This window comes from Chinchilla lanigera, unplaced genomic scaffold (assembly GCF_000276665.1).
Source record: "Chinchilla lanigera isolate Chin_1 unplaced genomic scaffold, ChiLan1.0 scaffold00073, whole genome shotgun sequence".
Taxonomy (NCBI): domain Eukaryota; kingdom Metazoa; phylum Chordata; class Mammalia; order Rodentia; family Chinchillidae; genus Chinchilla; species Chinchilla lanigera.
The window spans coordinates 1,041,176-1,175,796 of NW_004955474.1; the positions used below are offsets into that span (position 1 = coordinate 1,041,176).

Genomic DNA, 134,621 nt, shown 5'->3' on the forward strand with positions numbered 1-134,621 from the left:
GTGCTTATTTGATTTTTCATGTCTGTTAATGTTTGTTCTTTATAGTTAGGTTGTTGATATTTGTTGTATATGCTTTAAGCTTGTTATCTCTTCCTCTCTGAGTTTTCCATTAACAAGAAGTGACTTTCTTTTTCTCTTTGGATCAGTCTTGGCTTGATGTTCACTTTGTCTGCTAATTTAACAGACACCTCTGCTTTTTTCTGGCTTCCTGCCACAGGAAGTATTGTTTCCACCTTTTGATTTCAGTCTATGAATCTCTTTTCTAGTTAACTGTGTTTCTTGTATATAGCATATTGTTGGATCTTATTTCTTGATCCATTCTGTCAGTCTGTTTCTTTTGATTGGTGAATTGAAATCATTTACACTGATCTTTGTAACTGGTATGTAGTGGCTTATCCTTATCATGTTACTTTCAAGTTATTGGTTCCCTGTCTTTCCCATCTGTTTAATTGCTTGACTGACCTGGTGCTTTTTTTCTATTGGTGTTCTTGGAAATGTGGTCTTCATTATCTTTTTCTAAAATACCTTTCAGAATATTTTGTAGAGCTAGTTTTGCAGTTATGAATTTCTTCAGTTGTTCTTTATCATACATGTATCTTAGCTCTCCGCTGATTGTGAAATACAGTTTTGCAGGGTGCATCAATCTGGGTTGGAAATTGTTTTCTTTCAGGACTTGAAATACTTCACTACAAGGTCTCCTTTTTGTAAGGATTTGTGTTGAAAAGCCTCCCGTATTCTGATTTGCTTTCTTTTGTAGGCAATTAGTCTCTTTTCTCTAATAGCTTTTAATATTCTGTTCTTGTGCTGAATTTCTTATATATTGAATATTATATGCCTTGCTGTTGTTCATTTATTTTGGCCACAGCTAATTAGAGTTCTATATGTCTCTCTTAACTCTATATCAAATTCTTTTTCTATATTTGGGATTTTTCTGCCATTACTTGAATTTTATGTTATTTTCACCTACTTTTTGATAGACTTCAATCTTATGTTGTTCTTCTTTGCATCATCCTGCACCTGTTGGATTGATTTTTTATGGTCTCTTGCTATTTTTAAGAGATCTTTCTTTTCAGGATTGCTGCTTATACTCCTGTCTTCTAGGTCTGATGCCCTGTCTTCACTTTTGTTCTTTCAGTTTTGCAAACTTCTAATGAAATTTTTAATTTCCTGGATGTCTGTTTGGATCTGTTTCATGGATTCCATTACTACCTTATGCTGGGTATTCATGGTTTCCATCATTTTCCTAAGGCTCTCTATTTTTTTTTTTTAATTTATGTTTACTCTACATTCACTGAGCAAGTTCTTCATTGTGGTCATCATCTCTTTTTTTTACCTGAAAAACTATTTCTGATTTACTCTATAACTTGATTCATCTTTTTTTTTTTTTACTTCTGTGCTCGAGGCCTGTCACTGCATTTTCCTTCTGCATCTTGTCTTTTTCCATTTTTTAATTTTAATTTGCTTTCTGTGTCCATGCTTGTAAGTTTCTTGTGTTAGGTAGCTTTATCAGTAGCATCAAGGCTTCCTTAGGGAATGTCTTTTCCACAGAGATGTTTTCTAGGTGCAGATAGCTCTTGGTCTTTGCATGTGTCCCAAGATCCTACCTCCCAAATTTATCAGGGATGAGAAGTTGCTGCCTATTTGGATCAGCACTCAGTCCTTTGGTACTGGACTATGGGAAAGATTATGGTTCCAGACAATCAGTGATGTCATACAAGGGTGAACAACTGATTACATCATGTATAGCTTCCTGGCTAAAATTAGCAATAACAATATCATCAAGCATAGCCTAGACACTGACAAACTGTGTTAACTATTAATTAGGTAATTTTAACTGTAGTAGTAAGATCTACAATGACTCAGAAGTTTTCCCAGGTGGAATAATGAATAATCAAAGCTGGCATTGTTTTAGACCTCACATCTGAATCAGAATTTTCTGTATTGGTAATTAACAGAATTAAGGTCCCCAGTGTACATGAATATCAGAATACTATTCTTAAAGTATATGAAGTACAGTGGTACCTCTGTTCACAAACTTAATTCTTTCTGTGATTCTGGTCTCAAATCAAATTAGATGAGAACCAAATCAAATTCAGTGGTTAGGTTCAATGTTGGCTTTATGGGAAAATTTGATTTAATTCTCATCCAATCTCATTCAATTCAGTTTGCTACCAGAATCATGGAATGAATTAAGTTCATGAACAAAGGTACCACTGTACTATGCTAAAGCAAGAAATACCAGGCATCCTGGGTACAAAGGAAGTGGTACCCATTAGAGTGACATGGAGATCCAGGAAAACAATAAAAGCAAGACATTTATGGCATAAGGTAAGAAGCAAGGACTTGCAATATTTGAATTACATGTTTGGGTCTCTGTTAGTCTCATAGATGTCAAGTATTGGGTCCCCTGCACAATAAAGATGGCTATATTAGAATTTTAAAACATAGGTTCTTATCAGAGAGAGTCCTTTTTCTGGAAGAGAAGGATGTGGCAAAGTCAAGAGTGATTTATTTCAGGACATTTAGGTGCAAGTGGAAACGTATCAGTATAACTCTCTGTGAGCCCATTTGATCAAACAGAACTTTACCCTCAGGTTTTATCATGGGGACCCAAGGATGGATGGGATGAGCAGCAATCAACAGCATTAACAGTGATGACTACTCTTTGGGATACCCTAATAAAAACATTAAAGGTGGCACAGTCTGATCTAAAATTTATTACGAAAAAAAGAAATCAGAATAGGGGTTGTTATGTGTGAATGATAACATAAGATTATAAGAAAACAGTGAAAAACAAAAGGTATCTTTCAGAGATTCTGGTTCAACATCTCATAGTGGCTCTTCATCCTTTCTAAGGTCACCAGCTTGTTCTGGCAGTCTTGGCATAGGCATCTGCCTCTGAAGCCCAGCTTCTTCATGAGGATCTCTTGAGGCCTCATTCTGAGATTCCTGTTGGAGTAACCTTCAGATGAGTGGCATTCTGGTGGCTAATTCAGCTCTGAATGATAACCCAAGAATTAACTCCCTGTCATTTCCCTGTTGTACGTGTTGTTGACAATACTTGACAAGGTTATAGTCAATAAGGTTCAAGAGCAATTTCTCCTTGGTGTCTCATCCAATAGAAAAAATATATCTACTGGTTGAAGGTCACTGTTATGATTTGTGCCTGGGTGTCCCCCCAAAACCACATTCAGTCATGTGGTGGGCTTTTAGAGTTTATGATTGATTCATGGATGTGAGTGCTATACAGCCCTGGGGTGGGTAGTTTGCATACCAATATAAAGGAGGGACAGAGGCTTGCTCTTCCCTCTGCTGCTCCTCCCTTTTGCTCTTGTTGCTCTTGCTGTCTTCCACCACCATGAACTGTTGCCCTCTGCCATGTGCCACTCTGCCTTGGAGCCAGCCAAGTATGGACTGAAACCTTCACAGACTGTGAGCTAAATAAACCTTTCCTTCCTTAATTCTGGGTGTCAGGTATTTTTGTCTCAGCAATGAGAGAAAAGTAACCAAGACAGTCACAAAGAGGTGATTTCAACAGAAGTCACAGGAAGGTGGCCTTAACCTGTTAGTATAGGACAAGAGTAGTTTGTGATATTTTGCTACATCTGTGTGAATCAGGCTGGAGCCTCATATTAGAGATGAAATTCCTAAATGTGTGAGCGTTCCATTACCAGTTCTCAGAGGATCACCAGTGTGTCCCCATGGAAAGAAATCATATGGCGTTATGGGCCATGGGAAGCACCATGAGAGTCCATTGATTTCTGAAAGGTTCACCGATTTTAATTTACAAATGACACTTGTTCTTTCAGCTTTTTCAGAAGACTGTGGGTGATGAAAGGAGCACCATGTGCAATTTCCGAGTATGGAGTAATATCTAACTAAATGCTTTTATAATAGTCCCTGTAAATTGGTTACTTAATATAATGTTGATTTCTCTAGATTGTAAATACAACATCTAGCAGTTCTTTAGTGAGTATGAGCATCGTGACTTCTTGGTAAAGAAACACTGCAGCTTCTGTCCCTTCTGAAAATGATGTACGATAACTAACACATTCAAATGGTGCAGAGGATGGAAGTGAGGAACACTGCACCTGCAGGTGTGCAATGGACCCACAAGTCTTTATTCCAGGTGCTGTCTCATGCTCAGTTTCTCAGGGTTATACTATTGTCAGATGTCACATGGCCTTCAACTATCTATTTAAAATCTCCCCATATGTGTTGATTCTAGAAAACATTTGTCTATATCAGGATGAGTAGGGTTATGGAGAAATTTATTATGTCCTCTCTGAAGTCACCTCATGTTAATCACTTGATGTTACTGACAGCTAGTGGGAGATTGCCACAGATGGCAGGAATAGTGGGTAGAATGAAACATTTCCCACTCTTCTGCTTCCAAATCAGCAGCTAACCCTTACTGTTTTACAATGGTCTCTCTGCATCACTCCAGAGATTTTTCTTGTGTGGTTTGGTTAAGATCGTAACCCCACTTGCAACTGCAAGTTTGGCACAATAGCCTGCTAGCACATCTCCCTTAGCTTCTCTGCTATCTCTTTGGGCCTAGTTTCAGACTGTATATCAGCCATGTCTTTAAGAAGTAGAAGCACATTTTAAGCTCCTTACCTTGTTGCCCATTTTCAATGGGTTACTGGCAGCAATGAGAAATATTTTTTGTTTCTGAAGCATCCTCACATCATGCCCAACTTCACAAGCACACTTCTATCTTTACAGAATAACTTGGTCTCCAAATCTAGTGCCACGGGAGGTGGTGGAACCATTCAGCAGCAGGGACTGTGCATGGTCTTACGGTGGCTCGGGTGTGCTTCAGGTGGTTTGAGGGGGCAGTGCGACCTTGGCCCTCCTCACTCTTTTTCTCTTCTGCTTCTTGGATGCAAGGGGAGAGATTTTGCCCTGCAGCACACCCTGTTCTGAAGCACAGGAGCTAACCAGCCATGGACTGGACCCTCCACACTGTGAGCCAGGGCAGGCCTTTTCTCCTTGTCAGTTGATTATCCTAAATCATTGATAGCAAATTTTTTAGAGATCAGTGCCCAAACTGCAACCCAAAACTCATTTCTTTATTGTAAAATGCCAACACTGCAATTAACCACTTACCAGTCCAATTATTTAAAAATACAACATGACCAAAAATTGTACATTATTTTTTCATTAACTTTTATAAGATAATGTAATAGGAAATATGGAAATGACAGCTTTATCAAATTTATTCAATGTAACAATTGACTGGTTGAAACGACACTGGCCCAAGCAATGCTCAGGATAGTTAGTACATAAACAAATGTACTGCTCTAGTGATGCTCAGGTAAACTGTTAAGCGTTTAAACCTGAATACTGAGGTTTTAGTTTTTTAAAAAAGTTTTGTTTGTTTGTTTGTCTGTTTGCTTGCTTGCTTGTTTTAGACAGTGTCTCACTATATAGCCCAGGCTGGCTTTGAACTCTTGGTGGTTCTTCTGGCCCAGGCTTCCGAGTGCTGGGATTGCAGGTATGGCTCATATGACAACACACACTGTTCTCCCATGTTCAGCTGCTGGGGTAATGTTATGGTTGATACATTGTGTCAACTTGGGGAGTCTAGAGGTTTGGCTAAGGGACTCAGCAGGAAGCCAGGGTGCTTACTTTGTATGCATCCTGAGCCTGTGGAAGAGGAGAGCATGGAGATTATGTGAGAGCTACTCTCCCCGTAGGTGGGGGTAGCCTGTTTACAAAGTAAGGGAGGGAAAGAAGCTGCTTGCCCGGATTCCTCCTGTTTGCTCTGGCTGCTTTGCTGTTCAGCTGCCATTCCCCGCTTTGCTCTTGTTGCTTTGCTACCTTCTGCCTCAGAACCAGCCAAGTATGGACTGAAACCTCCACAAACTGTAAGCTAAATAAACCTTTCTTTCCTTAATTTTAGGCGTCAGGTATTTTGTCTCAGCAACGAGAGAAAAGTAACCAAGACAGGTAACTTGGCTCATGTGCAGACACAGAGTACCTTAGGTTCACTATCACTGTCCTAGGCACTTGTTATAGTCTGAGGAAGTTGATGAGCACAACATTCATTTATGTCTGATGTTTCCTTTCTAGTCTTTGGCTGGCTGACAAGCTCTGGAAAGAACAGTAAATCTACCATCTGATCTGACTCCTGCCTCAGGAGATGCCCTTCTGAATGAGAGCTTCCACTGCCGATAGAACATCCTGCTTGAAAGCCTTGATTTAATTTTAGTTTTGAGATGGGGTCCATCAGCAGATCATTTAGGCCAGCTTGCTCAATGAGATGCTGTCGTCAATCTGAGTGAGGTACTGAAAGTTCCCAAATCGAGGTAGACAATGGGATTCCTTTCTCTTGGCAGAGACAGCCACACAACAGGATGCAAGGCAACACAGCAGTGAATTGTGATGTGGGGGTGAGGTATAGGACTCTAGGCAGCAGGGACTCTATCTGGTGAGGAACCAAGTGGGAGCCTAAGGTTCATTCAGCAGAAGTAAACACTGCAACTCTTACCCAGAATAGAGGCCCTCGCAGCCAGGTCAAGACTGAGTCCTGGCTTGGACAGCTTTTGGAAAGAGGGGCGTAAGCCACAGGGGCTCATCCACTTCGTCTGTGCATAAATAGACAAGAGGTTTTTGCAATTAGAAATGCTTTATGGGTTAAATTTTGCTTCCTCCCTCAAAAACGGGTTTGTTGAAACCTCAGTTATTACACTTCAGAATATTGGAAATAGCATCTTTGCAAATGTAATTAGTTAGATTCAAATGAGTTCATGCTGCAGTGGCATGGGCCTCTACTCAGTATGAGTGATGCAATTCTAAGAAAAGGTAAAGGAGGCCCTTGGGAGAAGATGGCTATGTGACGACAAGGGATTGAGCGAGTGATGCAACTGCACATCAGCAAATGCAAGGACTTTTGGCCAACCCTGGAGCCAGGAAGAAGCAGGAATGGTCCTTTGCCACAGGGTTCAGAATGGGTGCACCTCTGACAACACCTTGGTTTCCCATTTGTAGACAGAGGCTGATGAGACAAGAAATTTCCTTCAAGTGCTTCTGGGCACTTTGCTGCAGCAGCTCTAGGAAAGCAATGCAGATGGTGAGGGAAGAAGGCAAGGGGAGGACTGCTTCTGATGTGGGTTTGGGTTTTGCCATAAAGTATGTTTTTGGGAACCACTCTACTAGTATATCTTTAGAGGAGGGTTGTGGGGGTGTATTCCATTCTGAAAATAAATCCAGTGTGTTATGGTTATGGTAATGTCTCCCAAAAGTCTCATGTGTTCCAAGCTGGGGTTTTGGGAAGTTGATTGGACCATGGAGTGTCAGGTTTCTTGGTAGACTGACACACTGATGAGGTCATACTGAATGTGCTGTTTGGAGGTGGGTCCCAGTTGGAAGAGGTGGGTCTCTGGGGACGTGATCTGGGAAGGTGTGCTCTGGTCCCCAGCTCCTTTCTCTCCACTGCTTCCTGGCTACCATAGGATGCAGAGCTTCATGCTACCATAAGATGCAGAGCTCTGCTCCTCCAGGCTTTTCTTCCTGGCCACTTTTGCCTTGGAACCAGATAACTATGGACTGAACCCTCTGAAATCATGAGTCAAAGTAACCTTCCACCCTTTCAATGGTGTGTGCTGGATATTTAATACCAGCAATGAGAGCTAATTGATAGAACAGTCATTTCATGAAGAGTCCAGGGTGACTTTGGATTGTCTTTATCAGGACAGAACTTTTTTCTTCTGAGATAGGTCCTCCCATATAGGGAGGAACTGGAGGAAGAGAACAGGGAGGATTTATTAGGGAGAGAAATTTACTTTGCTACTGCTTAACTTTGTCAATTTGCTTGTGAGCTTTGGTCAAGGAATTTGCAGTGAAGTAATTTTTTATTTTGAATTTGATTAGGAATAATTAACAAAACTACATTGTATTGTACACTTTGATATTTGTTGAAAAGCTAGATTTAAAGGTAAGTGCTTTTAACACAGTCAAAATAAAATAAAACTAATTAAATTTAAATACACTGGCAGAACTAAAGGAGTATTTCCTTACTTATCATTTGTGATACTGGAGTTTTGAATTTATTCAAGAACTATTCAGCATCCAACAAGTTCTTCTTAATGGTACTAAAGATAATGTATTTTGTCCTCATTTAGATTTCAATAACTTGGGCTTTTATTTTCAACATGCTTTGATTGATAATGTTGTTTTGCATTGCAGAAGTTTTCCTACAACATCAGAATGTTTTTATGTGAAGTCAAAGCTCAGGGAAAAGAAGCCTCCTCAGAATGGGAATGGAGCCTGTGTGGGTCCTTTATGACTCTGACTGTTGGCTGTAGTCTGACAGCTGTGCCCACCCCCCTGGTAGATCAGAATCTAATCACCAGTATCAGGGTGTTAGGAGGTGTGGCTTTTGCAGGGTGACTGAGTGAGGCTGTGAAACCTCAAGAAGGGGGTTACTGCCGTTCCAAAACAGCCCAGAGAGCTGCCCTGTGCTTTCCACCACAGCAGAACACAACTTAGAAGGCACCACTGTGAGGAACTTCTCAGGCTGTGTCAAAGCTCAGGGCACCTGAAGATACCTGAGAACATGAAGCTACTGTTTAGTGCAGGCACAGGGTGGGATGTGCTTATGCAATCATGACTTAGCTTTAGACAACCATGCATGCACTGGTATCCCACCACAGAAGAATGTAAATACGTCATAATGATATATATAAGAGTTAAACAATGAAGATTCAGGCTTTTCTTGTGCTCTGTTCTGCTCCCTCTTGCTTGCTGCTGTTGCTGATGCCTCACACATGTTCATCCTTTAACCTGGGAGCCTCACCTGCAAAAATCTCCCTTGGACCCCACTAGTGAGGTCAACAATCACACAGTACCCAGAAAAGGGCCCTTGCTAGCCACTGAATCTGTCAGTACTTCTGATGCAGGATATGAGGGCATAGCAAAGCAGCTGAGCAAGTGAGCATGACTTGTCAACCACTGAGACCCAGGACACATATGCAGAACATCTTCCACACTCCACACCTGGGACCAATCAGAAAATGCTATCATCAGTTCTTGGGGCACAAGGTCAAGCAGGTTTTTGATAGAATGGCTTACATCTGACATCAGAACGGAGGATACAAAAGACAGCCATTGGCCTCGTGGCTTCTTCTTTCTTTCTCAGTGGCCCGCTCTATGCTTTACAGAGTGTGTTCCTTTCCCTTCTTTAACTAGTCCACACACACTCTGTAGAGCATATTTCTTTTCCATTCTTTTTTTTACCTTTAATACAGTTAATGAGTGTAAACCTCTTTACTTCATTTCTTGTCCAAATCTTCATTCAGGACAAGAGCCTGGGCACTATGTGAAGCAAAATAAGCCAGGCTCAGCAAGGGCTACCGCCCATCCCCACCTGTACGTGGAGGATGGACAGTGGATCTTGTGGAGTTAAAGCAGAGAACATTGATTCCCGGAGCAGGGGAGGATACGTGAGGAGAGGGCCACAGAGGATAGTCAGTAAGCAGGGGCTGACTCGGATGTGCCTGTTCTCATGGACAGTGAGATAACTGTGACTGACAACACTCAACAGGAAATTTCAAAATAATGAGTAGAGAGCATTTTGAATGTTATGGACACAAAGAAATGATTAGGATGATTGATATGCCACTTACCCTTATCTGATCACTCTATGTCATATACAAGGACCGAAATGTCACACTACACCCCTTAAATACGTGCAACTATGTGGCAACTAAAAAGAAAAAGCAAGGGGTTGGGGATGTGGCTCAGTGCTATAGTACTTGCCTGGCAGGCACACGGCCCTGGGTTCCATCCTTGGCACTGCCAGAGGCAAGTGAATGAAAAGTAAAAATATGTTTTGAAAACACAAATTAAAAAACAAACGGTGTGGCCAGATTTAAATAAGGAATGTTTCCCACTACAAGAAAACAAAAGTCAATTTTGATGACCTCAGAGGTCTCTTTTAGCACCAAAATTTTCATGGATGGCTCACTTTAGTGTAAAGCAGATCATGTGCTAGATTCCGTTCTCAGTGCTTTAAAAAACTGTGAACTAGTTGAGGAGATTCTCACAATAATATTTACTGAATGTCTGCTATGTGTTAGATCCATGTAAAATTATCACCTCTTTAATCCTCAAAACAAAGTGACAATTTGGATAATGTTGTTCTTTTTTTATAAGCCTAGAAATCTAAAAGGTTAAAGCCATTTACTGGAAGCTCATTGTCCTTCTGTCTTTACCAGCTGGTTCCTTCTCCCTCTCTGGCCATCAGCAAAGGGAGGGGGGTGAGTAGGAAGCCAGATTGGGCAGAGACCTGGGTTGCAGTCAGACTGGGAGCCTCCCCTTGAACTCTGGGGAAAGCCCGGTGCTTTGACCAGGGTGGGGGCCCCAAAACTGAACCCAAACCAATCCACCACAGATAGACGAGACAAGAGGCCCAGGCACAAGCTGGGTCACCATGTCCCAGCAAGAGAGAACCAGAGCAGCCTACTGCAGAAGAAATTGTTGTCGCAGAGCCCAGGTTGGGGGGCATAGGGACTGGGGGAAAGGTGGGCTGCAGAGCAGGCAGGACCAGTGCCTGTCCCACGGCTCCTGTAGCTCCTGGTGAGGTGAGGAGAATTGGGGTGGGGAGCGATAACCAGGACATGACACATCACAGGCCCTAGAGGAATGGCAGGGCTGACCGAGAGAGCAAGGGCTCAGAACCTTCCAGGGCTCCCTCACCCACTAGAGGTCTGACCTTGGGGGAGCCATTTAACCATCTCTTCATCTACAAAATACTACTAATAAAACCCAAGCGATATTTTTTATCCCATACAAACAGTCATGCTGGCTGAAAATAGAGCCATGCATCGCACCATCGACAAGCTCCAGACTACTTCTGACCTGGCTTATAAAACAATACTGTTACCAGGCAAGGTGGCAGACACCCCCAATCCCAGTACTCTGCAAGACTGGAGCAGTAGAATCCTAATTTCCAGCCCAGCTACTTATTGAGACCCTGTCTCAAAAAAAGGGGGAGAAAGGCTGGGGATAGAGCTCAACAATAAGGCCCCAGATTCAATGCCCACAAACACACACACACACACACACACACACACACACACACACACACACGGTGCTGTCTAAGCATCTGCTATGGAGCTGGGGCAGAACATGAATGTGACCACAAGGAGCAGTTGCACTGATATTTTCCTCACTGCACACAGGGAAGCAGCGGGCAGAGACCTGCTGGTGAGTGACTCTCCTGAGGATGATGGGTATTCAACTGGTTGCTCTTCATTTTAACTAAACCTAATCCAGGCCTCAGCAAAGTCATCGTACTTCTCTCCTAAGACAAAAAGCACAGCTGTTCTGTGCTTCTGTGGGTGTCAAACGCTAGTGTAACTCAGCTCAGATATTTACCAGCTGGCCTGGCTTCCCTGGCTCCTCTGCCTGTTCTACACAGCAGGAAGCAGTGCCCAGCCAGATGTGTGCATTGCCCAGGGAAGGTGCCAGGAGGGGTCTTTGCGATACGATGACTATTTCTACCATGGCTCCCAGCTACAAGGTGAAACAGAGGCAGCTGGTCTTTATTCTGTGATCTCCAATGAACGTACAACACAGTAAGTCAGTGTATACCATGCCTGTAGCAATTTTTCCACAGGAAATACAGTGACTGTCTTTTAGAAGAAGAGGAAGAGAAGGGGAAGGAGAAGGAGAAGGCAAGGAGATCGTTGTGACCACTTTGGGCTTCTGATTTGCAAGTGCATTTATCTGGAAAGAATGGGTTAACACTCTTAAAAGAAAGGCTGCAGAGGAAGGAGAGGCACGGCAGTGCCCTCACTAGGGACGGACGCTGCTCCTCGCCTGCTGGGTGGTCCCACCCGGGCTGGGCATGGCACAAAGGGGAGATGCAGCTGATCACCACTCTGGCTCCGTGTGAGCTTCCCTTCAGAAGGCACCTGTCTTGGGTGTGCCCTGAAAGTGCCATCGTGCCGGACACCTCTGCAAACACTGGTGCCTTCCCCAGCTTGTCTGCTACGGAATCCTGCCAGTGAAATACCATGCAGTCGTCCTCTTGCTCTGGCTCACTCTGCCTGCACTTACCTGACCCAAGGGCTCTGACAGGAAGTGCTCCCTGGGCTGCGAGTGCCCTCCACTCCCTCTCCCCACCCTCAGGGCTCAGCCTTGGTCTGCTTGTCCCCACCCACATTTCTGATCTCACATGGAGTCCCGTTACGGAAGCCGTGCTGGTTGCCAGGATGGGCTGATGTCCCGCTACGTCTCCTGTCATGTTTCACAGGTGCATCATGCGTTCTCTCACCCCCCTCTCTCTCCCCACCCCTGACACACCTACCCCAGCCCAATGGGCAACCGGGGACCCTGCCCATCCTTTCATGACTGCTGCTCAGTGAAGTGTCCAGCGTGCAATGGACACTCACAGTAATACTTGCTGAGTGTGCGGATGGGCGGACAAATGGACAAATGTAAAGACACAGGTTAAGGGAGGGGATCACTCAAGTATTCTCAAGATACTGTAAAAATCAGAGTGTCATTAGCGCTAATGTCAAACCCAGCAATGCCTGTGGCCTGACACAATACATTTTGGTTGTTTGCTCATATAATTCATGTAGCTGTCCCTGGCTCCTCCATCGTGGGGAAAGAAGGGAAGGCAGAAGAGAAGCTCTGCTTCCTTCCATCTTACCGGCACCAGCCTGAAGGGGACACAGATCACGTCCTATCACATCTCATTGGAAAAGAGTCCTGCGCAAGGGCAAGGTGCTGAGAAACAGTGCCCTTATCAGGACACCTCCTGCCACGTATGAGAAGCCGAGTTCATTTGTACCAGATGGCTGATGGAATCACACACACACATACGATGAGCCATCGAGAGCTAACTGAGTTGAACGATCCTCACAATCCACTCATCCATACATGGCCTGTTAATTACACAAATTTCTGCTTCATTCTGTCTAGGAAACTGTGGCCCTAATAAGGCCTTCCTCATGCTGATGCTTTGAATTATGAAAAGTAACTTTCACAAAGCTTCTTCTGACTTTTTGGAGGCTTTTGTAGTTCCTTGTGTCATTTTACATAGAGCAAAATGGCGGCCATTGTCTCCTCAGCATTGCCTTGGCTCCCACAGCGTTTGTAATCACCAAGCCCAGCCCCTCCCCCCCCCCCGATTTCATTATCAGCACTGTGGTCCGAGGTAGCCTGAAAGAGCACCTAGCAATGCCTCTAAGGCCATATTTAAGAATATAAAGAATTGAAATAGAACGGCCCTGCAGCTCAGTGTATTCTTATTAGCATTAAGTGGAAGAAACAATTTAAAGAGCTCTAGATTTTGTGAATTCTTACCACATCTAAAGACAAGGACTACTAATCTCTTTGGAGGTCTCATAAGCATAAAGGATTACCTAAATAACAGTGAATGTGCACCCAAATGGCAAGTAAAGTAAAAAATTCTGTAATAGTCAGAACAAGTGTATTAGAGATCACGGGCGTTAAGGGAACCCGAGTCTTGTTTCAGGGCTGAGGCCAGCAGAACGGTATTTCCACAGGTAATGTCCTGCGAGGGCAGAGTGATTTCATAAGCTGACAGCTGTGGAGATGCTGGCAATGGCAGCGGTTCCTGTGCTGACCCTTCTCCTATCTTCAATAATCTATATGTACCCCTCAAATGGCTGCTGGTTCATTGGCTCATATGACCTGTGACCTCACCTGAGCGCCACAGTGAGTAGATTTATGATGCTCATTAGCCAAAGGCTCAATAATGTACGGTGGCCTTATTTTTCCCTCCAGACAACTGATTTGTTATTAAGTTAGGGAGTAAGTGACATGGGAGTTAATTTTTGCAGAAAAGTTGTACGGCTATAAATTTGCTGTCTACCATGTGTAGGATGGTAGGAACATCAAAACTGATTACATAATGAGGGGAGGGTGACCATGCCACTGTTATCCAGTGATTCCTCAAAGGTTGCGTCTTCACTGGCTAGAAAAAAAATAAAGCCACCAAGCCAGGTGTGGTGGCATTGTTCTATAATCCCAGCACTCAGGGGGTTGAGGCAGAAGGATCACAGCAAGTTTGAGGCCAGCCTGGGCTATACAGTGAGTTTCAGTCCAGCCTGAATTGCATAGAGAGAGATCCACCTTCAAAAAAAAAAAAAAGAAAGAAAAGAAAAGTAAAAGAAGGAGGAGGAGGAGTGGAAGGGGAAGGGGAGGAAGAGGAAGAAGAGTTATAAAGTTATCCAAGTAATTTTTACCCTAGAAGACTATAATTTTCCCTAAGTTCCTTGGTCTTTTTTTATGGTGGTGCCATCCATTCACCTTTGGGGACAGGAATGGTATATACACAGGTTAAATCAATTAAGCCCATTCACTCAAGACTGCTAATCCACAGAAAATGGGTGAAGATGCTCCTTCCTCAACACCCTGAAGGGCTCATAACAAAATTCACCTTTAGTTCCTGCTACTCTTTCTCTGAACAGTCCTGGGTTCTGAGGCCTGATATTTAACTTTCCCTTAAATTTTGAGCTATATTCTTTCCCTAAATTATCTAGAATCAGTTTCTGTGGTTTAAAAGTCAGGAGTCTGATGATAGAAATGATTCAAAATTTGTGATCAAATAGTCTACCAAAGACAGGAGCATTCCAGCATTCTACTCTGTCATTCTTTGCAGTTTCAATAGCTGAACAACTCCCCCATAGAGAAAGGTATGGAAGAAGCTTGGTCATGTTTAAAAGACTGACAGCTATGTGAAAAGCCGAGGAAATACCCAGAAGTCAAGCTGCTTTGAAGAGGACCAGAGATATGATAGAGTAGTAATAAGGATTAGATTTTTTACATCTTTAATTCTTACAGATGCTATTCACTCACAGATAGGATTCTATGGTCAAGTTGGAAAATGGAAATAAAAAGGTTCTCATAATTGTTTGTTTCTGTGAAATTCCACAGCTCAATAAATAGGGTCCCAGAACTGGCCCAGCCGGAACCTGGAAGTCAGATATGATATGGACCCCACCTGACCCTTAACCAACAGATCATCTGTTAGTAGTACAATTGCTTTACTCACAAAAGCTTTCTCAACTCTTTTTTTCCCTCCTTGATTGCCACTACTCTATCTCAGTTACTACGTTTTTTTCAGAAATATTACACTTATCTTTCACACATGCAGCAGAAACATATTTTTAATCTACTTTTTTTTATTTTTTTATTTTAAAAATAAAAGGAGGAAAGCATTAACAGACAGACAACATTTTACAGAACAGCAAAAGAACAGTACAGACAATACGGAGTTACAAACAAAGCGGTAGGGAATTAACAATGCTTGTTGTATTACATATTGATATCTTCAAAGTGGCTTCTCATGAAAACAGATATAGACATGCAATACTGATCAACCAAGGACTCACTGACAGTTTCTTTCAGCAAAGAAATAGAAGACAGTAGAACAACCATGTTAACTATCCTGTATATACATACATACACAATTTCTCCTTCTTTCCCTTCTCTTTTCCCATATCCCAGTTGCCCTTTACCCTTGAGTGTTTTCCTATCATTTCACTTTAATCTACTTTTAAAATGTTGCTCTACCTTTTTTTTGTTTGTTTGTTTTTGTGTTTGTCTTTCTCCGGTACCGGGAACCGAACTCACGACCTTGCGCTTGCCAGGCAGACGCTTTGCCTCTGAGCTAAATCCCCAGCCCCTGTTCTACCTCTTTCTTACCTTGTCCTCATTCAAGATGTCAGTCAATCCAGTTCTCACTGCCAGCTTGGAGGAGCAGGAGCGAGGAAAGAAGAAGATCGTGGTGCAGAGAAAATCAGGGATTCCTGGGTAATCTTCCTAGCTTTTGTTTCTAAAGACCTAATCCCTAAAGCTGGGAGAAGATTAGGGTATGGACAGAGTTCGTAGGCCAGAATCATGAAAGGAGTATGATTTCCCCGAAACTAGAAACCCCTGGGATTAGGAGGAGAAAGTAAATAATGAGCACAGGGAAGGACCTAAGGGTCTGATTGCAGAGGAGACCTGTGGCCTACTTCCTAGGCACAGCCCCTACAAGAGGTAAAATCTCTCAGTAACAAAATGACTGGTCTGATGAGAATCTAGGTGACTGTGCAGATCCCTACACCCCAACCTTAGCAGAATGGCCCTGAGTCTGAAGAATCAGGTTGAAGAGGACAACTGAAGCTCAGAAGTGACCGAGGTGTGCAAATGGACAGACAACCAAGAACCAAACAGTCTCACTCCTGCTTGAAAGCTAGCATTGTGTAAGATTCTGAGGCTACAGTGTTTAAAATCTAGAAAGATGGCTGGCCAGGGTGGTACACCACTGTAGTCACAGCACTCAGGAGGCTGAGACAGGAGGACTGCATACATAATGAGTTCAGGGCAAGCCTGATCTCCATAGCTAGACCCTGCCTCAATAAAAAAAAAATTCAGAAGGTAAGTGTAACTTATAGTGACTAAAGCTAAAGCTAGAAGGTTTAAATTAGAAGTTGAGTTAGAGAAAATGAAGGAAAGAAAAAAGAAAAGGGAAAGGTAACTATGAAGGTTTAGTTGTTTCAAAAAACCACCTTGTACTACAAACTGTTTTCAAAATGCTGGATAAAGAACTATAATCTTTCCTGAGATATCTAGTAAGATTTGAAAGAAAGCAAGAGAAAACCTCAGAGGCCCAAATGCAGAGTGAATGGAGCTGCAGTGAGCACAGCCCGCAGTTGGCAGAGCTGTGGGCACCCTGGGTTACCAGCCAGACGGTGAGCAGAAGCCGGGAACGTGGCTCACAGTGGTTGGATGAATGGACTGGAACTCCTTGCACAGAGCTAAGGCTTTTGGAGGATTGCTGGGCTCCACTGAGAAGGTAGGCTGGGAAGGGCATGTACCCCTGGTGATAAAGGGACACACAAGGGTAATTTGTAAGAACGTCACTCGATTCTATGGGAAAAGGGAAAGAAAATGTTTCACTCCATTTCCTCAACTGTAATGAAATACTGGAGGCCAGGCAGGTGATGTTTAAAGAGGTTTGCTGGACTTGCAGCTTTGGAGGCTGAAAGTTTTAATCCGGCAGCCCTTTTGTTCTACCTCTCTCTACAGCTCCCTGGGCTGTGTCACCTTCTGACAGATGGCACTGTGATGGGACTCAGTGAGAGGGACAGGTCACACGGCAAGACCAGGAGCTGAGAGTGAGTCTGGAGCATCCAAGAGGACTGTGGTGTTCACACTGTCTTAGGCCACTGGAGTGTTCAAAGAATAAGACACACGTTAGCAATACCATACTGAATAAGCACCACGCTATTCACAATGTACAGTATCCCCGAATAGTAAGGAAAACTGTCTAAAACCTAAATCTGGTTAAAGGATACTTTATTCACAGAAATCAAAATAGATGGGCTGGGGAAATAGCTGAGCAACATAAGCACTTGCCTGGCAAGCCTGAGGTCATGAGTTCGATTCCTGATGCCAAAAAACAAAATAAAACAGAACTAGAGAAATCAAAATAGAGCTTCAAGTAAAGTAAGTTTCCAAGTCATTCATGTGTTAGCAAAATAAGAAAAGTCATTTATTGTAATTTGTAAATTAATTAAAGTGTATTTAATTGTGTAGCAAGAAAAGGATATCCAGAGAAAACAAAACTAGTTAGAGTTTCTGTGACACAAGTTGCTCAGTAAGTTGAGGACAAAAAAAGAGCAACATCAAGTCAAATTAAAAGACAAGGAAAATAATGTCTAATCCCCTTTTCTGGGTTTTGATGAGTTGATCATTATTACCAATACTGTTTGGTTTTGTCTTTAATTTGAGAATTCAAAACTGAGTTTGAAGTGAATGAAACCTTAGTCTCTATGAATGGTTTGAATAAAACTATGATCAATAATATTTTTGTTTGTTTGTTTGTTTTTCATTTTTTCTTCGGATAACCAGGAATCGAACTCATGACCTTGCAATTGCCAGACAGGCACTTTGTTGTTGAGCTAAATCCCCAGCCCCAATCAATAATATTTTTAAAGCACGAGGTCCTGAGTTCGATTCCAGGTACAAAAAAAATTTTTTTTCAAAAAAGTTGAGAAAACACCAATTCATTATAACCTGAGATGCAATCTGCTGAGATGTGTGTCATGGCTGGGGGATATTGCAAGGGGAATAATAAAATACAGGACACATATTTTATAAGATTATTTATAACAGTCACCCCAAGAATGATATGCAAAAGAGTGCAGGAAATCTGTCCACACACTAAAGACCAGAGAATCCAGCTAAGAACCTGGATCCCATGAGAATATCCTGCATGAGTCCAGCTAAAGACCCAGAGCCCATGCGAATGCCTCCCATGTATCCAACTGGAGGTGCAGAGGCCATGACAATGTCTCATGCAGGCCTATTTCGCAGATCTACACTGGGAAGGCCCAAAGGTCAGGGATGGAATCCAGGAAGTCAGTGCCAGCAGGATGAAGCATCTGTGCCAGCAGGCTGAGGGATCTGTACTGGAGGCAGGAAGCGATGCTCAAAATAAGAACCAAAGCTCCCCTAAAGAGTACCACAGCCATCCTCAGCAACAGTGAGGTCCCGAGCTTCTCCAGTGATAAAGACAGCTGAGTTCCCATCAGGAGAGCTAACGCAGCAAGCTTCTCCAGGAGACTGAGCAGTGCGCCATCTTCCCTTCTAAAGCCAGGAAGTGATGCTTAGAGTGAGGACCAGAGCTCCTGCAAAGTGAACTGAAGCTATCCTCAGTGACAACAAGGTCCCGAGCCCTTCAAAGAATGAGAACAGCCAAGTTCATCAGGAAAGTCAGCATGACGAGCTCCTCCAACAGAACCAACAGCTCCTTACAGCTTCTATCTGCTCCCAACAGCCTTTCTTCTTCTTCTCCAGTTCTGCCTCTTGTGCCTCTGGCATCAACCCTGAGGTGGGCCTCCCACACCCAGCACCACGCTTACTCAGTTCAGCTGAGTGTGATAAGTTGACCACCAGTTGTCAGTCCCCCGCCTTGTGTTACAAGTTATGATGGGTAAAAGTGTGCTAGAAACAGAGGCTTGATCTGACAAATCTACAGACTGTGAAAACGTAAGAAAAATAAAATAAATTCAGCAAAATGAACACAGAGTGGTAGAAAGGGCAAGGGTGGTCAGGCTTCAGGTGGGTGGAACAAAACTGGCATGCTATCAATCCTTCTGCATCCCCACTTTTCTCTGAGAGAGCCAGGCTTCTCTATCGTAGTCCACACTTGTTTCTGCTCCATGTGGGGGTGTTGTTCCAGCAGAGTCTCAGAACCCCATAAGAGTTGTTCTCCCACTCCCAGGCAGTGCGTGTAAGGGAAATTTTCTTGTTCCAAACCGAGGAATCTCAGCACTGTGCACTGCATGTGGAAACATGGCCTGGCATCCATGGTTGATAGACGCAGCCTCCACAGGAGGAGGAGGAGGACCTCTGTTGGTGCCACTTGCTCGGAGCAGGAGAAAGAGCTTTTCCCGAAGGGAAGGCTGTCCTGGCAGGGAACACAGTTAGTGTCTGTGGCAATTTTCTAAGATGATTCTCTAAAGCAGCTGTCCTTCAAAGTGCAGTTATAGCCCTAGGTGTCTCCAAGATGGTCCCAGATCTGCAAAGTCAATCAGTTTTCATAATAATGCTGAGATACTACTTAACTTTTAATTTCATATTGACTTTTACATTGATGTTAAGAAAACAAGTTTGGGTAAAACTTCTGGTGTATGAGCACACACACAGGCACTGGCACCAGAGGCTCCTGGCAATTTCTGGGTGTTCACCAGGGGCATCTTCAGTTGAAAGGGGAAAAAATGGGTTCTGTCTTTGATGAAGCAGCAGAAATCATTGGTTTCAGCAAATCTTAGTCTTCAATGCACGTAAGTAAAGGTGAAATGGGAACAAAGCATGCTTCTGGTTACCAGAGTAAGGTAAGATCTCAGAAGATGCACATATGTGGTGACTTGAGTTACAAATTAAAGAAGCCACCTTTTTCATGAAACACAGTTTTTACTTGGAAAAAAATGAATGACAGATAAACTATGGTTACTTAGGCTTGGGTATCTGTGAGACCTTTTCTCCCTAAAATTAGCTTATCCTAATGGTCCTCACTGCCAACAATAAAAATCAAGATTTTAGGACAAAATGAGAAGTTTTGAAGCTTGTGTCCTTCACCATTAGTTTCACAGCTTCAAAATCCTTAAAGACTTTTTAAAGGATACGTGTGAAAATATTAAGAAGTGTTATAAATTGATATTTTATAATAAAAAGTGTAACAATTCAGATGAGCTGCTTAACTCAGTGAGTGACGTGATATTTTCCAAGTGGCCAATGCATAATGCTATAAAATTCTTTATGGTTAGAATGCCCATTCCAAGTACAAGATAGAGGAATGGATTTTGATGTAATATGACCTAAAAATTACTTTGCTGTTATGGTTGATATCTAGATATCTGCCCCCCAAAAGCCTCATCCACTCCTAGGTGGGGCTTTGGGAGGTGACAGGATTGTGGATTAGTCAACTGAGAGTTTATAGCTGAATGTGACATTGGGAGGTGAAGCCTAGTTGGAGGAGGTGGATCACGAAGTGTATGGCCTTCAGGGGTCTATGTCCCTCCTCCCCCCTTGATCTCTGCCTGATTCCTGCAAGCTATGCCATGAGCTGTTTCTCGTCTGTGATGTCCCTGTCCTATGTTGTGTCACCTTGGAGTCAGCTGGCTATGGACTGGAATCTCTACAAACTGAGCCAAAATAAACCTCTCCTCCTTTAGTTCATGGGTACCAGGTATTACATTGTCTTGGTAACAAGAAAAGTGACTAAGACAAGTATTTGTGGAAACATGCTTCCAGATTCTACACTGTAGCTAATTTAAGAAACTACCATTTTGGGGGGGTAATGGTGCAGTGTAAAAGAAGATAAACCATGATTATCTTGAGAGATCTTAAGATGCTCTTCGTACGTAAACATTTTAAGGAGGTTCCTAATAAGCTTCAGCAGTGTAAGTTTGAGAAATTCTCTAAACTGTTCATTTGTAGGTTTTTTTTAGGACAAGTGATCATGTCAGTGCCTTTGAGTAGTAACAAACCTAACAATGATATTTTGCATGCTTTTACAGTTAATCACAACTTTTCAACCTCATCGTGATTCTTCCAAAACCAACAAGCATTTGTGGAAAATCTGCCTCACCTAAGTTCACTTCTAAATACTTCCTACATGTTTGATTCTTACAGCAGCCACTTAGACAAAGGTATTATCTGCACCACCTTTTCACAGAGGGAAAGCTGACACTAGACAAGTTAGATACCTTGCCTCAGGCCACAAAGCAGTGAGTCTCAGCCCTGCAACTGCAGCTAGCTGAAGAAAGTCTTCCTTGCCCTCTTCCCTAGGCTTGGCAAAGAATATCAAAGACCTCACTGATGTTTTCATATGCATTACTTGCTGAAATGGTAAATATTTTAGTCAAGTTGGATTAAGTCCAAAAATTATTAAATTAATTTCATTTGCTTTTCTTTCCTTTTCTCAAATGTGGCAGGGTCCGGGGATATAGCTCGGTAGTACAGTGTGTATTTGCAAGTAAGAGGACTGGGTTCAGTCCTCTGCAGTGAAAAAATAAAACGTGTGTACTAAAATTCATCTTTCTTCTTTTGTTGTTGTTTTGTTTATTTTGTGCCAGGGTCTTCCTTAGGTAGTGTAGTTCTGGGTGCTGGGTTTACATGTGCCACCACACCCAGCCACTGAAATTTTTAATTTGAGTATGTGGCTTCCATCTTATTCCTATCTAAGAGAGCTAGTTTTAACAGTATTAACTCAGTTAAGCTTTAAACTAGTTCAAATAAGAGAGTTCCTGATGCATCACCTAGGAAGCCAGGTTCTTCCTTCCTCAAATATTTCAAGGCCTTTAGTCCTTAATTAAAGATTTCTGGCACATGACTTTATCGTCCTCAAAGCCCTTGAGCTGCTTCAAACTCCACTGGTCCAGGCAGGGAAGCAGGTGTGTTTCATCACCCCCTTTGTTTTTTTTGTTTTTTTTTTTTTTTTTTTTTTTTCTCCGGTACCGGGAACCGAACTCACGACCTTGCGCTTGCCAGGCAGGCGCTTTTGCCGCTGAGCTAAACCCCCAGCCCCTATCACCCCCTTTGAAACTGCCGTGTTAGAGCATGTATTTCTTAGCTAAGTCACAAATGTACACTTTTACACATATTGCGTAACAGCTTTTCAGCTTTTTTGCCATATTAAAAATAAGAGAAAGTTAAGAAGAGAAAAGCAAAATGACAGGGACAATAGCAGCGGGCCCAAAGGAAATGTTTTTGGGTGCAGCTTGTGGGGAGATCAAGGAAGCCAAGACAAACAGACCAGGGTCTCCGCTGCTGCCCTCCTGCTTGCAGGGGCCGAGTGGGGAGGGACAGTACCAGGAAGCTGAGGGCTTTCCACTGGAGCTCAGCTGTCGCAGAGTAGAGTGGCATCACTATGGACAGAGCCCAAGTGGCGTAGCTGTGGATGCCAAGCGCAATTGCTGCAGGTGGTAGCGTTTTTGCCTTGCATTTTGGACCTCGGTGTGTTTTTGGCATACCTCACACTCTCTTCTATGATAATGGCTGACGTCTACTGGCACTCAGCATATACGGCGCCTTTCATGTGATCAAGTTCATCCTTACACAGAGCTCTGAGGGAACCATCCTGTGCCTTCCCCCTTCCTGTGTTTCTGACATCATGGGTAGGGGCCACATTTCACAGAGAGGAATTCTCCCCTGAAGGAACTACCCAGCATCTCATTGGACCTGATTTAGAGCACTTAGTGGGACTTGGACTTAACGTTGCTGTCAGAATGGCTCGGATTTTGGGGTTCTATGGGGTGGGGTGAGGGTATTTGGCTTGTGAGCGGATATGAGTGGGGATCAGAGGGTGGAAGGTGATGGGTGAAATTCATCTCCCACACGCTCCAGACCCGAGTGTCGAAGACGTCACCCCCAATGTGACTCTGCTTGGGGACAGGGTTTAAATGCTTCAGTGCCCAGTGATGCCCTTTTGTAACACCCACAGCAGTGAAACATAAAGAAATGGTTTCTCTTTGAATTCTCGTTCCTTGAATTTTCATAGGGAACGTATCTCAATTTCCTACAAAAATTCAAAAAATTTCAGTCTTCAGCATAAATGGGTCAAGGAGGTGTTTAAACGTAAAGAAGACCAGGTGGGTGGAGTGGGGGCAGCAACTCCCCTGGAAGGAAGAGAGAGGGGTCTGCTCTGCCAGCCCAGAAGCGAGGACCCCGGAAGTCACCGGGCCAGCGCTTCTGCCTCAAGACTCGCAGCCTCTGAAGTGTGTGACATCACTGTGTGTTGTGTAAGGCACTGTCTCTGGTGTCATCACAACACCGCACGCAGAGTACTCAGACACTGAGACAAAATGCAGAGTACTCAGACACCAGCCGGCCAGCAGGTGGCAGAGAGAGGATTAGGATGAAGCCTCCAACTGTCCCCGCCCCGCCGCTCCAGCTCCCAGCCAGGATGGGACCCGCAGAGCCAGACCCAGCCGGCCCCTGGCTGTCCTCCCACATCTGTTATCCAACAGCGCCAACTAATCCAGGGCGTCAGAACCAAGCCAGCCAGGGGCAAGTTTTGTGTAAGACACGAGAGTGCACAACACTGCAAATTCAGTTTAAGAATGACCAAAACAGGAGTGAAAGTCAGGAAAAGGCAGTTTCCTTAGCATGAACCTTGTAAGTGTAAGGTTTGCTGAGGGGGTGTAAGCCAGTGCCGTCTCCGATTACAAGGACCTGGTAACCTGAAGTCACCCCTAGTCATGAGGAGGAGACAGACACTCCTCCAAATGGAAGTTTCCCTCAGAAGTTTAAATTCCCCCTATAAAGCGCAACTTCTACTCTACTCTCAGAGCTTCTGCTATAGCTGCTGTTCCACAAAGTAACCGTCATGCCAACAAAGCACATTTTAGGGTGGCATACTGTAGGATCCTACAGTATCTGTCTCATAAAGTGTTAACCAACACAGCAATGGGCAGAAGCTCTGTGAATGCTAGTGGATATTATTATTTGTAACGTTTGACATAATAAATCACTGCACGTGCTCTTGGGATGGCTCACCCTGTATGTGACCCCCTCGGCAGAGATGACCAGGACCTGCAGTGGTGCACATTATACTACTTCTCCTTTTCCTCTCCCACCTCTCCCTGGGAACATGGAGCAACTGTGCTTCCCACTTGAAGTTAGGTGTGGCTGCTGACTTGCTTTAGCCCATAAAACCCAACCGGGAGAGTCACTTCCGATAAAAGATTTAACTTCGGCCATAACCTCCCCCACTCCCCCACCCCCACCCTACGCCCTCCTCTCTGAAGGTGGAGCCAGCTTTCAGACCCTTTGACATCTCACTGCGGGGACAACTCCAGGGAGGATCCCGGAGCCACAGGAGACTTTGATGATAAACAAACTGCCACTGCCCAAGCCTCTGACTTGTGACAGCAACGTCACCTGCTCTACCCTGGGCGTGACAGTCGCCACACCCCACAGCCTATCAGCAAGCCTGGCACATGGGAAGTGATTACGCATGCTCTGCCTGGATTAGTAAACTGAAACGTTTTAATCAGCAATTAACCTGAATGATTTTAATGAAACACATTATTTCCGCTCTGAAATCTTAGATTTTCTAACTGATTAGAATGGGGGGCTCGCCACCCTTTGTGTACCCAGCAATCATCCTTGCTACCAAAGCTACAGCCGCACATGTCCTGCATTCCACCGGGACCCCTTTAAAGTGCTGTCGAGCTTGAGTGGAGTTAATTGTCTGTGAAGTGGTCTTCAAAAGTCTTTACTTCCGCCATAGCCGACGCGTCCCTAAGGCCCCGGCGGACTACACCAGGAACCACAAGGAGAAGGGGGTCGAAATCACAGGAGAACGAGTTTAAGGAACTGCAAATGCAGTTCCTTTTAAAAGAAAGGGGTGGGCCCTGGCCCTCGGGACCCCCTGGTCCTTGCTGTAACAAGAGTCACTTCGAGAAATGAAAGCAAAGCAGAGCCCCAGGTAGATGAGAAAGCAGGTAGGAAGGAAGGTGATCCCCAGGGACCGCCGCACTTCATCCTCCTCCAGTGCAGGTTTCCTAGGGGACACTGGGGCTCCTGCTCACCCCAAACAGAGGGGCTTGCCGCCTCCACTGGGACTGAGGACTCAAGAAGTCCCAAGTGCAGGGCAGCAAGTAAGCAAAGGTCCTTCTGATGGTGGCTTCGGACTCTGCCTTTGTTTTAGTGAGGCTGGAGCGGCAGGGCGAGCCGCGTGGCAGGCGTCTGGTCACCGGCCCCTGGATGTGCGCCCTCGGACAGGACGAACGCGTGAGCCTCTCCGCGCACCCAGGGTCGTGCCCTGAAGACGTGGACACCTGTGCCCGCCTCAGGGTCGCTGTGGGAAGTGGAAGGCGCGGGGAGCACCCGCACAGCGCCTAGGGCAGCACACAGCAGTCGCCTCGGAGAAGTCAGCCTGTGTCACCTTGGGCCTCGCACCGACTCCTGTCACCAGCTCTTCGCCTTGGAGCGCGTGATTTGTTTTCTCTGTGTCTCATCTTCTCGAGGGTTTCGTGTCCTGCGACGTTGTCAGGAGCCGCTGCACGCACCCTGCCAGGTGCAGCCAGGACGGCGCAGCCCGGCCCCGCTGGGGAGGTCTCCGCACAGCACGGGGGTCCGCGGGGCTGGCGTCCCGGCCTCGGAGCGCAGGAGGCGCTGCTGTCCAGTGCCCTAGTCAGGCTGCCGTCGCCCGTGGGGGGCACCGAGACGCCCGGGAGACGAAGCTCTGCTCCCCCGCAGACCCTCCGCTCCCAGCTCTCCTGCCTCGGCTTCCAGCCGGTCTCCACCGCGGACTGTCCAGCAGAGGCCGCCCTGGGCCGGGCTCCTGGGGCCTGAGCGCGGCAGGAGGGAGGGAGGGACGACGGGTGGGGGCGGCCCAGTCCCCACGCCCAGCCGGGTGGGAGGGGTTTGGCGGCGGCGGCTCTGGCTCCGCGGCTGGGATGGAGCAGGAGTGCGCCCGGCGCGGGAGCTCACGCTGCTGACTGCGCCAGCCTTGCTTGTCTTCCCCGTCTCGCCGCCCGCAGCCCGCGCCGCCCGCCCGCTCCAGGACCATGGGCGACCGGGCGCTCGTCCTCCTGTGCTTCCTCGTGGCAGGTACGCGCCGTCCTCGGGGCGCAGGCGGGGCGGCGGTCCTGAGGGTGCTCGCGGTGTGGACCCCCGATCCGGCCGGGTCCGGTCCGACCCGGGTGCGGTGAGCGCGCCCGCAGCTAGACCCGGGGAGGGTGCGCGGCCCTGGTGCTCCTGACTCTCGGAGGACCCGGTGGCGGGGTCCTTGCTGCTTCCGCCTGTGCCCGCGTAGACGCGGCTAGTTGGGATCCGCGGGCCACACCGCGGTCCTCACCGGGCGGCAGGGGCGGGCGCAGGGTCCAACGCCAGGAGGCTGAGTCAGGCTTGGCCGCCGCCCGGAGGCTACTCGGGCGCCCCGGGCCCTGGGTCTCTGTGCGTCCGTGCTCCGCGCGGGGTGACGAGGCAGGACGGTCGCCGCGCGGGTCAGGCTGTGCGCTCCGAGTGCCGGCTTCTGGGCTGTGTCCCCGCGGTCGGTGACAGCGAGGTCCTCACCTCGGACAGGAGTCCTCAGGGTTCCAGGATCTCGGGACTCGCTGGGCAGGGCGCAGGGCTCTGTGCGCCTCTCGGGTCCGGAGCCTGCCTTTCTTCCTTGCTTGCTTATTCCTGTGTTATTTTGAACAGCCCGGCAGCTGGCAAAGCCGGATTAACCCTGACAGGCACTACTGTGGCTTTTTCCCCTGGAGCGGCCCGGGTTTTGTCTGTGATTTTGTGTCCGCGCGGTCTTAGCGTGGAGAGGAGGAGCACGGTCCCCTCGGCCTCTGTGGGATCCCGGCCCCTCGGCTCACAACCACCCTCAGGGACCTGGCGGCCCTCTGTCCCTTCCCCGCCTGGCCGCGGCTGCGTCCCCAGAGGCCATGAAGCCGGCCCAGGACCGCCCTGCTTTCCTCCAAAGTTCGCCCCCCAAAATCTCTAGGCCGCTGTGTCTTGCAGAGCTGTTTGCAGTAAATCGTCGGCCAAATAACTAAGGAGCATAAATGCCTGGTGAGAGTCTCTGCGTCTGGAGGAGCGGGTTTTCAGATCTAAAAGACTGCTTTTCTGGAAAAGTGGCTGGGTTGGTGAAGGAGCAGTGTGACAGGCACAGGAGTCTCTGGCTGTGCTGCGCTCCAGCCAGGCCCAAGAGGATACTTTTCTCCTCTGCTTTCCCTCCAGCTTCAGAGGCTTCAATTTTTAAATTATATCATCATCGTCGTCAGCCTTGTCATCACGGTAAAACCGTTGAAGTGAGGCTTTCTTGCGCCAGGAACAAGTTTGAAGGGCAGGGGCTTTCCAGGGGGTGGGGGGTACCAGTACTGAGACCAGACCGGAGCGCGCTGTACTACTAGGCTGTATCTCCAGCCCTTCTTACTTTTTATTTTGAGACAGGATCTCACCAAGTTGCCCAGGCTGGCCCTGAGCTTGTGATCTTCCTGCCTCAGCCTCCTCCTGTGTAGCTGGGATTACAGGTGCATCACCGTGCCCAGCCAGAGGCCTGGTTACTAGCTTCGCAAATCCACGCAATGTACGCCGAGCCTTTCCTCCAGGAGGCAGAGAGGGCACTTGGCCATAAGTACATAGTCAGCAGTGCAGCCCAGGAGGTCTCCATGTGTATCTTCTTGTGTCTTAAAAGGAGGGAAACAGGAAGTCTGGAGGCTGGTTCTGCTGGGACACCAGCACCTTTCTGCTAACAACTCTTCTGCAAGCCTGAAGCTCCCGGGTTCAGCCCTGGAGCGGTGCAGAGAGAGCAAGCCGTGCTGCAACGTTGCCTTCGGCTTTAGCAGCTCCGCTTTTTAGGGCTTTAGGGCTGCTTCTCCTTCACTCCCTTCCCGCCGTGGCCGGTGGCTGATGCTCTGTGGCCCCGTTTATTCACAGCTCTCTCACCGAGAGATCTAAGGGACAGTGAAACTTTCAAAGGCCTCTTTGCAACACCGGAGAGGACAAAGGAGAAACACTTTATGGGGAGGGAGGGACAAACCCGGGTTCCTGCTGCTCCTGCCCATCTGCCCTGGTCCCCTGCAGGAAGATTGTGGCCACCCCACTGCCAGACACTCTGTGTCTTCTTGTCCCCGGGCGAGCGGGTAAGGACCCCAGCCTGCCGCCCTGTGACTTCTCAGTAACCTCTTGATGGCCTTGTCCTTCCTACACATTTTCAGCTGTCTGTGTGTTACAGGTCCTGATGTGTGTCTGCTCAATAGGCTTTTCCCAAATCTATTAACATAAAGCAGAAGTGCGCACATTTTCACAGGAACAGCAGGGGGGTCTGTGGCTTGCTGGGGTGGTAGGGTTACAGGCCTTCCTTTGGGCTGAGATCTGCGGCCAGAGGCAGAGACAGGACACTTCCTCATGTGACACATGACCTGAAAGGTGGCCTCTCTTCCTTGTTATCTGATGTGCGGACAGAGGCAGGGCTTTCAGGTGGTGAGCCGCAGATTCTTCCTGCAGCTGGATCACCGACAGGCTTTGCTACACACAAATCCTGTTGTTTAGGGCCAGCACCTTTTCACTCTATGTGTTCTTATCTTCAGACTGGATGGGAATAAAGCAACGCAAAGCTTTGGCAACTGTCAAAGGATGGACTGTACCTACGAGGAAACAGTGCCAGGAAGGTAGTCAATTCGCCCAGTAAGCATTACCTAGCCAATATCCTCACTGATAAAGCTGATTATATTCTGCACTGTCCAGAAGCGCAGTTTAATTATACAGTTCCCTTTGGATGGTGTAAAACAAAGATCTTCTCTAATGTTTTGCTGCAACTCTTCCTGCAAAACCAATGAGCAAATTAAGAAAACATTCAGCCAACCCTACCAAATAACTAATTTTGGACAGTAGTTCAAAACATGCTCAGTAACAAAGAGAAGTGGGCCGAGGATATAGCTCAGTGGCACAGTACCTACCTGGCAAGTGCAAGGTCATGAGTTCGATTCCCAGTACCAAAAAAAAAAAAAAAAAAAAAAAAACTTAAAAGAGAAATAACATCTCACCAAGGGCTTCATTTCTTCTATGGGGAATTTTACAAACTGGAGTGTTTTAAAATTCTCAGTCCACTAAGCCTTAAAGGGTCTGTGCCCACAGCCACAATACTTTGGATAATTCCAATCAAACAACTTGGGTAAAGATGGGTCATTTTGTCTGAAAGTTCTAGAAAGGCACTTTCCAGAATGCTGAATCATAAATAATGCCCAGATCTTTGACTGAACTGCAACCTTTAAACCTGGTCTAATCGTGCTTGTGTTTTTGTGTGGGAAATACTGGTCCAGTATTTACACTGTTTAAAGAGACTTTTTTTAGGGTACAACACCTACTGAAAATGGTGGACAGCAACATTTCTTAAATATTTTCAACAGGAGTTGGCTGTCTTATCACCTAAAGTCTGCAGTGAAGGAAAGGAGTACTGCACTAGTGATTACAACTGTATACTTCCTTTCCCAAGGATCTGTCCCTGAAACAGAGCATGTTAGCATAAGAACAAGTATGTGCTTGGTTCATAAGCTATCAAGGCTATCAAGTGAAGGAGATCCTTGGAAATGTTAAGGTTTCAACTACCTGATAACACTCGTGTGTGTAGGTAGTTCAGAACATTTCTCATTTTAATTATATCGTAAATTATTTAAATGTCTGATTAATGTAACAGCCTAGCTTCTGATGTGTGGATACGTAAGTGCTCATCGTGATATCAGCATACCATTCTCTCACCTGTTTAACACTGTTTTACACTTGGAAGCCATTGCCATTTCATTAGTGCCAGGAATGATTAAAACAAAAGAGACAGTTACAGAAATCTTCCCATTCATACCTTCCTTTGATGCAGGGTGGCATTCTATCAATGAAAATTACACTATTTTAATTTTCCTTTGCTTAGTATTGCCAGATTTGGCAAATAAAAATCTGGCTTGTCCTGCTGGGTATGGTGACACATACCTATAATCCCAGCACAGGAAGGAAGGCCGAGGCAGGAGGATTCCTGCAAGTTCAAAGCCAGCCTGAACTGCATAGCAAAACCATATCTCAAACACACACACACACACACACACCAGGTCATCCAGTAAAATTTGAATTTCAAGTACACAGCAATTCTAAGTTTGTCCCCTGTAAAGTGAAAGTCAAATCCCTCTAACTGTTCTATATTTTTTCTGGCAGCCAGACTTAGTCTTTCATCTGCAGCTCATCTGTGTAGTCAATGGGTTTAACGTAAGATGAGCTTTATTTGGAACCTTAGTTCAGGCGGCTGTAGCCGCCCTCCACCACTCCATTCAAAATGATCTGTCCATGAGGAAACATGGAGATTTTAGAGCCGCTGTCTGGGTAACCAACAGCGTGGGTTAGGACTAAGGGACGACTTTCACTGCTGCCGTGAAACCTGTGCATTCTGATTGCATATCCATTAGCTGTGCATTGCTGTGTGCATCTCTGAACAGTTGTTGAGATTTCTGTGACCTCTCTCACCTACATTAAAGAGCCACTTTTGACTCTTCCTTTAAAAAAATGTGTGTTTCTTAGGGTAGCAATGTTAAAAACAGTTAAGACAGCTAGAACTAGAGACCTCGTGGCTGGTAGCTGAGTACCTTTGGGTTTCTGTGCTGCTTTTTGTGCCAGGATCTTATGACATCTTACAAACACTAATTGGGTAAGTTTTATATAATTCCTGCTGCATAGGTTTATGAATGTCACTTAAAAGCTGTGCATATACAAAATTGAAAGCAACATATTAGACAGAAGTTTAAGTAAGATGCTAAAAAAATCTTTTAAGCAATTTAACTGTGGTGGATATGGGGGCCCTCATCCCTAAGGAAAAAAATCTGTGAATAGCTGATTGTGAAGTGGGGGAAATAGTGGCAAATTACTAGACGTGATATTTAGAAAACATTGCCTATTCGATACAAAAGGTGAACAGTAGCATACATCTTGTATGATATGTCTTCCACTTACACTGGAGTGTATCATGCTATCTTCCACTTACATTGCAGATTCTGACACCTGATTTTCTTTTCTGTAAACAAGGAAGTAAGGACTTGAAACTTGAGTGCAGGTGTTGAATAGGACAGGAATTTGAGGATGGAGGGTTCTGTTTATTTATTTATTGCCCATGGTTGTGAACCTAGAGCTACCACTCAGCCTTACCACTGGTGAGATGTTGTGTGTCTTTAGCATGAATAAAAGATATGCTATGGTTTACGTTGTGACATTCTTACCAGCTTTGTAAGAAGCACACCCTCCCCGTGGAGAGAGTTTATTTAACTCCCCATGAAGAGAGTTGTATTTATAATGGACCTTTCTGCTGCGGGCTGCCTCTTAGAAAATGTTTGCGGGTCACTGGACAGGCGTTTATGACCTGTTTTAGTCCATGTGGCTGCTCTAGCAGCCCGGCTCTGTAAACTGGATTCCCTTCAGCAGCAAGCATGTGCTTGTCAGCATGCTGGAGGCTGGGACATGCAAGATCAGGTGCAGATTCTTCATCTGAGGGCTGCTCACTCCCTAGTTCACAGGTGGCGCCTGGGCAGTGTGACCACACTGGTCAGGAAGACAAGGCTGACCTCCCACTTCCTTCATGAAAGCTTCATAACCAGTGTGGTGGATTGACAACTGGTAGTAAACTTGAAACACCAGGATGAACTGAACCAGCATGGTGCTGGGTGTGAAGGGTCCACCTGAGGATTGTTGCCAGCAGCATAGGAAGCAGAGCTGGAGAAGAAGAGAAGCTGTTGGGAGCTGTTGGTTTTCCTGGGGCTGCTGCTGGTTCTCTTGGAGGACCTTGTCATGCTGACTTTCCTGATGAAATGGACTGTTCTCATCATCAAAGGAGCTCAGCACCTTGTTGTTGCTGGGATAGGTTGCAGTTCATTTGGGAGAAGCTCTGGCCCTTACTTTGAGCATCGCTTCCTGGCTCTGGAGGGGAAGATGGTGCACTGTTCAATGTTCTGGAGAAGTTTGTTGCAGGCGCTAGCTTTCCTGATATAGATTCAGCTATTTTCATCATTGGAGGAGCTCAGGACCTCACTATTGTGGAGGACAGCTGTGGTACTTTTCGGGGGAGCTCTGGTTCTTACTTTGAGCGTCACTTCCTGACCCCACTGCAGATCCCTCAGCCTCCTAGCACAGATCCTGTATTCCACTGGCACAGATTTTCTAGCTTCCATCACTGACCTTAAGGCCTTGTTATTGCAGCTCCTTGAAACAGGCTTGCATGAGACATTGTTGTGAATTCTTGGTCTCCAGTTGTACTCGTGGGGGGAAATGTTATGGGCTCCAGGTCTTCAGCTAGACTCATGCAGGACATTCCCATGAGATCCAGGCCCTCAGCTGGATTCTTGGGGTCTTGAGTGTGTGGACAGATTTCCTGCACTCTCTTCACATGTGACTATTTGGGTGACTATTATAAAACAATCTTATAAACTATGTGTCTTATAAACTATATTGTTTCCCTTGCAAATTCCCAAATGACGATATAATTGGTACCAAGAGTGGGGTTGTTGCTGTGACTATACATGTGTTTCAAGAGCCTTTGGGAATGGCTTGTGGGAAGAGTTTGGAAAGGATTGGGGATGTCACCTGAAAGAGTACAGCTGGAATGCCTTTGCTGGTTCTGTATGGGAGATTCTGGTCAGAGCTCAGAAGACCAGCAGGCTGATAGAAATCTTGCTGGTAAAGACCAGGCTCGGGAGGTTTCTGCTAGGAAGAAAGACTGCATTGGCTCTCAGACTCCAGATGATGTGTGTTACAGCTTAGCAAAAAGTTTGTCTGCATTTTGCTGTGTCCAGAGATTTTGCCTGAGACTAAGATGAAGGGCAGTGAACTAATTAATTTGGCAGAAGAAATTTCAAGGCAGTAGAATGTTCAGGTGGTGGCATGGCTATTGTTGGGGGCTTTTAGCTAGATTGATATTGCAATTCAAGAGAAAAGAGCCCAGCAGAATGATTTAAAATGTTGTGAGTTTGGCCAGAAAGGAAGTTCCAGTAAAGCTGTGGACTGCAAAGACAGAACTGAGGAAATCTCAATTGCTGAGAAGGAACAGGCAAACATAAAAGATGGCCTGAAAGCATCAAAAGAAGCAGCAAGTCTCCACCCTTTGCAGTCTCAAAACTGCAAAAGTGAACAACTTTGCTTTGAGGAGAAACCTGCAGAGCTCTATGTTCTAGGATAGTGGCAGCCACACCAGGTTCCAGAGTGGCAGCAACATAGAGAATTTGCTCCTCAGAATTAGGTTCAGAATGTTCAGCAATCCATGCACTTAACCCCTACAGCCAAGAGAGAAGAAGGCCTGGCTACTGCTCCTGATGGCAGTGGACCTTGGCATCATCCACGTGGCACTGTTTTTAGGTTTATGCAGAATGGAAGAGTTCTCAGGTTAAAAAGGCTTCCACCCAGATTTTAGAAGAAGGCCTGGGGGTCTAGATAGTGTGCTCCAGAGAGGGCAATATGTGAACCTATGAGGATGAAGCCAAAGGTGCTGTGGAGACCCCAGAAGTTTGGAGAAGCCAGACACGTGGACAGTCTGAGGAAAACTGCAAGGAGGGAGCAGAGCAGGCCTAAGAGAGATGCCCTGAGAGCTACAAGCACCAGAAGTGCCACAGAGGCAGAGCCACACAAGCCCTTTGAAACACAACTTACAACAAATTGCTTCAGATGTTCCACATGGAACTATAGGATTTAATGTCTACCCTGCTGGATTTTGGACTTGCTTTGGTCCCAATGCTTTGTAACCCCCTGTTTGTACCTTTTGGAATAATGCTATTTATCTTGTGCCATTGAATGTTGGAAGTGTTTAACTTTTCATTTGAAGAGGGGCTCACAGCTAAGAGTTTGCCTTACATCCCAGAGAAGACTTGGAACTTAGACTTTTCAGCGGTGCTGAAACTGTTAGGACTTTGGCAACTCTTAGAGATGGCCTAAAATGCCTTCTGCATAAAGAAATGTGCATGAGTGTTTGTGGGGTGAGGGGCAGAATGTTACGGTTTGGGTCTAGATGTCCCCGCAAAGCCTCATGCAGTCATGGCTTCTAGAGTTTTTGATTGATCCATGGTCCCATGCTGGGATTACAGATGTGAGTTCTACACTTGCCCTGGGGCGGGTAAGCTGCATACAATATAAAGGAGGGAAAGAGGCTTGTTCTTCCCCCTTTTAGCTCTTGCTGCTTTTGCTGTCTTCTGCCACCATGACCTCTTGTGCTCTGCTGTGCTGCTCTGCCTTGGCGCCAGCTGATTACTCATTCAAACCTCCACAAACTGCGAGCTAAATAAACCTTTCCTTCTTTAATTTTGGGTGTCGAGTATTTTTGTCTCAGCAATGAGAGAAAAATAACTAAGAAAACCGGTCACCTCCCAGAGGGCCCAGGGTTCATAGCACCACCTTGGAAGTTGGGATTTTAACATCTAAAATTTGGGGGCATGAAAACATTGAAACCATGGCGTGACCTCCCAGATAGATGGGAGCAGATAGAATTATGCTGGTGTTGAACATATGTGTGACTATAAAGCTCCCCACAATGTAGGACTCTTGCTTTGTAGTGGGATTTGACTTTTTCAGAAAGAACAAATGAAAGGATGTTCTTTGTGTGCTGTTTGAAAGTTGCAGCACAACTAGATGATCACAGTCTCCTAGTGAGTTAGCCAATAAGTCAGAAATACAATATGAATGGGCCTCTCTGCCGCTGGTTTATTTGGACTCTAAAGAAATATGATGGGCTAAACACCTCTTTGTGGGCCTGGGAAGGAGGCAAGTTCTTGACAAATCACTGCTGGTCAGGAGAAGTCTTATGTTGATGGACTCTGCCACGTCCGAGGCGGCATCAGAATGCATATGGTCCTCACACTGGACTACGGGTGGGGTGGGGGTGCCCTGGATGCCTGTGGAGGTAACACTAAAGAGGGAGTGCCTGAGGTCCTCCTATTAGGAGGGCTGATCACACATGTCAGCAGCAGGAGAAGGATCATCGACTTGGGAGGGTAAATGATCGTCAGTCACTACATTCTGGGAAATATCACTGGGGAAAGAAGAGAGACACGAGATTCCATGTGGAAACTGAGTTGGATGTGGACAGTCTGGAGGGGCAGTGGCTGCTTGAGAATTTCTGCTTAAGAACAGAAGATTGGCCAGAGAGACAGGGTTGAGTTAAAACAAGAAAATTATCCAACATGCAGATAGAGGGGATGATAAGTAAAATCACCTAGGTATACTAAGGCTCTGGCTGCTGCTAGGATGAAAACTTTTCTCTTCTAGGGGTTGGGCTCAGATTTATCTCCTCTCCTGGGAATAGGAAGCCTTTTTTGTATACCTTTTTAGTTCTAGAAAATGCTGCAAACTGAGCCTTTCTGATGAAGCTGTGTGGTGGCCCCAGGCAGGTAATCAAGGAACCCTCCATGAGGTCAGGGGAGATGGAGATTCAGCAAAGGCCAAGGTCACTTGGCTGCATGGTTTGAATTAACTCCAGAAGTCTGAGTGGCCAGAGTGGCTCAGTTCCAGGTCCTTTCTAGATTGTGCCTTACAGCTGGTCGTGCTATGATCAGACTACCCTACACATGCTCCTGTGAGAAATACAGCCCTGACATTTGTCATGTGAGGATGGCATTGGAGCAAGAAGATGGTGTGGAGTGCCGTCTCCAGAGCCTCATGTCCTCCTTCCAGAGTTAAGATAATGGCTCAAGGGGACACCGTCTCGTCAACACCTGCTAAGCACAGATTCCTGGCCAAGCCTGTCTCCAACTAGGAGAGCAGCAATGCGAGATGTTTGATCTGCCACTGTGTCCCTAGCACAGAGAACAGAGTGGGACGTAAAGGGGGTGCTTAATAAATATTCAGTTAATTTTTAATTGAGCATCTACATGTGCTGAACACTCTCTAAGGTTCTGAAAATACAGTGGTGAGCAAGAGAGACAGAGCTCTACCCTCAGAGAATATCTGTCCTTTGAAGCTGGTGAATTTTAACTTATGGAAGGAAAAACGACAGTTGAGTGTCCAGTATTCAAGTCTGACTCAGTGGGTCCAAACAGAGCTCCTCCACCCTTCTGCAAGGCTTACTCCGCAGCTGTGCTCCCTCAGGGAGCAGCCGCTCCAGTCGCTGGGCTCCTACTGCAAATCCTGGGTCACCCTGCATCCAATCCTTCAAGACAGCCAGCTCACCCAACCCTGAAACACATTCAGAACCCACTCACCTCTGCTGTCCCCACCAAGAGCTGCCTTCTTGTCACGTTCCTCTTGGATCTTCCCGCATGCCTCTCCCTCCTGAGCCTGCTTCCACAGTGCACGCATGGTCCTGGGGGGCCGGTACCGGGGGCCGACTCTGCCCTGCCTTGAGCCCTGTCATGGCGTCTCTAGCACCCAGGGTCAGCATCCTCAGAGAGTGTCTGGGCCTGCATGAAGGGTGCTCTGTTCATCCTTGAGCCCGATCCCCTGCTGTCTCCTTTGCACAACCTGCAGCAGCAGTGGCACCGACTTTCCTAGCATAGCCGTGGCTGATTCCTGCACTGGAAACATTCTCTCTGGGTGGCTCCACAGCCAGCTCCCCACCTGCTGAAAACCTCAGTGTCACTCAGCTTCTGTTACTGTGACAAATACCTGAGATGGTCAGCTTATGAAGAAGAGAGGGTTTCTGGGGCTCACAGCAGTACGAGATCCGGTGACCTGGCTTTAAGCCTGCGCAGGAGGGCCTGGCGGGAGGGCCTGGCGGGAGGGCCTGGCAGAAGAAGCTGTCCTCTTCACAGCCAGTTGCAAAGGACGAAGAGAAGAGAACAGCACTCACGGCAGCTCTGAGGGTGCACCCAGGGGCCCAACACCCTGCCTCCCTTGTGAAGATTCCCACACCTTCCAGTAGGACCAAACTTTCAACACAGGTTCTCTGCAGGACACACTAGACCCAACCTGTGGCGCCTTTGCTGAAATGTCACTTTCTCAGTGAACCCTGCTTTGATCAGCATCCTGGTGCCACAGGGTGCCAACCACCAGCACAGTGCACCCCCTCCCTGCCCTGCGTGGCTTCCTGCTCAGCTTTTCAGCGTGTGCACCCCTCTCCCCTCTCCCTTATGGAAATAAAGGCCCAGGAGGACAGGGACTTGGTCTCTCCTGCTTGTCCTGTCTCTCAGCGATACACCAGGACACCCACTCAGTGACATGGGTGGCACGTAGGGGTACTCAAAGCTTTGTAAAGATAGTTTTGAGGGCTGGCAAAATTAAGACTTCATTCAGATTTTTCCACAGACCACTCAGAAATAACACCTCGACAAACTTCTGCTTACCTCCAGGGACTCCCATCTTGTGTTTTCAAACAGCTTTTATTGAACCAGTAATCAGACCTGTAGTCTTCCCCAAGGGTAGTCTTCGCTGAGGGTTACAAAAACAAACCTTAAAAAAAAAATCAGCTGTTTTTGAGCTATGCTTATACAAAACTTCCTTTTTCCTCCCATGGACATCACTTTAAAATAGCTGAAACTTCTCATACTGTTTGGTTAATTAAGAAGATGTTCCCTTTGAGAGCTCAGCCTGGGAGGGTCAAGACACGTAGATTTGTACGTATTATCGAATTTTGGAATGACTAAAAGTAACCCGGTGATGAAAAGTGCTTTGTGTTTAAAGGAGTCACAAACGGCAATTGCCTAATAAAATTGGAGGGTGTTCAGTCTATTCAGATGCTGAGTGTTGAAAGGGTAAGTTAGTCGCTGATGAGCTCAAGACCACACTGGGGTTCTTGGCCTTGGAGCCCCTGTGCTCTCCCTTCCCTGATGGTTCTGAGATTGGATCCCGTTTCAGTCCAACAGTGGTTAGAAATGATGGCTCTGATTCAAATTGGTGTCCTGAGCCAGGGACCTCCTGCAGGGCTGGCACCCCTGAACCATAATGTCAACAACCCCCAGCTTCACCCAGCAAATGCTCATGATACTTTCTGGCTTGCTCAAAACTGGAATGATTAGTTACTTAGTGGCTGCCAGGAGGAACATGAGCTTTAAAACATAGCAACATACTTGTCTTGTTGTGTCAACTCGAGGAACTTAAAAATAAACCAAAGAAGGGAAAGTTGACAGTTTACTGAAAACACTTGGCTTGCCCACTTCAGAGGTTCATTTGTCCATTCTTTGTTTTTTCCCAGTTTTTGTTATCAGTCCATGTTTGCAGTACACAATGACTATAGCCCTTGCGTGGTAGCGGAGCGTATACATAACACACCTTCATCCTGTTTTTCATCCCCTTCCCCTCCTCTGGTTTCTTGGTCCTCTTCCCATTTGCAAAAAAATCTGTCTCCCCTTTTCCTATTACCTGCCTTTTATTCTGCTCTTTATTTATATTTCAGGCTTCTCATATAAGAGAAACCATTCAATATTTAAACTTGTGTGTCTGATTTATTTCACTTAATATTATGGTGTCAAGGTGCATCCATTTTCCTAAAAATGATTTCATCCTTCTTTATGGCAGAGTAGTCTTTCATCATGTGCTAGGCTGATTAGATGACCTGGCACATATTGGGCATTCATTCAGGGAAAAAGGAAGTAGCAGCCTAGAAGAAGCGGGTGTTACTCACTATGTACCTTCTACAAGAATGGTTACAACATGGTGTAACTGTCCACTTCCCAATATACTGAAAAAGCAAACTACAGAATGAACCAGACATTGCTGTGTGCATGGGTGGAAGCATGTGTGTGTTGTGTGTGTATGTGTAGGTGTGTGAGCATGTGTGTGCACATGTGTGTGCATGTGTGTGGCTGCAGAGAAAGGGTTTGGAAGGCTACAGTTGTGTCTCTAGTAAGTGCGTGTTAGATCAGTTTCGTCTCTCTCTCTCCCAAAGAATTATTTAATAAGACATCATGAATATTTTAAACCCCTCTTTAGCAACAGTTAATGGGGTGATAGCAACTGCGAGATAACTATTTCAATCCTCAAAATCTTGACTCAAGAAATAGTTCTGCCTGAGCCCTTAAAATTTAAATAAGATCTTAGAGAAGCATTTCCTAAGACCAGGCGCTGTATGAATCATTGATCAAGTTCTGTGTCTTGGATAGTATTTTGAGGTGCTCTGAGCCCCTTGAAGGTGTACTATTAGTTTTTTTTCTTTTATTTAATCTCATTGGAATTTATCCCTTATAAGGGCAATTTCATACACATTATTCTAAATTTCTCAAAGTGAAAGTGGCCAATTTAGATATGGAATGAGAAAAATAGCCCTCAGAAGAGTATATAATCTGTTTTTCCTTTGGCAGCCTTCAATTTGCCATCTCATCTTTTCAATCAAGGATCAATAGAATGCAGCTTAGCAGATGCTGGAGGCTCCATTACCAGCCCTCGGGCAGCTGGCAGAGTGCAGTTCAGGAGGGCTCCGGTGTGGCCCAGGCTGAGTCCTTGTTACGAGTGACACTGGACACCTTGCTGGGACATTTATAAAGGTGCAGGCTCACCAGAAATTGCACAGGATGCTGCACGGCTTTCCTCTAACTCCTCAGGTCCCCCCAGCAGTGCTGTTCCTACTTTGCCATCCAGGTCATGGTGTTTAGAAGCTACGCAAGCCCCGCAGAGCACACAGGCAGTAACTGTGCCGGGCCGGGCCCAGGTCTTGCGTCTTACCTCCTCCACCCCGCTGCCCCGAGCGCCCGTGCAGTTGCTCATCTTCTTGTCTTCCACGCCAATTCCCTTCCTCAGCCTCTCCTCCTAAACACTCTAGTTATTAGAGGTGGTCACCGGTGTCTTCTTACGGGCCCGTGTTCCTCCTGCACCGTCTGCTGGCGTCAGCGCCACTGGTCTTGCAGTGTGGAGCCAAGGTCAGCTGCTGGACCCGTGCCCTTCCTCCCAGGAGTGAGCACATGCCTGGCACGTGCTCTAAGAAACGGTCTCAGACACAGTGCCCGAGACCTCATGGTCATTTGGCGGCTGGACAGAGACTGAAATCCCAGTGTACACTTAAGTCCCTGACCTGGGAACTTCAGTGCTTCTCAGCCCTGCCCTTCTCTTCTGGACAGCTGAGAGGCAGAGGCTGTCTGCTCTGTGACAAGTGACACGCTAACCTGGAGGAGCCAGAAGTCACTGCCTATGCCTGGCGTAGAGCCTCAAAGGAACGGTCTGCAGGACAAGCAAACTAGGTCCAGGCCTGTGATACTGTCGGGTCAGAGGCTGCAGCGTGAGGAGCCCTTGGGAGCACAGAACAGCAGGAAGATGCGGAGCACCAAGGGGAAGGGCAAGGCTGTGCAGACCCAGCCAGCCCGCCTGATGCCCGCTCACCCGAGCAATGCAGTGTAAAAGGGAATTGCAATCCCTTTCCAGGTCGGCTTGCTCTGTGGGCCGCTGCTTCTGCTCATCATAGGAAACAAACTGTCACTAGGAGGAGCGCAAGCTTCCCAACCTCCAGCACTGTAGCTCCAGGGCAAACCATAGGCAGGATACCTGTGGGGTCCTCTGGAAGGTGCATCTGTGCTGGGCCTGTGCTCCCCGGAAGAGGGCTGGAGCTGTGCCCGTCTACGTGGGTTTTCCTGCTCCCTGTTGCGATCCACAAGTTAACCTTGGAAAAGCATTGTCTAGACAGAGCTTGGACCCAGCCAGTACCCAGGAATTCGTGATGGCCACTGTGTCCTGTGGAAACAGGGAAGGCTGTCAAGTCAAGGTCTCTCCCTGTGGAGGCCGCTGTCTCCTGCTCAGCAAAATCCACCTCTGCAGTGGGAAAGGAGTGACAGAGAAGAGCAAGGGTGTTGCATTTTCCCTCTGGGCTCTTGTGTCCAGGAAGCACATGCCTCTTCCTTTGAACTCAGGACTCTGGAAATCGGTCTGTATGCTCTGAGACTGGAGCAGTCTTTCCCGGGTGGAAATGGAGAAGTGTGGCTGGAAGTGCCGTCCCTTAGCATTACCCCTACACACTGAACCAGTTGTCCCCTTGAACTATGCCAACCTGCCAAGTGTGGGATAAACACAGATTTGCTGTTGTCTGGGTTTCCCACTGCTGCCATAGTAAATTAACACAGACGTGGATGCCTTAAGACAAAGACTTTATTCACAGTTCTGGGAGCCAGAACTCTGAAATCAGGAACACCCCCAGGTGTTGTCTGGGTGGCAGCCGCATGATTGCAGTTTCTGACCCCAGCTTCCTGTGGTTGTTCACCTCCCTCCGATGCCGTCTATGTCCAGATCCCCTCTGGTGAAGACTCTGGTCAAGCACCTGTTGGGTTAGGGCCACCCCAGTCCAGGGTGACCTCATCCATATTGAACTTGTTTGGCCATATTCCCAAACAAGTTCCTCTTCACCAGACTGGCGGTTGGGACTTCAACACCCCTTTGGGGACACTGTTCAACCCATGGCATTGATATTATTTTTGGCTCTATACCATGTTCATGAAAGCTCCTCACTGATGAAAGGAATCCATAATTTAATTATAAATCTCTTTGACTCAAGAGAGTGGTTGCTACTCCTCTATCCCAGTACTTTTGTTTGTTTACATATTTATTTATTGTTCCTGGTCATGGAAGACAGTTGAGACTGTTTAAATCAGGTGTCTTTCAATCTAGGTACTTGGAAGGAGACATTTCTTCAACTGTGGATCTTCCTGGGCCCTGACCACTAAATAAAAATAGCACTTCGCAGGCATGTGACAAGCAAGAAAAATTATATATACATATATGGAAGCAGGGAACATATGCCCTCACCACCTCCAAGATATCAGATCATTTCCAAGAGTCTCAGTTAATGAGGTTTTCATGTCCCTTCTATAACGCCCCTAGAATGGGTTCTCTAAGCAACAGTCACACTGCTCACCTGCCATCCTGCCAAGTGTGAGAGGCTCCAGATGATTCCAGAGTGTTCTGGCAGGCGGTAGCTTGTATACTGATGTGGATGCCTATGATAAATTTCCAGCAGCATTTTTCCTTAGCTGCCAGGTTCGATGTGCTGCTGATGTTGAGGACAGAGCGCCTGCCATCCAGTCAGGAGCACAGCACAGTGTGGCAGGAGATGGAAACAGCTGCCTGCTTTTTTCTGCTCCCAGCAATGGAAAAATGAAACCTCTCCTCTGTTTACATGGGGGGAGAGCCACCTTCTAAAGAGCATCTTTTGCTTAATTTTGTGTAAAGTATTATGACTATAGAGGTGGGAACACAACAGGTCACAGGAATTTTTCATGGAAAATGCAATAATTGTAACATGCCAGGACAGCAGGTTTCTGTCCACCACTGTGAAAAATGTGTGTGTGTGTGTGTGTGTGTGTGTGTGTGTATATCTGTGTATTTGTAAGTGCTAGGTATATTCCTCTCCTTTATCTGCTTCCTTCCTTACTGAAATCATTCGAAGAATTTTTTTGGCCTTTTTTTATTTTAAAGAGAAAAAAACAATAAAAATGATACAGAATTTCAGAAGAAAATGATAGGAAATTAACAATGGCTATTGTATTGTACATTGTTATCTTCAAAGTAGTTGCTCAGATTACCAGATATAGGCATGCAAAATTGATCAAACAATATAAGCACTTACTGTTTCTTTCAAGGAACTAATAGAAATTAGTAGTACAGTTATTTTAGCTGTCTTCTAAATATATAATTTTTTTGCCTCCCTTCTGTTCTCCTTTCCCCCATCCCAGTTGTTCTTTCCTTTTGAGCAGTTTCTTTCCCTTTCACAATATCTATTGTACCTTTTGGATCTTATTTATGCTTTCAGTTTCTTACACTAGAGAGACAATACGATGTTTACATGTAGAAGTCTTGTTTATTTCACTTATGAGTATCGTCTTGCTATGCAGTTTAGGCTGGCCTTGACTCATTTTGTAGCCGACTGACCTCGAACTTGCAATGATCCTCCTGCCTCATCCTCCCTCCAGAGATTACAGGTGTGCACCACCACACCCACCCAGCTAGAATTTTAAAGGAGGAGATTAAGTAGAATTTGTGGTTTTTTGAAAATTATTATTTCATGTATTCCTACATTTTCTGGAGTAACTAACAGTTACCATCCGTCCCCATATACAAGTAGCATACTTTTTTCTGGGTAAAAGCTATAATTGTGTCCTTCTGATAAGTGCCTGAGATATATGTCCAGTAAACATGGGGATTTATTTGGTTCTGTAACTACTTATTCTATATTCTCATGAAATCATAGCTTTCCTTTGAAGTCACAGTGAAAATCTATATTGAAACTCTCTCCTCTGGAAAAAATATAATTTTACACATAAGAGATTTAATACTTAGAGAATTTGCTTATATAGGTAAGAGCAATAGTCTAAGAGGAGTGAGAGATCTGAAGCCTTTATCGGTGCATGTTATTCTTTAAAGGATGAAAAACAATTGAAGCCTCTGATACTATAAACAAAGCCGCTTGATGAGCACTGCCTTCGTGCTGAGATGAAAAGTTACAAAGCCAGAGAACAGCCTCATTATATTTTTTAAAATCCCGAGGAGAGTCATTGTGTTGCCAAAGCAATGCCGTAAGACAGCCTGAGGCCCAGCATTCGCACTTGGGAGACCAGGAGGAAAGCGCTCCCTAGGCGCTGCAGTTCTTCAGACACAACTCAGATTAAAGGCCCTAATCAGGAAATCTGAGGTTATATAAGGGGTGCCCAGGTCAGCCGGCTCAGGTGTCTGGCTTGGGCCACGTGCTTGGGATGACCCAACTTTTCCACGGAAGATTGCACTTCATGATAATTCTTCTAGAATGAAACAGCTGACAAGAAACATTAACGTTTGAAACGTGATCCCCACCGCCTCTGCCATCTGAGAGTGCCCTGGCCTCTCCAGAGACGGCTGTGTGACCAGGGATGCAGATGAGCCAGCGAGGCCCAGCCCTAAGGGCCCGGTAGGACAGGAAGGGAAGGAGTGAGCATCTTTCATGGCGGCTCCAGGGACTGACCGGGAGGCCCCGGCTCTGCAGAGAGGGCCCTGGTCACTCTGGAGACTTGACGTGGAACCTGACAGGAAGCCTAGGGATGCAGCCTCTGGGCTCTGAGCTCCACATCCACAGAAGACCCTTCTGAAAGTCGGTGGGAGGAAAGGTTCACTGCCCCAGAGACAGCTCAGGCAAGCACAGGCCTTGCACCCTGTGTGAGGGCAGGGGTGCAGGGCAAAGGCTGAGTCCTCCTGGACTCCGCCAGGGTCAGCCAGGATTTCTGGAAAGGGGTCACCGTGCACAAGGTGGCCAGCCTTCTTGGCTCATCCTCGAGGCTGCCCTGGGCGAGGAGCCGCGCTGGCACTGGCGCTTTCTGTGACACTGTGTCTGCTCTTTATAACTTGACCAGCAGCAAAGCATAGATCTGGAAGTGCACCCGTGCTCTTTGCTGAGCACCAATTGCAAGGTTTCCAGCAGCCCATTCTGACCTGGGTTTGATTCCTAACGCCCACGAAACATGCTGCTGCCATCTTGAAATCACAGAGAGCAGTGTGACGGTCTGACCTTGCTGCACTCCCGGGTTCCACCTGCGCATTTTCTCTTCTCCCCTGACGGCCCCTTTGACACCGCTTTCCAAAGACCCTGCCACCCTGCACCTGCGGACGGCAGCTCCCCTGACCGTAACAACAGAGGAGGGCGTGGTCTCAATTTCCAGCTACAGTGGCGACGCTGGCCCCGCTCACCCAGGTTCCTCAATGTGCGAATTATACTGTTTACGCACTTCCTTGATTTTATTTTTATGAAGTTGCATTTTAAAAGCGTCAGACCTAGGTAACACTTGATTTCACAGGAATTTGGCAGAGCATAGCCAGTTAGCTGGGTGCTGTGCAATTCAGGAAACCTGATTACTGGTTACATCAAACGCCATCTGAGAACTTAGGTCTAAGCCACGGTTGATAAAATTCTCCTCTCGGTGTTAGGCAATTTGGCTTTAAAGGAGCGCTGGATTACTTCAATCCGTGCTTTCCTGCTACACCACATCATTTCAAAGCTCAAATCCAGTGTACACGATGAAAATGGCTAAGACATCTGTAAGCTTATTTTGACTTAACAGGGATGACAAATAAAATGTTTAAGTAACTGAATAGTCCAAACAACTGAGCTCACGCTATATAACATGGGCTGCCGATTTTGAAAAATGAAACAGAAATTGTGTTTCAGTCTATGTCTAGCTATTGTGGTAAGCTAATAAACTCCGTCACCATCTGTTCCATCAAAAGATTGAGTGATGATGATTAGTATCTGTTGTTTATGGTCCAAAAGAGATTCTTCACCTGAAGTCTACCAAGACCTGGGTGACCTATCAGGGAGCATCAGGAAGCCCATGGAACGCCTGAAATGGTAGCACACCTGAGCGACTGTGCTTATGTGCACTGCTTTCCTTGGGAGAAGATCCACAGCTTTTATCCAGTAGCTGAGCTCTGTGCCCCCAGTCAGGTGGGCAATGCGGCACTCATTCTGGAACCATTCACTGACTTAGGCTTGGAGAATTCGCGAGGCTCCCGGATGGCCCACTCCCAGCTCAGCCCTGTTTGGGTGTGGCTGCCACATTCAGACCGAGCTTGAGTGGCTACATCCTGGCCTTGTTCACGTTCACCCTGAGAGGTCAGTCTCTGACAGGAAGAGGAGGGGCAAATGGCTTGTGGGCGTGTCCCACAGCATGCCCCTCTGTCCCACATGCGGCCTCCTGGCGGGTGTGCTTCCCAGGGCAGTCTGCCCTCTAGGATCTCATGTAAGTTCCATTTCAACGCACAGAGCTCCCTATACTGGAAGCCACTTAAGTGGACAAAGGTCTCCAAAGTTCAGGCCCCCCCAGAAACACTGATCCTAAAGAAATCAGACTCGTGGCAAGTATGAATTTCAGTTTAAAAAACTTGGAACATTCCGCCCAGAGCCTAGAGTTCTTCAGGCTCCTGCTCTTTTAAATTCTAATAAAGAAAATGCTGTAAAACACCCGTGGTTTCCTCAGAGCTGTCAGGAGCCGCGTGACGCCCCATCCCATGGGCTTGTGACGCCAGTTCAATTCTTCCTGGTAAAGATGAGGAAACATAGACATGGAACCGAGCACCGCAAACAAAGTCACACATTAGGTTCAGGGCCAGAGCCCAGAGCTGTTCTCTGGACTACAAGTTCCCTTTGTTCACGGCACCCTGCTGTCCATTCTGTGCTCCGGGCGTTGGGCACACAGTGGGAGAGTGGCCTGCTTGGTGAGGGGAGGTGTTTGTATGGGCAGGGCTGTCTCCAAAAGAAATCCCCTTGTGAAATAAACAGTATGTTCCCTAGAGTCTAGATCTGAAGAAGTTTTCTAAAAGTACAGAATCTTTCCCCAAACCAAGTAAACAGAGGACACATGTACCCACCGCCAGCAAGAAAACCACTGTAAAAAAAGGTCTTCCTTGTAGCCAGCAACCTTTAAACAATTTTTTTTTGTAGGCTTGTTTTTTTTTTCTTTCTTTCCAGAAGAAAACACAACCTGATTCCAAACATGGTTGGCAAGGAAGATTTAGGGCTGGAAAGGCCATTGGTGCTCCCTATGTCACTGGCCTTTTGCATAATCCATAGCAACCTAATTACAGTAATTCTATCACTTTTTGTGGGTTTTAAACACTTTTCCTAATCAGGTCTGTGATATGAAGTCGCTGGCAGAGATGTTTTTATGGTCAGCTACACTGAAATCACATTGGAATGCTGGGAAAGGCACGATGTACGTACCCTGAGTTTTGACTTCTGAGAGGTTTGCATCTGGGCGTAGAGACAGGCGGTCACAGGAGTGCGTGCAAACAGCCCAGGCATCGGGTTGTGCATGGGCACAGGTGAAGGCGCCTCGGCCAAGTCCAAAGCACAGACTTGCAGGTGGGGGCCCGGGACCCTCTCCTCAGCTCCGGCTCCAGCTCCACCTAGAAACAGACAAGACAAGGCGAACTCAGGTTTATTACAGTTAGCAAGGCGCCAGCAGTTCTATGAGGCACTTGACAAACATTTGCATGTTTGCCTCTGCAACTGCCCTGCAAGGCTGGTGCTTTCGATCTCTATTTCCGGACAAGAAAACAGGTTTAATGAGGCTCAGTCCTTTGCCCAAAGCTGTGACCTAACGCAGCGGGTTTGCCTGTGGGTGAATACTCATTAGCAAAGCCCAGGAGAGAAAAGTGAAGGTGCGTTTATTGATTGCAGAGGAAACGCAAGTGCTAGGGATGACCCTGAGCAGTGTCTCCTGGAGCAAAGAACTCCAGAGACCGTAACAAGTGACTCTGCACACTCATGCTGGGAGATGGCACCGAAGGCGGAGGTGGGCACACTCCTGCACACACTCAGTTCTGGGTTCTGAGCTGTTTGCATGGCACAGCCAGCACTGCCGGGTGGGAACACCTCAGGCAGAGAAGAGAGCATAAAGGAGATTAAAATCAGCAAGTGTACCCAGCTTGGCATGACTTAGTGGCTTTGCCTAGCTCCCTGTGGCTGGCTCTGGAGGGCCTCATCTGTAACAGACAGGCTGCTGAGAAACAGAACGCCCTGGGTTCAAACCCTGTACTGAGAAATTACAAAAAAAAAGCAACGTGAAGAAATGTTCATAGTTGTTGGCGAAGGAAGCAGCCTTCCTGGTCTCCCTGGACAAACATGGAGCTTGCTAGCTCTAATCCCAGCCGCTTGAGAGGCTGAGGCAGGAGGACCACAAGTTTGCTCCCAACCTGGGCAATTTAGCAACTTAGTGAGACCATGACTCAAAATATGAAAATCAGCTTACTTATTTATTTCTATGTGTACTTGTTTATTTTAAGAAAAGTACTGGAGATGTAACTCAAAGAGAGGGCCTGAGTTCAGTTCCCCAATATTACAACTTCCTACTATGGTAGAAGGACCCTAGTACCACAGAAAGAAAGAGACACACACACACACACACACACACAGAGAGAGAGAGAGAGAGAGAGAGAGAGAGAGAAGAGGAGAGAGAGAAAAAAAAAGAAAAAGACACAGAGGGGGAGAAAAAAGAGGAGAGAGAGAGACACAGAGAAAAAAAAAAAAAAAAAGAAAAAAAAAAAAAAAAAAAAAAAAAAAAAAAAAAAAAAAAAAAGAAAGAAAAAAAAAAAAAAAAAAAAAAAAAAAAAAAAAAAAAAAAAAAAAAAAAGAAAAGAAAGAGAAAAAGAAAGGAAGAAAGAAAAACAAAAAGAGAGAGAAAGAAAGGAAAGGAGGGAGGAGAAACCGGCCTGCCCAGCAGCTCACAAAGCCCCAGAGCTGGGGCACCTGAACCCACACTCAGGTCTCTTCACCGTCAAGCCCATGCTCCTACTCGGTGCTGCTTGTGGGGTGTCCTGTCTCCACCCGTAACAAGAGATCGCCAGGCCTGGTGGATTGCGGGGGGTGGTTTGCCCAAAGCAACCCCGACACACAAGCCCTTCAGTAAACGGGGTCTCTCTACCTACACTCGCGCTGGTAACACCTCTGAGTTTGCTCTTTGATTTGTTTGCTGAGTTAATTGATTAGTTTTTGCTTTTTAAGATTTGAGCCTGCCTCAGCTTTTTCTAGAACGCAGAAGCACAAGGATGTCTCAAAATAGAGGAGCCTGTACGACTTTGAGGACAGGGACAGCTGGAGCAACTAACACACTGTTCTTTCCCTTTTGCCTGGATGAGAGCTATCAGGAGGCGGAGGACAGGGAAGGGGTGCGGTCCCCGCCCTGGGAGAACGCCTGGGACCAGGTATCTTTTTACCTGAGGGTGGCCTTTTGAACAGCTTGAATATCCCTTCACTAAGCCTCTGTGGGTGCTGTTGTGGGAGTGGTGGAAGCAAGACTTCACCAGCTGTGCCCCAGTGCCCTGTGCTGGCCTCTGCCCCTGGAGGCAGGTAGCCCAGGGTGCTACCCACACCCGCTGCAAGGTGGAAGAGACAGAGTGGCGGAATGGAGTTTTCAAGAAAAGATCCAACAATATGCTATCTATAGGAGACACTTTAGATTTCGAGATCCAGTTAGGTTGAATATGAAAATATAGAAAAAGATATTCCATGCAGAAGGGTAGCAGAGGAGTGGACCATGACAAGGTGGATTTACAGAAGTCAGTCACCCAAAAGACGAACACTAGGCAACTCTACATCATGAGGTGTGTGGGTGATGAGGTTCGGAGAGAGAACACAGCGTGGTCCATGCCAGGGGCTGGAGAGAGGGAATGGGGACGGAGTCTCCACTTTGCAGAGTGAAGCAGAGCTAGAAAAGGTGGCGGTGATGGTCAGGGAATGATGTGAATGTACATTTAAAAACAGTTCAGATGATCGATTTTGTTATATGCATTTTATCATACTTTATTTTTTACAATGTTTGTCGTAAAGTAAGTAAAACTTACTCAGAAACCTTTATGCCAACATTCTTAGCAGCAGTCTTCAGCAATAGGTGTAATTTGGAAAGAGCCCAGCTGCCCATTAGCAGGTGAATAGTATGTTTCCCTGAAAATAAGACCTGACCACGGTGACCTAACCGAAACCAGCCCTAGCTGGCCGTTACCATGGAGATGGCCAGAGTCGTGCAAAAGATTATACCTCACTATTCTCTTGCTCTGTGGCTACTATGTAATGGTAGGCATGGTAAGGGCAGGTTGATTGGGGTTGGCATGTTTTTTTTTTTTCTGGTTAGAGCTTATTTTGGGAGAAATCTGGTAGACAGTGCATAATATACACAAAATGGAATATCACCGAGCCACCACAGAGGTGCAGCTCTGATCCATGCTGCACCGTGAATGGACTGACTTTCAGCACATCATGCAAAGTGAGAGAAAGCAGACGTATAGGCACACAGTGCATGCGTGGGAGCCAGCCCTCGGAGGCCCAGTCCCTGTTTGGAATGATGGAAGGTACGGGTGACTGACCACCGCTGTGAATGTAATTGATGCCACTGAGTTATACAGTTAAATTGTTAAAATGACTGCTTTTATATATGTCCTCCCAAAATGTATATTAGAGATCTTTCCACCAAAGGAGGAGAAAGAGAGAGGAAAAACTAGAAGGAGGGACAGAGGGAGGGAGCAAGAGACTAGGAGAAGCAGAGAGTACCAAGCGCAGACTCCAGTCTCCACAGAGTCCAGTCCAGGGAAGTCAGTGGGTGGGAGGAGGCGCCGGTGCTGCGCTGCTTCCTTCCGTAGAAGGAACCTCGGCCTTTGGAACCTCGGCCTTTGGCTCTGACGACCCCACTTAGCAAAGGCAGGTGGTGTTGGGGCGTGAGACTTGGGTGTGGGCATTGCAGGAACGAAAACTGATGATTAAGGGGTTGAGGATGAGTTAGCTGTTCACTCACAGAACAAACAGTTCTCTGCTATGACCTCAAGGAGATACTTAACCCTTGCCCTCCTGAGCACGGGCAGTGTGCCTGCCTCGAGGCAGCGTTCACAGCCTTGAACCTGACCACAGCCTGGCCCTGCAGGATTGCTGACACCTGTGTGAGCCTCTGACCCTGCACACAGCAGTCTGCGGGCTGTGCCAGCATGGCCTGCTCTCAGCCTGGTCTGCAGGCTGCAGGCCAGGTCTCATTCTTCAGATCTCATGCAAAGATCCCCGCCTCGGATAAGCGTGTCCTGACCCAACTGGAAAAGGGCAAACCAGCCCTCTCTCATCAAGTGTGTGCATGTATACACACACACACACCACACACTCAGTGCACCCTTCCTTCATGTTTTCTTTATGATTCTCATCATGGTTGGTTACTATGCTTTACTTTTATGATGCATGTTTAATTTCTCCCTTCTGCTTAGACTATAGATTCTACGAGGATAAAGGTTGAGTCTGTTGAGGACCACCTAGGCAACTCTCCTTGAAAGAGGAACAGTTGCCTCCATTTTGGCTGAGGCTGACCCTATTTCCGTGTATTGATGTGCACAGAGCTGGCTAGGACCCTTTCCTTATCCCTTCAATTGGCTTTAAGCAGGGCATACCAGTCTAGCTGAGGTGCTGATGGCAATCTTTGGAGATGGCAGCCGTGTTTCCCTGGACACTGCCCTCCCCCCCGCCCGTTGTTCCCATGAGCAAGCTGGGATGAGATGGTATGTGTGAGCCAATGCTCCACGCTCGACTGGGATCGAGCCTTGGGAAAGAGGCTATGAATTCCTGGGACTTCAAACATTACACACCAGAGCTGAAACACCAACCCCAAAACATCAGACACTATCTCAATGTGTTCTTCAGATTACTGTTTCTGCAGATCCTTCTCTCTGCATTTGCGGAGGTGATTTCAGGCCTCCTACCTAGGCCAGCTCATGACACTCACCTACTTCCTATAGTTCTCACTCATCCTTAAGCCACTCCTTTCTTCATGAATGAATAAAACCTGAGTTCCACTTTGGGCTGAGGCCTTTGTTCCAGATAACCATCATTGTAGCTGGACTTAGGGCCCCTTGGCTCCCCATAACAACAACTATGCCTTAACGTCTTTGTTCTCACCATGGTTTGCACTGGAAGTGGTAGATGGGATTACAAATACAAACCTCCTGGGCTGAAACAAGGACTGGGAAGGGCTCTCTGTATGAGTCCATCTCATTGACTGCCCTACCTCTGAGGTCTGGTCTGGAGCTTACCAAATATCGGTTGAACCAAAACATAATAAAAGGCTGTGCTCTGGAGTAGACTACTGTCTTAGCAACTAAACATGGAGAATGACTTTGCATTGAGTGAGTAGGTGAGTAAGGACGGTCCTCCTAGGAGCCCCAGGTCAGTCTCTGCTGCTCAGGGGGTTTGGGTCTGTCTTGCAGTCAGCCGAACTAAGCACTCTGGAACACAGGGAAGCAGAGAAAGTGAGGAACAACTAAGCCACGCTGATAGTGACTCTGTGATACCTGTGAACGTGACAGTCAAGAAAGCCCAACTCTGAACCTTTGAGCACTGTAAGTGCTTCCTGTCCCGTGCTCAGACAAGGGCCAGACGGTTTGCTCAGCTCTGCAGCTCATTTTGGATGAGTGGACCCTGCGTGGAAGACATCTCCCGCTGACAGGTTATGCGTACAAAAAGCTTTTTTGAGTACTGCTTTGTGGAAAGGAAGTTAAATTATTTGCAATTGAAAAACATTTCGTATGTACTATCAGTGTACCTTCTGGGCCCAGTCAGGTACTGGGTCTGCGATGCAGGAGAGAGTTGAGGAGGGGTCCAAGGTGCAGGCGAGTGAAGCAGTGCATCCCAGAAGCTCCCTGGAGAAGTGGAGGACACATGGCTAAGGGCGCTTTGTTAGAAAGAGGGGACCTCTCTGAGGGAGGAGCATTCATCAACTTGTTCTGTTGCATGCAGTGTGCCATTTTCCACCTCCATGCCCCACCCTGCACCATGAAATCCTTGGTAAAATTCCTCCCTGACCCCATGGGTGGTGAGTCTCACTTTGCACCGTAGCAAGTCCTGCTGTGACACCAGAGAGCAGAGGCCGCCACGTCAGCAGCGCAGAGCACAAATCAGAAGTCACCACAAAGCCATGATCCTGCGACCAGAAGGTGTTCTTTCCAAGAGCAGTAGACCCAGGCTGGTCAGAGAACAGCTGCAGGCCGACCCACACAGGATGGGCAGCTTCTCCCAGGCACCTCTCTAGATGGTCATGGTGCCCAAAACAAGGGAAGCGGGGGGGAACTGTCATAGACCAGAGGGCCCTGGTAGGCCATGACAGCCAAATGCGTTCTGGTACTTAGGTTGGATATTGGAACAGAAGGAGGACATTAGTGGAAGAACTGGTGAAATGCAAACACAGTCGGAATTTTGATTAATAGCAGTGTACTGATGTTGGTTCTTGGTCTTGAAAGGAGGGAGATGCTAGCAGCGGGGGCGCCTGGGAGGCGTACAGGCAACAATCTGCATTACCTCCACAGTTTTTTTGAAATCTCAAATTAGTCCAAAAGAAGCACCTAATTTAAAGATAAAGGCTCAAAACTTAAGAAATCAGTTTGTCCCCTTATTAAGCTGGGGAGGGGGGAGACAAGTAAAATAAAGTTGTAAAGATGAGTTTGTTTTAAATAATACACAAAAGAAAGACTTAACCTCTCTGCTAAGTGGCCAGTGACATTTGTTGCCCCCAGAGGGCTCTGACTTGTGGCTGCTATTGCAGAAATGTCATGGTGTGTGAAGGTAAAGCAACTATGACTCTGGCTGAAATGATGAGGAAGACCTGATAAGGCGATTGCCACGATGTCAGGATAAACACCACCAAAACAGGAGAAGGGAACAGGCTCAGCCCCGGTCCAACAACCAACAAAGTGAGGTCTGTAGCCCACATGCTGGCGCAAGGGGTGTTAGTGGATATAGAATCACAGTGCAGAGACACCAACAATAGGGGATTATGATCAAACCAACCCAGCAGGATTTGGGTGGGAGAAGGGGAGCTTGCTGAACCATGCATGGTGGGGTCCTCACTTGATTTGGAGGATGCTTGTGAAGACTGGGACAGGCAGACCAAAGACAGGACAGAGGCTGAGGTGGAAGAGGGCTCAGACAGCTGACTGTGTTTGGATCAGCAGAGTCTGTATCACCAGCAGTCGCAGGAAGACCATCTGACTGATTTGCATGGCGCCCACACCGCCAGGATCACTGGATAGCTTGGCTTCCGCCCACATGATGTGGCTGCGACCATGGTCCCTGAGCAGATTCTACCTGCACCTTCACATCCAGCAGCTGGGTCTCAGCATTGGCATCACTAGGCTTTGCCAGTTTCCTCCCAAACGGAGCTGACGGGCCTGGAGGCAGTGGGCTTTGGGGATTTGGCACAGGATTTGACTCGGTAACTAGGACCCACCAGGCAGTTCCTTCCAGAGCCAAAGGCTTTCAGCGATGTGGGTCTTTCTAGTCAAAAGATACCTGTGCACATTCAGGAGCTGGGCATCCAGTGTGAACATGGAGCCCATAAAGCTGCATAGCAGGGAAGCAGGGTGGCAGGGAAGATGAACGATAGGAGGACTTGTTTTCCTCCGTGCCAGCCTTGCCCTTCCCTGCACATTAACATATCCAGGTGTGGACGGCTGCACCAAAAGGATAAACGCGGTCTGCTCTGCATTTCTCTTGGTGCGGAATGGCAAGGCTGTTTGTCATTTGGGTAATTCCTGGAGCAGGTAATTCCTGCAGAGCCAAGTGAAAAATCAAGGACAGCCAGGCAGTTTCAGACAAAGCCAGTGTTGTCTTTTGGCTTGAATTCTGACTTAAAATGACCCGCGCAATAGCCTTGCGTCTCCACCTGGCTTTGGTTGTGGTGATGCCTTAGAACGCCACCTGCAGGGGGCAGTTTGTATCATGGGGGCATTGAAGCAGAGGGCCTGTGGGCAGAGCTAACGGTGTTCGGCGTCAGCACATGGGCTAGGCTGGTGCAAACTCTAGTTCACAGTTGTTCTTTTTTTTCCTCTCCCTCTTTTTTTGTTTTGGTTCCAAAAAAAATGTCATAGACTAACACAGTCTGACTTCTCCAACTCCGTAAATATTCTGAAGGGGGATGAAAGAAGGTCTTAAAATACAACCAAATCCACGTCTACCTGTAAGGTCTTCCTGTTCTGCTGATATTTAACTTGTGGTTTTTCCCCTGGGGAATTTTTAGCCTATGGAGAAGGTGAAATGGTGACTGGAATACTGGGTAAATGTAAGCACTGTTAACAAGGAACACATGGACAGGTTGTTAACCAATGCCCCAGGACTTCGGCGGTTACTTAAGCGGATAAAGCAGCCAACACAGAATTTCGTTGTCTTGGAAGGAATGGACAAGAAAATATAGGTGTTTCATTATTTCTGCAGTGTTATAGGTTTTCTCCTTTCCTTTAATTTTCCTACTTGCAGAACTTTTAAATTTTAACACCACCTCTTAGCCACCTTTCAAAATAAAATTAATGCATGTCTATGACTTCATTGCTTCTCAACAGTTTATGATATTTAAGGACAAGCCAACCATAATTTATTTATAGAATTTGATCCTGTTTCTGGTCCTCTATTTTGTCTCCTGGAAAGCAGAAGAAAAAAAGCCCGAAATATATCAGAGAAATTAGACATTGAACTTTACTTTCCCTCAACCACTGCAAATAAAATTAGAGCATTTGTCTCAAGACAAAATTAAGAGAAAAGAACATTGTATCATTTGAAAATCAGATTACAAAAACATCAGGTCTACATAACTAAATTTGTACAGGTCAGGAAACAAGAAAGTTGATCTATTCTGGTTTTGAGCTGTACCCTTTATGTGAGTACTGTGTTTTGTAATCAGACATTTGCCCTTCCTGAATTGTATACCATCTGAACTTCAAATAAGATTTGAAGTTTATGCCGCACCCTGGTGATTTGTCAATGTGAGCAGTGGGAAGAAGAAGGAAAAAAATGCTGGTATTTAAATTAATTGAAACAGAAATCAGTTGTGAAACCAGCCCTGATGCCTCTGACATGGTCCAATAAAAATAGAAATTAAAAATTAAAGATTTGGGGGAAATAGTTAAGTAATTTAAAGAAAGCCCCTCAATGTCGGGGGTCCAGTGGAGCCCCCAGAATGTCGTGACACCCAATCTCAGAGCAGCACACAGCCAGTCCACGCCGGCTGCCTCCATCCTCCCACACTGCAGCGTCTGCAGCTGGAGGGGGCAGGTCATGTGCAGGGCTGTGTGCCCGGTGTCTGCCTGCCCGTTTCCACACAGTCAGTGCTTAGCGCCTTTCTCCTTCCTCTACCAGGAAGGGGAGGCAGATAAAGTGCAGGCGACAGAGCCAGTGGTGGAGAAACGGAAAGGACTCATGCTGGGTTGCAAGGCTGACCCTTTGGTTGCCCCTCCCATGCATGCAGCTGGCTGCACCCTCTGCTCTGGTTGCTGTCTTGCTGGAAGCCCACAGCAGCGTTGTGCCTGATGTTCGTGCGACTGCAGGAATGGATAACACTCTGCGCTCCTGGGTTGAGGCTGGCACCGAGCCCCCGGCCTCCTCCTCACTCTGCTCTTACCCAAGCCGCTAGCTCAGTCTGATGACCAGCCCTGGCTCCGGAGCAGGGGGCGAGTGACACATCGCCAAGCCCATGTGCTCCAGTGGTCACAGGGCGGGGAAGGCTCTGCACCAAAGGATGCTTCCCATATGAAGAGTCGGAGGCCCCGACACCCCAGGCTAACCTTGGCAGTAACACTGCGCTGACAGGAGGGGCCCTGTGTCTGGGTTCTGGCACCCCAGCTCTCTGAGATGCTCCTGTTAGGCTTCTTGCAAGCCTGACTCTTCCTCGTGCCACCCTGCCCAGAGGAGGAGGCGCTGTGGAGCAGCTTCCCTCCTGAGGCCCTGTCCCTCTTCTCAAGTCTGAAGGCTTCTAGGCCACCTGGGGCTGCAGAGATCACAGGTCAGCTCCCAGGGCACCAAGCTGCAGCTCCATTTGTGCAGGCCCAGCCGCTGAGATGCTCAGGGCTCCAGCTCTTTGTGGAGGGAGGGCCTGGCCTGGGGGGTAAAGCTCGTCTCCTCCAGCCCATTCCAGCTGGTCCAGTTCTAGGAAGCATCAGGTCCACTGAGACAGAGCCACTCAGTGCCTTGGGCCATGGCGTTCTGATTTCACTGGGCACATTTCCCACCTAGAAATGCGTCTTCCCCATTAGCAGGCACCTGCCCGTGCTGCTCCAACCTGCCCGCGTGTGTTCGGGACAGCAGTTTAATTTTATGTTATCAGAAGCAAAACCTAATCAGGAGCAAATGCTTTGCAGACTAATGTAGTTCTGCTTGCCAGAGCCAGAGATAAAGCCCTCGAGGGAGAGGCCACGCAGAGTCCTGAGCCAGGGCACAGGAATCGGGCCAGGTCTAGGTCCTGGCTCCACTCCTAATTATTAGCTTGGTGACCTGGAGAAAGTTGTCCCCTCTCTGCATCTGGGGTTTTTGGTGGGAGATAAAGCTGCACAGTATGAGAAAAAAGAGACCTCAAGTCAGTGCAGAGCATTGGGGCCATGGTTACCCCAGCTCACGGACTGTGAATAGCTGGCTTGAAAGCCTTTTGTCAGTATTCACTACCACTGAAATGAGGGAGCCCCTCACAATCTGAGACACATCATGGTCTACAGCCGCATTTGTGTGTCTTCTTTTTTTTTTTTTTTGGTTTTTTTCCAGTACCGGGAATCGAACTCAGGACCTTGAGCTTGCCAGGCAGGCGCTGTGCTGCTGGGCTAAATCCCCAGCCCCCTGTCTCTCTTTTTAATGCGACAGCAGTGTGTCCGAGAGTCGGCACTTTCTGGAGTTGGCTCCTGGCCGGGGTCGCCTATCTGGAAGTAAACTGGTGGGTCAGGCAGGCCCTCCGCCTCCTGAGTTCTCCCTCCACCGTGGAGTAAATGAGGATCTGGTTTAACCTTCGAGTGACCTTGCCTCTGATCCTTCTTGTCTCCCAGCCTAGTCTGGACCTTCTTTCCAGAGGAAAATCCTCCAGGTTTCCAAAAAGTCCCAGGTGCCCTGTGGCACTGATTGGTGGGACGGTGCCCACACCCTCCAGGGCCGGAGGACGGCTTTCGGAGCCACAGCACAATGACCTGACGCCAGACACCTTTGCATCCCATAGAATTCCCGGAGGTCACCGAGTGACGAGTGGCTGGGGTTGCACGAGGGTGAGCGAGTGTGGGTGCGCTTCTGCCTGCGAGCTGAGCAGGCTGGGGACACTGAGTCATGCAGGGTTTGGGGGAGATGCTTCCACTGTTGCCATGGAAACAGCCGCAGGTGCTCTATGGGTGACAGCTCTAATTTTTTGTACCCTAAATGTTGGGTCTGTTTACTTTTGTTTTCTATGATTTTAAAGAAAAATGTGCATGACAAGGGTTCCTTTTCAAGCGCAGCCCTTCCCTTGGCTCTGAAGCGGCTCAGGGCCCTTTCAGAGGCCCCTGTTCGGCACCGGGTTCTGTACCCCTGTGTCTCCCGGCAGTAAGACCACTTCAGAAAGAAGCACGTATCTAAGTGACAACCCTTCTGAAAGGCTTTGCCTTCTGAAACCTCCGCAGAGAACCCGCGCTCTCACGGTTCGGTCTTCACGTGTCCTCGGCAGCGTTAAGCAAGCCTGAACTCCGGGCTGTAAAAGCTTTATGTTGTCCAGGCTTCTCTGGAGAGACGCACTGCTTAACACCCTCGGGAAGCCCTCCTGGGGAAGCCAGAGTAGAGCGCCCCCACTCTGAGGGGTGCAGACCCCGAGAAAGGCACGCCCCGTAGTCTCAAAGGTGGTTCTCTTTGACATGCTGAGTCCCTTGGGATGGAGTCTAGACGATGCCCTTGTGCATCCGGAGAGTATGTGAGAATTCCCGGTTTGGAGACAGGAGACTGAGGAGCTGGTGGGAGCTGGTGCAGTACGACAGAAAAGGCGCTGACTGCTTTCGTCTCAATCCAGAGTCAGGTGGGATCTTTGGCCACGCCCCTCGGTGCCATGGTATCTTTAGTTCCCGAAGCACATGGCCCCGTCTGTAAACAATGAGGCAGTCACACCTCACAGTGCTATTCTGGAGATCTAAGCATGGACCCTCCATAGTCCTGTGGTAGGTGTTTAAATCTATTCCTTCCCATTTCTACACTTCTTTTAGGGCCACTGTGTAATATTTTATTGGCTTGAATTTTGATTGTTGTTTTTGTTTTTCAGTCAACAAAATATAAAACCCAGGTGCTGCTCCATACACACACTGGCTGGAGCATAAACTTGAAATAGAAAAATGAGTAAAACCTGACATCTAGGTAATGCTGGAGAATATATGTGGAAGAGAGTAAAATTTTTTTCCAATAAATATGAACAGACGTTCAAAGTGTTTCAAGAATACCTAGTTTCAGCATGTAAAATGCTTTGATTTCCTCCATAAAGATTTCAGCATCTTGAAAATAAACAAGGACCTCTCCCCACCTCCCCCAGGATGAGGGCACAGTCAGAGGACAGCGCTCACCTCCGGAGGCTGCCATAGATTGAGCTCTCAGCTGCGCGGGTGTGAGCTCAATAAACCTGCCCAGGACTGAGACCTAGAGCCTCTCCTGGCCTCCCAGGGGCGCACACTCCAGGGGGCTGTGACTCTGCATGGATGTTTTCCAGGTATAGGAAGCACCTCTGTCTACACTGCAGGATTCTGACTGCATCTCCCCCAACATAAATTCTCCAGGTACTGGAGAATACCAGCGGAACCCAGGTCTTTATCCTCAGGCTTCAACTCTGGGGTCCTGAGTTAGGGTGAGAGAGGAAAACAGGTTACATATATTTGTGTGTGAGAGAGACACAGAGACAGAGACAGAGACTAGGCTGGTTCAGGGGCTCACATGGTTAAGGCTGAGGAGCCCCACAACCCATGGCCTGCAATCCAGAGAACCAGGAAAGCCAATGGAAACGTATTGGGTGAAAATAGTATAAGATCAAGGTGTCGTAGATGGCTCCTGATCTTCAAGTTTACATAATTAAGAGATTAAAGGCATCACTCATGAAAATAAGGGCCCAACGAGAAAGGATGGAAGGGCAGGGATGATGGATTTGAATCCACAGGCCTGGGAGTGGGAGCAGATGGCACATGTGAAAGTGTGTAGCACATGTGGAAGTGTGTAGCACATGTGAAAGTGTGTAGCACATGTGGAAGTGTGTAGCACGTTCATTGCACAGGATTTTAATTTGAACAAGCCAGTCCTGCCTGCAATAGGTGCTTCAGGGAGTGCCTTTCACATGCGAAATAATTGCATTGAGATCTTCATCTGCAGAACCAGTTTTTCCAGCTGGAAGGAAGAAGTTATGTAGCTGCATTACAAACAGAGATCAGTGAGTTCCTCCAGGATGCCGTTGGCCTCCACACAGTTTAGACATGGCCAGTGGTAAAACTTAGATGTGTGAGAGCAAGGTCAGAAGCAGCCAATGTGCTGCAGGCTCTGCCTGTGACCCAAGAGACAAGGACTTAGAACCATCCAGGCAATTCTTCAGCTGCTGGCGGCTTTGGGAGGCTTTGAGAATCCCAGCAGAGGGGACTAGGAGGAGAGAGTGGGAGTAGGCCAAAATAATGACTATCAGCCAAGCTTGGTCCTGTAATTAAGTTAATTTAATTTTGCCAGATCGTAGAATTTTTCAGCTGAGTTCACCTTTTACATATTTGGCACATAAATGCCAGCTGTTGGCCCCTGGTACGGCACGTTGCCGCTTGGGATTTGATAAAGTGAAATCTAAGGCCATCAGCCTAGGTGACGCTGAGAAGGGAAGTGCTTGTTGGTGGAGGATTATGAGGAGCTAGAAATAGAAGAGACAGAGGTAAGACTCAGGCCAAATGAATGAGCAGTTTGGGCAGCAAAGGAAGCAGACACTCTAAAAAAGTGTGTGTGTGTGTGTGAGTACAGCCCTTTGCTAGGTGTAAAAGAAGTTAGATAATATCTGCCCTCTGGAGTACTTCTCATGGGCACAGGTTATTTAAAAAGCAAGTGAAACAGATTCCATTTCTGAACATGATGAAGTGAAAGAAACCGGATTTAACTTTCTACCTTAAGCAACCAAAAAAAAGACAAAACAAATGATTTTCTGACACTGTAAAATGGACAGCAATCTGTAGAAGGAGACAAAGGAGCCCACAGTTGCTTTGGTATGGTGCCTGCACAGATCCTCCTGGAAATGAGGCAGGGCCCAGCAGCAGCCCCATGTTGAGCAGGCAGAGTTGAGAAGTTCAGGGAAGCACAAAGCATCTGGGATCTCCAATACCAGGTACCAGATTGCACACAGAGAGACTACCGGAACCAGAAGAGGGTTCCTCTGGGGCAAAGCTAAGTACTACACCAATGAGTACATGCTCCTGTGGAGAACTCCTGAAGTTAGAGAAAGAATCACAAACATGGCAGAGCAATTCCTGACCCTTATTCAGGACTGTAAACAATTCCTGCTCCAAGCAGGCAGAGAAGAGGAACCTCATAACTCCCGGCACGTGAGGATGAGTACTCAGGAGAGTGCTGCCTAAGGAGAGGAACTAAATTAATAAAGACTGCCATGGTTCCCACAGAGCAAATGAAAGTGGAAAGGCCCAAAATGTTTCCAACTAACCTAACCAAGTTCAGCACTAAGTCCAAAATAGCTAATGTAGATACATAAGTGTGTAACACCCTGCACCATAAGTAGCACGATGTCTATCACCTCATTGAAAATAACTAGGAATTTAAGGAAACAGTAACTCATAATATAACTCATAATGAAGAGAAAAGGCAATCAGTAGAGCCTAACCAAGAAATGATGCCAATGATAAAATTAATAAAAACAACATTAAAGTAACAAACATACTCATGTTCAACAAGACAGTGGAAAGAAGAGTATGTTGAAAACAGATGAGGAAAATTATTTTACAGAGACAAATTGAACCTCCAGAGAAGAAATTCACGGATTCATAGTCTACTTTGAAAACGCTCTGAGTGGAGCTTATAGAACCTACATATTACATAAGCAAAACCAGTGAACGTGAAGACAAAGCAGTAAAAAATTCCCATAGTGAAATAATGAGGAAAAGAAGACAAAAGACAAATCAATAAATTCACAGAGGAGCAGTGAGTGGTGGGACAAGTCCAAGTGGACTTAACATTTATGTCCTCAAACAAGAGGATGGGACAGGAAAAATATTCAGAGGCCTAGTGGCTGACATTTTTTGAAATGTGTAAAAACTATAAATTTGCAAATCCAAGAAGCTCAGCAAACCCCAACATGAAACATGCAGAGAATCTCATCATAGTGTATCTTAATTGAATCATCTAAGACCAATAAGGAAAAAAAAGACCAATAGGAAGAAATCTTTAAAGCAAGCACAATTAGTACCTAGTGACACAGCTCAGAGCAACAGCGAACTTCTCATTAGAAACAGTGCAAGTAAGAAGACAGCAGGGTGACAGACTTAGCATACTGACAGAAAAGAAACATTCAGCTTAGATTCTGGACCCGGCACAAACACCTTTTAAGAAACAAAGGCCAGAGAAGCTTTGTTGTTGCCTCCAAGCTCTGAAAGAACACACTGTCGGTGAACAAGCAACACGGGTGCCCTCAGGCAGCAGAGGCACAGTGCCAGCCACAAATGTGACTCTGAACAGGGATCAGGTGCCCAGGAATTGTTTTTTTTGCTTTTTGGAATTGTTTTTCTAAACCAAAAATAATACCACGGTAATTGTGAGCTTTATGATATATGTGCAGCTAAAATGTAACAGTCAGCATCTTCCCAGTGGAGTCTACTTCCCTTCTGAGCAGAATAAACCTGGGGACTTGCTTCTAGGGTCCAGATGCAAGCATGACAGCGGCTCTTCCTGGAGTGTATCATAGAGGCTGTGAGCTCCAGCGCACTCCCTGTCTCTCTGCCATCCAGGCCTCTAGCATGCCGTTTGTTGCCCTGTGGGGAAGCCTCATTGTCACAACTGAGAGTGGCCTCATCAGGCCTGAAAGCTGAAGCCCTCGTGCTGTGAGGTCCTGAAGGAAGACCAGCTGAACTGCACTCAAGTTCCTAATTCAGAGGATCTTGAAATAATAGTATTTTCAGAAACTGGGTTTTGGGGCTGGCTCGTTATGCAGCAGTGTACAGCTGATACTCCAGAAGAGAGGAAATAGAAGTCTCCATGGGAATAAATATAAAATACTTTTCTCCTTATTTGTTACATGTGATACATAAAGAATATTGATGGAAAAAACAATGAATTATGATTTTGTAACAAAAGAGGAGGCAAAATACATGACGGGTTTTTGTTTGTTTCTTTTTTGTTTTTTTTTTTTTGTTTGTTTTTGTTCTGTTTTGTCTTTGAGATAGTGCTGCACTATATAGCCCAGGCTGGTCGCAAACTCATGTCAGTCCTCTTGCCTCATACTCCAGGGTATTGGGATTATAGGCATGTGCCACCACGTGGAGCTCAGTTTTTTATTCTTGGTGACAAAAAGCAAGTCAATGATGACCTGGAGACAGGTCTAGGGGTGAAGAGTGGGATTAGGGGAGAGCGTGAGGAAACTTGGTGCTGGTGGATCTGTCTGCTGTCTGGATTGTGGTGTGGGAGTATACAAGCATCAGATCACAGCAGTACTGTGCACTTTGCATTCAGGCTGTATCAATTATACCTCAACAAGAGAAATGAAAGAGTAAAGCAATGAACAGTAGAATTTTAGAGAAAGGAAGTTCAGTGTGGGGTGTAATCATTATAAACACGTCACAGAGGACAGAGGACGTAGCTGCAGAGTCAGACTCTGATGAAATGACAGAGGGAAGGTTAGACAGTCATGAAAGCCAAAGGCAGAGTGCTGGAAGCAGGAAGCAGGAAGTGGTCTGGTGTGTGGAAGGGAGGAGTAAGTTGCAGAGGAAACAGTCTTTCTCCGTCTTTCCAAGGCAAATTTCTGCAAGTCTAAGACATAATTCCTATTGATTTCAAGGGCATCCTGTATCTCCAAATTAAGCCACTTATACTAAAGCAAAACCAAATCCCCTTCAAATGGACACCATCACATCAATAAATGACACATGTTGTCATGGCGTAGATTTCTAAGACAACTTACTTACATTATTCTGTGACAAGAATGAATGCCTGAAGTCAGATTATTTATGGTTATTGTATGCCAACTACTTAAACATTTGCTGTCCTTTTTTAGCCCATAAAAGACAAAATAAATCATAGTAAATGACCCATAAAATTGTCACCAAACCCAAAATATTGGGAATGTATAACCCTTAAGAGGATGACCTCATAGGGCCTGTCATTTCCTCATTCTCAGCTACTCAGGAAGTATTGCAATCCAGAGCAGCCCTCACATGTGTGAGTAAATGCACCACAGACCCAAACAGATATTACATGAAACTTTCTGTGAATTTTAATTCTTAGAAACTAAAAAGACACACTCCGAGGCATAACTGTAAAGGGAAATAAACTTAAGAGGAAATAAAACCAGATTAAGGAAGGTGGGGAATGTTGGATTAAGGATTTGGGGCTGAAAAGATATAGAAAAGTAGAATGAGAGGTGTCTTGAAGATTAGCCTCGATAGAGGTCATGCTCAGAGTAAAGGGAGGCAGAGGAAGAGCGAGGGAGGGAAGGTACTGGGGCTGGTGCTGTGGGGTAGACCAGTAAGATGTGATAAGTCTTTGAATGAAGGAAACAGCACCACAGTCCCAAAAGCACATCATATAACGGCAGGTGAGGGCTGCTACTTATGTGATTGGCCTAAGCGCCTCCGTGTATGAGCTCTGTTCACTGTGTGTTTATGATGGAATGTGTGCTGTCATTACCCATGCTTTATGTTTGAGGAGGCAGAGGCACCAAGAGGCTTACCCCTGGCCCCAGAGTTCGAGAAGAGCAGAGTTGGGTTTCAATGGGGCAGTGTGGCTGCAGGGTCCTGAGTATGATCTGCACTCTGCTTCGGTCCGCTGGACACAAGCCCTGTCACAGTTGCTGGGAGTGCCATTAGAGACACCACTCAGAGACACCGCCAAGCCCAGGAGAGATCTGAAGGCATTCACTGCTCTCTGCGGCCATTGCCTTATTCCAGGCCTCATCCTCATCCCTCTGCAACAGTCCTTAGCAGGGCTGCCATCCTTCCACCAGTCCTTTCCCCTCACCAGAGCGGTCCTCCAACATCAGAGAGCTGATCTCACCACCCCGCCTCCAAAGCCACCAGCTCAGGTGGCCACGAAGTCCAGAGCTCAGGTGTGTCCTGCAAGGGCCTCCATGTCTTGGTCCCTGGGGATTTTCTAGCATCGCTTCTTGCTCCCACTCCACTTTGCAGTCTAGTTTCCAGACATAAGACTTTGCTCTCTCCCACTTTGCTTTTGACTTGAGAATACTGTTCTCCCCCTGTGCACAGCCCTGTTCCTCACAAGCCAACTTCAACTCAAGCCACATCTAACCTGAGTGGTGACTTCTTTTAGACACTCTGCCTTAACACCCTGACCACATCTACCACCAGCTCCTCTGAGGAGGGAGAATGATGCTGGGATTGAGGCTCACACTTTCCTGTTGATGGCCCCTCTTTTGTTTCAGAGAGGATTTTCTCCTCCATCGCTCAGCACTGTTCACCTAGACTGATGGTTGCTTCCTTACAGTGAAACAAAAGTCACAATGTTCGCAGGCATTCTGCTCTTCCAGGCCATGTGTGTGGTCATACACAGAAACGGAATTGATTTTCTCTGCAGCTTTCAGAAAGTTCTCTTGCATCTTCTATATCCTCCTGTTTCTTGCTTAGACAGGGAAAGTGTGGGTTTCAGAGATCCAAGCCAAAGCTGCTCTCGATTTAATTCCACACCAACAGAAATGCTATTTCTGCTCTTGCAAAGGATAATTTTGGCTTCTCTGTACATCATTATTTGAGAAAGACTCGGTAAAAGGCAGATTTTCGAGAAGGAGACTTGCAAATGCAGTGGCAGCCTCACCATGGTACTAAGCCACAATGCTGCACTGTGTCTGCAGAGGCCCGGCTTACAGGAAGTGCTTTCAGGGCAAGATGTGACTCCCTCAAGCTGAGCACAGCCACTGAGCCCAAGCTAAGGTGTGTCCATGGCCTGGCTGGCAGGTGGTCCCGGCCAAAGAACATGTGGGCATCTGTGCCCCTCTCATTTCCTTCTGGGTGACTACACAAGGAATTTTCATGTCTGGCTGGACAGACAAATCCTTCCTGTCTAATGGCTCCCATGGAAGGATGTGTGTGTCTTGGGTAGGATGACATTTCACTCTACCGCACATGGTGAGTTTTGCTCCATAGTTTCTGTATGTGCAAGCATAGGGATCTTCCTTGCAGGAGGAATAGGGTCTTCCTTGCAAAGTGACCAGAAGGATGACTGAAAGGGTGGGATAGATCTGGTCCAAACCCAGCTTTTCCTCTTGCAAACTCTTTGACTTCAGGCTAGAACCTGAAAGTGAGAGGGAGAAGGTTGGTGATGGAAATAAGGAAGATAGTTTGATGAAGGCAGATGAACCAGATGTCAGACTTACTGCCTCTGAGGATAAAGCCCCAAAGGCATTTGGAAGTGGAGGCCTGGGGTCCAGGAGAGAACACAAGGCACGATATTCAGATGTGGGAATCACCTGTAAAATGAAGCCACAAGGTAGAGCTGACTGCCTCCAATCTACGTGTATTTTGGGTGTCGCTATATGCTCCCAGCAGTGCCAGAGCGAACATAGGAATATATTCAAGAAGCAGCTCATACGGTTTAAAGTGGGAAGAGTTATTTTTTGCATAATTTTTTCCTAAGCAACAACACTTATAAATTTGTTCTAAATAAGTACAGCAAAAGAAAAATTATTCTTTGAGTTGAGCTATCAACTAAGCCAATTTTTCTACAGCTTCAGGAACTCAGGCGAGTTAGCTCGCATTGCACATTCTGTCCACCCAGACTGATGTGTTTAATAGCATCTGTCAGCAACGGCTGCAGAGTGGCATTTTAATGGGTCCTGAAGATTTCCATCAGAATATGCTGTACTCTGCTAACAGTCCCGGTGGCACCTCCCTAGTTGGGCTGGCTGGCAGTATCACTAGCAGAGGTGGCCCTGCTGCGGGTGTTGAAGAGGCACCAAGGGCAGTGGCTGTCAGAAGCTGGTTTGTGTGTGCCCAGATTTACATTATTTTAAGCTGCGAGGCAAACTCCCTAAGGAGAACAAGCTGTGTCTTTCTGGGGCAGTGAGCTGTTAGGTACCAAAAGCGTAAGGAATTGTAGGCACATTGAAAGTCTGAAGGCTTCCTCCCCAAGTGACAAACTGGGAGGTGATTAAGCACATTACGTGAGGATTTGTCATGGAGTTTCCTCAAACAGCCAACTCCTCTTGCCACCAAAAGTATTTGATTAAAATTCATTACCCACAACATTTCTTACAGAAAGTATGATTCTGCATATTGATTTTGGCTGATTTAATTCATTGTGGGCCACATTTTTGCAGAAGGAATTCTTTCCTACCAAATCAATGCATTACCTTAACAATACCTTGTCTTTGTCTGTTTTGTGCTGCTATCACATGATACCACAGGCTGGGAAATTTATAGTCTAACAGCTCTGGATGTGGGGACAATCAAGGGCCTGGTACTGGTGAGGGCTTCTGGCCTCATCATCCATGGTGGGTGTAGTGTAGCAAGAGACAGTGCGTGAACACACCTGCTTGTGTGTGCAGATGGGGGCACCAGAGGAAAGTGGCCAAACACATCCTTTCACTAAGAGCCTACTTGGTACTGGATGGGTAGTCCTGTGGGGCTCCCTTCCTTCCTGGTGTCCTGAACAAAGAACTGGACAAGACACACAGGAAAGGTAGAGAGGATGTATATTTTATTGAAGGTGGAAAAGAGGTCTGTTCTGCAGGGAGAGCGCCGAACGTGTCTTTTGTCCACAATTCCGAGGCTATCTCTCTTTCATGGAAATAAGGCATTTGGACATCTGTCCTGTTGCTCAGTTAGCATCGCACCACATGTAAACTGTCCTGTGGAGAAGCTGGCTTGGCTTCCTGCCATATGTAAATGAAGAATCAGGAACAGGGTCTTTTGATTGGCTGTGTACACATGCAAATGAAGGATTAAAAAGAGTCTTTTCTGATTGGTCCTATGAGCAGCATCAGATTCAAATGGAGGATTGCAAATAGCACTCTTCTGATTGGTTCTATGTACAGTCATGATAGTGTTGCCCTATAGGGGGGCGCCCCTCCCATGTTGCCCTGTTTTACACTCTATAATCACTAACTCACTCTGGAGATGACAGCTTTAGTCCATTCCTCACCTCCTAAGGGTCCCAGCTCACAACTGTGTTTCCAGCTTGTGAGCTTTAGGGGCCATAGTCAAGCCGTATTCACCTAACCTGGAAATAAGACATGTCCTGCTTTCCCTTTATGCTGCCCACAGCTCTGTGTGAGCTACAGGTGTGCATGTGTCCCTGTAAGCTCTCAGTGGCTGAGTCCCATTCTCACTCAGGGAAAATGGTGCATGGCTCTTGCTTCCCTGGGATGCTCTGCTTGTCTCTGATTAGGACTTAGATACTTCCCTGAGAAGTTAAAACACAGGAGTCCAGGGACAAGCTGAGGTCTGCTGGACAGCGTGATTGAGGCCCCAGCCTCTAACCCCCACTGTGACCCCTCTCAGCAGGGAAGCAAAGTAGTGTATTGAGGGTCCCAGTGGGAACGAGGGTGGACTGCCCAGGGACCCGGGTTTCTGAGAGTAGACCGGCTCCCCCGAGGAGCATGGTCTGGAGACCCACAGAGCCAGAGACCTCAGAGCTCCCCTCTGCCCTTCAGCCCTCCCACCTGGACCACCCCAGGGAGCAACGTGCCTCATTATCCCTGGATGTCTGAAGAGGATGAGCATCCTCAGGTCCTACGATCACATCCTGGTGCTGCAACATTTTAAAACCTGCAGTTTAGGCGACAGCTTCAGAGACAAGAAGAGGACCGAGGGATAGAAATTGTAACTGATGAACAGCTTATATCGATATTTTACCTAGTCGCTTATCCATCCCTTCACCTACTTGTTCAACCCCGACCTTTAGCATGTTTGACGAGCTAGTCTGTGTGAAGGCAGGGGCCAGGCGGTTCCAGTAGCAGAGGCCTCTGCTCAGGAAGGCCACACGCAGCAGGCATAAAGCACCAGCATGCACGCCTGGGGACAGAGTTGAACCCACAGTCGGTAGAAAGGACACATGGATGAACAACAGAGATGTCTCCCAGCACCTGCTCCCGTGGCAGTGAGACAGCGGGCGCCCTTTTCACAGTGGGCACTCCAGGCACGGTTGCCAAACTAAACCCAAACAAAGTTCAGTTGCGTTTTCAAAAAAACAAACTGCTAAGTGATGCTTAGCAGTCCAGATGATCAAGGATGCCATTCCAGTGAGTGTCCTTGCTGGGCCCTCTCAGCAGGGATAAGGCAGGCCAGCTGGTCTAAAAATACCGAAATGAGGGTCTGGTTGTTGCTGAGGGCCATCCTCTCTGCTTCCCACTCAACCTGCTGCATGTTGAATCCAAGGTGTGCCACATTCTGGAAAGTTATTTAACTCTGATAAGCCTCAGATTGCATACTTATAAAACAAGGGTACCAGTAATACCTGCACTGGGGGTTTTTGTGAAGATTAATGACTTACTACTTACAAATTGCCCAGAATTTGGCATATCATAACCAATAAAGAACTCGTTAAATGAGAAGCTCTTAAAGCAAGTAGCCCTGAACTTCAAACAGCTGGAATGTCTATCATTAGTAGAGTAGCTAAAGATAGTGTAGTCTACCCAGACAACATAATTCAGTGGTGAAAAAATGAGTTAATACTACACACAACATCACAGGTGGGTCCAAGTGAGAGGGAAAATCTGGACATGAATAAGTACATGCTGTGTGATTCCATTTGCGTGACGTTCACCTGCAGGCAAGAGGGAGCAAAGTGACGGAGGTCAGAGCAGGCGTGACCTTGGACGGTCGTGCTGGACAGGACATGGCAGCGCTTTTTTGGGTGCTGGGTTCTCTACCTGCATGTTGGCCACACAGTTATAAACCCATGGAAAAGTCCATTCACTTGTACATTTGAGAGGTGAGCGTTTATTTTAAGTTTTATTTTATTTAAATTACATAACAGAGAAAGACACCATGAAGCACTCACTCGTGGTAGCTGAGCTCTGGTGGAAGTGCTTAGGAGAACACGGTGGCTGAGAGAACAGGGTGCACCAACTTCCCAGCACCAACGGCCAGTCTTCTCTTGGCCCGTGCCACCCTGATCCTCCCAGAGGAGACACCCTCTCCATCACATGCTCAGTGTTTCCGTGAGCCCCACTGCACCCTGGCTGCAAAGCGGCGGCCACATGCATGAGGCCAGCAGGGAGAAGAGGCTCTAAGGCTCTGTAGATGCTGTCCTGGGGGGTCACAGTGCCTGCCGATCCACCAACAGTAGTGTCAGGGTGTGTCCATGGGGCACTCTGAGAGCTGCCCTTCCGGAGGCCGATCACCCATGATCTGCCATGTACAGAGCTGCGGCCAGCGGCAGGAGTCACACTAGGTCAATCATCCGAGCTGAGGACAGCGTAGGAAGCAGTGGACACAAGGGCACAGGCTATGAAGGCAAGGGTCCAGAAGGTCCTCGGGAGAGAGAAACGCTGCATGGTGAGCTTGGTGAGCACAGGCCTAGGAAAGCGGGGTCTGCGGCTCACAGGCTTAGTTCGGTTCAGTTGTTCCCCAGGCAGTGAGCAGGAGAAATGACCTTGCTGTGAGTCAGGCCTGTCAGAGGCGCATGGACTGATAATGCCACCCCTTAGCCAGGCAGTGGACCCCTGCATTTTACAGACACCCGGATACAAGGGTTTCTTTATTCTCAGTCCCGTGGAAGGTGGTTTGGCTGTTTGTTTTGGTTTCTATTGGGCAAACAGAAGAGTGACAGGCAGCTGACCTGGGCACCCAGCCCAGAGGGCATGGCCTGCTGCCACGGGGAAGATAGGAGAAGCCCAGCTTCTGGCTTGAGGAATAGAGTGGCTGTCCTCGCTGGAGTTCATCCCTGGCAAAACCGTCTCGTGTCACCTGCCTGCCCTCCCTCCCCTCTGTCTGGGTCTGAAGATCCTACCAGCACAGTGAGGCCTGCAGAAGAGGTGACTGCCACCAACATTGCCTGGGAAGGGGCCTAGGCTTCCACGACAGGCTCCTCCTCCCTGGGTTGGGGGGCCCACGCCACGCTGTGGGCTGCACTATCCCTGCAGCTCTCAGGCCCCGTTGACCTCAGGGTCACTAGAAACATTATGTGCTATGCGTCAGAGTTCAGGGTTCTCATAAGACATTAAGGAGCCTGTGACAGGATTGAGGGAAGGAAGGAGCCGTCCAGTCAGATCGTTCTAGAGGCTCACACCGGAGACAGGAAAACCAAGGCTTGGCTGCGTCACAAACATGGGGCCTGACCTCAGCCGTCCTTGTGCTTCCCACCGAAAGGCCATGGAGTGGATCCCTAGAGCGCAGACCTGGAGAGAACCTATCCAGGGCTGCAGCCCTGCTGGGCTGTGTATCAGCCCTGAGACCTCAGGGAAGGGGCTTGCTTTGCAGAGCCTCTGTCTAATCCTGTCTGGAATGGAGTTACGAGGCCACACCTTGAGATCAGGTGATGACTAGAGCGGGTGGTGTGTCTAGAGTGCTTGGTCTACACTCTCAGCTCACAAGCTCATTAAGAGTGTGCGTCCGCTTGTGTGTGTGTGTGTGTGTGTGTGTGTGTGCACATGTGCGTGTGATGTGAGCATGTGCGTACACCCAGTGGCCTTTTCAGGAGCTCACGCAGTGGGTGCAGTGTGGAGTCCCTGTCCACGATCACCTGAGCACAAACCTGTGTGCCCCCGGGGCTTCAACGAGGAGATCACAGGCTGCAGTTGCACTTGGCCTGACAGCAGGAAGGGGCCTGGTGCGTTTTGATCCAGTTGCATCAAACTTGTCAAAGCTGCGGCGCACGATTTCCCAGGCCCTTGAGAGGGGAAGGCGGGGAAGGACAAGGCCAAGGGTTGAAAACAAGACAATGAGCAACGCAAGTAAGCAGGCCGCAGGACACACAGGCACTGGCCCTGGTTGTTGCTCGTGGCATGTAGGGAAAGGAGGCAGAGCTCAGTACCATTGACCATGTTCTCCCCGGGCAGGGCCAGGCACTTGAGGGCTGGCCTGCCTGTCCCGGCCCTCTGCCCCGAGTCCCTCATCTTAACAAGGCAAGAGCCAGGGGCCCAAGCCAAACACACCTCTTCCAGTATCAGAGATCTAAACAGTGATTCTGTCTCCTGAAGGACGGTGCTTGGAAACAAATAGTTTCTGTCCAACGGAGAATCTGCGCTTCCTCAGAGCAACGACCTGTTGGCTGTGCTTGCCACATACACACTCTCACTGGACCAAGCTTAAGGCAGGGCTACCATTTGTCAACTTTAAGGGAGGCATCCACATCAGGTTCGCCCGTGCACGCGGACTCAGTCGCAGGCCCCCTTCCTGGCGTCAGTTGCTCACAGGTGTGGACCTGTCCCTCCCAGGCAGGGCACGGTGATCCGGACAACATCACTCCGCTTTGAACCGTGCTCATCGGCCTCTGGGGGAGAGGTGAGTGGGTTCTATTCTTCATTCCATTAGCTTCCATTTTCTCAAGGAAATTTTAAAGCAAATTCTTGTTTGGGAAGCACACGGCTCGCTCTGGGTGGGGCAGTGTCTGCGACCCCACACGTTTTCCCTTCTTCCGTGGGCTCCTTCTGCTTGCTTTGTCATGGTGGCTGCTGGAGAAAGGTCCACGCACATTCTTCCCAGCAGACGCGGCTCTTGGTGTGTGAGGTCTGTCACGTTCTCTCCTCCTATCTCTGTTCCCTCATTTTCAGGTGAGAGGTTGTAGTCACATTTGAGGCCACTTCTTGCCCTGAAATTTTCCTGAGGTCTTAGGAGAGTGTACATGCTCACCTGCGAGACTGATTCAGTTGGGTGTTCCTGTGGGAAGATGTGTCCTGCGCAGGAGAGAGCAGAAGTCAGACCTCTCAGAGCGGCCTAGCAATTCTGAGCCCGAAGCTTTGGCCCCCACTGTGGGGCACATGGCGAAGGGGACTTCGGGAGGTAGTTAGGGCCCGAGGGGGTGACCAGAGTGGGACCTCAGGAAGGATTAGCACCCTCACAGGAGGCAGCAGAGAACTTGCTGTCTCTCCCTCCGCCTTCCAAAGGGATGAGCACCAGCACGGTCGCACGCTGTCATACATTCTTGGTTGGTGAGGAATCGAGATTGGCTGAACTTGACTGCAGAGGGCTTTCAACATTTACTCAGTGTGTGGCCATGGGAAATATCACTTCCAGTCTTCACTGGAAGCAAGCAAGGTTGAAGTATAAAAGTAGTAATAAGAATTAACAAGGAAATGGACTTCTCCAGCCTGGACACCAGCTCTTGGAGCATCCGTTTTTAGCACTGAAATGATTTCCATAGAGGAGCCTTCATCTGCACTGCAAATGGCAATGCGTGCCTATCTCAGGCAGCATCGTGTACATTCTCATCTTTTCAGAACCAACTCAAATGCCATTTCCTCTGAGACTTTCCTAAATGCCATTTGGAAATGACCTTTGTGTCTTTCATATTCTGTGGTTCTCTTGCAGAATTTTTAATCTTTCCTCAGGGCTTCCACTGCTACTTGGATTCGTTCTTATAAAGCACTTTCACTTCAAATTAGAGGAAGTTAGATATCATTTCTGTTCTGCTAGAGAGCAAACTCTCTGAAGCCAAAGCCATGGCCCCATGGACATAGAAGCTGCTCAATATATAAATGAACAAACCAGTGCTCTTTGGCAATTGCTCATTTAGCCCACACTTGCAGAGATTCTTCAACCTGGTGGCCAAACTGAGGCACTCTCTGCCTCTGTCTCCCAAATATGATGCTACGCACTGTTAATCATTGTCACTTTTTCCAATCTGAATCCTTAACCATCTGTGGGGGCTGCCGGGACATAGCTCCGATGGTCACATGAAAGATCCAGTGTTTTAATAATCTTTGACTCACTTGTTTTGTCCATATGTCAAGGATTCTTGATCTTTATTCATCCTGAAACTGCAAGAAGGCATCTGTGAAAAGACCGCAAGAACATGAATATTAGGTGCCTTAAGTTGGGAAGTGTGTCTTCCTGTTTACTAGGAAACGAAAGGAACTCTCTTGTAGTTAATTGTCTCAACCAACTCCTTTTAAGCCCTTATTTTTCACTGTTGGAGATTGAACCTGGGGCCTCATACATGCCAGGCGAGACAAGTGCTCTACCACAGAGCTATGCCTCCATCCCCTAGTGAACTTCTTTTGAATAAATAAACCAACTGTTTTCATGAGAATCCAAATGTTGAGTTGAGGATGCACACTGCAGCACAGACTTCCATCAGCCCAAGTCTGTCACATGGCAGAATGATGGAGCAGGCAGGCTGGGGAAGTTAAAGTTCTGGAGATGTGTGGTGGTGCTGATTTTCACAACAGAGCGAACGTACCTCCTGCCGCTGAACTGTGTGTGTGAAATGGTGAAAATGGTAACTGTGGTTATATAGATTTTACCATACTAATTTTAGCCTTTCAAAAAATGGACAAAGAGCTGGGATGGAAATGATTTTCATTAGAACTGTCCAGGAAGTCTCCTCCAAAGAAGAAGTGGCTGGGGAGAGACCCATCAGAAGGATGAGAGCTCCCGGGGAAACTTGGGGTTTGCTCTGAGTATAACAGGACACTGTAGAAGTGCTCTGGGCAGTAAGGAACATGACCTGCTCTACCGTAAGAAGCCCTCTCCAGTCTGTGACAATAGACACAGACAAGCAGCCTGGAAACCAGAGGCTGTTCAGGAAACCGTTGCCCCCATCCAGGCGGGCGGCCATGGACTCAGACGTACGGAGTGATGAGGGGTTATATTTGGTCTGTCCTCGTGGCTCCAAAGGACTTGATGTGAGGTGTGAGGGACCCAGATGCACAAAGGATGGTAGCTCAGTTTTTCCCGAGCCTCTTGGTAGATGGGGGTCCCATTCACTGAGACGAAAAGGCTAGTTGGGGTGTGAGAGGGGGTATACGGAGCCAATCAAGATGTGTTCCTCAAGAAGCGAGCTCCTGAGTCCCATGTCTCCAGGTGAGCAGCTCAGAGAGCCATTTATTAAACAAAGGAATGAAAGTTCATGTGTAAATGAAGGGAGGGAGCGAAGCAAAGTAGCCCTAAGTTTTACAAAATATGAATGAGAACCTTTGGCAAAATAATATGAGCATAAAAACCCCAGGTTAAAACTTCAAAAAACTGGATTCCTGTCTCTAAAAGTATTTCCAAACCTGGGGTTCCTCCTCCTGGCTTTCTTTCTGGGACACGCCGTCTCCTGCTTTGTAGGAAGTAGGTTCACATATGCCTGCATCTCAGCTGCTGGCCAGCCTCTGTGCATCCAGCAGAGGGGACAGGGACAGCCACCCTCTCGGCTCCGTGGCTTGGCGGGCATTGGGCGGGCACTGCACACACAGCCCCTGTTAGTCACCATGTATGCCCCCGGGTATGCACCGCTCTGCTTCCCTGCAGGTGCCACAGAGCTGACCTCCGAAGTCCAGGAAGCCAGGTCCCTCTGGAGGGGCCTCACCTCTCGGGACACTGGTGTAAACAAATGGACAGCGCGAGTTCACTCCAGCCAGCCTTGAGCTGCCGGCCATGAGTTGTTCTGCCTGACTCCGGCCAAGCAAGAGCAGAGTAGTTGGTGGGAAGAACGTGCTGTAACATCACGTTCACAATCGGGGAGGCACAATGCAGAATGCAGACTCCCTGTGACAGTGCTGTGAGACAGCGTCCGGCTGTCACCCGTTTCTGTTGCCCCCTGCTTCGTGGGTTCCCCTACTAACCCCTGTGCTGGCTCCTTCACAGGACTGAGGGCGCAGAGTGGGCCGACCTCACCCGTTTCTCTTCCGGCCAGAGCCACCTCCGTGGCTGCCCTCGGGACCAGCTCCGCATCGACCAGCTCTGCTGTCCCCACCGTGCCCCCGACCAGCAGCACTCAGGACGCCTTGGGACTCCCGGTCACCACGGCAGCTGCACCAACACCGCTCCCCAAGAACACTTCCTCTGAGCCTACAGAAGAGGCCATCACCAGCCCAGCCCCCAGCCAGGAGGGCACCAACCCCACCCCGTCGGCCCCTGGGCTCTCCTCAACAGCTGCTGGCACCCCCTCTGCCCTCACCCCAGAGGAACACAGCTTGGGTGGTCCTGGGGCCAGCATGCCAGCCACAGGGTGGCAGTCCCCCACACCCCTATCCGCACAGGATGTGGCCTCATCCTCCTCCTCACTGTCAACTCCACCACCTCCAGCTCCTTCTGCCTCTGTCCCCTCCAACCACAGCACCCAGGTACCCAGCACCCAGGCACCGGCGGCTCCCACCACACCAGCACCCCCAACAGAGAAGCCCAGCTCCAGCCACACAGCCGCCCCCCACACGACGGTGGAGCCAGGGGCCAAGGAGAACACAGCCCAGGACGCTCAGCCTGGCAAAGGCATCTGCGGGCCTGAGACCACCACTCCGTTCCTGATCATGCAGGAGGTGGGGCACGCGCTGAGCTCAGGTGAGTCCTCTGCCAGACCCGGGGGCTTGGCCCACGACACATTAAGGGTCAGCGTTGATTGCCATGTGCAGTTAGGTGTGAATTTTGGAGCTAAGATTTACTCATAGAATTTCACAGGAATGCAAACTTGAGTTTCCGTCACATCACAATTTCCACGGTGATCCACCTTTGTGGCCAGTTTGTCTTCACCTCACATCGCAGGGACTGCGAATGCGTGAGACTGTGCAGCAGAAGCATTAGCTCTGTGGGCTCGGGGCAGCTCTGCGGGGAGCAGCTCTGACCCAGGCCTAGCCACATGCTCCATTTCTCCGCACCTAGTGTTCCTCCTCTGTGAAATTGGGCAGAGCAGGTTCCACCACATAACGTTCTCATGGAGGTTACATGAGATGACACACAACCGGCTTCAAACAGTCCCTGGCGAGGACAGGCACCCAGGCAGTGTTGTGCTGGGTGTTTCAGAGCAATGTTTACCTCCTGGAAACCAGTCCCAGGAGGGTGTGGATGTGAAGCAAACAGTTGTTCTTTATCATCGTGACGTCTTTCATGGGAAAGACAATAAATCTTACAGGGCAGGAAGTTTGTTTGGATACTCCCAGCCTCCCCGTAAAGTGAGCATTACCTTTCTCTTTATTCTGCAATCTTAGAAGTTAAGGTGGGGAGGTAGCTTGTTTTCTGAAGCCGTGGCTCTGACGTGGTGAAACGGTACACTTTAGAGTACTGGGAAGGAAAGGGCGCTCAGGAAGCCTGTGGCCAAGCGGCTGAGACCTAAGCAGGAAACGGCTGAAAAGAGAGGGACTCAGAGAGAAGGGGCTGCAGCCTGCCCCTTCGTGGTCCTGTGACAGGCGTGGAGGAACCAGACACCCCAGAAAGATCCTGCATGACAAGCCGGTGCTGCAGGAACAGCTGTCCCTCAGGAGAAACCCACATCTCTTCTCAAACAGCGGGCATCCCCCGTGGCAAAACGTGCTAGAGTTAGGAAGAAACAGAACTAAAGCTACTAAAGACCTAGTTCGTGATGGAAGTGTACAACATAGGACACCAAGAATGCCAAAGAATTGTAAACTCAAAAGGCTCGGTGTATCAGCGAGGGCCCCAGCAAAAACAAAAGAGCCTCCAGCTGGGAAAAAGGAACTAAGAGCTAAGACCTGTCTGGGGTACACTGGAAGCAAAAGGTCAAGTATAAGAGGGAGGAGCGAGCCCTCAGGGGTGACCACAGTCCCCGCAGATCAGAGCCTGGAGGGCTGACCAGAGAGAGATGGAGGAGCTAGAGGGTGACCTGCAGTGGCACAGGAGCACACCCACGCCCCACGCCCATCCACTCACTGCTTGCACTGCCTGTGAGTGGGTCTTCTTCTGGGTCTCTGCCCCTACTCCCAGCACACAGATCACATCTATGGCATGTAGTTGGTCGCTTATAAATCTGTGCCCAACAAAGGGGGCCGTCCAAGTTGTCCCCCTTTCCCCTCCTGGTCAGACCCTGACCGCCACCATCTTTTCCATTTGTTAGTTGATGTCCCCTGCACCCTGCCCCTCCAGGCCCCCTGGACACGGGATACTGATATTCCTGTACACAAATCTGAGTGTAGCACATTTAGGACCTCGTCATCTGGCATAGCTGCTGCGTTCTGTAGGTGCCCTGGCCCGCAGGCTGCCTTTCCCAACTGTTCTGTTCCAGCATTTTAGTTTCTTCTCGGACCTATGCTTGGCTTCTTCACCTCCAAGCCAGCAGGATCAACAGGCACAGCCTTAGGACAGAGTTGCGGCGGAGCCTGTGTGGCTGTAGGGCAGTGGTGGCAAACCTATGGCACACGTGCGGTAGAGGGCTGTTTGTTATCGCTGAGAGTTCTCAAAGCTTCGCCATCGCTGCTCCAGGGAATGCTGCGCACAGTAGGTGCTCAGAGCAAATGGATGAAGGGAGCTTGGGTGCCGAGAGAAGAGCTGGGTGTGGCGGGCAGGAGGGAGGTCACCGAGGTGGGCGGGCTTCCATCGCAGGCCAGCAAGGAGGCGCCCCGCGTGACCCGCTCCATTGACAAATGCTTGTCGTATGTCTGCGCCGAGCTCTGCGTGAGGCCAAGCGTGAGCCCTGTGCTCAGAGGCTGAGGTTCAGGCAGGGAGGAAGGGCCCAGGAGACCCTCAGCACCACGCCTCAGTGTCTGGTGTGCCGTGTGAAGGCTCTGGTCACCGTGCGACAGTGCTCACCGCCAGGTGATGCAGCGGTGTCCTCAAAGCATGAAGCGCTGGAGGTCATGCAGCTCAGTGGCAGAGCTGAGCAGGGCCAGGTCCCTGCCCATGGTCCTGCCCCACCGGCACCCAGCTGCACTGCTCCTTATCCCCCTACAGATCAGGGCGTGCTGGGGCCCTGCTGGCAGTGACGCTTTGGGGTGTTTTTGCTCAGGCATTTTTCTGCTGCCTTTAGGAGCGGCAGGACTGAGATCACGCTTCGGCATGGCAGTTTGTCTTGTTCTGAGTGGGTCCACAGTGCTTAGTTCTACGACTCCAGGGCTCGTCTACTCCACAACCACGTGAACACGGTCCCCAGAGAATAGTTCTGAGACAGGGCACATGGGCCAGACCGTGGGAGTAGCTCTTGAGCTCACCCCAGCCACTGGACCCCAAGGTCACTCTGGCTCCCCGTCTCCCGCCCAGCACCCTCCATCCTGGATCCCACAGTCTGTCACTCTGATACCAGCCATGTGGTGGTGACTCTGAGCGGTAGAACTCTGTCCCTGTTTGGTTTCGTGGGACTGAGAACGCACATATCCAGCTGCTGACGACTCTCGTGTCTTCTCACTGGCTCCCAGGCACCACACGCTCCCCATCTGAGGGGAAGGACTGTGGCCCCCACACTCAGCCACTCCTCCCAGCATCTCAGCCTCTCCTCCTCCAGGTCCTCAGCCAAGCACTTTGCGGTGAGCCTGTCTTTCCTCTCTCTCCCGCACTCCAGCTCCCCGCCACCAGCTGCGGCACGGTCTCCCCCCAGCTATCCTCTCTCCCTGGAGGCTCCAGTAATCCTGCGGGTAGCACCTGCTCACACCCTCACCAGCAAGACCCCATGAAGCACGCAGGCCTTTGGGCTCAGGGCTGCATCTGTCCTGGACCCTGCAGCCCGGGGGTGACCCACCCAGCTGTCTTCCTCCTCTGTGAAGAGCTCAACATCAAAATGTTCCCATGACCTTAACCTTCTGCAAAGATGCAGGCTTGAGTTGGGGATGTAGCTCAGTGGCACAGCACCTGCTTGGCAAGAGCAAAGTCCTGAGTTTAATTCCCAGTACAATTTAAAAAAAAAATTAAGGATGCATGCTCATGCCAGCCCTCTCCTCTGGGCCAGAAGAGGTCAAAGTACAGTGAGGGCATTAAACTAACACCCACCTACCAGCACAGGAGTGAGAGCAGGCTTGGTGGCCACATGGAGTTGTTCTACAATCACAAAGTACCCTGGGGTGGGAAGGCCTAGCTATAAAGGCATAGAAACTGAACCATTTTATACTGACTGCATGTTGATTGGATAACCAGGTTAAATAATATCTATTATATTTTTTAAAAGAAAGTTAACTGATCCAAACCCACGCACCTCTCTCTCGCCTTCTTTCCCTTGCACACACTGGTAAGCTGCTCCTCCACTGGTTACACAGAATACTCCTGCCTCAGGGCCCTTGCACTTCCTGTTTCCCCTGCTGAAATATTCTCCCTCTTGTACTTTAAGGAACTGTTCTTGTTCACTGTCAGAACTCTTTTGCTGTCACCTCCTCAGTAATCCGCTACCCACTCCCCTCTCTGAAATAGCAGTTCCCATCACCATTGATTGCTTTATACTGCTTTATTTTTCATTTTCAGACTTCATCTCATTGGTTAGATGAGTGTCTGCTCTCTGCAGCTAGAGAGTCAGCTCCAGGGGAGGAGGGGCCTTGCTCACAGCCGGAGACAGAGTCTGACAGGTGGTAGCTGCCAATAATGTCTGCTGAACGGATCAATGACAAGGCAGCCAGCAGCACCAGGGGTGTCACGTCATCTCTCCGAGCCTCTGCCTTTTCTTCAGTCTCTTGGGACAGTAACGGCAGCAGAGGGCAGACTCTGACGGCATTCACATGCGACAGGGCATGTGGCTATTGAGCAGTGGCTCGATCGATGGCTGTGGTTGTTGTTCTGCTGTTGTTATCTCTGCTTTGCTGTTGCAGTCATCATCATCCTCGTTATTATATTTGCCATAGTGGAGGATGCCCCCAATCTCCAGCCAATATTTATTGAGCTCGTACTGTGAACCAGGCGTCTGACTAAGTCACGTATAATTCAGTCGCCCCTCAGGGACTTTAAATGTCCCATGTACACCGCTCAGGACCTGACCTGGTTTGACCCATCCCCGGCCAGGTGTAGGGGACATTGCAAATGGAGAAGGAAGGAAGGAACCAGGACACATGTCAGAGGACCAGGGGGAGCAGCGTAAGGTAATGACCTGAGCTGGTGATCCTCGGACTGTCACCAGCAGCTTCAGGTCGGGGAAGAACACGCTAAGAATCGTACTTCCCATAGATGACCTGGCTGGGGGGATTTGTGCGGCAAGGTACAGGTGAGTCAGCACTGGAAACGTGCGGGAGTTTACGCCTGGTTTCTGGTTTGCCATTGTCAGGGACCAGGCCTGTCCCATAACTGCTAGACTCAGGGCTCTTCGTGCTAAACTGAATGCACGCGAGGCGATCTTTGAAGTCCTCTGAGCTTACTGCACTGTGACTATTGTTTATTGCACTCATCCGAGTGTGAACAGGCACGTCACATCCTTAAGCAGCCGCCTGGAGAAGTGGGTCCTCACCAGCACATGTAGCTGCTCTCCCACCCTCAGGATCTTCCAGGGAGGTGAACTCAGCAGTGTCTGTGACAAAACCAGTCTGGAGAAATTAACTGACAGGCTCGGCTCGCAGCCAGGCCTGAGGGGCAGGGCTCCCCAGTGGAAGGGGAAGCAGGTGGTAGCAGCAGCCATCTGGAACCAGCTACACAGAAGAAATGGGTTTTGATTGATTTTCATTTTACCGGCTTTATTTGGCTTTTAAAGAAAGGATGTGACGTGTTCGATGTGGGTCATCTTGTGGTATTAAATCAGAGCTCTTCACGTGTGGGCACCATGAGGACCAAATGTTTTTTATTCCCTGAAGGAAATGGAGCAGCACCACACAGTTCGGGACTCAGTAAAAGCTGGCAGGGTAAGCTAACATCACAAACCAAGGTAGACTCAAAGGCCCTCCGCTCCTAAGATGCAGACTGTGAAATCTGTCACTCTGCTTGGTGTGAGCGGGTTGCTCTCTTGTCTGTAAGATCCACGTGTCTGCTGGTCTTATGCTGCCCTGTATCTTCTACTACAAAGAGAAAGACATACAGTTGTTGAAATGGGTAAAGTCCTTTGAATTTAAATTGCCGGTCTGAACTCCAGAATTTATTCAGTATGAACTGTCCTAATAAATATTCTTAACTAAAGAGCCCTGAGCCTCAGAGACATCTAAACACCTTGTGTACCTGGAAGGGACTCTCTGATCCTCAAGACAGCTATGTCCTTAGGATGAGTATGGATGGGCAAAACAGAATTAATTGATAGGAAAGAAGAAAGAATAGTTTTTAAAGTAGACTGAGAAAAGTACCAGGAGTGAAAAGTGTGTATTACAGTGAGTTAATGACCCTCAGACTTTGAAAACATTAAAAATAGGTTAAAGTATTACACAATGATTTGATTTTTAAAAATAGGCATGAAAGGCCATGTAACAGAACGTTAGCTATTTCCTGGCCCTGTTCTTTGAGGATACCTAGGATGCACCAGAAAGCCGTCGTCCTCGGGCTCATTTCACAAACATTAGACCCAGTAATGGCCAGGCCTGGCCCCTCACAGCCCAGCACCACTGTCTCCCCAGCACTCTCTGTCCTGCATCCTGTCTCCTCTCCACCACTGAGCACTGTTAGCAGCTCTCAGCCTCACCCCTTCTCTTCTTGCTTCTCGGTGGTCAAAGCTGCATAAGCTCAGCACCTGCCCTGGTCGCCCCCTCCATGGTCAGAGTAGGGTTAAACACAAACCTGCTCAGGTCACATGTGACCCATGAGCACATGCATCCTGGCCCTGCAGGTGCTCCTGCTTTTAGGGTGAAGTCCCCAAGGCCTTCAGTTTATGGGGCCTCTACAGCACCCTGGGTCACCCTCACCCCTGCCCCTTGCTCCCAGCACCCAGCGCCCACACCCACTTACTCTCAGTCCCACAGAGCATCTGCTCTCTCCTTGCCTTGGGGCTTTCTCCCTTCAGATGCTGTGTCTGGAGCCTTCTCCCACACCGTGCCCCACCCGGCTGCCTCCCTTCACGCCTCAGAACTCAGCTGAACAGCACCTGTTCAGATGTTTCTGCGGGGCCCGGTTCCACTCGAGTCTGCCCTTTACAAACCACGCCCGCACTCAGTTGTGTCCCTCCTTTCCAGGCTGCAGTGACCCGCCCCGCAGCGTCCTTTCCCTCCTCGGCTTCCCGTGGTACAGCAGAGCAGGCCTTGTGCCCTCGGGCTCACAGATGTCTGCGCAGAACCTAACCACGCTCAGTCAATGTTCAGTGAGTGAGTGAACCAATCAAGTTAATCGAATTTGGTTTGGGGTGACTAAATATCAATTGTAGATAACAAATCCACATAAATTTCAGTCTTCGTAAATCCCAGGCTTTGAATTTAGAACCAGAAAAGCTGCATGCCCTCTCTGTGAATGCGAGGCACTGCGAGCACTGTCACCACTGGGGACATCTTGGGGCTTTCCGTTCCCACTCTGGGTTCTGCCCCCTGCACCCCCAGGCCCCCACACCTGGTATTCCAGCATTCTGGGTCCCACAGACCCAGAAGTGAGAGCATTGCCATTCCAAAGGCAGGCCCTGGGAAGGCCTGGTTTTGCCACAGGCTTTGTACCGCCACGGTTCTGTAAGAAGCCTCATTCTCATTGTTCCTTCCGTGCACAAGTCCCCAAATTTAGGCTAAACCTCAAAGCTTATTAAAGCCAAGTAAACCGCCCTAAGGAGCGCCAAAGGTCAGGCTTTATTTTAGTTAAAAGTGACTTGGAATCCTTGTTTCGGCTGCTGCTATTTCTCCTCTTGCTTACTTGTACTACATAAATCTTAATCCGTTTTGAAATATTTCAAAAATGCCCTTTCAAAATACGTCAAGGTCAAACCTCAGCTGTTTACCGTTGTGCAGTCAGCTGGTAGGAAGACAGCACCACCCTATATTGGAATTGTCCCGATGTCGCCTATTAGTACATCCAGAGTTTCTGTCCCCAAACAACCATTTCTTTCTTCTGTTCCAAATACTTTCACCACTCGTAGACGACTAAAGTGGTTGCGGAAATGCTTCACTGAGAAAGTGAGACTGAGCTCATAAGCACGGTTTATGATAATGAATCAACGGCTCGCTGGCTCTTTGGGAAAGCTGATTGGAAGACGCCTGGTTCCATACCAGGCTGAACTGTTAAGGTAACCTTCCAGCTCAAAACAGCGAGTCTCTATAGTAACAAAATACCTGACCAGGGACATGAGACAGATAGATCAGCCCCAGCCCGTCATCTTTACCAGAGAAGGATCTAAAATATCCACCCCGTGAACTGAGGTGAGAGCATTGAGTTAGGACAGCACATAACGGATGCTAACCAACACTGTCTTCAGCATGCCTTCTTTTTCAGGTCTTAGGGAAGAAAAGCATTTTATTTAACAGAGGCTGGCTGTTAGACCCATGGCCTTCATGGGATGGACCCATGGCCAGTCAGACCCATGGCCTTCAAGGGATGGACAACAGGAAATATAAAAGTGAATTTACCTTAAAATCCTAAAATCAGCTGGGCATGGTGGCACACGCCTGTAATCCCAGCACTCAGGAGGCTGAAGCAGGAGGATCCTTGAGCGTTCAAGACCAACCTGGGCTATACAGTGAGCTCAAGGCCAGCCTGAACTGCACAGTGAGACCCTGTCTCAAAAAGATTAAAAAAAAAAAATTCTAAAATCTCAGTAAGTGACAGTAGTCCATCCAAAACATCTTACCTTATTTCCATTTGAAGAAATAATAGAGTCATTCCAAAGGCAGGCCCTGGGAAGGCAAGAATATTTGCACAAGTTTGGGCATAAGATTGCCTGATTCAGATCTCACCGATGCCATTTGCCAAGTGGAGACCTGAGGGCAAGTTTGTTTACCCCTGGCTGTCAAACTTTCCTCATGGTCAAATGAGAGTGCAGGTATAGTACTGTACCTCTTCTACAGGATTCTAATTAGGATTAAATAAATTAACACTAAAATGTTAACTTATTACAGTTGGGTTCTGAATCCTTAGTGGGAATACCAGCAAGAGTTTAAATTCTAGCCTTTGGTTTTCTTACTTGAAAAATTAGAATGTTTGTAAAATACTTGAAGACTCCCAGTGGTATACTTAACTATGAATTCTAGGCAATAAAAGTCCATTTAAGTGCTCGCCTACAGCACAATACAGAAAGGGATAATCCAAGAAGTGTGAAGGAGAAACATAACTATGTTCACATCTGAAACAGTAACACTTTCAGAGAGTTTGCTAAATCCACAGGAAAGGGTTAAAGACTCCAAACAATTAGAGATTTCTAGCTGGGGAAAAAGCCATTGCTAGGAGCTCAGGGAATAAAGCTGAGCTACTGGATTAAGCCCAAGCCCCACCTGCTCCAAAAGTGGTCCGTTCAGACCCAGAAATTGTGCTCTTCCCTTAACTTGCCCCAAAGTTTGGAAATTATTTTGCTTCCCCGTGTTTTTAACTCTTAAAGCATTAAGGGCCTGAGTCTGGGAGAAATTAAAACTTGGTAAATACAGCATCCAAAGGTTCCTGAGGCTTTGGTGATTAATTACATGGGGACAAGGCTAGCCTTAGCTAAGGTTCCTGAGGTCTCTGAGTCCTTGGAACTGCAGTGATTACACTGATGTCCTCACCCTTGGCCAGGGTGTTGGGGCAGGTAGCCTGAAACTAACTCTCTGGTCCCCACCCAGATCTGTGATAAAAACAATAAACTTGCACAGAGCACATTGCTTGACAAACAAGGCTCAGACTATCTTCACCCCAGGAACTCTGTCCTTCCTTCTTCCGGCCTCCTCCGACCTCAGGGAACAGAGATGTGGATGGCCATGTGTGCTGAGACCTCAAGGGACTGGGTCTTCACCTGCCAGGTGAATGATGGTCAGAAAGCACCATGCCAGGTTCTCTGGGTAATTTTTCCTCTCAGTGTTGTTTTATCAGCAAAACAGTTTTCATCTCAAAATACTAAAAAGATGGAGGAGGAGGTGACAAAGAGAAGAAGCTGCCCCTGTATTCACAGAGAGAGCAGCAGGCCATGGTATACTTCCTGTCACACATTATTCACCCCCACTTGCTAAGAGATGATTTAGGAGCTGAGATTCCCCACCCTGATCTTTCCTGTCAGGTCCAGGGAACCTGTTTTGATCACAGGATGAGGACAGCGCTCCTGCCCCTGAGCTGCTGGGTGCTCCGCGGCTGGGTCCCAAGTGGACAGCGGACAGGATAGGGAAGGAGGTCTGTTCTCCTTGGTTTGTGTTACAGATGTGCAAGGAGAACATAGGTCAGGAGACCTGCGTAGGTTGTTAAATTCTAAGTGAGAAAAGGGTCTTCTTGGTGCTGGAAAAGATTGTAAGTGAAGCGAAGAAAGTTTGAAACCATGGTAACGGAGCATTGTTCCTGCGTGAGCCCTTGGTTGGCATTAGTTTCAAACCTACACCCCAGCATCCTAGTGGATGTGCCCCACACACACACACAGAGGAAGGAGAGAAAGAAGGGGGAGTGGGCGCCTGTCCCAGGCAAGGGCTCCTCTTTCTCACTGCCACCAAGACCCTGGGTGCAGAGGATGGCCTGCTGCAGAAAAGTGCAGGAGTGGGTCCTGCTCCAAACACCAGGCTCAGCTCTGCCCCGCAGTGAGCTTCGGAGGAGAGCAGAACCCTGAGGCAGAGGCTCTGCTTGCGGTAACACAAGGCTCCTTTGGAGACGGTTTACCTTCCCCGCTCTGCGTGAACAGATGAGTGGAGTGATTTAATGACGAGGAAAGAGCGATGAGGAGGAGGACTAACAGAGACAGCTTAGGCTGTGCTCATTAAAAACACTCCTGTGTTAATGTTTGCATGCAAGTTAGACGCTTTAGAAGGAGCTTTTTGCTTGCATCCTAACTACTAATAATATCCAATTATAAGATAGCTACACTTCAGAAGACATTAAGGTTACTTTATGAATTATTTATTTGGGGCCTCAGTGAAAAGGGAAGCAGAACTTGGAGTTCCTGGCTTTCAAGGACCCCGATCTGGAGAGCAGGCAGAGAGCATCTCTGCTCGGAAATAGAATGCATCTCACACACACACACACACACACACACACACACACAGTAACTACAGACACCAGTACCAGGCTACGCTACCATGAAGTCACTAAACTGTGCTGCCCAAATTAAAGAAACACCTACCAAAAGAAAGCACAAGGCCCTTATCAGCGACAGTTTCCAAAGAAGGTTGAGCTTGAGAAGGATCTTGCAGGTGGGGGCAAGAGACACTCACGGTAATACCACGATCATCCCGGGATGGCCCCAGGGGAAGGTAGTGGTGACCAACCAGACCTGCCCATGGTCAAGGGATTTTGAGAGTTCACTGTGCTGCTTCTCAAATATCACCTGACTATTTGTTATTCCTGAAGTTTCCCTCCGGCCAGCCGTGGACCCCCACAGATTGTGGAAGGGCAGGGTGCCGTGGTCAGGGGTAGAACCACAGACCCGACGGTAGGAGCTGTTCTCACATGAGATCTGGGATTCTCAGATGGACAGGCAGAAAGCCTGCTGCTCCAGAGCTTCCTTAGTACAGAGATTAGGGCCAGAAACCTCCAGTATCACTTTCCCCAATATCACATTATTTATTCAATATTTATTCAACAATTATTTATTCAATTTATTCAACATTTAATGAAAGAGCGGAATCCACCCAGGGAGCCCAAAAGCACAGCCCTGGTGACCGGCAGGAGGAGGCACAGTGACCCCTGGGATGCACTGTCACCTGTGCGGGGTCAGGAAGGCTTCTCACAGCACTGGTGCTCGGTGAGAGGACAGAACTGTGCAGGCTGAGGGAAGGGCCGAACGTGATTAAAAGCGCAGAACCTGGATGCAGTGGTCCCGTGCTCAGAAGCTAGCTCAGTCATCCACCAGAGTGAGACTTGAGTCAAGTCCCGAGCTCTCCGAGCCTTGACTTCCTTGTCTATGAAGTGAGAGTCATCCCACGCTTCTGCTAAAGAGGGCAAAGTCCTTGGTGTGGTGCCAGCCACGGCAGCCTCCCGTGAGAAGCCAGCAGCCTTGGTTGTCCTTGAGCTCCTTTATTCTTGTCCTGGGCCAGGACCACAGTGGCCAAGCAGCATGCTGAGGAGACTCAGACTTGGAGGAAGTGCAGAACTCGAGGAGCTGCTGGCGTGTGGACCCTCAGGAGCCCCTGGGTGCGGGCAAGCCTGCAGGCATGGTGGATCTTCCTGGTCGGCCTCTCGGACCGGACCCGCAGAGGAGTTCTCCAGCTCTTCCTTTCCGCCCGTCCCTGAGCTTCCACACACCCAGTCTGACCAGGCACGTCCCACCCTCCCAGCACGTGACTCACAATGGCCTCAGCCCTCTCCCTCCCCTCCGGCAGAGGGCAAGTGGCAGGACCAGGGGAATCCCAGTGTCTTAAACAAGACTCAAGGAAGTGGCATTTGTTTTCACAAGGAGGAGACAAAGCTTCCCAGTTCCCTGAAGTTGCGCTCCCGTTGCCTCAGCAACCCCCTCACCTGCTCAAAGCTCAAAGCTCAAAGCTGTTGGGGTGGAACCCCTCCCAGGGCCCAGCTGTGGGGACGTGTGAGCCGCAGTAGCTGTGGGGAAGAAAGCTCAGGACTCAGGGTCTCCCGCTGGTCAGAGGTGGCCAAGGCGGAGGCCGGAAGAGCTAGCTCCTTGGCTGGCACTCTGACAGAAGCCTCTGCGAAGAATACCGAGTAGAGACCCAGGTGTTCAAGTACACACTACCTCCCACCTCTGGGCCTTGTGAGGAGCGGTGCTGACTCTCAGAGGGCCTCTGGCCCAGCCATCCCCGGGCGTCCATCCTGTGCTGGTCATGCAGGGCACCAGAAAGGGTGCAGGGTAGATAGCAGGGTCACATCTAGAGCAGGACAGGCACCGTCACATGGTGGCCACGCTGTCACTTGCTGTCTCAACAACAACCAAAAAAAGAACAGCGCTTGAGTGAGGGAAACGGCTTCATTTATCTTTAGAAAGAAATGTATAAATAAGCTCTGCATTTCAGTGTTGGAGGAGGCCCAACTGCTTCGAGTTGGGAGGAATCTGGAAAAGGTCAAACCTACGATTTCCTACTTTACATTGTCCCTGGGGCAAGAAAGAAGAATCATACAAGAAGATCAGCTACTTTTCTTCTCTTTTAGGGAAAGGGAGAAATTAGAGCAAAAGGCTTGTTTTTAAACTGCTTCTCATTGCAAAAACCGTATCTTTTTTCATCTGAAAATGTCCCCGCCACCTTGCCTTGCGGTTAGAACTCTCCCTCCACCAGCTCTTTGGGAGAGCTGTTCTGAGGCCTGGGTGAACTCTGAGTTGTTCTAATTTCAGCACAGCTTGGAGGCCAAGAAGCTAAAAGCCGCCTTTCAGAGCAGGAAGAGAGGCTTCCCCAGGAGGGTCTAAGCTCTGACTGTCTCTGCTTGACCCATCCACACATTCCAGTCCTCGGAGCCATCATTTCTTCTCTGCGTAGTGAAAAGAGAAATTAAACCAATAATTACACTAATCGGACTCCAAAGCACCCCAGGGGCAAACGAATGGCTGTGTGTGTGTGTGTGTGTGTGTGTGTATGTGCAAGTGTGGATGTAGCTGAGTGTGGCGGGTCTCCATAGGGACATGAGCACTGGTCTGTGTCCTCACGTCGGCAGCGGTGCCCCCTGGCTCTCTTAGAAAGGACGGCACAGGAGCATGGTGCCTGGGGTAGCCGTCGCTCCCCCAGGGCTCTCCCGGAGTTACAAACAGTAAGTAGCTTTGCTTCTTAGCTAGGCTCTAATTCTTCTGGTGGAGGGGATAACGAAAAGAACAAAAAACAAAAGCCATCCGTGTTGGTGGGGACAAATAAAAGGACAGATGGCAAAATAATCTCCAAATAATTAGTCTCCAAAAAATTTAAATCTAGGAAAGTTTCATCACCTGTGAGACCCAGTACAGGAGAGGTGGACATAGGTCCCGGCTCATGGATTTGAGGTTTCTGTAGACTCATGCTCACATCATCTCATTTAATCTCCTTGAAGTCATGTGAGACAAGCACGTAGACCGTCCTTGTTCCCCCGTCTCTGCAGTGAGAAACACAGGAGTTGGCAGCTTGGGTGAAGAGCTCATGGTCGCACTGCTACTCCTGGTTGGACCACACATGAGTCCACACCTCCAGCTCCCTCTGTGCCCCCTTCCCTGTGTGTCTGAGAAGACTCGTTCATGTGCTGAAGCAGTAAATCATTTCCCTAACACCGCCGTCAGTGCCAAAAGTCACCTACAGTAACAAGGGACAAGAGCCCAATTGACTCTTGCATTTCTGAGCAGAATAAAGCTGGAAGATATATATATATATATATATATATATATATATATAAAATCATTAGCCCAGAACTCACACAAAAAGAGTGTTGTGCTCCCGAGTGGTATTCAGAGGCAGTGTGGTTATTCTTATGATGCTGCCTGCTCAGAGGATTTGTTTTGTTTTGTTTTTAACTGCCTATTAATAGTTGAACCAGATTTCAAGCTACAGAATAAAACTGTCATGTTACTTTGTAATTACATCTGGTTATTAAAACAAACAGTGTAACCTACTAGAGGTAGCCTTACTTTTCACTCCAGGCTTGACCATATTCCCTATAAAACCAGATGTGTCATTTAAGGGTGAAAGCTGCATACACTTCCCAAGAAGGAATTTGTTTTTAAATGATTCAATGTGGAGGCGTCATTCAGACTAGCCCATCTCCCACCAAAGGGACCCTTTTAAATAGAGTGGACACTCGCAAGATAGCTGTGTGACTCTGGTTCGTTAGGAAACCTACCACGTTACCTTGGGGTGACCCCTGACTAGGACATCCTGTCTCCAAAATACCTCACGAGTGATTGGAAGATGAGCCAGAGCCTATAAGAAGAAAAGAGGATACCGGGAGACTCAGAAGCAATGATCTCTGCCGGTATCAGCTGTGCAAGCCTGGTGTCATTCTTCAAAAGGGATCCCAAGGCGGCTGTGGGCCCACTGGGTGCCAGGTGAACCAGGGGATCTCAGTAAATTCTGGAACAATAGTGACCCTTTGCCAAACGTCCCCTGCCATAAGAATGTGCTAGCAGCAGCACACAGATCTGCGGCTTGTTCCAGTTGTGACTTCGTCACAATGACTGGCAGTCAGTGACTTTTTCCTCCCTCAGGAAAGAAGGGGCAGGCAGGAGGGGTACTGTGCCCTGCGAGTCACTAACTATGTCCTTCTCCACAGGCAGCGTCGCTGCCATCACGGTGACAGTCATCGCCGTAGTTGTGCTGGTGTTTGGAGTCGCTGCGTATCTGAAGATCAGGTGAGACCCACTCTTCATGCAAACAGAGGATTTCCTTTGGCGGGGCTGCAGGGCGAGAGATGTTTGGCTGAGAGCCTGTTTCTTGTGGTACTGAGAATTAAACCCTGGAAGGGGTTTAATCTGCTCTGAGCTGTATCCCCAGCCCTTTTTTATTTATTACTTTAAGACAAGGTTTTACTGTGTCCTTAAGATGCCAGGTTGGATTTCTGATCCTCCTGCCTCAGCCTCCAGGGATGAAAAATGTGTACCACCACACCAGCTGGACTTGTTTCTCCAGACATGCCTTAGCCCTCATAGACACTGTCCAACGGTTGATGTGGCTGGCGTACTCCATGCTGGACAGGAGTGGCTGGTCTGAACTGGACCAGGCCAGAGACAGGCGCTTGAATGCGTGGCACGCTGCTGAGATAGAGGGAGGGCTGGGGGTGTAGCTCAGTAGCACAGTGCCTGCCTGGCAATCGTAAGGTCCTGAGTTCGATTCCTAGTACCAAAAAAAGCCATATGGTGCTAGAATGATGAAGGAGAATGAAGCTGGGTCAGGACTCCAGATCTAAGGCTCCATGCCGGGCTCTCCTGGTGACCTGGGGAGCCACACGCCCCAGAGCCCAGGTCCCACCTGTGGCCATGTAATTTCACCTCCTCTGTGGCCCTATCCTGTCTCCCCGCCCACAGGGAGCTCCCCTCCTTCCCTGTCTCAGTCCTCACTGTGCATTAACGTGCCCCGTGATGGTGACCAGCAAGTCAGAGAGCCCTGGACATCACCTCCTCCCAGACACCGCGAAGAAGACGGCCAATTTCAGAGAGAAATTGGAACAAAATGCCCCTCAAAACCAATATCCAAAAGCTTTATAAAAACATCCACAAGCTTCCTTCAGACTCTAAAAAAACCTCACCTTCATTAATCGGTGTTTCTTTGAACACCAAGCAATTTTATAAATTACATCTTACTAAATGGTGCTTTTTCCCATCTGGAATAATTACTAGTTTATCGTGGCAGATACCTTGCACTTTAATTATGAGTTCAATTGGCCTTTATGAACTAGTCTGGGAACCTCATTCCCAATTCCAACAAAGTCTCTGTCAAAAAATACGTTCTGGGGCTCAAAAAAAAAAAATGAACTTATTTATAAATTGATAAACTGTACAGTCCTTTTGGAATTGCCAGCGGTGAGTTCCTGAGCTATGTCCCCAAAATCTTACTTCCGCCCTTCCCCCCTAAAAAGATGCTGAACTAACCTAAAAGACTCTCTTGACTTTAGGCAAGAATTCAAATTTACCTTCTTAGACCACACTGGTGCTAAGCAGGCCATCTTCAGGGAGACTTTAGTCTGAACCCAGCCCCGCCCTGTCTCAGCCATGTGACCTGGGGCGACAGGGCAAGTCACCAGCCCTCACTCCCCGCCTGTAAGGTAAGGGCAGTCATCCTCACTCCTGGGAGCACAGCTGGAGGATTAACATGCACTGTCCCCAGCATCACTCTTCTCACAGCGGTAGATTATAAGGTACTCTGGGGACAGAGCCTCGGAGAGCTGGACTGACGGGCAGACAGGCGTTGGCATCAGCCGCGTGCCGGGCACCCCCTGGGCGCAGGGACCGTGTGAGTGATAGGACCCACCCCAGCCACCACAGGGATCATTGCAATTTCTACTGAGTGCCGATTAAAATAGTATAAAGTTTTGTTTTTAACTCCATTTCCCCAATCTTTAACACCAGATTAACTTAGTGAATGATTAGAATGAATTAATCATTGTTTCCCTCCACCAGGCAGGCTCTCGCTCCTGAACACAGAAAGCTTTACGGTGACATAAAAGCAAGGTTGCTCTCTTCTGCAAAGCTACTTGCATTTGGCGCTGTAGACTGAAGCTGATCCCAGCGTCTTAGAAACCCCCCCAAGGAAAGCCCCTTTCTGCCCCTCGTTAGTTCTTTTGCCAAAACGGTAACAGAAGGTGGTTAATGGTTCTCATGAAACCTGAGGCTATGCTGAAGCCCCTTCAAGGGTTACTTCACCAGATTGTCAGAAAGCCCCTGGGCTCATTCATCGAACATACAGTTGGCTAATTGACGTGTGTGTGTCTGTGTGTGTGTCTGTGTGTGTGTGTGAGAGAGAGAGAGTGTGTAGGCTTTGCCTTGGCTGAAAGTTTGTTCTTCTGTCATCCTGGATTTCTGAGAACAGTAACAGGAGTCTTCTTGTCCGGGGACTTGGAGCTCACTTGGCTGAACCTGTGAAGACTGACGTCATAGCTCGTAGGCGTCATGACCCTCTGGCCCACAACCACAGGCTACAGCATCGGCCAGGCCCGGTCCCCAAGAACACAGGGACAATCTCTCAGCTTTTGCCCAAACCCTATTTCCTCCAAAGGCTTCCTAAACCCTTAGCCATCTGCTTTCCTCACAGGGACCCCGTAAGGACACAATGTCAGCTGCCAGGAGACCTGCATCAGTTCATTACTTGGGCCATTTAACATGTGGCTTATAACGGGAGCTGCCCTGAGCTGCCCTCCCAGGGCCCTCCTGGTATCCACCTGTCTTAACCAGCAGCAATCGATGTGGAGAGGGAGGCGAGCTCCATAGCCAAGCTCAGCACAGGACTGGCCTTTCCTCCTGCTACCGAGCTGGCCTTGGGCAAATTCTAATCTCCCTTATCTTTGATTTCTTCCATCTGCAAAAATAGAGCTGACTACACCCTTCCTCCAAGGTCATTTAAGGGACTGTGCTTCAGTAAGTGCAGGGTGCCCCGCCTGACGGCAGCACTGTGGCTAAAGAGACACCTGGGGGCAGTGGCTCCAGCATTCTACCTCAGTTTCCCCATTTGCAATCATCGCAACACCTAACTGAAGGTCACCACGTGGATGAGCACACACTCTGTCCTTGTGCGCGGTGCAGGAAATGGAAGGTCAGCTGGATGTGGTCATTGCTGTCGGAACTGTGTTTCGGCCCTGGAGTTTTGTGACAAGGGAGCTGCAGACAGGGAGCTGTGAGGTTGGAGTAGCCTCCGGGGATGCCATCAGGGATTCACAGAGAGGAGAAAAAGAAGGAGGAGGGCAAGTCCAATCATTTTCGAATCACTGTCTGGCTCTCAGGCTTCGGTGTGCCCCTTGGCAGTCTCGGGGGAGCTGATCTGAGGTGCCCGTGAAGTTGCACTCGTGTTAGACACTGATAAAACAAAACCGTCCTGGGGAAGTACTGATCTCAGGGCTTGTTTGCAACACTAGGAGAAAGCTCAGGCCCTGTCTGCCTCTTGTGGAGGGTGTCTTTAATTAGGGATGAGATCAGCAGCTCTGTTTTGTTTATCTCTTCAGCCAGGAGATGATCACGGTGGTGAGAGACCCTATCTGCTAGGGCAGGGAAGTGGGGCTGCTATAATTAGTGTGCTGAGACCCGGACAGACAGCAGGGCTGTTCTTGTCAGGAAAATAAACCTGACCCTGACTTACAGACAAAGCAGGGCCCAGCCTCCAGGGCGTCCTGCCACAGTCACCTGTCTTTGCTGGTGTCTTACCAGGCAAGGGTTGCAGTTTGCACTGCTGGATTCCTTTTGCTAGCTGGTGGTAGTTACCCAGCAATCTCTGAGGCTGGGCAGCTGGTAGCTGAGCAAGCTCAGGCAGCTATGAAGGCTAAGAGCATCTAGAATTTGTTGTCTCCGGGGTGGCTTTGTGATTCTTGGGCTTGTTTTTCAGATCAGTCTGCGGTGGGGGGGTGGGCTCTGCCGGTCTTGTCTACCTGATTCTCAAGCTTCATTGTACAAGAACCCATGGGCAAGCTTCCTAGAAACAGTTTGCTGGGTCCCCGCCCCTGGGTTCTGGTCTGGCTAGTGCAGGCCCTGCACCTGCACCGCTAATGGGCTCCGAGGGGCTGCCAGGGCTCCTGGCCCCAGGGCCACACTGGGAGTGACCAGCTTCATCCCCACTCCAGATACCCAGTCGCACACTTTGCCCTGGCTTTCCCTGTGTGTCACACCTCTGTGATTTTGAGCACACTGTCATGGAGTCTGGCTGTCCCTTATTCCCCTGGCTAATACCAAGTGATCCAGCTAAGAAGGGGCCTCCTCTCTCTCCCCTCCTCCTCCGCACTGTGCTCCTGGCTCCACATCCCTCCTTATCTCCCCTAATCCCCACATGGAGTCACCCCGCCCTCTGCCTGTGTCCTTCGCTGGATCTGCTCACAGGCCCTGGCACTGCCCAAGTCACCGCTGCTCTGCAGGCACATTCTGGATGACAGAAGGGTGCAGGGCCCAGAGTCGGGGTACTTACACCTCAACTTACAAGTACTTACAAGCAGTACTTACACCCAATGAGGAGGCACTGGTTTGGGCAAGGCAGCCATGGGCTTCCGTCAGCCACACAGATGCTCACGGCCGTGGTAGCACTGGGCTCACTCTCCAAGGGCCGTGTGACAGGCGTCGCCTTTTGTGGCCAGTGTCTGTGGCAGGCGGTGTCTGTAGACAGTTGTGACAAATGCATTGAATGCATCTGTCTGCCCTTCACATGAAAGGTGATTATTTAAAGATATGCATGAAAGCAATCACATTTTTTAAAGCCCAGACACTAGGAAGAGGATTTTGCAGATGGTGTACGGAAATCTGTCCCTCACTGGGGTTTTGGGGAATAGGACAGGTGCAGCCGGCAGGCCCCGAATTCTGATTCTCAGCCACTCATCGCAGTCACTAGGGGCAAATGCATGACCTCTTGTGCCCGCAGTCCTCTCAGCCTCAAAATCATGGCCCTTCGTGTCGACGTCTGGGCTTTAACCAAAGCACCATGATTACGTAGGATGCTAACATTCAGCGCAGCTTAAAGTACATCAAGCGCCCTTAATGCAGGAAGGCTGCATGGCAGCTCTTCATTCTTTTGCAACTTTTCTGAAAGTCTAAAATCATCATTCCAATATAAGTTCATTTTTTAAAGTAATGGTCCCGTAGCTCCCACACACATGCATTGCTTGCTCCCTCAGAGGGGCCTGCGTCCATGCTGCCCCGGCTGCAGGCAGCCTCTCGGGTCCCCCAGGCTCATCCCTCACCCCTCAGTCTCTGTCTGGTTACCCTCCCTGCCTCCCCGCTGGAATTCCTGCCCCACCTCCCTCGCTGTTGTCCCCGTCCCACTCTCTGCCACCGCCATGTGGGTATTTCTAACTTATGTCACGTCCGCCCTACCGGAGTGTCCGCCTGCTGCCCCCAGGGACTTGGTCTGTCTCACTGGCTGAGGTGTTCCCCAGGTCTCAGGTAGGGTCTTTAGATGGTAAACTTCCGAGAAATCCTTACATAAAAGGAAGCAGGAGGGGAAATGGCAATCAGGAGAGAAGAGCTGCCAGTAGGAACAAAAACGTCACAGGGACAGCTGCCCCAAGGTCTAGCGCTGGTTCCCGTGGCAGAGAGGTGCACCTTCAGCTGCTTCCCCAGCCCTTAGCCAGGTGTCACCCATGCTGTCCCCTGCTTCTTAGCCTGGGGTAAGGGCTGACCATCAAAAGACAGGAGTCCCCGGACACTTGAGGACGGGGTGGGGACATGGGCACTGGCGCTGGCGCTGGCCCCTGGAAAAGAAGGTGTTTTCTAAAAGGGTTTTTTTCAACACCAGGAAAGCATACACCTCAGTCATCTTCAGGGACAGTTGGGTGTTAATGTTACAGTGACCTTAAAATGGGTGCCACTCCACAGTAGCAAGGAAGGCTTCACACGGATGCCCCCACACTCACCAGCTGTCACTAAGCCGGTGTCACCAGCCGGGGCGTGACGGGGAGTGAAGTGAAGCTTTCATTGCATGTGGCAGTGGGGACTGAACCCAGGGTCTTTATTAGAGAGCGGCTGATGGGGAAGCCAGGGCAAGGGGACAGCTTGGAAGAAATCACTCCCTCCTTTGCTCTTTCAGCTCTGCTTTTAGTTCATGAACCACACAGCCCGGGAGAAATGCAGCCCCAAAGCTGCGGCGACACTGAGTAAGCGAGGGGCTCTGTGCTCAGCGCTGGGTAGCCATGCCATCGCAGGGCACGTATTCCTCCTCTTCACGGTTCTCTTCGCTTCCTGTCTCTGGGGTCTAACGGGAGGCATAGGCCTGTGGCCTTCCTTCGTGTGGTCTTTTCACTCCACTGCGGGAACTGGGCCCAGTCTTCGGCGTCCCCACCGTGTACGCCCTTGTACGCCCTTATACACCACGAGATGTAAGCAGCTCCCCTCTGTGTGTTTAAGTAACCATCACACCCACAGCGTAGTCTTCCCCCGAGAAGTTCCCATCCAAGAGGAGCCCGGGCACCGCAAATAGAAAATCCTCTGCACTGGGCAGACCCCAGTCCTTATCAGGAAGCAGGAAACAAAATCACCTCGGCGTGACCCTGACATAAGCCGTGCGACTGCTTCTCAGATGGAATCAGATGAGATAACGCTGCCCTAGGAGGAGCAGACGGTGCTGTACCAGCTCCGCATTGAGTCACAGCGACAAAACGATCTGAGTGTCGTGGCTGCTACTGTCCTAACAGTGGGATGGGGAGGTTTTTACCTTTAGCCTCTCAAAGGCCAACCGGAAAAGTTCCCCATTTCCCTCATGCCCTGATCTAAGACGTTCCTACCTAGAGAGACAGGCCAACATGCTCACAAACTGCCCTCTGCGTATCACAGATATGTGAGGCCTGCTCATTATCCTCCGTACCACAGCAGTGGGTGCATTCAGATCTGGCTTGGACCCACTTCCTCTAGCTGAGGCTCACGCGTGTGCTGAAATGAGCTCTCCAGACCCAGGACATTCCCTGTTTGGGTTTCGCATATCTTTTTCTCTACATCTTTTTCCCTACATTGAGTATTTTACTCAACTCGCTGTGCCTTCACATGGGGCGGCAAAGAAAATGAAAGTCAGAATCAGCCTCTGCACGGCCGATGCCCCTTACAGCGTTGTCCAGAGTTCTGCCTAAAATAACCACAGGCAGTAAACAGACAGAAGACTTGTAATTCTCTGACCCCGCTTTGGCACAATAATTTATAAAATTCAAATACAGTAATATAAGAAACAGGTCTTATAACTATGCTGGGACCTAATTTCAGCAGCTCCTCAGTGGGAGGTTTGCTATTCATTCAGTGCCGTTTTTTACTGCCTGCAGATTTAACATGTGCTTATATAAGTTTCAGTATAATAAAACCTGAGAAGCAACCTTGGCCAACACTTATGCATTTACTATGTGCTAACCACTTTCATATGCATTGCTTCATCCAATCTTCCCAACAACCCTAATATATATGTTTCTTTAATTTTCCATTTTATAGATGAAGGCACAGGGAGTCAAAAAAAATATTCAGCATAGCCAGGATATGCATCTCTTGGCAGCCGACATTTTATGGGACTAGAATTCTATGATAGAGACAAAAATGGCTGGAGAAGCTAAATTACCTTAGAGAAGTGGGGGGTTCTGTCCCTTCCATAAAGGTGCGTGTTTATGAAGTCGATGTCTGCCAGGTTTGTAGCAGGAAGTCATGCTGCATTGCGGGCAGGCTGCAGGGTTGAAATGGCCAGGATTTTACATGTTCATTCTGTGGGTTCCACTTCTCAACCATCCCACTACAGGATTTGCTCGGCACTGGGGATCTCAAGCTGAGGGGACCCTGGGCCATACAATGCTGGAGACTTTGTCGACTGACACAACCCCTCCTGGCCCTGCAGATTGAAGAAGCAGCAGCGTGCCTGGGCTGCTTCTGGAGGGCCCTGTTCTTCTCACGTGTACAGAAATGAACAGGTCCCTCTTCAAGAGCACGGACTGGCTCTCCTGAGTCAGCTTCCAGGACTGAAGTCGGAATTCCCAGGGCTCAGAGTTTGAAAGGAGCACAAGTGAGGGGGCTGGCCCTTTGCAAATATTGTCTTTGCCAATGTCTGGCTGATGTGAATAAGGTTCACAAGAGCAAGGGCAATTATTTTAGCAAGAGATGAAAGTACAGCCAATGCATTTTGTGTCCTGAGGATTGTACAGTGTTTTCCTTTTGTCTAATTTTCATATCTTTCGAGAACAGGCAGTAAGCATGTTTCTCTGCAGTGAACCTAGCCAGCACGCATGATTTCCAGTGGAAGATACACTTATTCATACCTAACATGAACCCCAGGAATGCCAGGGGCTCGTTTTGCCATATTCCTCCAATTCTGCCTTTAATTTTGGTCTTGAAATGGCTGGATCCATCCCCAGGGAGCTCCCACCTTGTGGACTGATTCAATTTTGAGGGAATTCAGGTTGTATTTTTTTCATTACGATTTCTTCCACAAACATTTACTGAGGACTTACTGTGTGTCAGATATTCTCTTAGGTACCAAATGGAGCCAAGAATCAACAGAAGAGGCAAATAGTGTACACTGAAGCACATTGTGTGGTCAGGGAAGAGGCACTAGCAAAGCAAATGCATGAAGTGTACACTGTGTTAGAAGGTGACCAGCTCCGAGAATGGGAAGTGCAAAGGCCCTGGGGCAAGGGTATATGTGTGTGGGCCTGGGAAGGAAGGAAAGGAGCCCTTAAATTGTAGCTGATCTGCTCAAAACACTAGCCAGGCCAGATGCTCTGAATCTTTTCAAGCCATTGTAATGACTTTGGCTTTCACTGTGTGTGAGATGAAAAGCAGTCAGAGACTGACTAGAAGAGAAATAGCCATCTGACTTGGGGTTTCTGATAGAAGTAAGAAGTGTGTGACAGCTCCTGAAAATGCCCCTGAGCCTGTGACCCAGGCTGAACTGAGGTGCTACTTAGACCCTAGGACCCGAACTCTGAGCCCAGGGTTTAGACACAGGAGGCGGGGATTGGATGTACACCTCCGTGGGGTGGCCGTAGACATGTCCGCTGACATCTCCAAGCCCCATGTTCCTCTCCAGAGGAAAATAGGCTAAACTACGACGTGTCTGTGGGCTTTATCGTGAGATCAACTGCAGACTGAGTGTAGAAGCCCTTTGTACGTTGTGTGACTCAGCCTAAGTGCCGAGGGGCAGAGAAGGCACCGATGGCTGTGGCTGTGTCAGTGGTACCTCAGGGCAATTAAAGCCTCTATCAAAGGAACGCTGCTTCCATCCGGGTCCTTCCCCCTGGACAGCCGTGGTAACGCCCCTACCCACCTTCCGACTCTGGAGGAGGAAGAGACAGGGACCCAGCTGAGGTCCACAGAAAGTGCCCATCGGGCCCAGGTGGGGGGCCCGTGACTTCAGGTGCTGGGAGGTGGCCTCTCGTCTCGGGGTTGGTGGGCCTGTGGCTCAGGGCTGTCTCCCTGGGAGAGCCTTCCTTCCTCTCAAGGGCCCACCAGCCCCCGGGTTTGGGCCGCAGGGTGTGGGCTGGGCTCAGGTGGCAGCTGTGTGTGACCCCCTGCGTCTCCTTCCTCCTAGGCACTCCTCTTACGGAAGGCTCTTGGATGACCACGACTACGGGTCCTGGGGAAACTACAACAACCCTCTGTACGACGACTCCTAACAGAGGAAGGCGGCCCGGCGTGGAAGGACTGCTCTCTATTTATAAGTGCTTACCCAGTAGATTAATATCAAGTACCTGACGCGCACTGAACGACAATCTGAAGCCCTGTTTCCTTGGTATGGTTGTTATCGTTTGCCTCTCTCTCCTCTGGCTGCCACCACATCCCCTTTTTAGTGTGAAAGAACCCTGATCTCCAAGTGAGAGAGGCTGGGTTGGCGCTGAGAGGGCCAGACCTCCGCGGTGCGGCTCCGGCACCCGTACCCGTCCCACACCCACTGCAACAAGGACCGGGGAGAGGGTTTGGGGGTTTTGTTGGGAGTTAACTAATTTCAGGGGAACATTTTGGTTTTTTCTTAAACTTCTGTATAGGAAATGGCATTAGGATCAGAGAGAGCAAGGAAGTAAGTCCCGGGAGGCTCTCCCTCTGCTGTGAGGAAGCAGGGCTCCCTGGGACTCCTTTGTAATCTCTTTACTAGTTGTATCTGACAGGAGCCTGTGCCGCCCTAGAGCCCACAGCTGCTCCTTAGCTGCCTAATTAATGACATGATGTGGACCTGCAGGGGCAGCAGGCCAGGGCAGTGCAGCAGGTGGCTGTCAGGTGTCGGCCTGCCTGTACCTGTTCTCGCTGCCGGGCCTCTCAGGTGCACGCGGGATCCCAGCCCCCAAGCTTCCCTCAAGGGGTTGTGTTTTATGACCCGGAGGAGGAGAGGTGTAGAAGGAAAGAGGTGAGGCGGATCAGCTGTCTGGAGGAGCCCGAACAACTTGCGTTACACCCACAGAGCAACTGATTCACCGCCTTACCGCCCGTCAGGAAATGGTTGTAAACTGCTTTAAGAAATAAAAAAGAGGCACTAGTGTATCTGCAGGAAACAGGCACCACGCACAGTCCGTTGACTCTCCCACACACTTTCCTTGCCCGTTCTCCCCTTTGATAAGTGAACACCCTGGGGACCTGTCACTAAAATCTTGCACAACAGATATCGAGAAATCATTGCATCTTTGAGGGCATCCATTTATTTCTTTTTGTTTTTTTGGTTTTTGGGGTTTTTTTGTTTCCGGTACCGGGAATCGAACTCATGACGTTGCACTTGCCAGGCAGGCGTTGTGCCACTGAGCTAAATCCCCAGCCCCAATCCATTTATTTCAGCCATTCTCAACCAAGAGGTGATTTTTTGCCACCCCACCTCGGGGACATCTAAAAACATTTGGTGGGATTATGGGTGGGCACGAATTGGGGTGCCAGCGTGGACAGAGGCCTGCACTCTGCTACATAGCCTACTGTGCCTGCGAAAATATCTGGTGCCAGGCATTACCCAGCCCAAAGCCTCAAAAGTGCTGAGACTGAGAACCCCAATTCGCTGCAGTGCCCGGGACAGAACAACTCTCGGATTAACCACCTCTTTTATTTTTAACAAAATGAAGCAATGTGTCAAGTTTCTGTCTTAGTTTGCTGGCTGATGGGTTGTTTCCCGGCACGCATGGATGCCCCTTTAAGCCTCTGTGTTTCTGAAGGACTTTATTTCAAGACTCCACCTGTATCCTGCTCTGTATCAGCAACCGGCATCTCGCATCCTGATTTCACAGAGTAGAAAACACACTTTAAAACGTGACGTGTCCCACAGTGTCACCAAGAATGTGGAACTGCATCAGTCTAGTTGTCTCGGTGTGGCCTCACCCCATGGCTCTGTTTTGGAAATGACCCTGGCATCAGAAATCAGGAGCAGCGCCCCTCCCCTTAACCTGTGTCCTGCCCACCGACAATGATTTTTCCTAAGCCCCTTGGGTCCAAGGGGAGTTCACCAGAGGTCCCCACAGCCAGAGAGGGCAAGGAGGAAGGAGCTGGCAGGAATTAGCTCAGCATGGACCATCCCAGAAACATAGCCAAGCATGCCTAGGTGCACCCTGGCTGTGCTGGGCTGGGAGAGCTGTCACGCCCCCTGTCTCGCTCCCTCCGCAGGGCTTTCCACCTGCCAAAGGGCAAATCAGTAAATACAGGGCCTTCCGTGAGGTTTTGTCCTCCTCTCTCAGCCCAAAACATCTGGACACAACACCCAGGGATGCCTTTGGAGAAGGGCACGTTGGGACGGCTGCCTCTGTCCTGTGTCCCTGGTCCCAGGACGGTCTCTCCCAGGACCCCTCGCCTGTTGAGAGCCCCAGTGGGGTGAATACCTTTCCTTACCAAGGGCTGCTATGGAGACAGCGCAGGGCTAGTTTGTTGCTCTAATTCACTTTCAGGGCTGGTGGCAAAGAGAGGGATCTGGGCCTCACTTGGGGTGCTCAGTAAGGTGAGGGCCTGCCATAAAACTTCAGCTGCACCTGTCTTGTTGGTTAGTATTAAATACTTATGATGCAGCCTTATTTTGCCAAATGTATTTTTTCAGCATTGGAATCAGCCAATGGATCTTAGCAAGTGTATTCTACAAATGTCACTCAAAACACACACATATGCGTGTGCGCACCCTTGAAATAGATGCCAACAGCTCACCAAGGAGAACCTGTCCCATCCACCTGAGGGAAGCTGCAATGCCTCTGACAGCCACACCCACCTGGGCAGGTGTTGGCGCTGGAGGGAAGCAAGCAGCCGCCTTCCTGTCCCTCACGCGTGAGCACAGAGCAGAAGTCAGCTGAGTTTTCTCTCCCCAGGGCCCTGCAGAGCTCTCCTGCCTGCCCCCACCCACCTGTGTCTGCATTTCTGAGGAGGTCAACGCTGTCACACTGACCGCGCCCCCTCCTACCTCACAGAGGTGCCATGAGGACTCGTGAAATCATGTCTATGGTGTTTCCGGTTTCTGGAGAGACACATTTATAGACACTTGAAGTATTGCAATGGTATATAAGTGATCAGTTTCTTGTTTGCTGTGATACTTGGGTGTTGTCTTTACTTATTCTACGAAACTCCAGTGGTGTCCCAGCCACATCAGACAGCTGTGACTGCTCGGAACTGCCCCAGCGAAGCCGACCAGCGGTGAGGTTCACTGTGCCTGGGGTCCCGGAGGTGGTGTCCATCTCCTGCTGAAAGGACAGGGGACGAGTTGGGACACAAGAGGCCAGGATGACACACTGGAAAGCGCTGGCCTACACCACCCTGAGGTCCTCTGGGTTCCTTCTGTAGTGGACTGTGGTCTGATGTTACCGGTTCGCCCTTCATCTTGCTTGCAAGGGTGCATGGTTCCATCCCTTGCATCTGGGAAATGAATTTTGCAGTCGGGCCAGATGCTAATTTGCACGTTCATTCACCTTCTTTGCCTTTAACCTTTTGTAGGGCAAATGAATGTACCATTTCAGCTCCGGTCTAAGAAGCACCAGAAAATAATAGTAAAGATAATAGTGCTAAGCAAGAGTTCCTTGCCAAGTTTCTTTCTTAGGGGAAGCTGGCTGACATCATGGAAAGAGGAAAAGAGACAGGCAACTTCTCTGACATGTGATGTCGTTGTGTCTATCATTGTTGTAGGACATGTTGCATACCAGCTGTAACTGTACCAATTAAAGTTGTTAAAGGCTGTGTGTCTGGATGGCGTGATTCTCAGGTTGGTGTGTTTTGTTATTCAAGATGCTCCCTTGATAAACCACTCATGTTAAGTAGCTCTGACTTGTTCTTAAAGAAAATTTATACCACATCAATAAATAATACTTTTCTGCAGGGCAGGAAGGTCTCTCTGATCTTGAAACAGAACTAAAGAATGCCAGCACTGAAGAAATGTATCCAGCAGTGATTTTACTCTCTAATATTCTGTGTGCCTGATAAAGCGGGTGTAGGAACAAACACTTAGATTGAATGAGTTAGGTCCACAGTCGAGGCTCAGGAAGGCATGGTGGCATTAACAGTACCTGTGATACTCTACTCTCCTTCAAAAAATTAAATTCAGTATTCCATCTTTATCCAACAGCTAAGTAGCAGGCAGTTTTACGCATTCCAAACAGAATTTCAACCCCACAAGCTAACACAATACTACACTGGTTTGGAAGAAAATAGCAAGGGCAAATCCCATCATCTTGCTCCTTGGGAGGACGGGGCCACCTGCAAGCTAGAAGTTGTTGATCTGGGGGGTGGATGTACACCTAGGTCAGATTTAGAGAGTTAATTCCCTGGCCTCCAGTAACACAGCAAAAAGGCTTGACTGGGAAAGAAGATAGAAAGTAAGGACAGAGCAAAAAAGGAGGCTTGTCAAGGACTGCCTGGCGCTGAGAGCTGAGTATCTCCCCAAGACCCATGTGTGGAGGTGGTAGAACCCTTGGGAGAATTTAGGTCACTGGGCTGTGATCTTGAAGGACATACTGGAACTGGACCTCTTCCATTTCCCACTCTCTGCTCTGAGCTACCCTGAAGTGAGTTGCTGCTTCTATTAACCACTGTGTTCCACAGACCCAAGATCAAGGACCAACTGGCCATGAACAGAACCCTCGGAAACCATGAGTCAGAGCAACCTTTCCTCCTTAAAAGTTGTCCCGAGTATTTTGTTGCAGCAACAGAAAGCTGACTAACATATTTTGTTATTTCTTGAGGACTTTTTGTGGGCACAAAAGCAACGAAAGACCCCTTTCTTCCAAGTTTTCCATAGTGGAATTGGCCAGGAAGCACTTTAAATGGGCACAGAAAGAAAAAGCTTCATAAGAATGCATAATGTAGTTGGGTGTGGTGGCAGACACCTATGATTTGAGAACTCTGGGAGGCTGAGGCAGCAGGATCACAAATTAAAGCCCAGCATGAGCAGTTTAGTGACTTAGCAAGATCCTGTCTGAAGATAATAAATAAATAAATAGGGGGATAGAGTTGTAGCTCAGTGCAAAGGTCTTCAGTTCAATCCCCAGAACCACAAAAAATAAATAAAAACTAATACACATATATAGATACAGATATATATGTGTATATGTCATAAAAGTCAACATACTATAAAGTCTTAGGTCAGAATCAATATTTTTCCTATATTATAGCTTTTCAACTTCAGAACGTACTTGGTATCAAGTATTTAATAACCTATCTGCAATCTTTTAAGCTCCTGAAATGCAGTATCACTCACAATAGCTAGCAAGCATTGTTTATCTGTGGCAGAAAGCAGGGATCAGGAGTAACCCTTGCACTGAAAAACTGGCTCACCTCACAGCTGCCACAAAACTTCCAGTGGTAAAAACAACTAGAAAGTGAAACAAAAAGATTAAGGTGACCAGTCTCCTGTGGTCACTGGTGGGTAGGGGCAGACACACCCACACCCTCTCTCTTACAGGTGAAAAGCCTTGGAAGACCCTCACACCGACCCCTGCACTCAGCGGACGTGACAAGCAAAGGACCTGGGTGCAGCCACAGGCACTGATCGTGCTGGAAGAGTCCTGTGAGAGGTGTGAGCACCTCCCTGTGAGGGTCTCATCTTCAGAACACCCAGGACACTCGGTACTTACAGCACCAAAGCACGAGTCACCCATTAAGCCACACATGGACGCAGTTTCTATCCTAACCAAAATCCTCAGCATTTTCCATAAAAAGTAAACAAATCTAATATTTATCAGGAAAAGTACGTGCCGTGGGCATTTTCTGCATCCACTTTCCAGGTCAGCACACTCGCTCCACTTCACAGGCGGAGAAACTGAGGCTCTGGGATAGTAAAGTCAGGCATCCACATACAGAATCCCCTCGGCCCAGGTCCGTGTCCTCTAGACTGCATGAAATAAAATCTATACTAGTGTAGAGTGGCAGAGGTGGGGCTTAAACCAGCGCCATGGGTCACCAGAGCCCGTAGTCTCTTTCTCCCCAAGGGCCTGTCCCCATCCTGCTAACAGGGGACGTCTCACCATGGCAAAGGCCATCCCAAGCCCCACCTGTGCCCGGGCTCATGCTCCCTCAGACACAGTTACCTTGCTGCTGTCACCCTGAAGCTGGCACTGGGCCAGCGTGGCTTCCTGTGGGTAGTGATGCCATAGTGCCTTCTCACGGAGCACTTATGAGCGAGGTACAGCGCCACACACTCCGGGAGGCTTGATATCCCTACAGTGAGATGTTACTCACTTCCGCAGGGTGCAGGGGGCAGCTACAGGCTGAGGAGGCCAGACCCCGCTACCAACTGCGTCCTCCTGTGGAAGAGGCCCGTCCTGGCCACACTGAGCGCCATGACAGCACCTGGAAGCAGTGCTGGCAGGTACAGTGCTCAGGCTCTTCCCAGGGGCAGGGCCTGGAGCCGACAGCCTAGCAGACGCAGCAGCCCTAGGTTCATGCGGTGAGTCTGTTTTTCTGCCCTTGAGACAACTGCAGCTGGGGTGATGGAGAATGGAGGTTTACTTGGCTCCTAGTTCCAGAGAAATGGGACGCAGAGCTACGTCTGGTGACGTCTCTTACTGAGAGTGCCAGGCAGCATGGGCGTCCCCGGGGCCAGAGACAGGGAGTGTGTGTGCGCATGCGTGTGTGTGGTCTCCCCTGGTAACGCCACCTGTGTTCCGGCCCGGGGCTCCATCCTGCCCTTGTCTAATCCCAGTCACCTCCCCAAGGCCCTGCTCTACGTGCTGTGGACAGGTTTCTTTTCCACCCTGCCTGTGCCTCACAACGGGAGGGGACAAATGGTACTGATGGTGTAGTTGGGTCTCACGTGTCCCCTGGGCCCAGGGTGGCACTCTCAGGAAGCAGTGGAAGGCATCCAAGTCACAGGAACCCTAGTCCCTCCTTTCCTTCCATCCCATCTGGCCATGAGGTGAGCTATGTGCTCTGTCCTGCACCTGCCATGATGACTGGCCTCGCCACGGGCCCAGGGCACCAGGGCCAACTGACCCTGGGCAGGGTAAACCTTCTGCCTTAGAAGGCGATGATCCTGGGCATTTCATGACAGTGATAGGAAGCCAGCCGGCACAGGGGACAACCCAGCAGCCCTCATTCAGTCCGTCTCAAGCCCTATCCATGGCTAAACATTGCAGCCCAAGTCTGTAGGTCCCCAGCACTGCAGCTGAGGATCGCCAGGCTCACTCACCCTGTGCCAGGTGCACAATGCAACTGTCAGGACACCTTCCACATCAATCTTGTCCCCTGCTGAGCATGTCCCCCTGGCCATGTGCACAGAATTCACAGCAGTGGACACCGGGCACAGTGCTGCAAGTCAAGTCAGTCACAGCCAGGTGAGGACAAGAAGTGTGAGATGAATGCTCGCTGCACCCTGCACCCTGCACCCTGCACCCTGCACCCTGCACTCCGCACCCCGCACCCCGCACCCCGCACCCCGCACCCAGCAGGAAACACAGAGGAAGAGCATCCTGCATGTGTTCCTGGGAAGCACGGTAACATTTCAGGACAAACGGAAGCATTTCATACAGGCCACAAATGGAGAAGAGCGGAGGAGGAGGGCTGGGAAGTCACCGCAAGGACATGCCCCAGGGCTGGGGTTTCAGAGAGGCAGTCACAGTCTCAAGCTGCAGCAGCAAAGCCTGTGTGTCCTAGGAGCTCCCGGAAAGCCACAATGATCCCCACACCTGGGATGGCACCTTCCGGAGAAGCCTGACTTTGCCTATTCCATTTCACTATCTCATCTGAGAAGCTCTTCAGGATGAACTCAGGCCAGAGCCACACAGCAAGGGGTGGGGAGGGTCCCAGGAAATGTTGCTCCTGGCTTCTCTGCATTGCGGAGGATTTTAAGCACTGCCCTAAAAACAAGCCATCACAGTCCACCTCTTAGGCTGGATTAGAACTTCCCAAAAGTCAGTCAGAGAGGCAGGGCACCCCCATCACGATGCACTCGTCCCTCACACAGCTAGAGACACATGTGCCTTCTCCTTGAAAAGAGAAGCACTCATCCCAGCTGTGCCTGTGTCTCTGGGATCGTGCATTCTTCTTCCAGCTCAGAGGAGTCCTCCTCTGGTGAAATGTGAAGGGGTTAGCACTTTAGCTTGCTTGGCAGTGGGTAGAGAGTGGTGAAGGAAAACAGAAGAAGAGCTGGTCATCATACCTGCATACGTGCACACACGCGCGCACACATACACACTCGCACACGTGTACCTACATGCAAAGAAACAAGACAGCAATGACCTAAATGCCCTTAGCCAGGAGACCACATCTCTTGCCCACAGCCACCACAGGTTCTTCTGTCCCTGGTCAGCATCTCACCCGGCTGTGATGCTTTTTATGGCAGTGACTCAAACCTTCTACCAAACACAAGCAAAACCCGGGGACTAGAGAGGAACAGGAGCTACTGAGCTGCGTGATGCTTCTACCATGTAAAAAAATGTAAAACAGACAAATGAGTAATAGAAAAAGAGAAGAAAGAAAAAAGAACAGAGGGAGACCAGCTCACCCGGAACGTGAGCTTCCAAGCACTCCTCCCTGCAGTTCTTCCCTCTCCCACCCAGCCCAGCCTGCCTGTCCCTTCTTCACCAAACGGGAAATGGCATGTGAGGGGAGAAAACAGTACAGGGGTCAAAAGCCACGCCCAGCACTTAGCCTGCTACATGCAGGGTCATGGCCACTCCACAACCCATCACCTCAAGCACCCACCAAGGACCCCAGGTCCCCATCTCTCTGTTGGCCTCCGATGAGAGACGTGCGTTCTTGAGAAAGCCAGGACTGCACGTAGAGGATGGGGGCATGGGAGGGAGGAAGAGAGAGAAAAGGAGAAGGAGAGAAGGAAAAGACTTGCTAGGAGGGGTGGCGGAGAGTAAGAGCAGGATTTCCTTTAATGTATTCGCTTCCATTCAGAAGGGCCACACCCACCACCACGCCCCAAACCCGTGTTATTTCCCCGCCTGTGAGGAGACCCGGGCTGCAGTGGTCGTGCTGAGCTGCTGGAGCAGCTCCAGAGCCAAAATGGAGCATCAGGAAATACTCTTACCTTTCTAGGATAGATCATCCCCCAGGGCAATGAATCCCAGGTCCTGGGGCTCAGGGGCCATCCTGAGAGCACCTCATCCCCTCCTGGAAATTAGCCAGCCCCTCCTCAGGGACACAGGTCTGAAGCCTTCCGTGCCCCCTTGTGAGAAGGCCTGGAATACACTGGCTCTTCAGTCCACAGCCTCTTCTTTTTCTCTCCCATCAGGTGTGTACAGGCCGGGTTTCATGTGTCTCCCATCAGTCTGTTTCATGCTTCGCCCATCCGAGTTCAGTAAATCCTTGGGCGTCCTGGGCACCGACCTCATGGACCACTCTAGAGGGCTGGCAGGAGGCCATTTGGTTAAAAAGAAAAAGCACAATCATTCTCTCCTGGCCTTCTGGTCTTGTAGAAACCAGGCAGGTGATTACTTGGGAAGTCATAGGCTCTGATGCAGCCATTAGCAAAGAAGAACTTGTCCCATGGAAACGCTAACACCTTCACGGTTTTCCCTCTCGTGCCTTCTCTGTGCTGGAAACACGCCATGCAAGAAGACGAGGGGCAGGAAGCCCAGGGCTCCTCAGGAGCAGAAGCCAACAGGGCTTCACCTGCTCACCAAGACCCTCCATGTTTCCTCTGTCATGTCCCGCAAGGACTTTCCTAAGGAAAAAACTGTGACTGAAATCATAACGTGTATTCATTTATACATTCTAGATGCCTTGGAAACAGGACCCAAGGAAGCAGGAGGCGGCCCCCAAAAATGGATGCTCAAAATGCTTCCTTCTCACAACAAAGCAGTCAACCCATGATGCTGCAGTGTGGTGGGTGCCTGAGCTCGGCGATGTGCAAGGTCCTGGAGCCCAGACAGGCAGGGGGTGAAGGATGAGCGGGAGCACTTCCTTCTTCCCGTTCCCACGTCTCTGGTTCCCAGGCCCACTGTCGGCCCAGTGGCCTGCATCAGCTCTCGGGGTTCCCCTTGTAGAGCCTTGGCTGGCCATTCTCTGTGGACTCCATCATTGTTCCTCCTAACCGCCCTCCTTGAACCATGTGCCAGTTTTTCTCTTCCCACCCTTGTCACACTCAGATCAGCCTCTCAACCAGAGCTGTCACATCCCAGCAGAGCCATTAGTGGAAACTGCTATGTGTTATGCCTTTCTCCGTTGAGGCCGAGGGAGGGAACAATCATCTCTCTACCCTGTCATGCCATCCTAAGTAACCATTCCTAAGGACACCTAAGGAGCCTTCCTGATTCTTCTGCCTGTTCTCTGGTGGATGGTTGAGAGGGAAAGGGAAAGGACATCTGTCACAGTGCTCATGTGTGCCTCTGCCACCGGGATGGCTTTCAGATCAGTTCAGAGACCAAGTGGCTTCGCAGTGGAGGCACAGGTAGCTTGAGACAGTCTGGGTTCCAGCCACAGGCATTCCTACTCCAAGGCCCACTGCCTTTCTCCCATGGAAATGCCTCTCAGCCCTCAGAGAACATGCAAATCACTAAAGGATCTTGTTAAAATGCAAATTCAGAGCCAGCGGTCCTGACCGGGCCTGAGATTCTGCTTTGTGACAGTGCCTGGGGTCCTGATGCTGCCCCCCAGCTCCAGAGGTGAGCAGCAAGTGTAAGACGCAGCCTCCCAATTGCAAGCCTAGGTAGCCCCGAGCACCCTACTGCTGGATCTCAGGCGGGTGACAGCACCACATCTTCCTCCAGGGCAGTAAAACATTCTGCCGGGATTTTCCTAAGGAATGACTGTCACAGAAATCCTAACAGATATTCATTTATACATCCTAGATACTTTCCGAGACACAAAGAAACAGAAACTGGCCCTCAGAAATGGGTCCTCAGGGCCCTGGGGGTATAGCTCAGTGGCACAGTGCCCACCCAGCAAGTGCAAGGTCTGCAGTTTGATCTCTGGTGCTGGAAAAAAAAGAAGAAATGGATCCTCAGAATGCTTCACAGTAATAACAAAGCAGTCGATCCATGATCCTGTGGTCCTGTTGTTTGTTTGTTTGTTTTTAATTTTAAAGAGAATTTTAAAAAAAGAACAATAGCAACATGCCAACAATGTAGACAAAAACAAAGCAAAAACAACAAGAATGATACAGAGTTTCAGAACAAAAGGATAGGGATTAACAGTGGTTGTTACATTACATATTGTTATCTTCATCAAAGTTGGTCAGATTACCGGACATAAGAATGCAAGATTAATCAAACCATTAAAGAGAATAAAAAAAATATATTATAAACCATACAGAGCTTCACCAAACAAGATGGTAGGAATTCAACAATGGTTGTTACATTGCATATTGTTGTCTTCAAATTAATAGTTCAGATTACCAGATATAAGCATGCAAAATTCATCAAAAATAAATAAATAAATAAATAAAGCTTTAACTGTTCCTTGCAATAAACCGTTAGATATCAGCAGTAGTTATCTCAGCTGTCCTTCGGTAGAGAAAAGGTCTTATTTTTTAATTGCCCTGTGCCTGGGGGATCACCACACTCAGAAACTGAGTCAAGGACACTACAAATCCTACAGTGTACAAAAGCATATAGGGCATTGGCCCAAGACAGACACATGGAGCCCAGAAAGGGTTCCCTAGGGTTCCTCACAGCCCCTCAAGGACCCCAGAGAGCAGCTTGGCGTGCTCCCAGGCTGCCTGCCATTAGACGCGAGCCTTCTAGCTATCTTGCTCCTGGGACCTGCCCTCTGTCATCAGCAACATCAGCTCTGCCCTCCAGCTGTTGTGCTCCAGCTGTCATCAATGACAGCCACCCAAAGGACAGCTGTCCACATCTCACTGCGTGGAGCTGCAGTGTCCCGGGAGAGATGACCCCAAAGTGGCCAATCAGACAGAGGCATGCTGCGTGTTCCTGGGTGCTTTCAAAAGGGGCAGGGTACTGCACATTTCAGGAGACCCTTGGGCCAACTGACAAATCCCATGGGGACATCAGAAGGTGTTTATGGAGAAGATGAGCTGACACATTTGTGGCTTCTGCTGTGTGGAACTGGACAGGTTACCAATATCATCCCATCAGCTCTGCTTCAGGGAGCAGTCATTACACACTCAAGTACACACTCAGACTCCGGAGCAAGGCATCTGGTGAGAACCTTGGCTCAGCAATTTTAATACCTTAGTTGCTCAGTTTCTTCATATGCAAATGGGATCAGAATGGGGCCTACCTGTGAGGCTAACCTGAAGTTGAGCAAGTTAACATGTGCAGAATGCTTAGAGCAGCACAGAACACAGCATGGAGCAAACACTACAAAATACAGGATTTGTGTTTTTGTTGTTTGCTTGCTTTCTGCAGTGCTAGGGTCAGAACCCAGTGATGGAACACACTATGAACCCACTCTGAAGCAGCCCAAAGCAAGACTTAAATTAATCAATTGGCTTTTTATGTTTTCTTGCGAATCTATCCAAGGCTGCTTGTCTGAAAGTGGGCAATGGACCCATAGTAAGTGAACCTCTGTGAAGTAAACCACTGATCCCTACCAAAACCTGTAATGGCTGAGGAAGCCAGAAAGCCTCAAAGGAAAAGACAAGATCACAGCCAAGGACACCTGGATCTGATCTCAACTAGATAAAGACTAGAGCCTCAGGCATCTCGCTGCTGGGTGGATTAACTTAATACCTTGCTTGGAGAAGTTCTTGAGTAGTTCCACTCTTCTTGAGTACTCCCCTGCCTTCTTCTGATAGCTAAATAAATATGGGCCACCCAGAGAAGGTCTTGGTCTTAGCCCTGAGAGAATCTCAGAGCCCTATGAGAGGGCTCTGATCCTCCTGGAGCCCTGAAATCATTCCATTCTCCTCTTTTTATTTAGCCTTCACCATATACCCCTTCCGGAGATTGTGTACCTGATCAGCCCACAATAAGTGAGGTATATTATTAACCTGATAACCCAGGGCCCATGCTAGGCAAGCTTTCTACCACGGAGCCACACCTCATCCCTTCAAAGTAGTTCTTGCTAAATAAAACAGCCACATAAGAGAAATGATTCCCCATATTAGAGATGCAGAAACTGAGTCTCACTCAAGTTGGACACAGCTCTACAGTGTGGGAGAATCTGTCTGATGAACCATAATAAAATTAATATTCATAATAAAATTAATATTAATATTCATCTGTCATGTGCAGGCAGCATGCCAAGTGCTTGACTCAGTCCTTACAACCACCCACCTACCACACAGAGACCAAGCCACGACGGGGCGGGAACTGAGGCTCTCCTGACTTTGTGGATTTGGTTAGAGCTGAACTCAGATATGAGCCTCTGACTCATTTGACCCTGGATCCTGGCACTGCAGTTCTTTAACTCATGCCTGTCCCTTCCTCACCAGCGCTATGGTGGTCCACTGTGCCCTGTGCTGAGCACCAGGCTGCAGGACAAAGGTGAGCAAGAACCTCAGGGGTCATCTTCAGATTAGAGCTTGCTGCCTTGTCTTCAATGGGTCAGTGGCAAAGCAACCTGAAAACAAACCTGCAGTCACAGCACCACTTTGCCATTTGCAACCATTAATGACCTTGGCCTTCAATGACCTGACTCAATCTCTCCAGGCCCCAATTCCTCACTTAAAAATGAAAACGAAGACTAAGACTAAGCTGGGCTCAGTGAACATTAACCCTGTTCTCTTCCATGCTCTGCACTCAGAGGACACGAGAAAACAGAGCCAGAGACACAGATATCGTGGACACAGGAGTTCCAGAAACATTTCCAGGTTTTATAAAGCTCAAAGAGTCAGAGCTTTATAAATTGGAACTATGTTCATTAGAAACCTCTTTATATGATTAAGATGCCAAATCATCAGGAAAAGAAAAATCCCACATTCCGTTACACACTTTGACACATGTTGTGATCTTTTTTGAAACAAGGTTCATTATACAGTCCTGGCTGATTCTGACCTCATAGGTAGCCCAGCCTGGCCTCAAACCCACAGTGATCCTCCTATATCAGCCTCCCAAATGCTGGGATTACATGCAGGTAACCACACCCAGCTGACAAATTTATATTTATTATGTAAAACCAGATATGTAGTATCAATCTACATTTTTAAATATTTCTTTTATTTTTTTTTTACATTTTAAAATATTTCAAAAGTGGATAGGTGTCCATGTACCTGATTTGAGAATGTGAATATACTGGGTTGAAGTTGCTTTCTTTTCTTGGTACCATATTTCCCTGAAAATAAGACCTAACTGGGAAATAAGCTCTAGGGGGGCATTTCAGGATGCTCATAACACAAGCCCTACTCCCAAAATAAGCCCCAGTTAAGATCATTAGCCAGATGGACGTATTTAGTAGTCTGCGGCAACTCACAATAGACATACTGAATTATAAAATAATCATATTAATATATAATTAAATATCAATAAATAATGTTGAGATTAATGCTTAAAATAAATGGGATGAGGGAAGGAAGAAAAAAGAAAGAAGGCAAAATATAAATATATATATGAATAGTTGCAATAACTGTATTGCTGATGTCTGATGGTGTATTGAAATGAACAGTTAATGCTTATAATTTTTTGTGTTCTGATCAATTGTGCATGCTTGTATCTGGTGGTCTGAGCAACTGATTTGAAGGTAACAATATGCACTGGAATTACAGTGGTGAACTCCTACCCTCTTGTCTAGTGAAACTCTGTATTATCTCTACTGTTTTATCGAAGAATTATTTTCTTATTCTCTTTAATGGTTTGAGCAGTCTTTCATTCTTACATCTGGTAATCTGAGCAATGTAGTTGAGGATAGCGATATATAATGTAACAGCCACTGTTGATTCGTATTAGTTTGTCTTGAGACCCTGTATCACTTTGAATGTCCTTGCTTTGATTTGTTTATGTTCATGGTACATAAACAAATGCAATGCTGCTACTGTTCTATTTTTTGCTTGTTTCTCATTTACTACTCTCTTTAAAATAATAAAAAAAGATAATATAAATTATAATTAAGTATGTGTGACTCCCCAAGCAGGCACTTTTGGACAAGAGGTAAATGCTTTTGTAAACAGACGAACTTGAGACTTGTTGCCAAATGACCAATCAGAGTACAGAACAACATTCGAATAATGCGTACACTTGATTAAAAAAGGTGCATGGTTGTGTCCAATATGACTCTTCATAATTCAGCACGCTGTGTGTTGTAATAGATGTATTAATGCACTTGTGTGAAATAAAGAAACACTTTGTGAATTCTGAGGACTATAATTTTTCATCGCTTTTGCGTGGACCATTGTTGTTAGCTGTCATCATTTCTGTCACCACTCCTGTCTCGTAAGTCTTCAGTTAACACTGGATCTGTGGGAACTTGGTGAAGCCCGGCCTGCAGGAGGTCGTGGCTCGCGTGAGGAATTCACGGGGTAAAATCACTGACAGCTGTGTTGCCAGTGTACTAGGAGCAGGCTGCAAGGACAGGAAGTGCCCCTTTAAAGACAGCTTTATTGCTAGACAGAGAGATCGGGGCCCGGTTCTATAGGAAATCGAATCTCAAAAAATGCAGGCCTGAATTTGGGGATTGGAGACTTATGATGTTGTTCCCAAAGAAGATGGTATGACTATTTGAATAAATGTAGATTTTTGTACAAGAATAAATATAGACTTTTTGTAGATGAATAAATGAATAAATGTAGATTGTTGTACATGAAAAAATGTATATTTTTGTAGATGAAAAACTGAATAAATGTAGATTGGCGGACATGAAAAAATAAGTCATGCCCTGAAAATGAATCCTACTGCACCTTCTGGAGCAAAACTTAGTATAAGGCCTGGCCTCATTTTCAGGGAAATATGATGAGATAGGTTCCTAGTTTTCACCGTTCAACATTTAGATCACCTGGAGCCCAATTTTCCTGTGTTGAGCTGCTGAGCAACAATGCACAGTCTAAGGGGAGTGTTTCAAAGGTAATATCTCTCACAGTGATCAAAACACCAAGTGCCCATCTTGAGCCACTCCCCTTCACCCTTAAAGGCTTCAACTGACTGGGGAAGCCGTCCCTGTCGTTTCTGAGCCTGAAGTCTGGCTGCCTGTCTACTTTTCTCCTTCTGAAGGATCAAACTATCCTTTCCTCTACTTATCACCTTTTCTTTCCCACACTGCTTGAAGAGTTATTTAAAAATACACAATCGATGCCTTTGCAAAGATAAACTCGTCACTTGGGAGCATCTTCTTTAGCTCATCACAAATCCAGACTATCACATTGCCCATCCCTGATGCAGCACCTCCCACTGTCCTATGCTGATCTGCACTGGCGTCCTGCTGAGAACACAAGGACCTCAGCTGTGAGAAGATCACAGATACAAAGTCGGCTCTTCATCATAATAAATCTTCCTAAGACTGAACTTCTGAGATTAAGCCATCTTAGGTCGGGTGGTCCCTGTTTCCAAATAGACCAGGAACCACAGATGCCACCTTTGCTCTGAGTGGGGACTAATTCCACTCACATCCATTTGCTCAGTGCTAGAAACAGATTCTAGGCCCTGGCAGAGTTATTTTTGGCAGTGCGTAACTCTGCGTCCCAGAGATGAAGTTCTTTGCATAATCAAGTTTAATATGTCAGTAGTAGTTTGGACTGATATTAAAGTGCTTCTGACTTTTGAAAGGCTTCCAGATATCCTTAAGTAGGTTCAGTCTTTTCTCAGAAGTCAAATAAAAGCTGAAGTTTTGGCCAGCTTTGCTCAGTGGTCGGGGAGCCATGCAGGCCCCGGAGGCTACACACTCCTACTCCGTATTCTGTGCTGAAACTCGCAGCTGGCATGCACAGCAAAGAGCCCTTGGAAAGGTGCCACACCCATCAAGAAGCCTCAGGGAACAGAGGGGAGTTGTGATGTGTGTTTAGAGCCCCTTCCTAAAAGCACTGTTTATTCTGAGCGCGTTTCCTGATGATTAGTCACTGTCCTCTCTGGAAACTCCAGAGAAGTCAGAATAGCACCCTAAACGCTGACTATGCCCCGGGCCCGCAGGTTCCCTGTCCTCTGCTGGGTGCCGTATGAAGGAGGCAGGCAAGAGGGAGGAGAAGGAGTCAGGGGTCTGGACAAAAAGCCAGGTCCAAAAATCTTCATGCCTGTAGACATTTCACACAAGAAAAAGTACAACTACTAAATAGACATGCACAAGTCCTTTCAGCCAGGCGTCATGGCGCAACCCTGTAATCCTAGCACTCAGGGAGGCAGAAGCTGGAGGATCCTAAGTGTGAGCACAGCTTTGGTAACTGCGATGCAGCAAGACCTCGTCTCAATTCTGCTTTTATAAAAAGATCTTTTAAAGTTAGGGATGTAGCTCAGTGCCAAGGCCCTGGATTCAAACACACACACACACACACACACACACACACACACACATATGGAATATTTCCAACATTGCTGGTAATTTTAAAAATTTGAATAAAACTGAGTGCCATTTTGCATAATAAAATTAGACAACAAGAAATAATTCCCAACTTTGATCACCAAAGATGCCAGAAATGCTCCAAGGAAACACCATATATTTCTAGGGGCATGTAAATCAGCACAAACCCATTTCAGTGAGAACCCTGAGAATTATTGTCCAGAGGAGAGATGTGGGTGTGGGAAGTGCATTGAGGAAGGGTTGGGTGAGCTCCTGAGTGGGGGGGAAGCAGGCTCAGGCAGAGGCCATCAGAACCACAACACAGTTGAGGCAAAGACCTCAGCCATCCCTCAAGGAGCTCAGGGCTGAGGGGCCAGGTGGTCGGTGTTTCCTCAGGTTGGTGGAAGGAAGCTTCCTCTGTCTCCCCACCTGCAGGCACACACCCCAGCTCCTGGGGACCCAGGAAAGGGACTTAATGACAGCTGTCACCAGCCAGGGGAGATGAATGCGTAGACCTGGAGCGGGGCAAACCATATACCGTGTCACTGGCCATGCCATCTCTTTGCACCATGGGGATCTTTATACTTCATACCATAGAGCCTCAAAGGCTCCTGCAGGGTTGTCAGACCCTCCAATAACCACCTTCCTCACCCCTGAAGCTCATCTCAAGGCAGGAAAAGACCCACATCTGGCTGTCCTCTGCCACTAGGATGAGAGCCCCTTTAACCTCAGCAAGTATCTCTGCTGTCTTGGTGACTAGGCGGCTGAAGTAGCATCTGGGTTTAGGTGGCCAAGGGCCACGCCCTGGTCATCATGGGCCTCCCAAGCTCTGCTTCTACACTGGGCCGTTCACTGTCAGCACTGACCACATGCTTGCCAGGCACAGCCTGGTGACCCCTGGTAGGGTCAGTTGTTCCTGACGGTGTACTGAGTGTTTTCCTAGCCTCCTGGTGTCTTGGGATGAGGTCACTGAAGGGACTCAGCAGCAGTCCTGCATTGACAGGATCTTTCCTTTGCCCTGTTGGAAACAACCTCGTCTAGCAATCAAGGCTGCTAAGATGTCGGGAGTCAGCGTTGCAAGAAAAGGATGTGTTTTTGAGGCTGGAGTAGCGTATTCCTGTGACTTGCCTCAGGTGCTGTGTTCTTGAGGCTGGCCTTGATCCATCTCCAGCATAAGCTGCTCCAGCCTGAGACAAGCCATGTGGATGAGCTATTAGGGGGAGAGGTTTCACGTGATAGTCAACCTCCCGCGTGTATAAATAAATGCATTGCAGCTGTTGGAGCGCTCTCCTCCTCCTCCTCCTCCTCCTCCTCCTCCTCCTCTTCCTCCTCTTCCTCCTTCTTCACTCCTTCCTTCCTTCCCATCAGGAGAGAGGGCTCTATATAGCCTCAGTTTTCTGTAAAGAAAAAGAAAAAAAACAAAGAAAGAAAAGGACACATTAAGCCCCCAAGGGACTAAGAGGCAACAGTGACTGGTGCCACTGCTACTGTCACTTCCTGTCTCCTGGATCTGTGCTCTCTGGACTTTGTGAACATAGCACCATGTAATGCATACAGTTTGGGGTGAACACCACATCTGTCTTAGTTACTTTTTCTCATTGCTAAGACAAAATACCCACAGCCAAAATTAAGGAAGGAAAGGTTTATTTAGCTCACAGTTTGTGGAGGTTTCAGTCTATAGTCAGCTGGCTCCAACGTAGGGTGGCATGGCCCAGGGGCAGCACTGCAAGGTGGCAGAGGACAGCAAAACCAGCAAGAGCACAAGTGGGGAAAGCAAGCCTCTTTTCTTCCCTTACGCTGTCTGCTGGCTGTCTGCCCATGCCCACACCGTCTCTGTGCCCTCCTCCTGCACAGCTCAGGATGAATACAAAGTAAGCACCCTGGCTCCCTGCTGAGTCACATAGTTAACCTTCTAAACTTTTCAAGTTGACACAATGAACAGCATCCTAGAGCAGGAAGGGCATGTCCTTTTCACCCCAGGATGTAGAACTGCTGAGAGACTTAGTTAAGCTTCCAGACTCCTCAAATTGACATCATGTACCAACCATAACAATATCCTGGAGGATAGCGTCCAAGCCACATGGGGCAGTGCTATGATTCTAACTTTCTCTAAGCCATTGGTTAATGGTGTCTGCTGAGGCTCTGCAGCCAGAAAGGGCAGATCAATATTGTAAAAGAGTATCAAAACCAGTGGGCAAGGGCTGGGGATTTAGCTCAGCGGCAAAGCGCCTGCCTGGCAAGCACAAGGTTGTGAGTTCGGTTCCTGGTACCGGAGAAAAACCAAAAAAAAAAAAAAAACAGTGGGCAGAGTGTCTGTGGCCTTGACCTTCTAAGGACTTTCTCTGCCCTGGTCCCAGACAAAGCAGAGAGTCCTATGTCTAAAACGGAATCAGCACTCCCAGTGTGCAATATGCTTCTGCCATAGAGGAAAATGCCTTTGGAGTACTACTTCCTTCCTAGGATAGGAGGTGGAAGATGCACTAATCCCCATCTTTGAAAAGGCTCCAGTGTGCTTCCAACCATTGGACTAAAAAGGTCATTGTGCTATGGGTCCCTGAATCTTCTTGAAATTCATCTCCTACCCTCTGGAATACATTATGCTAACTTTCTGTTGTTGCATTAAAAATTACCACAAACTTAAATTAAAACAATATTATATATTACCCTTCAACCCTATAGGCTGGGAGCCGAGGTAGACTCAACTGGATTTGTTTAAGATCTCCTAAGGCCAAAGTCAAAGCGCCAGTTGCATACCACACTACCACTGTACATGTTTAACAACTACATCCGTGGCACCCCACACACTGTCTGTGTTCTGCCTGGCATCTGTAGGTTTTATGCCCAATGCTCAAATAATGCATTGAAAATAATACACCATGTAGCCTCTCTTTATGTTTACAACCTTCACCATTCTTTCTGAAATCAAAGCCCATAATCTACTTGCTCATTAACTGTTCTGCACCAACAAAACAGTGAGTGATCTCATGTTTCATTGGAATCTTTCATTTGCTGTGAGCATTTACCATTTACTTGCCTTTAGTACTGTCTTGGTTACTTTTCTCTCGTTTCTGGGGCAAAATACCTGACGCCCAAAATTAAGGAAGGAAAGGTTTATTTCGCTTACAGTTTGCGGAGGTTTCAGTCCATACTTGGCAGATTACAAGGCAGACTGGCACATGGCAGAGAGCTATAGCTCATGGCAGCAGAACACAGAAAAGCAACAAGCACACACACACAAGGGAGGAAAATGGCCAGAAGCACAAAAGCCAGGAAATGGCCCCAAGCGCCTCTTGCTCTCCCTTACATATGCAAACTATCCACCCCAGGGCGGGTGCAGCTCTCACACCCATAATCAATCAAACTCTAAAAGCCTGCCCCATGGCCGTATGAGGCTTTGGGGGGACACCCAGACACAAACCATAACAAGTACTAATCTTCAATGTATTTTTCCAATCTACATCCTTACTTATGAAGATATTTATTCAGTGAACAAAAATCTGCTATATCATAGGCATTCAGAAATAAATTTTTAAAAAGATATCAAGAAATTTTCCCCCATGAGTAACTTAAGACATGTCAGAAGCTAATTTAAAACCCTGCATCTCAGTGAACTCCACAGAACTGCAGAGCACAGAGCTCACCCTTGTTATGCACTACCAATAGAAGCTAACCTTCATATTATATTCTGTTGGTATGCAGCTATCCACAATAAAGCCAGCTCATAGAAGAATTTTACCAGTAACCTTCCAGCATGATATTTATCACTAACTTTATGAGTAATTGAACGAGATTCTTGTGATTTGTGTAATAAGTACTCAAGATGATTTTTCTTCCACTTTGGTCTCCTCCATGCCTTTAGCAAATGCATCTATTGATATTTTACTGAAAAGTGTCATTTTGTGCTTGCTTTTAGAAAGCTGGATAGTCTTCTAAGCAGGTCATATGTGGAATAAATTGCTAGTTGCCTATATTATATCCATTCTTTTGTCTTTCTTCTTAGTATCAGAACCCCAAATTTTAGATGGACACTGTGCTGCCCTGACAGAAGACTGTCTCATTCCCAGCAGCAAGCGTCATCACAGAGGAAGTTCTAGTCAAAGAGACACAAATCCGTGTGTGTGTGGCAGGGGCTTCTCTCTGAGAGGGGTAAGTGTGCTTATCCTTGCAGTCCTCTTGACCGTGAAACGCTTGTGAGGACAGAAGCCACCTACTCAGGTGTGAATGCATGAGAATAGGGCCCAGGGCTCCACAACACCATGGGGCCACTGCACCAGCCTGACTGTCTACCCCAGCTCTCTTGAAGAAACAGAAATGAATCTCTTTCTTACTGAATTCACAGTTCCTTGGGGACTAATGTCTTAAATGCATCTGAAATTATTCCTAGGGGTGATTACGTTTTCAAACTTTGAGGAAAAAGTTTCAAAAGATTCAGGGCTCTATTTGATGAAATTTTGCAGTGATAATACACCATTAAGAAACAGTATAACTTGTCAATCAAATAACACTCAAATTTCATGTATTTACCATTATGCTTTTTTTTTATTTTAAGGTGAATAAAAAATAATAAAAAATTAGAAATTATACAGAGTTTCAAAAAACAAGATGATAGGAATTCAACAATGGTTGTTATATTACGTATAGTTATCTTCAAAGTAATTGTTCAGATTACCAGACATAAGCATGTAAAATTGGTCAAAATAAAAAAAAATAAGTATTAACTGCTCCTTTCAATAAACCAATAGAAATTAGTAGTACAATTATCTTAGCTATCTTACAGATAGGTAGATAGATGACAGAGATAGATAGATAGGTGATAGATAGATAGATGATAGATAAATAGATAATTTTTTTCTTCCTTCTTTCTTTCTTTTCTCCTTTCCCTCATCCCAGTTGTTCTTTCCTTTTGAGCAGTTTCTTTCATTTTCATAATATCTATTGTACCTTTGGGATTTTATTTACTCTTTAACATTCTTACACTAGAGAGACAATAAAATATGGGCATCTGAGATGAACACACACTTCTCAGATGAAGAAATACAAATGACAAATAAATATGTGAAAAACATTCAACAGTATTGGTCATTCAAGACATGCAAATTAAAACAACACTGAGATTCCATCTACCCCAGAAAGAATGACTATCATCAAGAAATCACCAATAATAAATGCTGGAGGGGAGGTGGGGAAAAAGGAACCCTTCTCCACTGTTGGTGGAAGCATAGACTGGTACAACCACTGTGGAAATTATCATGGAGATTCCTCAAAAAGCTATGGCTAGAGGTCCCATTTGGCCCAACTATTCCTCTTCTGGGTATTTTACTATTATGCTTTCTAAACTGCCTTTTTGTTCTGTGCAACATCATCATGCCCTTGGATTTATTTGTCCCATGCATGGAAATTCATGCAGACACTTACTATCCTCATAGTCCGTACTGCAGAGCTGTATTCTGAGGCAGATTCTGAGTTTCAATGTATGTGCAACTATTGTTCTCATCACATTTACACTTCAAAAAGTCCTTTTGAGGCCATGGATCATTTTGATGAAATCAAGATATCATGCAACAACCAAAATTTTTTAAATGACATAAACTATAACACCAAATAAAATACAATAGAAGAGAGCAGTTAGAGAAAAATGAACTTGCTGGGTTTGCCTTGCACAATAGTCTGTAATGACCTCACCCACCTCTGGCTGCATGTGAGGTGGACAGAGCTCATGAGGGTGTTAACCCTGAAGGCCAAACTTACTGCGAAGATGAATGTTTGCACACACACTCAGAAACGACAGTAACTACGATGCTGAACATAAATTGGGACTAAAATAACATCTGTATATTATAAAACTTCTAATACCAAGCAAAAATCATTTGTTAGATTTGGGCGGGAATTGAATGCGGGGGTAGAGCTGGAAGGAAACAGTTGTGGATCGATGGGGAGAACAGAATGCTTTTCTGGCCAAGGACACAGAAGCTAGGAGTGCAGTGTTGGTTCTTGAAAGCTAGGATCCACTCCCTTCAGATGTGCAAAACTCCCTTCGGATAAAGCCACTGTGTGGAAGGCTTCCAGGTAAGATGTGTGGGGAGAGCCGCCCTGTTCACCTCCATCACAAGCCCCCAACGCTGCTCCAATGTATCCTGTCACTGCCGTCCCTGTGCTTCCACCAAAACTGACAAAATTCCCCTCTGCATCCGTTGTCTGGCTGACAGAGACGTGGGAAGCAGGGAATACTTAACTGTGTAAAGCAATCTCGAGTCTGCCGCTTCTTCTTCCCAAGTAGACTGCGATTAAATCTGTCTGCATCCTAAGCAGCGACAACAAACTCTTTGCAATTCAATCCTACTTCTAACCCGACAATGGAGACAGCCAAACAGCTGACCATATGGCCCTTGACACAGGCACACTGTAGAACATTCGGACTTGTTCGGAATGTAACGCGATTTCTCTGAAGCCTGATTCCACCTTGCCAACATGTGAGCTGTATATGGAACAAAGTGGTAGTTGCTTTTTCCTGTAAATTGTCCACTCTTTCCAGGACTTTCTTTGCACACCAGTGGTACAGCCAGTGGCCTCTGGAGTCCACTCAGATCTCCTGGGCTTTGAACCAGAAATGTTGCCATGAGAGAGTGTTTACAGCAGAGGAACCATGATGACCTCAAAACACCACTTCAGTGCAGGGGTTGACAATCAGCAACCTGGGTGGCCAGTGTGTGGCATGCTTCCAAGCTATGTCTAAGAGAACCTCAGGTTCCCCGGCAACACTGAAATGCCATCTTCTTGCGCATTCTTGGCAACGTGAGCACGGCACCTGAGCAGCCAAGGACAGTGGCCTGGGAGAAGGGACCATTTCTTTCCAACGGCAGCAAGGCCTGCTGTGCTTTCTACAGTTTCATATCCTCCTCTCCTGGAATCCTAACTCCAGGGAGGCTGACCCTGTGCCTTCAGAGAGAAACATTCTGCAGAGTGTCTCCTTATGACTGTCTCCTGGGGGGGTGGGGGGCCTCTGGTCACTCCATCCTGGCGGTGTGGGGTCAGGATTGCATCCAGCCGGCACTGTCCTGGTCACTCTGGCCATCAGACTGATGCTGGCCCCTGTTTGGGCACGGGCCGCAGACCAGGAAATGAACTGAAGGCCTCAAGTAGAGCTGCCATGTGTGTCTGCTCAGAGGTGGTGTCCTGCACAGGCGCCTGGTGCCATGCCAGCATCCATAGTGTCCATGATACTCCCTGGAGCTGTGCAGTGTGCTGGCCCTGGCCCAAAGCCCTCCACCTTGACATAGTTTACCCTGCAGTCTTCCCCGGAGGCCAGGTCTCACTGTTCCAGGGCCCTATCAACAACAGATGTGAAAGCTTCTTGCACCATGTAAATAACTATGCAGAGCTAAGATATTTGCATGAGTCTAGTGGTATTTCCAATAGGTAACTATCAATATGTCACCGACGTGGACTAACTTATTAAGTGAAATATTAGCCCATGGTAACAAGTTGATCAACTGCCATAATGAATATAAAGCACTTAGTGAATTTAGGGAACTCCTCAAATATAAGGCCTTCAACTGGGGATAGTGAGGGTCCGAGTAAAAAGAGAAAGAGATGAAGACAGGTGCTATATATAGTCTGGATGTCTGTGTCCCCTCATTATTCCCAAGTTCGGATCTCACCACAAGGAGCTGAGGCATTTTTTTCTAGTACTGGGGATTGAACCCAGGGTCTTTGCACTAAGGTGTTTTTTTTGGTTTTTTTTTTTTTGGTTTTTTTTTTTTTTTGAGGTAGCATCTTGCTAAGTTTCTCAAGCTGGGATTGAACTTGTGATCCTCCTGCTTCAGCTTCCCAGAGTGATGGAATTCTTCCTCCACTAGAAGGTGGGGGTTGGGGGAGGTGATTGGATCAGGGGAGCAGAACTCTCAGGAACTGGATTAGTACTCTTACAGCAGAGGTCCCAGAGAGACCCTCAGTCTCTCCCATCAGGTGAGGCATACACAAGATTGCCATGTGAGAAGAAAAGGCCTCAGGGCCTTGAACTTGGATTTCCATTCTCCAACACTGTGAAATAAATTCCTCTTGTGTATAAGCTGCCCCGTCTATAGTGTGCTGTTACACCAGACGAACAGACCAAGACATCATATGTGTAGGATTCATCAGGGGCAAGAGTTCTGCTGAGCCACATGTGGCCTTAAAGTATGCGGACAGCATAAGGTCACTGATGTCCCAGTGCAGTGGGTCCCAGAGTGTAAATGGAAATGCTCAAAATAACCTCCATCTGCTTCACAATTTGCATTTTGTACAGTCACAGACCCATTCTGCTTTGCTTGATCTCTATCTTGTCCCATATCTGTCCTTGTCAGATTGCAGTTTGTTCAAATAAGAAGTAAGCTTTTCACTTCATTCAACCAGGGAGGCTACACGACTGAGCAGATGTTCAAACCCCCTGAATTTCCTCTACTGGAAACAAACACCCCACCCATGTTCTTTGCCAAGTGAAATCTTAGCAGAAGGAAGCAGAAGACGTCTCAACAAGTTTGCTTCCCTAGATTCCTGCCTCTGCTCCCCAAGAATTAGTCATGGTTTCTCCAGACCCCGTAGCTGTCTTATAATTCTGGTCTCCCCTTCTCCCAGACACAGGGGCCACACGGGCACACTCTCAGGACCTGCAAGGGGAAGAAATGAATGGTATCATGGCTGAGGAAATCAGAGAAATAACCAGTGAAATGGGCCTAGGGCTAAATTCAAAGGTGGAGGAAGCAGAAGAATTATGCATATGAAGCATCTTCCACAGGTCCCCACAACCGGGTCAGGTAGGAATTATGGTGTCTCTCTTTCAAAGGCATGGAAACTGTAAAGCCCTCAAGTGACTAGACTGGGATATTTCAAACCTTCAAAGTCCCTTGTTCTTTAGCAGTGGAACATACAGGCAGAATTCTAAATATGCCACTTGCCTTTCCTGCAGGTAAGAGTGTTTCCCATCGCTATATGAAATGTCTACAGTAATCAGCTTTTGCCTCATGGTTTTGGAGATTCTGACCGATGACTGACTGGCCTATTGCTTTTGGGCCTGTGATAAGGCAGCTCATCGTGGTGGGGACATCAGCAGAGAAAAAAATCCACTCACTTCATGGCCAGGAAGCAACAGAGAGAAGAAGAGGGGCTGCAGTGTCACCACCTCCTTCAAGGGCATGACCACAATGACCTAAGGCCACCCCACAAGGAACACTCTCCGAGTTCCCACCACCTCCCAGCAGCACTGCTATGGGGCCCAAGGCTTGGACACAGGGACCTTCCAAGGACATTGAACATCCAAACTTCAGTATCACAGGCATAAGGGGAGATAGGGAGGGAGAGATGTGGCAAAAGAGAGTAAAGAAGAAAGAAAAAAAGGAAAGAAGGAAGGATGGAAGGATGGAAGGAAGGGAGGGAGGGTGAGAGAGAGAAAGAAAGAAAGGAAGAGAGAAAGAAAAAAGAGTATGAGATAAAGAAAAAAGAAGGAGAAGGAAGGAAAAGGAGGGGTAGAAGAAAACAAGAAGTGAAAGGTGAATTGGGAAGGAGGTGAATGATAGCAAATGATCTCTACCACCCCAGGAATGCATCTCAGCCACCTGCTCCAGGTTTAGAACTCATGGACTCTGGATATATGATGACATGAATAAGTCACAACTCTCCATGGAGCTTACATTCCCATAAACAAACCAGACATTCATCTGCGATTTTAACAGTGGTTATATTGCCTGCAATTTGCTTTAAATTCCTTTGTAGGCCATGTGATTTATAGGTGGCCACTTTCACTTATACCTTGGAGGTGGTTGGTAACCAGAGATACACATCCCACAGAGTAGTTAGTCAGCATTTTAAAAAACTAACCAAATCCACCCTCCAACACAACCCGCAATTACCTTCATGTCTCATCAACAGCAGGTTTATTACTTGGTACAATGGCTATTGAATATGATTTTTCCTTGGTCAAATAACTGATCTTCCAGTTGTCTGCAATGATTAAAGTTGTTGTGTACCCATTCCCATCTTTGCAAAACCAAATGTAAGAACTGGAATACCTAATAATGAATGGCCTTCCATCTTTTGAAATGATGATAGTTCTTCTTGATATTTCTTCTGGCCTTAAACCTCACCATGTAAGCAATATTTGATCCTATTTAGAAATGTAGTTGGTTCTTATTGGCAGAATATTTTTGCATCTGCCTCAAATGAACCTGTTAGTAACAGCTTGTCTGGGTGGAAAGGCAGACAGAAGGCTCTCAGAGTGGGCTCTGGGGCCATGTTTGTGGCAGCTTGCTGGTGTCTGGTGTACGGATCTGCCTGCAGACCTGCCTGCTGTGTAACATCCCTGCCGGTCATAAGTTCTGGAGGAGGGGATATGATCATTGTAAATACAGAGCTAACTTAGATCATTTACAGCAGCAATAGATTTCAAGTATAAATGCCCTGGTACAGTGGGGGTGAACCTATGACACACATGCTACAGTGGGCACACAGACCCTCTCTGCTGGCACTAGAGCCAAGTTGCCCCAGAAACCAAGCATCAGATAACAGTTGTTTATCTGAACTAAAGCATCAGTATTTAGGTTTCACTGCAGTGTTGGCACTTTGCAATGCATAGGTGGGTTTTGGATTGCAGTTTGAGCACTTGGGCTCTAAAAGGTTGGCCATCACTTCCCAGGGATAACATGAAAGCACATGATATCCATTTCTAATAAATCAGAATTAGAGATTAACAGTCGGGGGAAGAAGGATCCACTGTAAGCAGAAGACCAAGGCAGCTTGGACTATTGGAAGCTGAAGTCTGCCACCTGTGCAGAATGACGGTGTCAGAAGAGGCAGCCAGGACCAGGGTGAGAAGGAACCACCGCCCAGAGCCTCTCAGGTGAAGATTTTAACTCAACAAAATTGAAACAGGCAAAGGGAACGAATGAATGAGACTGTCCAAAGGAGAGAGCAGAGGAAGAATACTCCAGCCCTATCCATTTGCCCACAACCCAAGTCCAAACTGAAGAAAAGATGCTTCCTGGAGCAGCCCTGGCCCCATAGGTCCGCCCTCTACCTTGGCAAGGACAAGGCTCAGCCGCACCCTTGGCATTGCTCCTTTGTCCTCATGCTGCAGATTCACCTCCTAGGCCACACTTGGTCTGCAGTTGGAGTCGGTGGCCTTCCTTTGGCGGCACTGCCTTTGGCAATGGCGTTTTTTGTACCAGTGCCCAATTACCCCCTGACTCCTCCACAAACAACAAACCTCATTCATTTGCATAATTATTTCCTTTGCTGCTTCCTTTATAAAAAAAAAAAATGAGCCAGCCATTATGCACATAATTAAAGCAAGCTTAACAAAGGAAGGCCAGGCTGACAAGATTCCCATGAGAAGGTTGAGAGAAATTAGTATCAAGGGGTTGCTAAGCACAGGCCAATCTAATAAGCAGGGTCTCCAGGGAGCAGAGGGGCGCCGGGGCCTCTGCCTTCTCATTGCGCTGAGGTCAGGCTTCCTGGAGGAAACAGGACTTGATCGCCCCAGCCCTTCTCCAGCTCCTCTCCTTTTCCCTAGCATCAGGGAGAATGACCTGCTTTGCTTGTCTTAGTTCACTTAGCAACCAGCCCTCCCTTTGTCCCTCACCCAGAGTAATGTTCCCCGGTGACCCTTACTGAGTAGAAATGAGCAAGGTTCTTCAATCCTAGAAAATTCACTGATGACCTTCTGGAGACTGCTTCCTCTCTGGCAGCACAGTGCCTCTTCCTCAGTTACCTGTGACTGCTAAGCATCTGCTTTTCCTCTGGTCCTAGTGGGGTCTTCCCTCCCTGCATCTCATACCCATCCTCATCAGGATCTTCTTCCTCAGGGTGAATGTTCCCCTCCCTAGAGGGTGCCATCCGTCATTCTGTGAGATGCCAAACACTGAGACAACCCTGCGTGCTCTAGTCCTGCCTGCCTGAACTCTGTCCCTAGGGCTGGTTACTTGCTGTGTCACCTGGGAGCTTGTTGGAAATACAGAACCCTAGGCTCCACTGCAGACCTACTGAGGTAGAGTGGCTGTCTTAACACGATCCCTTGGTAATTGCTTTAGGTAATGAAGTTGGAGACAAACCAATCTACAGAATTCAGAAGGGGGTCCTTCAGTTCAGTTTCTTCTCTTAGGGTGTTCGACAGCTCCTATTTCCCATTGGTGTAAAAGACTCCCACCCTGCACTCATGGGGCTGGCCAAACACATGCACCTGACACTGGACAGATACAATCACACATGCTCAGAAGGGGACGAGGATGCTGGCGGCCCCCTCGGCCCACACAGGGTTGCACTAGCTCAGAACAGAGGAGCAGCTCAGGCTCTGGGAGGCAGAGGTTGAGGTGTTGGCCTATTTCCTGCAGGAGGATGTGATCAGCTCCTGCAAATGAATCCACAAGCTGTCAGGGACTAAGCCCCTGACCCAGGGGTGAGAAGAAAGTGTCCCTGGCCCACTGGTTAGGATGGTGTTTAGTCTAGGGACCTTGTCCATAGACCAGAGTGGTGGGGAAAGCCTGTAGTTAGAACATTCGAGATCCCTCGTTCCTGATTACACCAGATGTCAAGGCAGCACATAATAGTGGGTCTTAATTTTAGGCCTTATATCATGCAGTGAAGTCATCTTCTAACGTCCGCACTAGGTCCATGATATAAAGCTATTGGCACAGAACCACTGAGCATTGCACCTGCACTGTCTCAACCACACAATGACCGCAGCCTGCAATGACACCACTTGAGTGGTGAGTGCTTCCAGGCTCTACCAACTGCTCTACATACATGATGTTATGTGACCTAAGGGTCAGCCCAACTCCATATAGTGCTTGTTCTCACCCCACTTTATAGGTCAAGAAATGGAAGAGAGTTTTATCCCATCAAAATGGACCTTGTTGATTGTGTATCATCATGGTATTCACCATGCAATTTATGATGTGTCATCAGGACACAATGATCAGCTAGCAATGCAGGGGAACCATCGCAGAAATACAGATGCCAGTCATGATTTGTGAGAAATCAACAGGAGAAAAAAAATTTGGTTTATTTGGCTAGCCCAGTCATATGAACACTAGGGAAGACAGGCAGGGATAAAATGTTTTGGACTTGGTTTTCCAGGCTGATGTAGATAAAATCTGACAGTTATTTGAAGGTGACTTGAAAAACTGGTAATTGGAAGAGACAGTTGAGAGGATGTAGTAGCTCTCCATTTTTCTAGGCTATCTAAGTTCTCTCTGGTTAATTTAGGCCATCAGGAGCCATGTACCAGGAGTATAATTTTTTTAGTCCCCAGAAGAAATGCCCTCTCTGCCTTGTAATTAGAAGCAGTATAGCAAAGTGGTTAGGAGTGCAGACTCTGGATCAGATTTCCCAAGTTCAAATCTCAGCTCTTCTGCCTTCTGGCCATGGCATCAGGGGCCAGTCATTTAATTTCCCTGTGCTTTAATTGCCATCTGCAAAATCAAGATAATAAGAGCTTCTGTTCATAGAGTTGTGAGAACTGGATGAGTTAGTACACATGAATCACTTGGAACAGTGTCTGGGACAGGATAACCCCATGTAAACAGAGCCACTGATACCATGAGTCGGTGTTATGTCTCTGACTTACACCAGAGATCAATTAAATAGAGTGGCCTTGTGGGCCTTATCCAAATAAATAGAGCAAAATAGCCCAGAAAGTCTTCAGGATACAAAAGAGTTTAATTTGTATTAAAGGAACTATTTTATTCAACAAGGAATAAGACTTTATTGTGTTATTCAATAAAAGTGCAGAGTGTTTGGAGAAATGGTAACTTGATCTCCCAACACCTTGCACCCTTCAGCACTCTGTGCAATGCTACTATTAATTAACGCTTTGAGTATTCACGATGGCATCACACACCATGAATTACCAGTGTCCCAGCTCTCCCTAGCAAGAGAAGATTAGTCATCTGCTCATTGTACAAGTGAGAAACTCAATCCCAGAAGCCCATTTTAAGGCACATTTCAGAAACCCTTCCTGGTACCAATTATGCAGTCCATAGGGGCTGGCAGGGTACAGCTGGCACATTCAACTGGGCAATGGATACACATGACAAAGGTGTGGTGGAAATCAACAAGAAGGGCAAGGAACCCAGGGCAAAGGTCTGCTGCAGTCCACCTGTCACTGTCAGATCCTCACGGGAACAGAGCTGTGGCCTTGGGTAGTAGGGACAGCTACTGCCAACCAGAAATGTGGAAAGAAGGAGACAGAAAAATAAATACCTCGCCTCTCTCTGCCACTGTCCCTCTGAGCTTTGGGAATCCAGGAGCCCAAGAAGCCTGCATTCACCATTGTACTTACTTATACTGTTATTAATTCTCAAGTTGTCATAGGATCTATTATCTGCATCTAGTTGACATCCACCTTTGATTAGAATTGAAACCCACAAATATGTTCCCATATAACTGTAAAGTACTTTAAATTTGATTGAGTCCTTATTTTTTTGAATTTATGTCCTGTTTAGTAAGATAAAACAACTCTTGCCAGTTTAAGAATGACATCTGATAGAATTCTCGCTGATCTGTTGTGCCTCTGGATGTGCGATCAAGGACATTCTACATCTAAGGTCATGCTGCTGCCAAGTCCATACCAGTGACCTTACACCATCCCCTGTTTACTTGCCCTTGATGCCGTCTCCCAACTAGCCACTCTGTTCTCCATGCTATGGTTTGGATGTGTCTCCTCCCAGCTCAGGCATTGCTAAGGCGGCAGTGGTAAGAGTGAAGGACTTTAGGAAGTGCCTAGACCACGGCACTTCACCATTCATGAAATTAAGGCTTTAGCCAACTTACCCTTCTGCCTTCTGTGGGCACTGACACAATAAGAATGTCCTCACCAGACCATACAGGACCTTGATCCTGGACTTCCCAGCACCCAGAGCAGTGAGAAATACTTATAAATTATCCAGTCTCAGTATTTTGTTGTAGAAACCCAAGACATCTTAAGACACCCTGCAGCTGTGTTTGCTATCTCCTGCTTGCTTATGATTTTCTCTATCTCATGGAAATTTTACATAGGTATTCTCAAGGTATTATTAGCTTGCTTTGCTACTAGCCAAGCATATTGCTCATACCCCCAAGACACATTACACAAAAACTTTCTTTGACCCATCATATGCGTTAGGACAGATTTATTAAGCAATGCCCCCATGTAGCCTATTAGCAGGTGGTCTATGAGACTGGCTTCCTGCCCATAGTTCCCTGGGACAGTGCCCAGGACATGCTTAGTGGCAGCCAGAACATAGATGCAGAGTCCCAGGATCAAGATTATGTATCAAGATGTTCACAAGAAGCTGTATGAGATGGTTTGCTGAGCAGGTAGCAACAACAGTGGCAGGTGCTTGAGATGATCTGTCCATAGATGCCTTGTACAAAAAAGGCAAGTAAAAAATTTCAAAAGCTAGAAGGAAAAAAATAAGTGAATACATATCTACTTATAGGCTAGGTTTTTCTCATATATACAAAGAGATAAAGTGATAAATACCTCCATTAAGAATGAATAACTTTATATGTTAAAATATCATAAAAGTTAAAAAAGCAAGCAACTAATCAGGAAGCTGTATTTGAAAAAAACTACAACGATTTAAATTCATCATAGGCTGAGAAGACTTAACACTCCAGAAATGAGCACTCCAATGAGAAATTGGCACAGACCTGGAATGGATAATCTGCAAAAATAAATGAATATATGCACACACAAAAATTTCAGTTTTGCTAATAATCAGGGAAAAATCCAATTCAACACAGCTTTGGAAAACTGACACGGACATTCAACACTCTAATACTAACTAATAATGTCTGTTAAATGAGGATTTATCTGGAAAATTCTTATAAGTTTGATACTTCTCAAAATTAAATTTTCCAGGAAAAAAATTTTAACTGTTATTTTTAAATAAAAATATGTATTATTAAATTTAAATATTTAACTTAAATATTTATTTTCATTAAGAAGATCATCAATATCTATATCAAAAATCTTTATTCACATAGGATGGAAAACACAGAAGAAATGGAAAGATTCCTAAAAATACATGAACTACCAAAGCTGAATCAAGAAGATATAAAAATTCTGAATAAGCCAATATCAGTCAATGAAATTGAAAATGTAATTAAAAACATACTAACAAAGAAAATCCCAGGTCTTGATGGATTCGCAGGTGAATTCTACAAGACATTGAGAGAAGATTTAATGCCAATACTCCTCAAACTCTTTAATGAAATTGAAAGGGAAGGAATTCTCCCTAACTCATTCCTGGAAACAAGTATTACCTTGATACCAAAACCAGAGAAAGAACCAATCAAAAAAAAGAAAACTACAGGCTAATCTCCTAAATGAACATTGATGCAAAAATCCTCAGTAAGATACTAGCAAACAGAAAGGCAAATCATCGAGAAGATTATGTACTATAACCCAGTGGGATTCATCTCAGGAATGCAGGGATGATTCGATATATGCAAATAAATTAGTGCAATACACCACATGAACACAGGCAAAGACAAAAATCACATGATCATCTCCATCGATGCAGAAAAAGCTTTTGACAAAGTCCAACACTCACTCATGATAAAAACCCTACAGAATATCAGAAAAGATGATCTTTACCTCAATCTGATAAAAGCTATCTATGACAAACCAAGAAACAACATCATACTAAATGGACAAAAATTGAAAGCTTTGACTCTAATACCAAGAACAAAACAAGGATGTTCACTATCACCATCCCTTTTCCATGTAGCTCTGAAAACATTAGCCAGAACAATTAGACAAGAGAGAGAAATAAAAAGAATAAGGATAGGAAAAGAAGAAGTGAAATTATCATTATTCACAAATGGCATGACACTCTACATAGAAGATCCCAAAAATGCCCCCAAAAGGCTTATAGACTTAATAACCAAATTTAGTAGCATAGCAGGATACAAAGTTAACACTCAGAAATCAATAGCATTCCTGTACACAAACAACAAACAGACTGAGAGAGAGATTAGGGAAACAACACCCTTCACAATAGCATCCAAAAAAAAAAAAAAAACCTGAGGAATCAGTCTAATAAAGGAAATGAAAGATCTATACATAGAAAATTACAGCACTCTGAAAAGAGGTCTAAGTGGATTTCAGAAAATGGAAAGATATTCCTTACTCATGGATAGGAAGAACCAACACTGTGAAAATGGCCATACTCCCAAAACTGTTACACAGATTTAATAGAATCACAATCAAAATACCATTAGCATACCCCACAGACCTAGAGCAAACATTTCTAAAATTTATCTAGAACCAGAAGAGACCTAGAATAGCAAAGACAATCCTTGGCAACAAAGGAAAGGCAGGAGGCATCACAATCTGTGACTTGAAATTATACTGCAAAGCCACTGTGATAAAATCAGCATGGTACTGGCAAAAAAAAGCAGACCTAAGGATTAATGGGACAGATGAAAAGATGCAGACACAACTACAAAGACACTCAGCCACTTTTTCTTTGACAAAGGGGCCAAACATGTTCACTGGAAGAAAGACAGCCTCTTTAATAAATGGTGCTGGAAAAACTGGCTCTCCACATGCCAAAGACTAAAACTAGACCCATGTCTTTCACCATGCACTACACTAAAGTCAAAATGGATCAAAGATCTAAATATTAAAACAGAAACACTAAATCTACTGGAAGAGAAGCTAGGTGGATATCTTGAAGACATAAGGATAGGCAGAGAGTTCATGAACAAAAACCAAACTGCACAGGAAATACTTCAAAGAATCAACAACTGG

General features: G+C 47.6%; 1 protein-coding gene and 1 long non-coding RNA gene across 2 annotated transcripts; both read left to right on the top strand.

Moving 5' to 3' along the window:
- Positions 1-24,582: 24,582 nt before the first annotated feature.
- On the top strand, positions 24,583-103,285 carry Parm1 (prostate androgen-regulated mucin-like protein 1). Its single transcript, XM_005401315.2, has 4 exons — positions 24,583-26,097; positions 75,061-75,753; positions 90,277-90,355; positions 99,681-103,285. Exons 1-4 carry the CDS (start codon positions 26,055-26,057, stop codon positions 99,763-99,765), a joined length of 900 nt encoding a protein of 299 aa, XP_005401372.1. The 5' UTR covers positions 24,583-26,054; the 3' UTR covers positions 99,766-103,285.
- Positions 103,286-104,634: 1,349 nt separating this feature from the next.
- Positions 104,635-110,515, top strand: LOC102008216. The gene is made up of 3 exons (XR_001230733.1): positions 104,635-105,151; positions 105,772-105,971; positions 109,251-110,515. It is a non-coding gene; the product is annotated as an uncharacterized LOC102008216 (long non-coding RNA).
- The last annotated feature ends 24,106 nt before the right edge of the window (positions 110,516-134,621 follow it).

Bases quoted from the DNA above. Each gene is read 5' to 3' on its own strand.
- Parm1 (XM_005401315.2), top strand. From the start codon at position 26,055: ATGGGCGACCGGGCGCTCGTCCTCCTGTGCTTCCTCGTGGCAG. The intron at 26,098-75,060 runs GTACGCGCCGTC...GCTCCTTCACAG, and splicing joins CCTGTGCTTCCTCGTGGCAG to GACTGAGGGCGCAGAGTGGG. The intron at 75,754-90,276 runs GTGAGTCCTCTG...CCTTCTCCACAG, and splicing joins GGGGCACGCGCTGAGCTCAG to GCAGCGTCGCTGCCATCACG.